This window comes from Dromiciops gliroides, chromosome 1, assembly GCF_019393635.1.
Source record: "Dromiciops gliroides isolate mDroGli1 chromosome 1, mDroGli1.pri, whole genome shotgun sequence".
Lineage (NCBI taxonomy): Eukaryota > Metazoa > Chordata > Mammalia > Microbiotheria > Microbiotheriidae > Dromiciops > Dromiciops gliroides.
This window is the reverse complement of record NC_057861.1, coordinates 144,198,571-144,342,749: the sequence shown is the minus strand read 5'-3', so window position 1 is coordinate 144,342,749 and position 144,179 is coordinate 144,198,571. Positions and strand designations below refer to the sequence as shown.

The following is a 144,179-nucleotide window of genomic DNA, read 5'->3' as shown; positions in this document are numbered from 1 at the left end:
AAGGCATTTCTCTCACCTCTCTGAAGTATCCTCTCTCTACCTGTATCTTTAAAGAAGTTCCCTAACTGTAAATCCCTTACAAAAATATTCAGCATCAAGTTGTCTCTGCCGTTAAGGAATCACATCTCCTTTCATAAGCAGCATGCAGCACCAGTTTCCCACCCTGATTGGGTGGGAGCCAGGTTACAATTAAAATCTAGATGGTCTTTTGTGTCAAAGGGACAGTCCAACCATTACAGGAAGGCACTGAGATAGTGAAGAAATAAGGGCAGTCCAATCCATCATGGAAGTAAATAACCTTTATTGGAGATTTTTGAGTTAATAGAGGGCATTTACACACAAGACCAGTCCTTGATGGCAGGAGGACTGAATAATGTATCTCCACACCACCCTTTGGCCAGGTCAGATATTATATAAAAACAGAACAAAGAAGGCATAGTGCCCAGGGTCATGTGTAAGTTTTACCATGAGGTAGTTAGAGCTTCTTTTGTTGTTTACCTTAAAGGTGGCTTACATTAACTATGGAGTCATAGGTCATGTTCTCACACCCTGGCTCCTACTGTATACAATCTGAATCTGTGTCAACTTGGCTTTTTGCATAATAGTGACTAAATTGAGAACAGAGGAAGGATACATGAAAAGGAAGCAGATTTAGAGCAGTGAGGTTTTATAAGTTCTATTTTAATTTGTCAGTACAAGTTGGCTAACAGTATTTTTTTTAATAATATTTTTTTGTTTGTTTTTGGTTTTGTTTTTTTTGGTTTTGTAGGGCAATGAGGGTTAAATGACTTGCCCAGGGTCACACAGCTAGTAAGTGTCAAGTGTCTGAGGCTGGATTTGAATTCAGGTCCTCCTGAATCCAAGGCCAGTGCTTTATCCACTGCACCACCTAGCTGCTCTCAATAATATTTTTAAGAGGGATATGGGAGGAGGGGACAGTCAGTGTAGGACCAAGCTCAGTTGCTGCTGCTGCTGCCACTATTATCTCTGCCACTGCTGCTGCTGCCATCATACCAACCTGTCGGTTTCTGCTGCTAGGCAAGACAAGCTGATTTGGGAGCAGACTGGATCCAGCTTTGTGCAACATTACTACCAGTTATTTGATAATGACAGAACCCTGTGATGAGTAAAACTGTATGTGGTGGGGCAGCTAGGTGGTGCAGTGGTTAAAGCACTGGCCCTGGATTCAGGAGGACCTGAGTTCAAATCTGGCCTCAGACACTTGACACTTACTAGCTGTGTGACCCTGGGCAAGTCACTTAACCCCCATTGTCCTGCCCCCAAAAAAACCAAAAAACTATATGTGGTCACCCTATTTCTGTCCCAAGTTTAGGGAAAATTAGCTGGGGTTTCTAATATATTTGTTATTTATAAATTAGAAGCTTTAGCACTAGTTTGGGGCATTAAGCATTTATTAAAGCATACCAGGTATCAATAAAAAGAGAATACCTGGCTCAGAAAGTTAAGAAAAGGCCTATTTAGCCTAGAGATCAGCCTGGCCTGTTTCTCCTCCAAATTCTCCACCACGAGCCTGTCTGAGACCTGAACTGAGAGTTGAAGCCTCCCTCTGCATCCAGAGGAGAGGTGGTCCCTACAAACCGTTCCAAGCTAATTGGCTAGCATTACCCAAATCCATTGGTTCACTGGACTTGAGGGTGGTCCATGAGCAGAATGTGCCTGAGGTCAGAGAACCCACCCCCTGACAGCCAGGCTCTCAGGTAGGGGTGGTTTTAATCAAGTCATACTCAGTATGGTGTGTAATTTAAAATTCTAAATGTGGGTTCTAATCTGTCCCCCCAGTTTTTGGGGGAAACTGACTAAAATCACTGATAAACGAGTTTAGAATTTTGTAAGGGTTTATTGAAAGACAGTAAGAGAAAGAGAAAGATTGAGAAGAGATTTCTTATAACCTGGCAATCCTAGCCTTCCTAATCTCCCACTTCTGAAGTTCCCTGCCACCATGCCGATGTCTCCTAGCCAAAGAGAAGCACAGTCCCGCCAGCCTCCGCTTCCTCCTTCATGTTCCCCTCCCAGAAATGGGAAGTTCCTTAAGTTGATTGGCTGGTAGACTTGATAGACAGTACCCACGAGCAAACATCACTTCCTGACGCCAAGGACCTTGACCACATGGCTTGCCCTCAGAAGCCTTCTCTTCATGGCGGAGCTTTTTGACAGTAAATCTCCAGCAGGTGGCGTCATTCCATTCGTTACAATGGCGTTAGGGCAGCCAAAGGCTGATGAAGATTCCATCATAAGATTTCGCCAGATTTTTTTCGGGGGGGGGGGGGGGGGGGGGCGGGGCAATGAGGGTTAAGTGACTTGCCCAGGGTCACACAGCTAGTAAGTGTCAAGTGCCTGAGGCCACATTTGAACTCAAGTCCTCCTGAATCCAGGGCCAGTGCTTTATCCACTGTGCCACCTAGCTGCCCCTTTTTTAAAAAAACCGTACTGACAAATTGCTCTAGTAATCCAAAGAAATGAAGGAGAAAGCAGCAACTGCATATGCGACCCAGATCTTGATTTGTTCAGATGTTCCAATTTCTCATTATAGAATAAAACCATGAAAAGTTTCTTAACAACAACACATACACACACACACACACAATTTGATATAGGTTATATATGTGCAATCAATTAAAACACATCATATTAGTCATATTGTGAAAGAAACAGACCCAAAAGAAAAAAAATTACAGAAAGTGAAAAATAGTATGCTTTGATCTGCATTTAGGCTCAGTTCTTTTTCTGGAGTGGGATAGCATTTTTCATCATAGGTGCTTCAGAATTGTCTTGGATCATTGTATTGCTAAGAATAGATAAGTCAACCACAGTTGATCATCATACAATATTGCTGTTACTATGTACAATGTTCTTGTGGTTCTGCTTACTTCACTATACATTAGTTCATATGTCTTTCCAAGTTTTTCTGAAATTTGCCTGCTTATCATTTCTTATATCACAGAATTTTCCATTATAATCATATACCACAACTTGTTCAGCCATTCCCCAAGTGATGGACATCCCCACAATTTCTAATTCTTTGCCAACACAAAAAAAGCTGCTATAAATATTTTTTGTATAAATAGATTCTTCGGGGACAGCTAGGTGGCGCAGTATATAGGCACTGGCCCTGGATTCAGGATGACCTGAGTTCAAATCCAGACTCAGACACTGGACATTTACTAGCTGTGTAACCCTGGGTAAGTCACTTAACCCCAACTGCCTCACAAAATAAATAAATAGATAGATAGATAGATAGATCCTTCCCCCTCCCTTTTTTTTTCTGTTTGGGATATAGACCTAGGAGTGGTATTGCTGGATCAAAGAGTATGCATAGTTCTATAGCCCTTTGGGCATCATTCCAAATTGCTCTCCAGAGAGGTTAAATCAGTTCACAACCCCACCAACTGTGCATTAGTGTCCCAATTTTCACACATCCTCTCCAACATTTATCATTTCCCTTTTCTGTGATCTTAGCCAATCTGATAGGTGTGAGATGGTACCTCAGAGTTGTTTTAATTTGCATTTCTCTAATCAATAATGGTTTAGAGCATTTTTTTCATATGATTATAGTTAACTTTGATTTCTTCATTTGACATCTGCTTGTTCATATCCTTTGACCACTTATCAAATGGGGAATGACTTATATTTTTATAAATCTGAATCAACTCTATAGATCTGAGAAATTAGGCCTTCATCTGGGAATATTTATTTAATGTTTATTTGAGAGTATAATGCAGTAGAGAGAAGTCAACAAGTCAAGTTAAGCATGTATTAATCACCTACTATGTGCTAGGCATTGTGCTAAATACTGAGGGTACAAAGAAAGACCAAAAAAAGTCCCATCCTGAAGAAACTCAGTCTACTTTTTGGAGCCTGATTCCTCCTAAGACAACATCTAATAAGCAAGTACCTCAGGATACTTAGAGAACAAACCCCAGAATAATCTTACTTTCAATTTCAAACCACAGATGGGTACAATTTTGGGTGTGCTAGGGGTTTTTTAAGAAAGCTCCACCATTCCTAGGAAGGAACAAATTGAGAAAAAGCTACTTCTTCAATGAAGGGAAGATAGAAGGATTTTCTCTCCCCTTTCTCATTGACAGGTTAACCTGCCTCACTCACTAGTAAATATTTGTGTGTGTATGTGTGTGTATACACAGAATATGTGTGCATATACAGAATACATGCATATATGTATGTATGTATACACACACAAATGTATATATATATGTGTATGTGTGTGTATATATATATATATATATATATATATTAGGTACAAAAGCTCTCTGATGAAAATAATTGCCTAAAAATGAGGATTGAACAAATAGAACCCAGTGACTTTATGAGAAACCAAGACACAATAAAGCAAATCCAAATGAATAAAAAAATAGAGGGCAATGTGAAATATCTTCTGGGAAAAACTGCTGACCTAGAAAATAGGTCCAGGAGAGATCATTTGAAAATTATTGGTCTACCTGAAAACCATGATCAAGGAAAGAGCTTAGACACCATCTTCCAAGATATTCTCAGGGGAAATTGCCCTGAAATTCTAGAAGAAGAAGCTAAAATAGAAATTGAAAGAATCCACCAATCACCTCCAGAAAGAGATCCCCAAAGGAAAACTCCTAGGAATATTATAGCCAAATTCCAGAGCTCTCAAGTCAAGGAGAAAATATTGCAAGCTGACAAAAAGAAAGAATTCAAGTACTGTGGAACCCCAGTCAAGATAGCACAAGATCTAGCAGCTTCTACATTAAAGGACCGGAGGGCATGGAATATGATATTCCAAAGGCAAAGGAAATGGGATTACAACCAAGAATCACCTACCCAGCAAAACTCAGCATAATCTTTCAGTGGAAAAAATGGGACTTTAATGAAAAAGAAGACTTTCAGATATTTGTGATGAAAAGACCTGAACTGAATGGCAAATTTGACTTTCAAATACAAGACCCTAGAGAACCATAAAAAAAAAAAAATTGGAGCTGGGGGACATACCTGGGGTCATACAGTGGGTGACTGTCTTGTGTCTGAGGCTGAGTTTTGGCTGGGATCCCCCTGGGTCCAGGGGTGATGATTTGTCCACTATGTCACTTAGCTAGATGATAACATCTTTAGGGTTAAATTGAGGGGTGAAGGGAATTCATTGGAGGAGGGAGGAGGGCAGAAGTGAAATGCTACATGAAAGTAACAGGAAAAGGCTTATGGAGTGGGAGAAGAGATAGGAGAGGAGCAGGGCAGTAAATGAATTTTACACTCATCAGAAAAGGCTCAAAGATCTTAAACTCATTAGAGCTGCCTCAAGGAGGGACTAACACACACACCCAACTGGGTGGAGTAATCTATTTAATCTGGGCAGTAAATGAGCCTAACACTCATCAGAATTGGCTCAAAGACCTTCAATCTCATTAGAATTGGCTCAAGGAGGGAATAATGTACACACTCAATTGGGTGTAGTAATCTCTCTAACCCTACAGGAAAACAGGAGGGGAAGGGGATAAAGAGAGAGAGGGTCAAAAGAAGGAAGGGCAGAGTGAGTGAGAGGACAGACAGAAGCAAATCCCTTTTGAAGAGTGATAGGATGAAAGAAGATGAATAATAGAATAAATATCATGGGGAAGGGAATAGGATGGAAGGGAAACAGTTAGCAATAGTAATCATGAAAAAAAGAAAAGGGGAAAAATTGTACAAAAAATATTTATGGGGGGCAGCTAGGTGGCACAGTGGATAGAGCACCTACCCTGGATTCAGGAGTACCTGAGTTCAAATCTGGCCTCAGACACTTAACACTTACTAGGTGTGTGACCCTGGGCAAGTCACTTAACCCCAACTGCCTCACTTAAAAAAAAAAATATATATATATATATATATATATATATATATATTTATAGCAACTCTTGGTGGAGGCTAAGAATTGAGAATCAAGGGAATGTCCATCAATTGAGGAATGATGGAAAAAGCTGTGCTATATGATTGTAATGGAATGGTCTTGTGCTATAGGAAATGACAAACAGGATGATCCCCGAAAAACCTGGAAAGACTAATGAACATCGATGTATAGTGAAGTGAGCAGAGCTGGGAGGACATTGTGCGTAGTGACAGCAGTAGTGTTCAATGAGCAATTGTGAATGACTTAACTACTCTCAGCAATGCAATGATCCAAGACAATCCCAAGGAACTAATGAGGAAGCTTACTATGTACCCTTATAGAAAGAACTAATAAAAAGAACACTTGTGGATTGTACAAATATAACCTGGTTGCGATCTTGTGGAGGGGGGAGGAAAGAGAGGGAGGGAGCGACAAAAATTTGGAACTCTAAATCTTATGAAAATGAATGTTGAAAACCACCCTTACATGTAACTGGAAAATAAAATAAATGTTTGTTGCTGAAAAAAAAAAAAGAATTACAAAGGACACAGTTCTTCAGTCCCCTATTGATAGATAGGATTTGTCTGGACATGGTATTGTAGTCCTTCCAAGTTAAAAATCTCAGAGGTCTCAGTCTCTTTTAGTCAAAGCAGTCCATTTATGCTCTGAATAAATGCAAAAGACACTATGCTGTGGTATGATGTTTGTGAGTCTAATATGGTAGGAATTTTGGACATTTTCAGACACTATTATTCTCTTGTTTAAAAGATATTTTTTCCAATTACATGTAAAAACAATTTAAAATAATCTTTTTTTTTTAAATGTGAGTTCCGGGGGCAGCTAGATGGCGCAGTGGATAGAGCACCAGCCCTAGGAGTCAGGAGTACCTGAGTTCAAATCCGGCTTCAGACACTTAACACTTACTAGCTGTGTGACCCTGGGCAAGTCACTTAACCCCAATTGCCTCACTAAAAAAAAAAAGTGAGTTCCAAATTCTCTTCCTCCTTCCCTTTCTCCTCTCTCTGTCCCTGAGATGGCAAGCAATTTGATATAGGTTATATGTGGGTACTCATGCAAAACATATTCCATATTAGTCATGTTGTGAAAGAAAACAGAGCAAAAAAAAAAGAGTATGCTTCAATCTGCATTCAGACTCCATCAGTTCTTTCTCTGAAGATGGATAGCATTTTTCATCATAAGTTCTTCAGAACTGTCTTGGATCTTTATATTGCCGAGAATGGCTAAGTCATTCACAGTTGATCATTGTACAATATTCTTTGCCATTATTCTCAGGTCAAATCACTTGGGTGATTGCCTCTTTGTCCTATGTGTTCATATAACACCCTTCTCCTCCAATGCTTCAGTAAGAAAAAGGCAGAGCTTCCTTCCTGGAGGATTTCTTCCTGGGTCTAGCCCTTGGTTTCCCACCAAAATGGCTGTCTTTCAATCCACTCAACTTCAACTCAAGGGTTATGTAGTAGAACATAAACTCCTTTTTCTCTTCCCAGAGGAATACCCCTAAGTGGCTACCTTGCTAAGTTGTTAAACTCACTTGATTTACTCCCTTTCTGGCTACAACTCATATCAGTACTTTTTTTTTTAGTTTATACATGTGCAATCATGTTAAACATATTTCCATATTCATCATGTTGTGAAAGAACAGAAGAAGGCACAAAAAGCCATGAAAAAAAACCCAAAACAAAAACAAAAAAAATTGAAAATAGCATACTTCAATCTTGCATTCAGATTCCAAAGTTCTTTTTCTGGATGTGGACAGCATTTTCTATCATGAGTGTTTTGGAATTGTCTTGGATCATCATTGATACTTTTTAAATTCTTAAATAGCTTCATGAGTTATTAGGGGTGATTGTGGTGGTGGTGGTGGTAGTTCTAGGGTGGATAACTAGCTTCAATATCTTTCATTCCTATTTCCCACACCCCATTCACCACTATACCATCTATTACCAATGTGGAAGATGTAACTAAAACATATCCAAACTCCAAATTTCAGTGAGGTATAGAAATTTTAAAATTGAAAAATGACCCAAAAAAAGCCATTGACATAGACTATTGCCATTTCTTTCTCTTTTTTTTGGTGGGGCAATGAGGGTTAAGCGACTTGCCTAGGGTCACACAGCTAGTAAATATCAAGTGTCTGGAGGCCTAATTTGAACTCAGGTCCTCCTGAATCCAGAGCTGGTGCTTTATCCACTGTGCCACCTAGCTGCCCCCATTGCCATTTCCTAAAGAAACTTAACCAGTGCCATGTAATTGCCACAAAGGATAGATCATAAAAGGCTAAAATCCACCATAGACAGCAAAGGCTTGATATCCTTGCCAAGGATACAACAACTTGCCTAATGACAAGAAATTGAAACAATACAACTTCTGAAATTTAAAATTATATGAAACATTATTCTTCTCTAATTCTATAGCTACCATAGGAACCATTCATAGTGGATCAAGAAAGTATTCCTTAATATATTTTATATGAATTCACAGGTATAATGAATATTCTATTTCTTACCTTCTCAATAGGTGGGGTAGGGGAAGATTTTGGAACTGAAAATATTTTTTTTAAATGAAAAAAAAGGAACATATCTCTGTTCTAGGTTTTAAGGAACTTAGCTGGGGTTTCTAATATATTGCTACTTATAAATTAGAGGCTACTGCACAAGTTTGGGGCACTAAGCATTTATTAAAGCATATTAAATATTAGTAAAGAGAGAGAGCACATTGCTCAGAATTAGAATCCCTATATACCTAGTTAGATAAAGAAGAGAGTGGGAGCAGAGGGTCAGCCTCCTCCAGTGTCCCAGGCCAAGAGAGCTTGTGAGAGAGTATAAGCTTCGAGGAGTCCAGAGGAGAGGCGGACCTTACACAGTGCTCAAAGCTAATTGGCTAGCATCATTCAACTCTATTGGTTTACTGGACTTGAGGGTGGTCCATATTAAAATGAGCAGTATTTACTGAGGTTAGAGTCCAGAGGACAGACCCTCTGAGGGGAAAGGCTTTCAGGTAGGTATGGTTCTAATCTCTATTATCTCTATTCAGAGTTCTAGCTCCAACTCTACTGACTCTGGGCTGGCCGTAAAAAAAGTCAGGCAAGGGTCCCTTGAGTTGGGGTGCCCTCTGGGTCCCCCAGAACTCCATTATTTTCTCACACCAACTTCCAGCTCAGCTGGCTTAGCTGGTTCAGCTGTCAAAAGCCCATGGTCGGGGGCAGCTAGGTGGTGCAGTGGATAGAGCACCGGCCTTGGATTCAGGAGGTCCTGAGTTCAAATCCAACCTCAGACATTTGACACTAACTAGCTGTGTGACCTTGGGCAAGTCACTTAACTCTCATTGCACACACACACACACACAGCCCATGGTCATTTCTATGCCACAAGGAGGCACTGGCCAAAGGCTATACTCCTATTTGTAAAAAACTGACCACATGTATTAATGGTTTGCTGAAAGATCAAGAGATTACTTGCAAAACTATCAAATCCAGTAGCTTAGATTAAATGGAAAGAAATGTTATGGTCCAATTTGGTTTTTAACTACTCATATTAAATTGCATGGCTGTACTTTCCATCTGCAATGTGCACCACCAATACTACAATCCCCTACACACACATCATGCCTCACATTTTTACTTTAATTTTAATAAAAATAGAAACTCTTTATTTCAGAAACTGCTCCTATTTTTTTAAGATTCCAAAGCACAAATCATCTGGCAAAGAATAGCCACTTGCTATTGAGTTGATAAAATTCCAGCAAAAAGATTGTAAATAGTAAATACATCCTATGAATGCTACACAAAATTTAGGATCAAGATGGTGAAGTGTTTGGAAAATCAAATGTCAGCATCTGTAAGGTCATTGTGGGTGGGAAGTAGAAATACTGGTGGTTAAAAGTTTGAATTCTGGGGGAAGCTAGGTGGCCCAGTGGATAAAGCACTGGCCCTGGATTCAGGAGGACCTGAGTTCAAAGCTGGCCTCAGACACTTAACACTTACTAGCTGTATGACCCTGATCAAGTCACTTAACCCCCATTGCCTCTCAAAAAAAAAAAAGTTTGAATTCTTTCATTTCTGGGAGATGCAAAATTCAGCAACCATTTATTAAGTGCCTACTACATGCCATACATTGTGCTAGGTGGGGAGGAAACAAATGCAAAAAGGAAATAATCCCTACACTCAGAAGCTTATATTGGCAACTATAGGGCACTCTGATGGGGTTAGTAAGAAGACTAATTTTTCATTGGTAAGAGAAAAGAATGACATAATATGGTCCTTTTATCTCCTACCATAAAAATCTGTTAAATTTAGGAATTCAGTCAGACAGCCAAACAACAATTCTAAAAACTAGGCAAAGAAATCACACTTATGATGGTGTGAAGGGTCAGTCACTAAGACATGAATAGTTATTTTTTTTTTTTTGCGGGGCAATGGGGGTTAAGTGACTTGCCCAGGGTCACACAGCTAGTAAGTGTCAAGTGTCCGAGGCCAGATTTGAACTCAGGTACTCCTGAATCCAAGGCTGGTGCTTTACCACTGCGCCATCTAGCTGCCCCCATGAATAGTTATTTTTTAAAGAATCCAGAAAAAAAAAAAATTTTATCATTGGAAAAGTTTTCCAAAGTGAGCTGGCCTTGTTTCATTCAATAAAAACATAGGGGCAGCTAGGTGGCGCAGTGTATAGAGTACCTGCCCTGGAGTCAGGAGGACCTGAGTTCAAATCCAGCCTCAGACACTTAACACTTACTAGCTGTGTGACCCTAGGCAAGTTACTTAACCCCAGTTGCCTCACCAAAAACAAAACAAAACAAAAAAACAAACATAATCACTAGGGGCAGCTAGGTGGCGCAGTGGATAGAGCACCGGCCCTGGAGTCAGGAGTACCTGGGTTCAAATCTGGCCTCAGACACTTAATACTAGCTGTGTGACCCTGGGCAAGTCACTTAACCCCAATTACCTCACTTAAAAAAAATGTACAAAACATAATCACTAAAAATGCTGAAGTTAGGGCCTTTCTGAAGAGTCACAGAAATCATCTAAAGTCCCCAAGCAAAAATCTTGGCAACTGCGAGATGATTAGTTCTTGAGATGATTAGATGTTTGCCACAAAGTATCAAAAATCTTGTCAAAGACTGTAAAGAATGGGTACAAAATATGAGTATTTTTTTTTTTAGGTGAGGCAATTGGAGTTAAGTGACTTGCCTAGGGTCACACAGCTAGTAAGTGTTTAGTGTCTGAGGCCAGATTTGAACTCAGGTCCTCCTGACTCCCGGGTCGGTGCTCTAACCACTGCACCACCTAGCTGCCCCCCTTGGGTACAAAATATGAAGCAGTAGTACTTGGTCCCGATTATATTTCACAATATTTCAGGTCCAGTGTCTTTCACTTGAAAATCTTTATGTCATTTTGTTTTTTAATGTAATTTTGTAGTGTCACAGGAGACTTGGCACTGCAAACTAGGCACTGTGGCATTTATATAGCTTGGATGTCACATGCTTCTTACCCTAAGGAAGCTCAAGCATTTTCACATTTATTATTTCATCATTTTCACAGTAGGCAGAAACTAATTATAACAATTGGGCAGTCACAATTGGGTAACCCACAGAGCAATGGGCATTTGTCCAGGCAGGGGGTCTAACCTGTATGTTTTTCTCATTACCAGTGAGGGAAAGAAATAGCCTGGATTAACCAACCAGTCTACAAGGCTTTAGGAAATTTTCTGGTCTGATTTTTTGGTTGTAGTTTACTATGTACTTCCATGTTTTATCATGCCCCCATATCTCCTGTGTTCCAGTGAAAGTGACCTTTTAGCTACCTAAGTAAAAATTACTCTCTTACCTCTAACGATTAGTACTCAAGATACCATATTTGTTTAGGACAACATGCCTCCTTCCTGCCATATGGAATCTTTCGTCTCCTTTAAAGCATACTTCAAGACCCATCTTTCTTGGGAAACCTTCCCAAATTAATCTGTTTCTCTCTCTACCTGCCAACAAAGTTTTTCTGACTGACTTTTTACTCTCAATACCTTTTATAATTTTAACATATACATTTGTTGTTTCTAAGGAGACTTATCTATACTATTATTCTCTCTCTAGCTATATAGGTCATCGCCATCTAACTAGACATTCTTTGTGGATAGTCTAGACAGTCTGTCTGAATATAACTCTGGTTTCCAGCCAAAGCTGCTTATTTTGCATGCTGTCACTTAGGTATGGCTCCCGATTTTCTCCAGAGAGAAAGCTGGCACAAGCTCTGCGTCTTCACAAGGGGCAGAGTTGGTCTGAGAGCATTAGAGAGGAGACACATTCTTTTTTCTTCAAGAGAGAGAGAACACCCATGGTTCCAGATTGTCTTCAGGACTAACTTCAGACAAGTAGAAAGAGAGACTTTGGAAGCTGCAGATATATAGCAGAAGCCTGCAGTCTTGACAAGTCCCTGATTTCCATCTTGCCTCCCTAGAAACCTCAGGGAATTTCCTCTTGGGTAAGATGGAGGCCTCTCTTTTAGTCAAGTGAGATTTTATCTCACTCCCATCTAAAGAGTTCATTCACTTGTGTACCCTCTTGTAGATTCTAATATATTCTACTTCTATTTCAATTTCCTATTTGCTTAGATAAATGTGTTTATTCACTATCCACTATTTGTGATGGTCTTTTGTGTAACTTGAATTTGGTGGAATAATCTTGGGTAAACATCCCCCACCTTTTAAAAGTTAGTGACAAAAAACAATTTAGTGGCCAGGAGAGCAGCTTTGTTCTGAACTTATGCATTCCTAGACCAGAAATATTTGGGGGACTGATAGATGATTCTAGTCCAGTACCCCTCTCAGAGATTTGAGGATAAAGTACCTAGCCTCCTGGCCCCTTCAGCTCCCTTCATGAAAGAAATTTCAGTCTCCTCTAAAGAAAAATGGGCAAGATTTCAAAGATATCTACCAATACCTCCCTTGAGCTACATTTAGTTAACACATGTAGAGAGATATCTTACATGGACAGCACATACACCTTACATTTAGATTATCTCTATATTAACACACTGATAAACTAAGAAGTTAAGTGAATTGACCAGGATCATGTAACTAGTAAGTTCTAGAGGCCAAATTTGAACCTAAGGCTATAGGAATGGTGATAACAACATTAGTGATAGTTCAGCTAGAGCTAGAATCCAACTCATCAACATGTGGCAAAACTTTTTTTGCCATATGTTAACCTGGAAATTAATGAAACAATCAATATAGGAGAAATAAGGTCTTTAATCAGGGTAGAGGAACTATAGCTCGTAGTATCGCAAAGCAAGATGCTAGGAATACCCAAAGATGGGAACCCAAGGACAGGGTTTATATGGGGTAACAGAACAAAGGGAACTAAAAGACTGCTCTTGAGTTGAGTAGAAGCTACTCTCAATAGAAACTGCCTAATGTAAATGGATCCTTACATAATAACATAAAGCCCAGGGAGTAAGGTGGGCAATCATTGGGAGGGGAGGTCTAAACCAGGCTCGTGATCTCTCTCTCTCTCTCTCTCTCTCTCTCTCTCTCTCTCTCTCTCTCTCTCTCTCCCTCCCTCCCTCTCTCCCTCTCTCCCTCTCTCCCTCTCTCCCTCTCTCCCTCTCTCCCTCTCTCGCTCTGCAGGCAATCAGGGTTAAGTGGCTTGCCCAGGGTCACACAACTAGTAAGTATCTGAGGATGAATTTGAACTCAGGTCTTCGTGACTCCAGGGCTGGTGCTCTATTGTGCCACCTAGATGCCCCAAACGAATTTCCCCATTTCCAATCTTTTCTCTTTCACATTATCCTCCTCAGGACAAGCTCCAGAAATGGAGAGAGAGAAAGATAGACTTGTACATACTTATATCACTTTTTGGCTCAAAATCCCTCAAAGGCTCCCTATTGCTTATTGAATAATATTAAATTTCTTTTGTCTGGAATTTGAACTTCCACATCCTAGCACAAATCTACTCTTTCCAGCCTTATGCTGTACTATTTCTAACCACATATAGTGTGCTAAAGCAAACAAGACTATTTCCCATCTTATTTATGCCTTCTGGATTTCCCTCAACATGCCCTTTGTTCATGCTATTCTTTACACCTAGAATGTCCTTTCTTCTCTACCATGGTCCATTTCTGACTTTTGAAATCCCACACATATTTCAAGACCCAAATGCTGTCTCTTCTATAACGTCTTTCCAAATCCCCTGCGTTATAATTGATCTGTTCTCTCTCAGACTGAAGATCTTGCTCCAAGCAAGTATGGAGAACAAGATAAATTGTGTAGGGACTCACAAAGAGTGCAGTTTGGCTTTATGCCATATCTAAGCAATTGTTAACTGTTTAAAGTACAGGGTAGTTACCTTCCTAGAAAGGCAGGTAAAGCAGCTTAAGGGATGACCTCTACATTCTCCCAGTTATGAGAGAAAATGAGTCATTCCTTTTTTAAAATGGAACAATGACTTCAATGTAAAAACAAAAGAGAATTTTTAAAAAGAATTTTTTTAAAAAAAAGGATTTTAAAAGGCAGAGAAATGCTGCCCCATGAGGGGAGGTTAGAAGGTGGAAGAATGTTATACAGAAAAGAAAATGAAAAAGAAAGATCACTGAATGCTTGCAGCTAATAGAGATGAAGCATCCTACCCCACCCCCACCTCCCCTGCCAAAGAAGGAGCCTGGAACTCTCTCAGGGGAAGCAGTTGCTTGTTCTTCAAATAATGATGCTGTGGCGCTATTGATGCCATCAGGTGAGAAATCAGCCTGTAGAAGTCAGAGGCAGGAGAGGTGAGTAGCAGAAACTGGCAACTCCCTGCTGAGGGAGGTACTTGGGAAGCCCTTTGTTGACAGGACAATAACAAAAGAGAGGTCTGCAGTCATGTTGTCTTCACCTGATGCAGCCCTTGGAGGTGACAGGGAATCTCATGGACTTGTCAAACCTGATGAGTACTACAACCTACCTCTTGTAATTCACATGAGCACATATGAGACAGAGAGAAGTACAGAAAGTATTCCTAAGAATGATGAAGTCTTGGGCAAGAAACTGAGGGACACAGGTGGTGATATGGGGGTTGGGGGGGGAGTTAATTGAACAAATTGACTGTGAGACATCCCAAAGAATTACAAGACTCAGTGACTCAGTTTCCCAAGTTTTATTGCAATACTGTGAGTGACCAGAGGGAAACCACCATGGAGGTGTCTTGAATAGGGGGATGAAAATTGTTATATTTCTAGTAAGAAAAAGTGGTTTATCTCCTCATTATCTTAGTCTCCTCTTTGTGGGAGGTTCATGGGGGGTCTTATCCTAATTTGGACTTCTTGGGGTCCTAAGAGAACCTCTAAGGTGGGTACCTTTTCCCCTGGAGGTGTAGGGTTTTTTTTTTAGAGGTGTGTTTTTGGGGTTTACATGTCATAAGGTGAATCTAAGGACACATTTGGTCTTTTCTGTGCATGTTCCTAAAGACATGCTTAAACTTATCAGACCCAGAGGGTCTCTCTGTTGATTGTATCTCTTTACTTAAGATCTGGTTTCTAAGTGTCTTGTCATCTAGGAATATTAATGGCTATTAATGGTTAATCACCCCTAATTATTGTTTCTGTTGATGGTGAGGCTTAATAGGGACAAACCCTCTTGGTTACTGTAAGAACAGAAACCTTGTTTCTCTGTTAACCCTTTTAGGTACTATTAATAGGTTATCTGTTAACCCTTTTAGCCTCCTCCATCAGTGGTCTTTTCATCAGGGGTCCTAATAAAAGATAAAGCCCTCCAAAAAGAAAGACCTATTTGGCAAGTGAATGAGAAGTTCAAAAGATGGCATCTGAGTATCCAGTTTGGACTCTAGAACACATCTCAAAACACAGGAATGAAGTATACCTAACAAGTGAATTTAATCAAGGAAGGAGAAGGGAGACAATTGTCTACATATATCTTCCAAACTAGATACCATAGAAAATAGCTACAAGGTAGAAAGAAGAAAAGGATGCCCTGCAATTGACAGGAGAGAAAATTTTTCTAATGCCTCAGTGTTGTTGTTTTTTAATTTTAGAAAAGCAAATTCTGAGAAAACAAAGTTGGGTAACAAATATGGCAAGATTAACTAGAGATATTAGAGCAAGGAGACAAAATTCAACACAAAGATATCATTGAGCCATGATAGGATGATGCCCATGATTGTAACACAACACTGAAGGGGCCCTATTGAAAAGAAGGCAGCACTAGACTTGAAATCAGGAAGACCTGAGTTCAAATTGAGCTTCAGATATTTACTAGCTGTGTGACCCTGAACAAATCACTTAACCTCTATCTGCCTCATTTGTAAAATGAGGCTAATAGCACCTAACTCAGAGAGTTGTTGTGAGGATGATATTTTAAAGCATTTTGTAAACCTTAAAGTACATATAAAAGCTTGTTGTTATTATTATTATTAAAGGAACAGAATAAATAAAAGAGGAGTGGCGGTATAAAATAGGTGAATAACATTGTATATTAAAAAGATATATTCATATTGGGTCTACAAGATAGGTATGCTAAAAATGGGGGTCAGTAGGGAATCATCTCTGGAGTGCAAATTAAAATGAATGTTCTTTGCTTGAAATCCAGATGGTAGTTCTATACTGAAGGCCACACCAATTAATAAACACACGATTCCAACATTAAAAAGAATTATAGAATGTTAGATTTGTAAGGAATCTTAGAAATCACCAAGAGGCAGTGTTACATAGTGGTTAGAAAGCCAAAATCAAAGTTAAAAAAAAAAAGTCACACATTAGACACACTAGCTGTATGACCTTGGCCAAGTCACTTGTTTCACAGTGATTTCAGCAACTCTGTAAGATTACAAACCCATGTCCTCCTGACTTTAGGTTCAGCATTCTTTGAAATTGAAAACTGATTTTTAAAATTCTATCTTGGCTAAGACTTAATCAAGCTGGATTTAATATTCCCCTACAAAATGATAATTCTCAAGGAATCTTGAAGGGAAGTAACCACTCCATCTTGGAGTTTGTGATAGATAGAAAAAAGGTTAGCGAGGCACAATACAACATTGACCCCAGATTTGGGAAGAACAGATTAAAATGGTTTCTGAGAAAGGATAGGTAGGATGTGATGGACTAAAATTCAAGAGAAGTCAATGGAGGAGATACAGGAAATTTTAAAGAATAAAAAATATTCAAAGAGAAATAATTTCATATATGATTAATGTAACCCAGAATTTAAGCCTGGTGCATTTGCATGAGATTCCCTTCACTCATCAAGAGAATGGTTACTGTATGTCTGTGTGAGGGAGGGAGTTGGCACAAGAGCTTATGAGCAAAGAGACCTTCTTGCTTCTGTCTTTGGGAGAGAACACAAATGATTCCAGGTTCTCTTCAGGGAGATATCCCTGGAGAGTGAGAAAAGACTTTGGGAAGCAACAAACATGTATAGGAATCAGTATCTCAAATGTCTTGGATTTCCAAATTGTTTCCCTAAGAGGCTTAGAAAATTTCCCTGTGGGTAAGATTAAGGATTCTCATCTGAGCTCAAATAGCTTACCCAATGGTAGAGCTCATTCACTCTGTTTATTTTCTGGTATATTATAATCTGTAAAACTCTGATTTCTGTTTGATGAATAAATTTATTTGCTATTCACTATTTATGATCTCTTTTTCTTAACTAGCATTTAGTGGAAAGCAGAGCCAAGAATTTTGATACAATCTGTACCTCTTTAAGGGATAGCAACCAAGGGAGCAAGGTAAACCTAAAAAATCATTTTCTCTATACTAATAATATTTAGAAGGACAAAGAGATATAATTCTAGTCTAGTGCCCCCTCTGTGAGGGACAGCAGAGTGGCCAGTCTCAGGGCCCCAGTATTCTGCTTCCCACCCCATCCCCACCCCCTACCCATCTCAGGCAGGAATCAAAGTCTCCCTTGAAGAGAGGGTATTCCAGAGGTTTCTATTCATTGCTCCCATTGAACCTCATTTAGACATGTCCATGTGGACATACATAAAACCTACATGAAAAACACATACTTTACACATCTACACATATATGTGCATTTATCTGCACAGGCACATGTACAGTATGTATATGCACAGAAATGTCTATGTATTATATATACACACATTCATATACATATATGTAACCCCAGTCCCAAAGCCCATTGGTATGGAACTCCCTCCTTATTGGTGGATATCAATACCCTGCAACTATGTGAAGGGTGGATGGCATTGGCAGAAAAGGAAGAGAGTTTCAGTTTTCTCAGTCTTCTCTGAGTCTTCTCAGAGTCCCTAAGTCTCTTTGGTTTTGCAGTTGCTTTGAGCTCTTCTGGCTTCTATCTTTTAGAAAAAAGGTGGAAGCTGCCAACCCCACTTTAGGTTGCTTAATAAAAAGACTCTGAGAAGAAGCTGACCTAAGAGGAGCTGTCAGTCTCCATCATGCTCCTATACTAGAGACCTCAGGGAACTTCCCTTTGGGTGAAATCCAGGATTCTCTCTCTTGGTTGAGCTGAGTTATCTCACTCCTAATGGGGAAACTCCTTCACTCTGCATTATCTGGTATATATTTTCATATGCATATTTTTTCTGATTTCTATTTTGCTACTGATTTGGATAAAAGCATTTCTTGGCTATATGTGCTTATTGTGGAACTAGTATTTGGTGGGAAAGGGCCAAACCTTAGATATAAAGCTTGGGATTCTGCTCCCCCTAATAATGAAATAGTAACCAGAAGCTAGCCTGAACCTAGACTAATAATATTTAATTTTTTTTCAATTTGGGAGGGGGGGCGGGGGGGGGGGCAATGAGGGTTAAGTGACTAGCCCAGGGAGTAAACAGATATCATTCTAGCCTAGTACCCCTTGATCTGAGGAGAGCAGAGTGGCCAGTCTTCCCTCCTCTTCTGCTTACCCTCCTGGAAGGAATTAAAGTCTCCCTTAGAAAAGGTTGCAAGGAGAAGAGGGTAGAAGGTATCTATTTTGCCTCCTTTGAGGCCCGCATCACTTTCATGCCACATGTAGGGGACAACCCTCACAACACATATACAATGGCAGTGAGGTAAACACATAGAAAACACAGGTGACCAAGGAGTACACTCTATCTCCTGGTCCTGGGAATCCTTTTCTGCCTTAATGGATTCTTCATGAAGTGCCTTTCAGGGAACTGCTGGGTGGGTCATCCACTAGAGAAGCAGATCACTATCCTGCTACGTGACTAGAATGTTCCTCTGTTAAGCCCAACTGCTTCTGTGGTGGGACACTGCTGCTGGGACTCTTTCTGCCCCTTCTGAGCTAAAGGGAAAGATGCTGGCTATCATCTGTCTGCTCCACTGGCTCCCCATCTGGGTGGACTGCCGCTGGGCTGGGCCACTCAGTTTGCCATCTCTTTAGAACTTTCAGTGCCCTCCAGGTCACTGTCTGAACCTACCCATCTCAAAGTTATTACTTGTTCCCCTTTTAATGCCTTTGCCTACTGCTACTTCCATAGATTCTCCTACCAATTCCAGTTGCCAGTGGGACCTCTGATAGGACCTCAGGTTCTCCCAATCTCCCAGGGAGCAATCCCATCTCAGAATACTCCTTCACTTGAGATCAGGAAAGAATAAACAGAAGCAATAGAGGTCTCACATGCCCATGAACAAGTGGCAGCAAGGAAAGGAAATACAATGACCTTTTCTCACTCACTTGACAGCTCCAGTCTTCCTCAGTCAGTCACCGAGGAAAAAGACTGGGAGATGGAGGGTCACACCTATATGCTCACTTAGTTCCATCGAAGGAACACCAGAGCCATCAGTTCTTTCTGTTCCACAGCCAATTAGGAAGGATTTCTTTAGCACACAGTACTGGGGGCAGCTAGGTGGCACAGTGGATAGAGCACTGGCCTTGGAGTCAGGAGTACTTGAGTTCAAATCCGGCCTCAGACACTTAACACTTACTAGCTGTGTGACCCTGGGCAAGTCACTTAACCCCAATTGCCTCACTAAAAAAAAAAAAAAAAAAAAAAAAAAGCACACAGTACCAACTCTAGAGTCATTGTGGCTGAAAGCCACAAACTGGGTCCCCAAAGTTTCCACATGGTGATATGGACTAAAATCAGGTAGGGAAATACCTGCATATGCTTCAAGGACCTGTCATGATTGGTCAGTCCCTTCCCCCACACCACATTACTAATATATTCTAGATATGGGGGGATCATATAATATTTTATTTGTTTGTTTGTTTTGGGGGGGGGTTGTGAGGTTTTTTTGCCAGGCAATGAGGGCTAAGTGACTTGCCCAGGGTCACACAGCTAGTGCCAAGTGTCTGAGGCCAGATTTGAACTCAGGTCCTCCTGGATCCAGGGCCGGTGCTTTGTCCACTGTGCCACCTAGCTGGCCCCAATCATATAATATTTTAAAAGAAAGAAATACTTATTCTACATGGATACATTCTAGTAATCTTTTTCTTTTATTGATTTATTCTTAATATAATCATACACTGACCTTGATTAGAACATTCTTCAATAGCTCACATTTACCTAGATGGGGCTTTATGGTGTATAAAACCACATATACATACATATACATATATGCATACGTACATACATCTTCATTTGATCCTCACAATAGTTAAGATAGTTTGTATAATTATATATGTATATATAATTACATATATAAAATTTCATTTGATCCTCACAACTAAGAGATAGTTTGTATAATTATATATAAATACAAATTTACTTTTCATCTCTGCTTATATATATATATGTGTACATATATAAAAATAACTTTAGTTCATCTTTATAAGAGATAATTTATATAATCATCCTGTTTTATAGATGAGGGTACTGAGTACTAGGCCAGAGTCAAAAAGCTATCAAGTACTTGAACCAAAAATCAAATTTGACTTCATGTCTAATGATCTAGCCATCATATTTCAGTTTCTTGCTAATCTTTATATTAAAAAGCACATTATATCTCCCTCCTCTCAGATGAAGAAAATACTAGTACCCTCCCTCTGACATTATCTCCAATTTTTCCTCTATGTATCTTGTTTATACATAGTTGTTTGCATTATTTTCTCCCCCATTAGACTGCGAACTCCTTAAGAATCCGGGACAGTTTTTGTCTTTCTTGTGTCTCCAAAACTTAACACAGTTTCTGGGCCACATTAGATGCTTAATAAATGCATGTTTGATGATTTGATGTGATTTATGTCACCTGTACTGCTAAAGAAAATCAAAGTTTTCCTTTCTAAATCTCCTAGTCAATCACAAAGGTTCTTCCTGCTCTGGTTTCTTTTTGGTTTTTTCCATGAATGTTTCTTTTATTTGTTTGTGGTTTTTTTAGGCAATTGGGGTTAAGTGACTTGCCCAGGGTCACACAGCTAATAAGTGTTAAGTGTCTGAGGCTGGATTTGAACTCAGGCCCTCCTGACTCCAGGGCCAGTGCTCTATCCACTGCACCACCTAGCTGCCCCTCCATGAATGTTTCTTTGCTGACAAAAAGTAATCTCCAAGACGAGGTTGCAGCCAACCTTCCCATATTACCTCCCCATATTTTCCTTTTTTATACAAAGAACAGAACAGCTTCCCACATATATATCCCATCTCTTTTCTGGATTTCTTTTATACTTAAATGTTTTATTAGAAACTTACTTTAAATAGCAACACAAACAATTATGCTTGTTTTGTAGTTATTTACATTTTAATTAATTAATTTCAATGGACCTCCCCCCTTTGATTTGTACCCAGTGCCAAATTTACTAATCGGCGATTTTTTAGAATGTTTTCCCCTAATTTCTCTTTAACAAGGGGTATGCACACACACACACACACAGTTCCTTCAGAAACAGTTTAAGGTTTCAAAACCCAAATTTATACCCAAACATTCTGAGCAGAGAATTAACTACAAATTAAATTAAACTTACTTCATTACAGCAAACAATTAAAGATGTTAGTTTCAATTTATACCCACACTAAATTGTTCACGTTCTGTATGTCTGATTTTAATTATGCTTTCCCTATGTGCTTAGTTCCAGTGGTAAATTCAGGTAAACTGTCTCCAGTTTTATTTAACACTATGACTTTTTCAACCATCCGGTTTAGAATTTAGGGATTCTTTGTGGAGAGGTGGAAATTAACGCCCTCTGCTGTTCAAATCCAGGCTTTGCTGAAAGTGAAAATCACAAATTGCTTTAAATTCCATAGACTTAGAGATGTCAATTTGTCACACATGTAGTTGTAGTGTTAGTTAGCTCAATCTTTAATAGGAAATTAATTTTCTGGTTAAATAAAAATATAATTTTAAAAGTTCAAAAACAAAACAAAATATAGAAGAAAATGAAAATAAGATTGTTCTAAACTTGACTTTAAAAATTGGACAAGGGGCAGCTAGGTGGCGCAGTAGATAGAGCACCGGCCCTGGAGTCAGGAGGATCTGAGTTCAAATCCAGCCTCAGACACTCAACAATTTACTCGCTGTGTGACTCTGGGCAAGTCACTTAACCCCAATTGCCTCACCAAAAAAAAAAAAATTGGACAGACCTTAAAAATAGAATCATTTACCTGAAATATATATTATAATATTATATATTTCAGGTAAATGATTCAATTTTTAAGGTCAAATTTGGAACAATCTTATTTATATTATATTATATATATATATATATATATATGTATATAGTTGATTTGTTGAGTATTGGGGGTTTTCATGTCCCAGAATTCTTTTCATTGGTTATATATTATTTTTAGTCAGAAGATAATCACACAAAATTGATGGTTGGGCTAGCTCTTTAAATTTTATGAACACCTTTCAAGTCAGCATTTATGAAATACCTACAGTGTGTACAAAGAACTAAGGAAATACAATAATAGGGGCAGCTAGGTGATGCAGTGGATAAAGCACCAGCCCTGGATTCAGGAGGGCCTGAGTTCAAATCCAGCCTCGGACACTTGACACTTACTAGCTGTGTGACCCTAGGCAAGTCACTGAACCCCCATTGCCCCACAAAAAAAAGTATTTAGTGAAATACAATAATAATATGCACATTTATGTTCAACAATTGAATTTAATAAACATTCATTAAGCACCTAATAAGTGCCAGGCTCTGTACGAGCTACAGGAGATACAAAATAAAGCCATCTCTGCCCTCAGGAAGCCTGCATTCTAGGAGAAAACAACACACACACACACACACACACACAGAAATATAGACAAAGTAATTTCCACAGGGAGAGGACTAATAACTCAGTAAAATGGAAAAGGCTTCTTTTATGAGGAGGCAGCTAAGCCTTGAAGTGAGTACAGGTTTCAAGAGGATGTATAATGCCATGTATGGAGAACACCAAGTTTTGTTTTTGTTTAGTCATTTCAGTTGTGTCTGAATCTTCATGACTCTTTTTGGGGGTTTTCTTGGCAAAGATACTGAGTGGGTTGCCTTCTTCAGCTGATCTTACAGGTGAGGAAACTGAGGCAAACAAGGTAAAGTGACTTGGCCAGGGTCACTCAGCTAGTAAGTGTCTGAGACCAGATTTGAACTCAGAAAGAGGGGTCTTCCTGACTCCAAGCCCAGTGCTCTATTCACTGCACATTATGAATAAGAATAGTAATAGAATAAGGGAGCAAAAGATTCAAGGGTAGCTGATGGTATATGGTTAATCTGGTCAATCATTTGCTAATAAGTGTGAAAAGAGAGAATAGAGGCTGTTGCTGATGGACTAGGAAACTGGAAGGGATGTGGGGACTAGAGGATATCGTGAGAATGAAGAGTAGATTCAAAGGAGAGAATAAGAAGGAGAAATTGAAGGACAAAAATTTGTGTTCAGAGAGAGAAGCATCAGAGTCATGAACGTGGAGCAGTTACCAGCGATGATCAGATCAAAGATATGACTGTCCCTATGTGTGGCTGAGGTGGAATTGAGATGGAGGTCAGGTGGTGGTTAAGAGTTGAATGGGCAGTGATTGAGAGGAATTCAGGATATATGTTGAAATCCCTAAATATGAGAGCAGGATTGGGGGGTGAAAGGATGACTGTGAGCCAACTACTGAACTCCTTGAGAAAAGGTCAAGAATCACTTGAAGGTACGAGATGATTGTGATGATGAGTCAGACTGGGCAATAAAGACAGACTGAGGGTGCCTAGGTGGTCCAGTGGATAGAGCACCCGCCCTGGAGTCAGGAGGACCTGAGTTCAAATCCGGCTTCAGACACTTAACACTTACTAGCTGTGTGACCCTGGGCAAGTCACTTAATCCCAATTGCCTCACTAAAAAGAAAATTTTTTTAATTAAAAAATTTAAAAAAAATAAAGACTGACTGAGTGAACCTCAGAAGAGGTTGACTAATGAAGTGCTGAAGAGATAGTCTGAGAGTATGCCTGTTTGTTTGTCCTTCTGGCCAAATGCTTCAGGAGACAGGAGAGAAAGAGCAGCCAGCATTGGAGAAAGTGGTCAAGGATACAGTGTCTTCAAGGCAGGGCAAGCCAAGTTTCTGCAAGTGCAAGATAGAATGGGTACACTATCCAGATATATAGAGATAGAGATAGAGACAGAGATAGAGACAGATTGAGATAGAGATAGAGGGGATGGCTAGGTGGCACAGTGGATAAAGCACTGGCCCTGGATTCAGGAGTACTTGAGTTCAAATCCAGCCTCAGACACTTGACACTTACTAGCTGTGTGACCCTGGGCAAGTCACTTAACCCCCATTGCCTTGCCAAAAAAAAAAAAGAAAAGTTGAGATAGAGATAGAGATAGAGATAGAGATAGAGATAGAGATATATTGGTGTGGCAGCTGGGGTTAAGTGACTTGCCCAGGGTCACACTGCTAGTAAGTGTTAAGTATCTGAGGCCGAATTTGAACTCAGGTCCTACTGACTCCAGGGCCGGTACTCTATCCACTATACTCCCTAGCTGCACCTTATCCAGAGATTTTTATATGGCTTAAAGTCGGCCAAGCACTTTGCTCACAGTGTCCCTGAGGTAGGTATTACAAATGTTATCTCCATTTTACAACTAAGGAAATCTGGATTAGAACAGCTAATAATGACTGGGGTTCAACAAACATTACTTAAGTACTTACACTCCTATGCATAATACTTTGTATATAATAGGCACTTAATACATTCTTAATTGAATTTTATTAGGGACTTTTGGTTCTTTTTTTTTTTTGGTGAGGCAATGGGGGTTAAGTGACTTGCCCAGGGTCACACAGCTAGTAAGTGTCAAGTGACTGAGGCTGGATTTGAACTCAGGTCCTCCTGAATCCAGGGCCGGTGCTCTATCCACTGTGCCACCTAGCTGCCCCTATTAGGAACTTTTGAAGGGATTAGGAAAGATGGTTGCTAACTTCAAGGAGTTTAGAATCTAATAGATACTAAAGCATTCACCTAAGAAGCAACTTCAGTCCTGGGCTGGATGTCAGAAAGCCGGGGCCTTAGTTCAGGCTCTGCCCTTTAAGTGTGCAAGCAACGCTAGGCAAAGCACTTGACTTTTTTGAAAATCAGTTTCCTCATCTATACATTGAAATGATATGTATTGATGTTACATACCTTCTCTCGTCTCAGACATATATTTATGACTAGATAATTTCTAAGCTTTACGGCAATTGTTAACAATCACCAACAAATATTATTAATAAGTGCCTACTGTGTGCAAGACACAGTCCAAGGTGCACCAAAGAAGCAAAACAAAATGGCCCTTGTCCTCAAGAAGCTTACATTCCACTAGGAAATACAACTTGCGCCCTGATACCTGATACAAAATAATCTGAGGAGGCAAAGAGCACTCGTTGGGAAGATTAGGGAAAGTTCCATGGAGATGACAACTAAACTGAGCTGGAAAGAAAGATGAGGATTGCACCATGCCAGAAAAGAGGGGGTCCATTCCAAGCATGCAGAAAGGCCTGTTCAGATTCACAGAAGCAGGAGATGAAATGTCAAGCTTGTAGTCATTCAGTCTGGTCAGTATAAAGAGTGGGAGATATGACTGGAAAACTAGGTTGGAATCAGATTATGAAGGACATTTTATCCTTGGAAGCATATGTTTCTGAGCAAGGAACATAGTCAAACCTGGGCCTCAGGCAGATGGTTTTTGCAGCTTTGTGAAGAAGTTGGATGGGCAGAGGAGCCTGGAAGTAAAGACACCAATTAGAAGATTATTGGGGGTGGCTAGGTGGCGCAGTGGATAGAGCACCGGCCCTGGATTCAGGAGTTCCTGAGTTCAAATCCGGCCTCAGACACTTAACACTTACTAGCTGTGTGACCCTGGGCAAGTCACTTAACCCCATTGTCCGTAAAAAAAAAAAAAAAAAGAAGATTATTACCTTAACCCAGATAAATGACAAGGAAGGCACAAGCTAAGGTAGTGGCACTTGGACAGAAAGAAGAGATTGGACGTGAGAGATGTTGCCAGGGTATAGTCAATGGGTCTTAGTGGCTGATGGGATGTGGGAGAGCAGGAAAGTGTCAAGGAAAACTCTGATGTTGTGAGCCTAGGCAACCAGAAAAATAGTGGTGCTTCCTCCTCTCATTGCAGGGATGGGGACAAGAAGCATAAGGTCACTTATACACCAGGACTAATGTGCCGCTTGATTTTGCTGAACTACTGTTTTTCTGTTTTATCTTTGCTCCAAGGAATGGCTCACTGGGTAGCGGAGAGAAGAGAAATATATTCAGAAATGAGGGTGCTGTAGAAACAAAAGAGAGCAGTAAAATAGGTTCTTCTGGCTTTTTAAGCATAATGGAGAAAGAGCACATTCTATAGATCTAAGCTGAACTCCCCCTGGCCACTTCTAAGGACATATTCACTCAGTGATGAAGGTTTTAGGGATGATGAAGTAATCACTTAGTCCTCATTCTACTCCCATTACAGAAGAAAAAAGATAATAATGGGGGCAGCTAGGTGGCGAAGTGGATAAAGCACCAGCCCCAGATTCAGGAGGACCTGAGTTCAAATCCAGCCTCAGACACTTACTAGCTGTGTGACCCTGGGCAAGTCACTGAACCCCCATTGCCCTGCCCCCCCCAAAAAAGAAAAAAGATAATAATAATAATAATAGCAAGCATTTATAAGGAGCTTTAAGGTTTGCAAAGTATTCACAATTATCTAATTTAATTTAATTATACCTCCCTCCCCCACAAACCCTGCAGCCCAGTAACACTGGCTTCTTAGTTATTCCTTGCACAAGATTCCCCATCTCTATGGTCACTGGCTGACCCCCATTCATGGTGGAATGATCTCCTTCCTCATCTCTACTTATTTGCTTCCCTGGCTTCCTTCAAGTATCAGCTAAAATCCTACCATCTACAGCCAGTTTTTCCTAGTCCTCCTTGATTCTGTTTTTTTGTTTTTGTTTTTGTTTGGGGTTTTTTTTTGGTGAGGCAATTGGGTTTAAGTGACTTGCCCAAGGTCACACAGCTAGTAAGTGTCAAGTGTCTGAGGCTGGATTTAAACTCAGGTCCTCTTGACTCCAGGGCTGAGCTATACCTACTGCGCCACCTAGCTGCCCCAGTCCTCCTTGATTCTTATGCCTTTCCTCTGTTGATTACCTGAGTATAGTTTGTTTATAATGCTATCTCCCCTATTAGACTGTGAGCTCCTTAAGAGTGGAAATTAGGGAGCAGCTAGGTGGCACAGTGGATAAAGCACAGGCCCTGGACTCAGGAGAATCTGAGTTCAAATGTGGCCTCAGACACTTGACACTTAATAGCTGTGTTACCCTGGACAAGTCACTTAACCCTCATTGCCCCACAAACAAACAAACACACAAAAAAAGAATGAACTTATTATGGGCAGCTAGGTGGCACAGTGGATAAAGCACCAGCCTTGGATTCAGGAGGACTTGAGTTCAAATGTGGCCTCAGACACTTGACACTTACTAGCTGTGTGATCCATGGCAAGTCACTTAACCCTCATTGCCCTGCCCCCCCCAAAAAAGAATAGAAATTATATTTTGTCTTTGAATCTTCATCACTTAGCATTGTGCCCTACACTTAGTAGATGATTAATAAATGTTTACTGACTGACTGATGAATTCTCACAACAACCCTATAAGTCAGATGCCATTGTTATCCCTGTTTTACAAATAAGGAAATTGAGAGGGCATTTAAGTGGGGATCCTAAACAGGCAAATGGAGTTGCATGACTTGATTTTGGGAAGGAAATTTGGCCTGAATATGTAGACTGGAGAGTAGTCTGCCTAGAGATAGTAAATGGACCCATGGAAGCTGAGTTCATCAAGAGAAAGGATGCAGAAAGAGAAGAAAAGAGAGCCCAGAACAGAGATTTGAGTGGCATTCATGTTCAGGGGTGATGATTTTGTTTCCTTCTTTAAAAAAGAAAAAAGAAGGGGCAGTTAGGTGGCGCAGTGGATAGAGCACTGGCCCTGGAGTCAGGAGAACCTGAGTTCAAATCCGGCCTCAGACACTTAATACTTACTAGCTGTCTGACCCTGAGCAAGTCACTTAACCCCAATTGCCTCAATAAAAAAAAAAGAAAAGAAAACTTTTGTGAGTCTCCTGCTTGCAAGTAAAGATTTTATTTGAATATATTGGAAGTACCATGCATATATTTTCCCCAAGTTTTTCTAGATGGAAACTATATGCAAAGAGAGTGAGAAAATTCCCCAAGGGCCTAGGTACTCTTCAAGATGTGAGACTGTCTTTGAAGCAAAGGGTGGTATGTATTCTTTCTCTACAGATTATCTAGCTGCATATTAGTAATTGGAACACAAATCCCATCCTCCCTCACCCACCCCACCCGCAAAGCCCACATAATTAAAATAATGAGGGATGTAATAATATGTCTAATTGTTCAAACTATACAAAGGGAAGTATGACATAGGGTCTATGCATAATCTGAAGCCTACTTAGACAAAGGCAATACAAAAAAAATATTTTTGAGTCTTTTAAGTAATGGAAAGGGGGAGTATAACTAGCAAACAGGCAAAAAGACATGTTATCCCAAAGAGAGTATGGATTTGAATTAGAGAAGCTGAACAATGGAAACAGTCTGCTACTTAGATCCCCTGTTGTATAAAGACTGGTACTTTTCAAAAATAACCAGAAAACATTGGCATTGACCCAATTGGCCTTTGTATGAGACCATCTGGGGAGGAAAGGAAGTGTCCACTGCACAATAGCTACCAGCATCATCCAGTTTTATTCATTGTTACAGTGCCTGTGATGAGAAGAGCTAAAGTTAGTGGAGGAGATTCTGAAATTATGTTGGTATCAACTCCAAAGCATCCTAGACTCAAAAGAAAGGAAAATACGTGGTGAAAAATCAAGATAAATAAGAGGGATTTTCAAAAGCATAAAGAAACAAATTGAGAATGATTCATGACAAAGGGTTTAGGTGTAGAGTCATCACTAGTCCTATTCAAAGACAAGATTATCTTTTTTTTTGCAAAAAGACAAGATTATCTTGTTGCCTCTCTGAATTCTAAGAATGCTAGCTTTATCATCCTGTTTGGGTTTAATGGCCTAGCCATTAAATGTATGACTTGGATATATAGCCATGAGATCAAAAACAGTTCTCTCCAAGACACATGTTCAGTCCAGAGAGGGAAACAATGCCTCACTGTTGCAAGACTGGTCTGATTCTTTCCCTCATCTGGCTCTAAAGAAACAGAAACACATGTTCAGGAGGATTCCACAGAGGTCATAGATTAAGCATTTTATTGAAGAAAGGTGGTTTTTAAATCTTATGATCCTCCCAAGGAAGGTAAAAGCAGAGCAAATATTCAACCTCACCTCCCCCTTAGGTAAGGATTATAAGCAGTGAACTATCTTGTCATAGGCATTTATTACTTCACCTAAGTCACATTAGTAATATACGCCTAGGGGCAGCTAGGTGGCGCAGTGGATAGAGCACTGGCCCTGGAGTCAGGAGGACCTGAGTTCAAATTTGGCCTCAGACACTTAACACTTACTAGCTGTGTGACCCTGGGCAAGTCACTTAATCCCAATTGCCTCACTAAAAACAAAAACAACAACAACAACAACAACAAAAGTAACATAGGCCTCTAGGAAGGCTGGAAATAAAAAGGAAGAACAGAGGAATTTCCAGAAATGAAAATTCTATTTTCATGCAAATACTCTTAGTAATAAACACATATAAAGAAAACCTGTCACAGCAATGCTATGTTGTTGTTTTTTTAAATATCATTGGAGCAGGGGAACTAGGTGGTGCAGTGGATAGAGCCCCAGCCCTGGATTCAGGAGGACCTGAGTTCAAATTTGGCCTCAGACACTTAACACTTACTAGCTGTGTGACCCTGGGCAAGTCACTTAACCCCAATTGCCTCACCAAAATTTTTTTAAAAAAATCATTGGAGCATTTTAAGAGACTTTTTTTTAAAATTAGGGGTTCTTTACTTTTTTTATTTTATTATTATTTTAAGGGGCAATAAGGGTTAAGTGACTTGCCCAGGGTCACACAGTTAGTAAGTGTCAAGTGTCTGAGGCCGGATTTGAACTTAGGTCCTCTTGAATCCAAGGCTGGTGCTTTATCCACTGTACCACCCATCTGCCCCCAAGAGAGTCTTAAATGTAAAAGCTCTTTATAGTAAAGAAGTGGCACAACATTATGAGAAAAATCCAATAAAAACTGTCTGATTTGGGGGAATAAATATATAAATCCTTCATAATCCAAAGTGAGGAAAACACATGAAAATTGAAGAAATATGGAGGCATGTAAAGGCAAGTAAATTGGGGAGCACAAAATCACTCTGCAGTTTTCCTTTTTATTGCCAGAAAAATGTATAGCAAGAAAAGAGAATTAATCATTTATCAATTTCTTTCTTTGAAGGTAAAATAGAAGCATTTTGCATAAAAGGAGAATAGTCAGTCAGTGTTGAGCTGCAAGAAGAGATAGATGATAGAGGGAGAGATAGAGAAATAGAAACAGCTGTGCAGAGGCAGAAAAGGGGAAAAAAAGAGATGGTAAAATAGAGACAAATAGACACAGAGATGGGGAAAGTGAGACAAAGGAAGAGATTATTTACTAAGTGCTGTGCTAAGCCCTGGGGATGCTATTAGAAGGAAGCTAGCCTACCTGTCCCTACTTGCTCCAGGGAGTTTACATTCTAATAAGGGAAGACAACTGGGGTGCTGAGTGGCACGTTGGATAGAGTGCCAGACCTGGAGGGAAAAAGACATTTTCCTGAGTTCAAGTCCAGCCTCGGACATTTACTGGCTGCATGACCTGGGAAAGTCACTTAACCCATTGTGCCTTGGTTTCCTCATCTGTATAATGAGCTGGGGAAAGAAATGACAAACTACTCCAGAATCTTTGCCAAGGAAATCCCAAATGAGCTCACAAAAAGTCATTCATGATTGAAACAGCTGAACAACGGGGGAAGACAACACATAAAGGCAAGATACGCAGGGGACAAGTTCATGGATGAAGAGGTGTAAACATGGAGAGTAAATTGAGCTTGGAATGAAGTAGGGGGAGAGTTCTCATAAAATATTAGAATACAATTTATACGTCTGTAGTCATTATTTGTATCACTAATAATTATTCAGTGATCATTGATCTGCATGGAGTTCTATAAGGTATTCTATCCAAAGAAATTTAGATGTTGAATAGTATATACATTTATGTGTGTATCTATGTGTATGCACATAGATACACATACTCATATATACATATAAAATATACAAATAACTTTTCCAAAAGACGTGTGTAAACACCACACATTTCATTTTAGAGATGGAGAAATGGAAAGAGTGAAAAAAATTTAGGTTAGTTATCCCCATTGGTCAGCCATAGAGGAGGATCCATTTAGAACATTATTCCAAATAAATAGTTGTATGTTCTTTTCACTCAAATACATAATTAAATCTTTTTTTAATTTTATTTTCCAAATTACATGTAAAAGCAAATTTTTGCATCAATTTTTTTTTAAAACTTTGTGTTCCAACTTCTCTTCCTCCCTCCCTTCTCACCTCCACCCCAAGAACTCAAGCAATTCAATATGAATTATACATGAGTAGTCATGGAAAACAACTCTACATTAGCTAGGTTGTGAGAGAAAACAGATAAAAACAAAACTTCAGATTAAGGAATTGTCAAAAAAATGTGTTTCGGTCTGTTTTCAGATACTATCAGTTCTTTCTCTGTAGATGGACTGCAATTTTCATAAGTTCTTCAGAGTTATATTGGATCACTGCCTTGCTGAAAATAACCACATGCTTCCCAGAAGATTATCTTACACTAATGCTGTTATTTTGTATACAGTACATTTCTCTCTGCTTCAGTTCATGTGGGTTTTTCCAGGTTTTTCTGACAGCATCCTGTTCATCATAACTTTTATATAGTACCTTAAATTTGACAAAGAATTTTCTTCACAATAGCCCAGCAGAGTAGGTACCATACTTTTTTTTTTTTTTTTTGGCGGGGCAATGGGGGTTAAGTGACTTGCCCAGGGTCACACAGCCAGTAAGTGTCAAGTGTCTGAGGCCAGATTTGAACTCAGGTATTCCTGAATCCAGGGCCGGCGCTTTATCCACTGCGCCACCTAGCTGCCCCCTGGTACCATACGTTTTGACATTGTAGTCAGTCAATCATAACTATTTCCCTCCATCCTATTCCCTTCTAATGATATTTACTCTATTTTCTATCTTATTTTGCCTTATTCCTCCTCAAAATGTTTTGCTACTGACTGCCCCCTCCCCCACTTTACCCTCCCTTCATTCACCCTTCCCTCCTTATCCCCTTCCCCTCCTACTTTCCTGTAGAGTTAAATAGATTACTCCTCCCAATTGGGTATGTGTGTTATTCCCTCCTTGAGCGCACTCTGAGGAGGTTAAGGTCTTTGAGCTAATTCTGTTTTCTAAATTTTTCTTCCTCCCTCCCTGTCAACTCTCCCTATGAAATCAAGCAATTCAATGTCATACATGTGCTGTTATGAAGAACATCTTCACCGTCCTTGAAAGTGTTTTGCTTTTTAAAGCTCCCTCCCCCAAACTTCCCTTCCCTCCTTCCCCTCTATTCCCCTCCCACCACCATCTCCTTCCCCTCCCACTTTTCCTCAGGGCAAAAATATATTACTATACCAATATATTACTATACCTGCTTGAGTATGTATGTTATTCTCTCTTTGGGCCAATTCTGACGATAGTAAGGTTCACTCACTCCCCCATTCCTTCCCCCTCTTCTCCTCCCCTCCCCTCCATAAGCTTTTTTCTTGTTTGCTTCATGTGAGCTACCTCTCCCCAGTCCACCTCTCCCTTTCCCCCTTCCCCAGTCTATTCCTCCTACCCCTCAACCCTATTTTAAAGATGTCACCATCGGTTAACTAGGTAGCACAGTGGACAAAGCACCAGGCCTCGGCCCAGGAGGCCCAGAGCCCAAATCTGGTCCCAAACATAAGACAACCCATCCTATTTGCAAAGAACAAGGATACATACAAAAAAAATGCTTTACAAATACCATCCCTTCATATTCAATTCAAACCTGTGTCCTCTGTGTATTCCTTACTAAAAAAGTTCTTATCAGTTGGAAGTATTATTTTCTCATGTATGACTATAAACAGTTTAACCTTTTAATTTCCCTCATGATTTCTTTTTCCTGTTTACTTTTTTATGATTCTCTAGGGTCTTGTATTTGAAAGTCAGATTTTCTATTCTGTTCAGGTCTTTTTATCACAAATGCCTGAAAGTCCTCTTTTTCATTGAAGTCCCATCTTTTCCTCTAAAAGATTATACACAGTTTTGCTGGGTACATGATTCTTGGCTGTAGTCCCAGTTCCTTTGTCCTCTGGAATATCATATTCCATGCCCTTTGGTCCTTTAATGTAGAAGCTTCTAGATCCTGCTTTATCCTTATTGGAGCTCCACAGTATTTGAATTCCTTTTTTCTAGCTGCTTGCAATATTTTCTCCTTGTCCTGGGAGTTCTGGAATTTGGCTATAATATTCCTGGAGGTTTTCTTTTTGGGATCTCTTTCAGGAGGTGATTGGTGGATTCTTTCAATTTCTATTTTAGCTTCTGCTTCTAGAATATCCGGGCAATTTTCCCTGACAATCTCTTGGAGGATGGTGTCTAAGCTCTTGTTTTGGTCATGGTTTTCAGGTAGTCCAATGATTTTCAAATTATCTCTCATGGATTTATTTTCTAGGTCAGCTGTTTTCCCAAGGAGATATTTCACATTGCCCTCTATTTTTTCATTCAATTGGATTTGCTTTACCATGTCTTGGTTTCTCATAAAGTCACTAGCTTCCATTTGTTCAATCCTAATTCTTAGGCAATTATTTTCATCAGACAGCTTTTTAATCTCCTTTTCCATTTGACTTTTCAAACTGTTTACTATTTTCTCATGACTCTCCTGCATTGCTCTCATTTCTCTTTCCATTATTTCCTCCCTCTCTCTACATCTTCCTTCTATCTCTCTTACTTTCTCTTCAAAGTCCCTTTTGAGAGCTTCCATGGCCTGAGACCAGTTCATATTTTTCTTGGAAGCTTTGGATGTAGGGACCCTGAGGTTGTTTTCCTCTTCTGAGGGTGCACCTTGATCTTCCTTGTCACTGAAGAAACTTTCTTTAATTCTGAACTTTCTTTGCTCATCTTGCCATCTTTTACTTGACTTTTAACTCCCTACTAGGGGGGGCATGCTTCTGGGATACACTACTCTCCTCAGCTTCAGAGGGTCCCAGGTGTTTTGGTTTGAGGGAGGGCAGGTTTTTCTCTCACCTGGCCTGTTCTCTGGTCCAAAGATAACCTCAAGACAACTTGTTAGTTAACCAACCAGCAGAGCACTGTGGTGGTTTTTAGCTTCGACAAGCTTGTGCCCCCCCTGACCTGGACCTCCTGCCGCTCAGGATTTCTTCCTGGTTCCCTGCTGGGGTAGGACAGCTGAATTCCTTCCTAGATCCTGCTGATACCCCTGCACTTTCCTCCCCAGCCAGCTGTTCAGCCCTCTCACTTGACCACAAGCTCAGTTCCAGAAGATGCTGGTGCTGCAGCTGATTCAGAGGCTCAGGGTTAAGTTCCTCTGGTGTGGCCTGCCTGGGGTCTCTGTCGGCACCATCGCGGGGTTGAACTTTACTTGTAGCCCAGCACGGCCCCCTTTAATCTATCTATGACTGGAAAATAATCTCAGCCAGTATTTTTATGGGTTTTTCTGCTCCAGGGGTTCTTTTATTACTGTTTTTGGGATAAATGTATCAGGAGCTCTGTGCATTTAATGTCTTTCCTCTACCATCTTGGCTCCACCCCCATAATTAAATCTTTAATGAAAATTATTCAATGAAGCAATGAAGTAAAATTCACCCTATGAATAATAATAACTTCCAGTAACACATTATATGTCAAAAACTTTGTTACTGAGGTTGAAATAATATAGGAGGGGCAGCTAGGTGGCGCAGTAGATAGAGCATCAGCCCTGGAGTCAGGAGGATCTAAATTCAAATCCAGCCTCAGACACTTGACACTTACTAGCTGTATGACCCTGAGCAAGTCACTTAACCCCAATTGACTCACTTAAAAAAAAAAAAAGAAAGAATATAGGAGGCATGCAGACACATCCTAAGATATCAGATAGGTAGGTATTGAGAGGAGACATAAAGTACAGATTAAGTCCTGATCTTTGCCCTCATGGACTTTATGCTCCATTTGGGAGATGTGACATAGAGAAAAATATCTACAATAGAAGATAATACAAAGAGTACTTGTTATAAGAAGTTTCATTTTGTTTTGTTTTAAGTTGTTTTCTAAGTTCTAAGTTTATGGTGGTTTTTTTTTTTAAGTTTAAGTAAGTTGTTCTTAATGTTTGAGAGTTTTTTTAAGTTCTAAGTTTTGTAATGATTGGAATGACGCCACCTGCTGGAGACTTACTGTAGAAAAGCTCTGCTATGAGGTGAACGTCTCTGAGGACAGGACCATGCGTCTTTTCTTTGGCGTCAGGAAGTGACATTTGCTTGTGGGAGGAAGAAGGGGGAGCCTGGCGCTCTGTCTGTGTCTTTCCTGAGGACTCCGGTGGAGAAGGGAGCTAGAAATGTGCTCTCCCTTTAATAAATAGATACATGTAGGTTTTTCTCTCTCTCTTTACGAAATTCTTATTCTCCTTAATAAATGCTTAAAAGTCTAACTCTTGCTAAATCTTATAATTTATTGGCAACCACTCATTAGATATTTTACACAGTATATGTAGAATTTTAGCTTTAACAGTTTTTAATTTTTTTTTTTTAATTTAAGATCTGAGAAGAGAAGGGTCGTTACTGATGGGGTAGGAGAGCAAGGAAGCTTAGGCAGATCAGCTGTACGACTCTGGACAAGTCACTTAACATCCACTTGCCTTAATCCACTGGAGAAGGAAATGGCAAACCACTCCAGTATCTTGCTAAGAAAACTCCATGGACAGCATGGGCCTGATATGATCTATGGTGTCATGAAAAGTCAGGCATAACTGAATGACTGAATAACAAGGTTAGCAAGGACTTCATGGAGAACATGATATTAAATGTGAATTTTAAAGGGTGAATGAAAAAGGAGAAGATATATCAGGTTTACAGAACAGGATAACCAAAAGCATAAAGGTGGGAAAATGCAGAGAGTATTTCATTATTGAATCATGTCAGACTCTTTGAGACCCCATTTGAGTTTTCTTGGCAAAGATACTAGAGTAATTTGCTATTTCCTTCTCCAACTCATTTTACAGATAAGGAAACTGAGGCAAAAAGGGTTAAGTGACTTCCCCAAAGTCACACAGCTAGACACTTCACTAGACACTAGTCACTTCAGACACTTGTCTGAAGCCAAGTTTGAACTCAGGTCCTCCTGAGTCCAGGCCCAGTGCTCTATCTACTGTGCCGCCTAACTGTTTCAGAGATGTCCCATAAGCACATGAAAATGTGGGTTTGAAGCCCAGGGGGAGGTCAGGAGAGATAAAGGTTTGCACTCATCTGCATAGTATATATAATAGGAAAGATAATAGTATTGAATGAGATTGCCAAGTCAATCTAGAGAAATAGAATAAGAGCTTAAAGAGTCCTCTAGAATATCCACCTTAGTATCTTGGAAGTAAGATGAGAAACAAGCAAATACAACAGAGGAGAAATTAGCAGGGGGAGAACAAGGACAATATAACATCTACAAATAAAGGAAGGACAAAATATAAAGGAAAGAGTGGTTGTGTGTTAAAGAGGAAAAGGATGAGTTTTGTAAATAAGATTTCAGATCTGATGATTGGTGATATTTGAGAGTGTAGTAGAGACGAAAGTCAGATTGCAAGTAGTTGAGAATAAAGTTGTTAGTGAGAAAGTAGAGGCAAGGAGTCTAAAGAACTGGATGGAAGAGATGGATAGGATTGAAGAGACCTAAGCATGTTTAAGGTAGATGAGCAGGAGCCTGTGGAGTAAAGATTAAAGAAACATATAATTCTCACTTTATATAAGTGGACCCTTCTGCAGACCTCTACACATACATAGACAAGAGAGGATGGGAGATATATGGGTAGCTGGGCACAAAGGGAAGGAGGCTGGACACACTGATGGGTGGGCAGAGTGGGGTAAAGGTCTTTTCTCATTAGCAGAAATCTCAAGCCAAGCCTCTAATCTCATTGAGTTGGTCTTTCTGCAAGACCATTCTTCTGCTTTCACTTGGAGGGTTGGGTTTGTTGTTGTTGTTGTTGTTGTTGTTTAGGATATGGTTTTTTAAGGCATTTTTGGAGGGTTTTGGTTTTTTTTTGGTGAGGGGGTGGGATGACACAGAACATCCAACAGAGGGGCAGGAGTAGAGAGAGAGAGAGCACACGGCACTCTCCATTAAATTAACATAGGTGGTTTTTTTGGAATCCAGATTTCTTTCAGAATTCTTTACTTTTTGCATAATGCAAATTTATGTAAAGTGAAACTGTCTGTGCATGAAAGAAAGGGGATAACTGATAAAGCAAGGTCCTGTAAAAAGCAGAAGTATCTGGGATAAAAGCCATAAGAAGAATGACCAAATTTATCATCACAAAGAGATAAATATTTCCCTGAGACAGGAGAGGACTTAGAATGTAGGTGACAATGCTGAGAAGTTCTGAGTACAGAAAAGGCCATTAAGGATCTCTTGTCAGAGAGCTGGACCTTGATCTCAGTAAAGAAGTCCACGTGCCAGCGTAGGCAGTTGCTTATGGAAAGAAGAACATGTCTGGAACAGTCAGAAGTGTGAAAAAGGAAGTTAGCAAGAGTAGAACAGAAGAACTCTAGAGTCTGGAGAGAGCCAAGCCAAGCCAAGGTGGTGCCCAATAAATCTGGATTTGGTGAAATCACATTAAAAATTTTATAGCCTAAAAATAAATAAATAAATAAATAAATTTATGACCTTTCTCCATGCATATTGTTAGAGATGGAGAATTCAGAGTGCTGGTGGGGTGAACTAGAGATTAGCAAGAAAGAAGTGTGGAAGGTCAGGGTGGAGAGGAAATCATGGGTGGTAATTAGTGTATCCTCAGAGTGACAAACCAAGAGGTCAAAGCTGGAGCCAGAATCAGGAAGTTAAACTAGAAATGGGTTCTCTACCTCAGGTACATGAACTTGGTTTTTAAAAATATTTTGATAAATAAGTTTCAATATAAATGGTTTCCTTTTATTTTATGCACTTAGATTTATCCAAGTGTCAAAGAGGCCCATGATACAAAAAAGATATCTCAAACTCAACATGTCCAAATTGAACTCATTAAGTTTGTTTTTTTTTAAATCGACCTTTTTTCTAAAATTCCCTATTTCTGTTGACAATAATACCATTCTTCCAGTCTCTCAGGTTTATAAACAGCATCATCTTTAATTCCTCACTCTACCTCACACTGATCGATATCAAATCAGTTGCCACATTTTATCATTTCTGTCTATTACACAGCATCATTCCCATCCAATCCCTTCTCTCTACACATACAGCCACTTCTGTGGTTCAGGGCCTCATCACCTTGCCCTTAGAATATTACAGTGGAACAGAGGTAGAGCCAAGATGGAGGAGGAAAGGCAGTAAACACTAAGACTTCCTGACACAATTACTCCCCCAAAACTCCAAACACAGCCAGAAAACAACTCCAGAGCAGCAGAACCCACAAAAAGACGATTGACATTATTTTCCATCCAAAGACAACTTGGAAGTTCAGCAGAAAGAGAAGCCAGACTGGGAGTAGAGTTCAGTCCCACAATCATGCCAACACAGATCCAGCCCCAGTTAGGCTGCGCTGGAGAAACTTACCCTGAGCTTCCAAATCAGCTGCAGTGCTGGTGTCTTCCGGCACTAAGCTCATGGTCTGGTAAGAGGACTGAATGGCTAGCCAGTGGGGAGTCAACAGGGGTGTATGCAAGAGCTAAGGGATGATTTAGAGCAGGGAACCAGGAAGAAACCTTGAGTGATGGTGGCCCAGGTGGGAGAGCGGTGAAGGCTCTTCCAAGCTAACAACCCCATCACCCAAAGTTTTGCTGCTTAGTTAGTTAGCAAGTTATCCTGAGGTTATCTATGGACCAGAGAAAAGGCCAGGGGAGTAAAGAATCTGCCCCTCATTAAATCATAACACCTGGGACCTCCTGAATCTTGAGACAGAACACCATACAGTGGTTTTCAAATTGATTTCCCTTCCTGCAGTTGCTCCCATTCTAATCCATCATCCATATCTCTACCAAAGTAATTTTTTTTATGTAGATCTGACAAAAAATTTCCCCTAATCAATAAGCCCCATCGGTTGCTTTTTGCCTCTGAGATAAAATATAAAATCCATTGCTTGGATTTTAAAGCTCTTCACAACCTGCCTCCCACCTATTTTCTAACTTCATTATAAAATATGCCCCTTTCTACAATCCAGCCAATTTTTTTCTCTCTATTTCTAGTATGTGATATCCTTTTTCTATCTCTATGCCTGTGCACTGGTTCATCCTGCATGCCTGGAATGCACTACCTCCTCACCTTTGCTTCACACAATTCCTCTATGATGCATCCTATAGATGCAACTCAACCCTTATACTCAAAGCCCTTCTTTAAGCCTCTAAGTATTAGTGCTTCCCTCCCTAATTATCTGTATTTAACTATATTATATTTATTTTTGTAGTTATTATATCCCCTGTGAGTTATCCACCCACCTATACTGCTGTAGCATGTTAGATTGCCAGGGAGGAGAATCCCAGTACTCCTCAGGATTTTAGGGATACCCCAAAAGGAGTTTTGTTTCTAATAATGTCATTAGCAAACCCCTATCCAGTGTGCCTCCCAGTATCAATCAACCTATAGAATTATATTAACTATTAGAAAAGGGTATTTTGAGAAAATGTTACAAGCACAAAAAATTACCCAACCCAGAGGCACATTCTCCCTGTATGTGTATGTATATGTATATGTGTGTGTGTATGTGTGTATACACACATACACACACACACACACATATATATACACACAAAAACAAGGTCCCTGGGAAAGTGGGCTTAAACTTAAAATAAAATGGGAGTGAAGCATGTTTGTAGAGAACCTGTATAGCCAAGGGGTACTCCCACCCCCTATTTCTTACCCTAGAATTACTTTTCTTCCTTTGTGGTTCCCTTTAGATGCACATCTCCACTGTCTTCAATGAATTGGTGCCTTTCTAGAATCTATAGTCATCATTTCTCTCTATCATAAAGGGTTATAGTCCATGAAACTGATGCTATCTTCATGGAAATGTTTTTCCCCCTTCATCTGCAGGTATTTCCTTCTGTTGTCAGCCATTTCCACTTGGGAAAACTCTGTTCCTGACTCTAATTGTCTTTGAAACTTCTCTGATGGACCTCCCAAACTCACCAGTTACTTGGGCACTCTCATTTCATTATACTTAGTTTACCTAAGATCAGGAAAGAATAAACTCAAGAGAAATAGATGTGCCATAAGGTGGGTGTGGGAAAATAGCCAGTTCCCCCATGCCCAGCGACCCAAAGCAGTTTTCCTCCCTCAAAAGCTTCCAGAGGACCCTGGGCAAGTCACTTAACCCCCATTGCCCCCCCCCAAAACAAACAAACAAACAAACAAAACAAAACAAAAAAGCTTCCAGAGAAGAGAGCAAAAGATCAGCTGGGTTCTAGCCCAGATTCTTCTGAGTCATTAGCAAATCTGGCTCCAAAGCCAATTAGGTTTTTCATCACTATAGGATACCAGCCCCATAGTTGTTTGTGTCTAGAAACTGGATACTCAATGTTTCACATGCTGGATTGGAAAAAGGCAAGGAACATATGACACAAAATAAAAGACAAGTCCAAAGACATTCAAAGAACTAGGCCTTCATTGGCCCAGTCCCCCATTATGCTTATATAGGAAGTAGTCTCTGATGATAATTTCCTTGAGAGTAGGGATTATTTTATCTTTTATATTCTAGCACATCTTCAGAGACTTCCTATGTGACCTTAGACAAGTCATTTAATGTCTCTTTACCTTAGTTTCCTCAACTACAAAATGAGGATAATGATAGCATCTGCTTCCCAGGGTTGTCATGAGAATTAAGTGAGATAATATTTGTAAAATGGTTTGCAAATCCTAAAATTCTTTATAAATGCTAGCTAGCTATTATTATTTTTATTATAAAGGAGTTTACATTCTACTGGAGGAGGGGGGAATTGGCAACATATACACAGATAAGTAAGGCCAAAATATATAGAAAATAAATATGAAGTAAAGTCTTGGGGGAGAGGGGAGGTGGCAATTGAGTGGAACCTTGAAGGGAAGTAGGGGTTGTAAGGAGTAGAGGTCACAAGTAAGAGCATTCAAGACCTATGTAAAGGCATGGAGATAGTAGATGGAATGGTATGAATGAGGAAAAGCAAGTAAGCCAGTTTGACTGGATAATAAAGTTTTTAGGGCAAGAAAGACAGAATAACCTTAAAAATCAGTTTAGAAAGTTAGCTTGAGAAGCAGGGAGGGGGGGTGCACCTAGGTGGCACAGTGGATAAAAGCACTGGCCCCCTGAGGCTAGGATCCTGGGGGGATTGGAAAGATGGTGGTGTCCTTGACAGAAATGGGGAAGTTAGGAGGAGTTATGGATTTAGAGGGAAAGACCTTAGCTCAGTTTTGGAAATGTTGTACTTGACACACTCAGTGGACAACCAGGAGGGCAAAGGAACTGGGACTACAGCCTAAAATCACCTACCCAGCAAAACTGATTATACTCTTTCAGGGGGGAAAATGGGACTTCAATGAAAAAGAGGACATTCAGGCATTTGTGATGAAAAGACCTGAATTGAATAGAAAATTTGACTTCCTAATACAAGACCCCAGAGAAGCATAAAAATGTAAACAGGAAAAAGAAATCATGAGAGATATTAAAAGGTTAAACTGTTTACATTCCTACATGGGAATATAATACTTCTAACTCATAAGAACTTTCTCAGTATTAAGGCAGCTGAAAGGAATAGACTTAGAGGGCACCGGTATAAATCGAATATGAAGGGATGATATCTTTAAAGCATCTATTTTTTGTTTATCCTTGTCTTTTGTGGGGCAGGCAGGGTGGGGTGGCTTATATCTGGGGCTGGATCTCGGCTTGGGGCCTTCTGGGTCCAGGGCTGGTGCTTTGTCCAGTGTGTCACCTGGCTGATGCATGATGACAGGTTTAAAATAAAGTTAAGGGGTAAGAGGAATGTACTGTAAGAAAGGGAAAGGGAGAGGTGGACTGGGGAAAAGTAGCTCACATAAAAGAAACAAGAAAAAGCTTATGGAGTGGAGGGGAAGATGGGGAAGGAGTGGAGGAGTGAGTGAACCTTATTCTTATCAGAATTGGCTCAAAGAGGGAATATGTGATGTGTAAAATTAAAAGTGTGGTTGCCTTATTCCTGCCCCAAGTGTAGAGAAAGATAGCCAGGGTTTACTTATAAATTAGAAGCTTTAGCACCAGTTTTTGGGCATTAAGCATTTTTTAGAAAAAAGAAAACACCTGGGTCAGAAAGTTAAGAAAAGGCCTATCTATCCTAGCTTTCCAGCCTCGCCTGGTTCTTCCTCAATTTCTCCACCACCAGCCTGTTCGAGAGACAAACTCCCAGTCACAGCTTCATCTGAGCCCTGAGGAGAGGCAGTCCATACACACTGCTTCTAGCTAATTGGCTAGCATCACCCAAATCCATTGGTTCACTAGACTTGAGGGTGGTCCAGTATTGAGGTCAGAGTTTACACACCCAGAGAACATACCCTCTTGAGAGTCGGGAAGGTGTGGTTTTAATTGAATTAATTTTAAGTGAGTTAATCAGCGAAGTCAGTCAATCTCAGTCAATCTCAGTCAATCCAATCAAGCTGGGGCCTTTGGCCATTCCAAAACCCATTATTTTCTCACAAATAACATACACACTCAAGTGAGTATAGTACTATATTATGCCATGAGGGAAAGTAGGAGGGGAAGGAGATGGGGGGGGGCAGAGAGGCAAAGGAAGGGTAAGCAGATTGGGAAAGGGGGCAATAAAAAGCAAAACACTTTCAAGGAGGGAGAGGGTAAAGGAAGATATAAAAAAGAGTAAATATCAAGGGGAGGGAATAAGATGGAGGGTAATACAGTTAGCAATAGTAACTGTGAAAGAAACGATAAGCAGGATGATATCAGAAGGACATATGAAAAATGCAAACCATCAACAGAGGAACAACTGATGGTATTTGAATACAGATTGAAATATAATTTTATTTGTTAGTTCCGCTAAAGTTATTCTATTTTCTTTCACAACTTGACTAATGTGAAGATGTTTTACATAACTGCACATGTATGACTTATATTGAATTGCTTGATTTCATAGGGAGGGTTGAGGAGGGAGGGAGGAAGAAAATTTAGGACACAGAGTTTTAAAAAATCAATGTGAGGGTGCAGCTAGGTGGCGCAGTGGATAAAGGACTGGCCCTGGATTCAGGATGACCTGAGTTCAAATCCGGCCTCAGACACTTGAGACTTAATAGCCGTGTGACCCTGGGCAAGTCACTTAACCCTCCTTGCCCACCCCCCCAAAAAGAAACAACAACAAAAAATCAATTTGAAAAGTAATGATGAGCAGGAGGAGTTCAGAGAAACCTGGAAGGAAACATGAACTGATACCGAATGAGAGGAGCAGAACCAGGAGAACATCGTACACAGTAACAGCAACATTGTGTGATGAACAATGATGATAGACTTGGCTATTTTTAGCAGTGCAATTATCCAAAACAATTTCAAAGAACTTTATGATAGAAAATGTTCTCAACGTTCAGAAAAAAGAACTGTGGATTATGAATACAGATTGATGTATACTGTTTCTACTTTTGGACTATTTTTTCCCCTTCTTTTTTGAGGTTTTTCCCTTGTGCTCTGATTCTTCTTTCACAATATGACTAATGCAGAAATATGTTTAATGTGATTGCACATATATAACCTATATCAGATTGTTTTATGTCTTGGGGAGAAGGGAGGGGAGGGAGGGTGGGAGAAAAATTTGGAACTAAAAATCCTATGAAATTAAATGTTGAAAACTATTCTTATATGTAACTGGAAAATAATAAAATACTTTTAATATTAAAAAAAAAGACGTCATCTCCATACTCTGAGCATTCTCACTGGATGTCCCCCATGGCTGAAATGTTCTCCCTCCTTCTCTCTAACTCCTGACTTCCTTCAAGTCTTTTCCCAGTCACTCTAAATGCTAGGACCTCCCCTTAGAGAGACTCCCCCATCTCCAATTTATCCTATTTCTATCATTTACATATAATTGTGTATTCTTTATGTTGGAAAGTAAAGTACACAAAATGATATGAAATTGAAAATGATAATCTGTAAGGAACTGGTAGGAGAATGCCTAGCTTTTCTTAATAACTTCAAGTCACATGGCCTAGGAAAAACTGCATTCCAAGGTACTGAAACACTGGCAGATGTGATTATTATACTTCCATTGGTGATCTTTGAAAAATCATTTAGGGGGGCAGCAAGGTGGCATAGTGAATAAAGCACCGGCCCTGGATTCTGGAGGACCTGAGTTCAAATCTGGCCTCAGACACTAGACACTTATTAGCTGTGTGACCCTAGGCAAGTCACTTAACCCTCATTGCCCTGCAAAAAAAGAAAAAGAAATATATATAACCGGGGCAGCTAGCTGGCGCAGTAGATAGAGCACCGGCCCTGGAGTCAGAAGTACCTGAGTTCAAATCCGGCCTCAGACACTTAATACTTACTAGCTGTGTGACCCTGGGCAAGTCACTTAACCCCAATTGCCTCACTACAAAAAAAAATATATATATATATATATATATATAAAACCCATATCGGATTGCCTGCTGTCGGGGAGGGGGGGGCAGGAAGGGAGAACAATTTGAAATTGGAAATCTTATATAAACAAATGCTGAAAACTGACTGGAAAATAATAATAATAATTAAAAAACTCCTCAATTGGAAAAAAATGAAAAAAAATCATTTAAAATCGAAGTGGTGCTACAGGCTTAGAGATGGGAAAATATTGTCCCAATTTTCAGAGAAGGAAAAAAAGTAGGTTTTTCAAACTATGAGAAAGAAAGCTTGACTTTGATTATTAGAAAATTCTAGAATGTATTAAAGGGAGACTTTATTAGTATTTAGAAAAAAAAAAAGCTGTAATCACTAAGAACCAGAATGGGTTCATCAATAAAGGGCCATGTTCTGACATCTATTTTGTTTTTGACAGGGTGCCTCAAGGAAATGTAGCCATTCTAACTGGATTTTTTTACTAAGGCATTTGAAGAACTCTTTCATGATATCCTTGTGAAAAAAAATGATATCCTTGCAGATGAGGGGAGATGTGAGCTACATCAGTGCTTCTTAAACTTTTCACTCTCAACCCCTTTTTGCCCAAGAAATTTTTATGTGACCTCAGGTGCATAGGTATATAAAATAGGTATACATAACCTTTTACTGTTGCCAAATTTTTGTGACCCCCACATTTAGACCCCATTTGGGGTCATGACCCACAATTTAAGACACTAAGGGCTATATGACAGTATAGTTATATAGATTCAAGACTAGCTGGACCTAAAAAATATGGGTCTTCTTTTCCAAAGGAAACACTTTTTTTTTGAGCTTGTAGTCACTGTAAAGAAATGGATCAGGGGCAGCTAGGTGGCACAGTGGATAGAGCACTGGCGCTGGAGTCAGGAGGACATGAATTCAAATCTGGCCTCAGACACTTAACACTTACTAGCTGTGTGACCCTGGGCAAGTCACTTAACCCCAATTGCCTCACCAAAAAAGAAAGAAAGAAAGAAAGAAAGAAAGAAAGAAAGAAAGAAAGAAAGAAAGAAAGAAAGAAAGAAAGAAATGGATCATCGTTAACCTCATTGGAGAGCTGTATAAGAGCATCCTGGAGATCTTTTTGTTCAACATTTTGATCAATGTCCTTGGATAGAGGGATAGGGTAGTTTTTTTTTTTCTTTTATCTACAAGATCTGTGATTTCATTACTGTAGGAATCTCCCAATAAAAACAAACAAAAAACTCTCTTGACCAATATGGATCAGTAAAAACGATAAAACTTCTAGTCTTAGAGAGAAGCAACCTGGGAGGTAAACTGAATTGCTGAAGATCACCTAGATTGCAAGTGTCAAGGGCAGGACTTTAGCCCTACTCTTTCTGAGGCCATCTCTTTCTATCCACAGTTTCATGCCTCCTCTCAAATTTGCAGATGATACAAAGCAAGTAAGGCTAGCTAGCATGGCAATTGACATTACCTCCCATAATCAAAGGCTATCCAAAAAGCTAAATTCCATTTTTTATCTGAGTCACCAGAAGCAAAATTAAAGGAATGTTATTAAGTCTTGAGTTTTTTAAATAACTGCCAAATCCACCACCCAAACAACTAAAGTACTTAGCTAATTCATTGTGTCTTCACGCTATATATCTTTCAAAATGTCGTGAAGTAGAATCAATCCTAGATTATAAATGCCTTCATAAAACTTATTTGCTTGATCAGTTCTTCTAACATCTTTTCTTAGAGCGTTCCTATAATCCATCAACCTTGGATTCATTTTCTCTTGCTTCTTACTGCATGACTTTCCATGTAATTTCATGGAGAAATATTAATCAATTTTAAATTTTTGCAAAATAAATTATTGTTTCCTTATCACAAAGGAGGAGTATAAATCCCAAAAGAATTTAACAGAGCTAGAACCCATTCCCTCTTGAAGCAGTGTGTTCTACTTATGGACAATTCTAATTGTTTAGAAGTTTTTGAGATGAAATCTGCCTTTTTGGGGTTTCTACCCACTCTTCCTAGTTTGGTCATTTAGGACCAAAAGAAGAAAGATAATCTCTCTATCATATGACAGTCCTCCATGTTCTTGAAGTCAGCTGTAATGAGAGATTGAATAATGAGGGCCAAGTCCTTAAATGGCATATAGATATGCCTTCTTGGGTTATGTAGAGCAAGTAAAATATTCTCTTCTTGCTGCCACTCTAACAGAACTTTAGGGAGCCAGTTTGGGACCATAAGTACTTGAGGGACTGGTTCTGTGGGACAATGAAAAGTTTTATAATTGCCTTCAGAGCTGGGAGAGGTAACAACAGTTTATCTGCCCACTAGGCTTTCCTGTTTCTATACCTTTGTTTCTTTTGTTTTTGATATTTGTTCTAGATTGGTTTTAAGTGAATAAATACATCAAGATAAGAGATAGAATGAACCAGTATACAGCCTTGAAAGATCACAAGGACCATTAAAGGTGCAACAACTGGAGTCAGTGCTCGACTGACAGTAGCTACAGCAATGGAGAGCTAGCCCTGAGGAGCACTTTGCTTGACTCAACCCAGTGATACACTGACACAATAGTTGAAATAAGTTGTGTGGTAAATAAGGAAGCAGTTCAAACATTCCCTTAAATAGTCCCAGTAATGTCAGAATTTCAGTAATGTCCTAGCATTCCTACTCTTAAGATATTTACTCTTGATTAGGTTGAGCTGAACCACACCCTAGATCTCCCCATCTTGCCTGGAGTGCCAAGAGTCACTGGGATCTCATGACCAGGCCTTGCTACCTCACCTATCTCCTCCTCTCATCCTAAAACCATGAAAACTTTTTGATGAGGCTCATTGTTTGTGAAATCCACTGGACATCCCCAGGGTGGCAGATTTGCCACCCTCTTACCCTGTTATCTCAAAAACATTTTATTCATCAATTTTTTTGAATAATTTTTTATTTATCTCAGGACTGGACAGATGATTCTTTGTCTAACTCAGTATCTGGTTCCTTGCCAAACTCATGCAGCTTGAACTCTGACTCTTACCTCATTAACACACTAACCACCAACCTTTTTGAAATTTCTGGGTTCCACCCTGATTTTGCTCCAGACACCAAGAATGGAGTTTGACCTTTTCAGCTCCCGGATCTTTCTATCTTGACTTATTGAGACCTCAATTTTGTGGAAAATTCTCAGCTGCAACCCACCCTATTCCCCAAATAAAATGAGCAATCATTTAACATCATGGATTCTTCTCAGTCACAAACCTACATACATGAGACTTGTCTTGAGTCTTACTCAGGGACAAAATGAGGGTTAGGGTTGGGGGTGATATTGGGAGAGTACTAAGGTAAAATATAGCCAAGAAGTATGAAAATGCTTCCACATATAATTGAAAGCAAATAGGGCTAATTATAAGTCAAAATGTGAACTTGGTAACACAACTTCAGTGTATCAAACCAGAACACTCACTTATACTTGTAGTCTGATAGAATGACAATTATGTTATTATTATGAATGACTTTCAGGCATGGTTAGCTAAGCTGAGAGTATCATGATTTGCTTCCTAGCTCCTGGGGGCAAAATAGGACAAGGGTCACACATTCCTTAGGGGTATGCTTCAGGAGGGAGATGGGGAGATCAAGGAAGTGGGGCAAAACTCACTAGTTTTACCTGCTCTATCCAGCCGTTTTCAGCCTTGCTCCAGGGAGGGTTTTTTAGGCTAGCAACCAGGAAGATAATTGTAGTTAGAATCTCTCACCATACTTCGAATAAGAGTTTAGACTGAGAATCAAGGTATTAGCAGAGGTATTAAGTTCAAAAGACAAACTTGCCCTACACCTGAGGAATTCTACTGACTGGTTAGCTAGGCTCTGGGATTTGAACTACTATAGATCTAGATAGCTCCTGAGGCTGTGTGCTAAAAGAGCTGAAAACCTCTTCCTTAAAAGAACAGAAAAGCCATTTGACTGTAGGAATTGATAACTACAAATTTACTGTGAACTGATTGATTCCCCACCAAGTCCTCCTACCCAGGCAAATGAATTGCCTGGAGCTGATTGTCTTTGTCACTTCCAGACTCTTGATGGATTTATGGACCTCCCCTACCTCTCCCCAAGCAACTTATCCCCTCCCAATGTTTACCCACCTTACTCCCAGGACTTTTTGATTATTATTTGAAAGAACTACATTAAGTAGTTTCTATTTAGAGTTAGTAGCATCTATACATCTATTGTTTCTTTTGTTAAAGGTTCCTTTACATTAAGTAGTTGTTTGGTGACTCTGGAGCAATCTTTTGGTTCCCTTCTGTTCTGTTGCCCCATAAGACACCTGTCCTCAGTTCCCATCTTTGGGTATTCCTAGATTCTGAGCTTTGCAATACCACAAGCTATAGTTCCTCTGCCCTGATTAAAAACCTTATTTCTCCTATATCGATTGTTTCCTTAATTTCCAGGTTAACAGAATGTAGCTCACTGGAGATGCCAGGAAAAGAGATACCACTAGATTGCAGCCCAGTGTGGATGCTAGCTTGTGAAACAACAGTATTACCAGAGGCCTTTGAGGGTTCTGCCATGAAGAGAAAAGTTTTAGAAGCATTGTGATTGTGAGAAATGGGTAGTTGTCTCCTCTCAATGCGGATATAACAGTCAGTCATACTCCCCCTGACCTGTTTGTAGGACAAAGGTCACAATCCCCTCGTCCCCCTCGGGTTAGCAAGGTCACATGGTTCAAAGAGCCCAAGTCTCAATAAGGTCCGCTCCAGAGTTGTGTCCATATAAGGAAGTATAAGGTCCACTTCTGAGTCATGCCTATACAAGGAAGAGAGGTGGGAATACTGCGTTCTGATTAGCTAGTTTTTGCGCGTAGATTGTAACCCCACAAGTGATGAAAAAGGGGAAGGTCCATTCATGTTAGGGACTAGGGTATAAAACAGGGCCTGTGAGCTCCCTTTCTGGGCACCCACTAGCTGCACACTAGGGTGTCTCGTCATGAGAAGAAAATAAAGCCTTTGTCACTTCGTTGTTGAGTTCCTGAGAATTATTGAGAAGAGGATGAATTTTTCCCTCACAGTGATCCTGATTCATTTATCTTGATATTTCATTTTTCTGATCTTCTGTAATTCTAGAATAATTATACTGGCCAAACATTTTTCTTGTATGCATTCCTCTACCAGTGTTAGTATGGTAATCTATAGAAGACTGTACTCCTATGTGTATAGGAAGGGGACTTTCTTTATTCTGCTACATACTGTTTAATTAAATGTGCTTTGTTTGAACTGATGTGTCATCTGGTTAGATTAGTAAAAGAGGCATGTCAGTGGAGGCTTGTGAACCCTGGTTTTGAGTGGAGTTTGACACATAATGGCACTTGAAGACGGGGTGACATTCAAATGCTGACTTGTGAGGCTGTCCCAGGTGCTACACTTAAGCTTATAACATTTAGAGCTAGAAGAGCCGTGGAGATCATATAGTCTAATTCTGAAATTGTCAAGATAAGAACCTAAGGCCCATAAAGATGAAATGACCTGTCAAAGGTCACACAAGTAGTAAGTGGTAGAATTAATATTTGAATCCAAGTTTTTAAACCTAGGATTTCTTCATCAAGAATTTTCATTTTAGGGGCAGCTAGGTGGCACAGTAGATAAAGCACTGGCCCTGGATTCAGGAGGACCGGAGTTCAAATTCGGCCTCAGACACTTGACACTTACTGGCTATGTGACCCTAGGCAAGTCACTTAACCCTCACTGCCCTGCCCCCTCCAAAAAAAAGAATTTGCAGTTTAAACTTTTTAATTATAACTGGGGAAAAAACCTGTCAGTCTTGTTTTTTTTTTATATTTTTCCAATTACATGTAAAGACAAATTTTAATATTCACTTTTAAAAAAAATTTTAATTCTAAATTTTCTTTCTCTCTCACTCCCCACCCCACCCCCCAAGATGGTAAGCAATTTGATATAGGTTATATATGTGCAATCATATAAAACATTTCCATTTTAGTCATCTTGTGAAAGAAGAAACAAATACCACTGCTAGGTTTATATCCCAAAGACATCCAAAAAGAGAGAAAAGGAGCTATTTGTACAAAAATATTTATAGCAGCTCTTTTTGTGATGGCTAGGAATTGAAAATCAAAGGCATGCCTAACAATTGGGGAATGGCTAGATAAGCTGTGGTTTATGATTGTAATAGAATATTATTGTGCTATCCAAGACAAGTGAAGAAGCATACTATGCACCAACAAAGAAAGAACTGATATTGATTGAACATAGACTGAAATATGCTATTTTTCACTTTCTTTCATTCAAGTCTTCTTATACAAAATGACTAATATAGAAATGTTTTGTATGATTGCACATGTATAACCTATATCTGATTGCTTACAACCTCAGGGAGAAGGGAAGGGAAGGAAGCAGGGAAGGATAGAATTTGGAACTCAAAACCTTAAATAAAAATGTTTATTTAATGACTATAGTAATCTACTGTTTGATAAACACAAAGACTACAGCTTCTGGGATAGGAACTTAGTATTTGACAAAAACATGATTTAGATGATGATACCATATTATATATGGTGATACCATAGGTAAATTAGGAGAGGAATAGTTTACCTCTCAGATCTATGGAGAGAAGAACAATTTATGACCAAACAAGAGATAGAGAATATTATGAAATGCAAAATGGATGATTTTGATTACATTAAATTAAAAAGATTTTATACAAACAGAAGAAATGCAGCCAAAATTAGAAGGGAAGCAGAAAGCTGGGAAACAATTTTTATAGTCAGTGTTTCTGATAAAGGCCTCATTTCTAAAATATATAGGGAACTAAATCAAATTTATAGGAATGCAAGTCATTCCCCAATTGAGAAATGGTCAAAGGATATGAACAAGCAGTTTTGAGATGAAGAAATCAAAGCTATTTGTTGCCATATGAAAAAAATGTTCTAAATCACTATTGATTAGAGAAATGCAAGTTAAAACGACTCTGAGGTACCACCTGACACCTATCAGATTGGCTAATATGACAGAAAAGGAAAATAATAAATGTTGGAGAAGCTGTGGAAAAATTGGAACCCTAATGCATTGTTGGTGGAGTTGTGAACTGATTCAACCATTCTGAAGAGCAATTTGGAACTATGCCCAAAGGGTTATGGGACTGTACATACCCTTTGACACAGTAATACCACTACTAGGTCTATATCCCAAAGAGATCTTAGAAAAGGGAAAAGGACCCACATGTACAAAAAATATTTATAGCAGATCTCTTCGTGGTGGGAAAGAATCGGGAAATGGAGGGAATGCCCATCAACTGGGTAATGGCTGAATAAGTTGTGGTATATGAATGTAATGGAATACTAGTGTGTTGTAAGAAATGATGAGCAGGAAGATTTCAGAAAAACCTAGAAAGACTTAAGTGGACTGATGCTGAAGTGAGCAGAACCAGGAGAACAGTGTACACAGTAACAGCAACATTGTGTGATGATCAATTGTAATAGACTTAGCTCTTCTCAGCAATACAATGATACAAGCCAATTCCGAAGAACTCATGATGGAAAATGTTCTCCACATTCAGAAAAAAGAACTGTGGATTCTGAATGCAGATTGAACCATACTGTTTCTACTTTTGTTTTTGTTTTTTTTCTTTTTTGAGGTTTTTCCCTTTTGTTCTGATTCTTCTTTCATAATATGACTAATGCAGAAATATGTTTAATGTGATTGTACATATATAACCTATATCAGATTGCTTTCTGTCTTGGGGGGAGGGGGGAGGGAGGAAGGGAGAAAAATTTGTAACCAAAAATCTTATGAAAACAAATGTTGAAAACTATCATTACTAGCAACTAATAAATAATAAAAGAGTTTTATGATTAAAAAAAGGTTATTTTAAAAAAAGAAAAAGACCATACAAAACACACACAATTCAGAGAGTGATCTGCATTCAGATACCATCAGTCCTTTTTCTGGATATGAATAGCATTTTTCCTCATAAGTCCTTCAGAATTTTCTTGAATCATTGTATTTCTAAGAATAACTAAGTATTTCACAGTTGATCATCATAAAATGTTGCTGTTATTGTATACAATGTTCTCCTCCTGCTGAATTCATTTTGAATCAGTTCAACCAAGTGTTTCCAGGTTTTTCTGTTATCTGCCTACTCATCATTTCTTACAGCACAATAGTATTCCATTACATTCATATACCACCATTTGTTTAGCCATTCCCCAGTTGATGGGCATCTCCTCAATTCCCAATTCTTTACCACCGCAAAAAGAGCTGCTAAAAATATTTTTGTACAAGTAGGTCTTTTCCCTCTTTTTTTTTTTTTAAATCTCTTTGGGATACAGGCCTAGCAATGGTATTGCTGAATCAAAGGGTATGCACAGTTTGATTGCCCTTTGGGCAGAGTTCCAAATTGCTCTTCAAAATGGTTGGACAACTTCGCAATTCTACCAACAGCACATTAGTGTCTCAATTTTCCCACATCCCCTCCAACGTTTATCATTTCCCTTTTCTGTCATATTAGCCAATCAACCTCTCAGTCTTGCTAAAGGAATTTCAGGCAGCATCAAAGAGGAGGCCTAACATTTTTTGAAGAGAGTGGAAACCCATAGATCATAGATTAAATAAAGTAGTCTGAAGAGAAGCTTGATTTAGTTCTTTCTGAATGACTATAGTCCGTCAACAAAAGTCCTCCTTTCATGTCCCTTGGTGGACTGGAGATGACCCTGGATCTTCAAATGCAAGGAGGCTGGAGAATGAGATTTTATAATCTCTATTAAAACAAGAGAAAGGGAGGCTTCAAGTGTGTGTCTTCCTGCCCATTCCTTTCTTATCTATGAGGCTGAATTTTCTTGAGTGGGTGTTGCTTAATATATTTGAGGTAGGGATGTGTGAATAAAAGTGAATATTAATTGAAGTTGAACTGAGAAAATGAGCTAAAACTCTGCTCCACTTTGCTACTTGCAGTTTTAACTTTCCCTATAAATTTGCAAGTGTGAATTATTCTTCAAGAAGCATAAAATAAGGTATTTTCTTGTTTAAGAGCAATTGCACATACAGTCAGTTCTGCTATAACGACTTATACTTTCTCAAAAAGTATATCACTAAGCAAAAATCAGGCAATAAAAACCCAAATCTTATGGGGAAAACTGGTTTAGGCACACAATAATAAAAAATTTCATCAGTGACACATTAAAAAAAAAGATAGGAACCTAATAAAAACAGCAGTGCAATTTTATAATGTTAAATGGTTAAGAAATACATGACACTTGCCCTGCACCCTGATTTCTATTTGCTGAGCTAGAGGATAATAACTTCAATGAGCTGAAGCATAGTTGAAGGTAGAGGAGCAGGAAGGATTGAATTAGCCCTCATCACCCCACAGTTCCTACTGCACCAAAAGATTTACAATAAATACAGTATTTTACTGTGAAAAATACCTGATGTTTGTTTATGGAAGTAGGCAGTGGAAGGGCTGCAGCTTGTGTTATTGTGAAGTAATGCAGTCTTCAGTGTTCTCTCAGTTTTTCAGGGAAAAAAATCATGCATAAATGAACTCAATATTCAAGTTATATTCAAAAGGTTCTCTAATTATCAAATTCACTTTTTTCACTTAACAAATTCACTTTTTTGATACAAGTGTAATCATGGAACTGATGATACTGGAGAAGATGTTTATATTTAAAAAAGGAAACCAGGAGAAAGAAGAGGTTTGGGATGATAAATAGCAAGTTTCAACTCATTGAAATTGAGGTGCAGGGGCAGCGAGGTGGTGCAGTGGATAGTGAAGTGGAGTCAGGAGGACCTGAGTTCAAATCCGGCCTCAGACACTTGACACTTACTAGCTGTGTGACCTTGGGCAAGTCACTTAACCCCAATTGCCTCACTAAAAACAAACAAACAAAAAAAAAGAAATTGAGGTGCAGCTAAGACATGCAATATAAAGAATATAGGGAAAATTTGAAAGGATCAATAGAAGTAACCAAAACCAGATTTATTAGAGCTAAAAACAAAATTGTAGACAACATAGGTGAAGAAGAGGAAAATATTCAGAAAATAACTCACTTAGCCTGAGAACTGGACACCATGCAAATATATCAAATCTCCATAAGCAATAGATCTGTATGAGGTCATAATATGTAAATTCAGGGTTACTGACATCTTGGAAGAGATGGGGGGAAAACAGCTAAATATCTTATTCCAGGAAAATTATTTGAGGGAATTTTCTAGAAGCACAAAATACGAAGTCACAATTTACAAATTTTTTTTTAATTCACAAGACCCTAATAAGTAAAAACTTCAACTGTTCTAAACATATTATTGGGTTTTTTTTGTTTTTTTTTTTTTTTGGAGGGCAATGGGGCTTAAGTGACTTGCCCAGGGTCACACAGCTAGTAAGTAAACATATTATTGTTAATCTCCAACACAACAATGACAAAGAATCAGAAAGATTTAAATCAGAAAAATGAAATATCAAGAGAAATTAATTAGGATCATGAAAGATTTCTTCAAGGAAATTGAGAACAATTGGAGAAATTAAAATATGATGTAGGTAAAATTAAGATGCATGGGCAGTAAACTCAGAATTACCTATCCAGAAACAACTAAGTGCGCTTCTTAAGGAAAGAGATGGATACTTGCAGACCACATGTGCTTTGTAAAATTTGTCAAAAGACATATGGCCAGACATCATGGCACATACCTGTAATCTCTGCTCCTGAGGAGGGTAAGGCTGGTGGGTCACTTGAACTCTAATATTCTGAGGTGATGTGGGCTAGGCCAATCAGGTGTCAGCACTAAGTTCAGTACCAATTTGTTGAGACCCAGCAGCAGAGGGTCACCAAGCTGCATAAGGAGGGGCAAAGCAGCTCATGATGGAGAGAAAGTCAAAGCTGATCTTTCTGTGCTGATTAGTAGTGGAAATTGAACTCGGAAGGGCCAGTGCCCTTCTACCTTGGTCAAGATAGGGAGATCCAGAGGAAGAAAGAAAGGAAGGAAAGAAGGAAGGAAGGAAGGAAGGAAGGAAGGAAGGAAGGAAGGAAGGAAGGAAGGAAGGAAGGAAGGAAGGAAGGAAGGAAGGAAGGAAGGAAGGAAGGAAGGAAGGAAGGAAGGAAGGAAGGAAGGAAGGAAGAACATAGGTACTTCAAAGAAGCCTTTGAAAAATAGAATGAAAAATAAAATTACAGGCTAATATCATTAACGACTATTAGAGTAAAACCAAAATGAAATAACGATAAAGGTAATAGAGCAATGAACAGATTGAAAAGATATATAAAAACCAAATATGACTTTTATCTACAATAAAACAATGGTTCAATATTGGGAAGAAAAACTATATAACAAATCCTATTAAAAGAAAAAGTATTCAGTCCATTGCTAAACATTTATTAAGTGGGGCAACTAGGTGTTGCAGTGGATGGAGCACCAGCCCTGGATTCAGGAGGACCTGAGTTCAAATCTGGCCTCAGACCCTTGACACTTAGTAGCTGTGTGACCCTGGGCAAGTCACTTAACCCCAATTGCCTCACCCAAATAAAAAAAAGAAAAGAGAAAAACATTTATTAAGTACCTACTATGTGCCAGGCACTGTACTAAGCACTGGTTATACAAAAAGAGGCAAAAGACAGTCCTTGCCCTCAAGAAGCTCATAATCTAATGGAGGACACAACAAGCAAATGAATATGCACAAACAAGTTATATACAGGAAAATAGAAAATAATTTTAAAAGAGAAAGCACTAGAACAGAGGGGTTGGGAAACTTCTGGTAGAAGATGAGGTTTTGCTTGGGACTAGAAGGAAGCCAGGAAAGCCAATAGGGAATGCCTAACAGGCATAAGGACAACCAGAGAAAATGCCTGGAGTGGAGAGATGGTGTCTTTTGTTTGAAAAATCGCAAGGGTGTGGATGTCACTAGATCAGAGTCCGCAGTGGGGAGTGAAGTGTAAGAGGATTGGAAAGGTGAGAGGAAAGACATAAAATTGTCAGGGACTTTGAATGCCAAATAGGATTTTGTATTTGATCTAGGAGGCGACAGAGAGCCACTGGACTTGATTGAGTTGGGGGAGGCAGGGTGACATGGTAGGACTTGAACTTTAGGAAAATCACTTTGGTGGCTGAATGCAAAATGAAGGGGAGTTGGGAGAGACTTGGGCAGATGCACCAAGAGGGCACTACAATAGTCTAAACTTGAGGTGGTGAAGGCTTGCACCAGAATGATGGCAGTATCAAAGGAAAGGAGTGGGGCATATTACAGAGATGTGGAAAGGTAAAATCAACAGACCTTTGCTACAGGTTGCACATGGTGGGGAGGGTGAGAGATAGTGAGGAATCAAAGATGGCACCTAGGTTTTGAGCCGTAGAGACTGGGAGGATTGTGTTGCCTTTGATAGCAACAGGATAGTTAGGAGAGGGTAGGGTCTAGGAGGAAAGATAATGAGTTCTGTTTTAGACATACTGCATTTATGAGTTTAAGTAAAGCTTATCTGATGTGGAATAGTGGAAAGTATACTAGTGTTATGGTCAAAGACCTGGGTTCAAGTTCTCTTAGGCATCTGTGAAGAAGCAGAATATTACAGTCTTAAACTTAGAAGTACACTAGAATTAAGAAAGGCCTTAAATGCTTAGTAGAATCAACTAGGCTTCTATCCCAAGCTACAACTGAGATTAATAGCTTAAGAATTCTCAGCTAGGTACTAGGTGGTACAACAATCTTTGGAATGTGAACAGATCATTCCTTATTTTCATAATGGCTTGTTTGGATCTCGGATATCTAACACCTTTATTTCATCCTAGAATCAATAGAATTATTTGTTCCTGGTATCATGATTTAATACCACAACTATATCTTTGATTTGTTTTCCCTTTCTATTAAATACTCTCTTCTTGATTTGTACATTTAAGGCAAGTATTGCTGTGTGAAATAATTGATTTAAGTTTTCTAGAAGCCACATAGTTGAGTGCATACCTCCCCTAACCCATTTCAGAGGGGTTTTCCAAAGGGGATTTTTGGTTGGTAGGGAGAATCAATGCCAGTCAACCACCCTCTGAGCAATTACTAAATATAATAAATATGTACTTCTCATAGATCTCATCCCCAAACAAAAGATAGTGATTCAGTGTATTTGCTTTGACACATACTAACTGTAACCCTGGCTTATTACTTAACCTTCAAGGACTTCAGTTTCTTGTTGTGATGAAATAATGAGATTTAGCAGATACTCAAAGACCCACCTGGAGATTAATCTAGACTGATTGAATCAAGTGAGAGTGATTAACTGCTGATTAGCCTACTTCAAGTTAACTGGATTGTAATCACACCTTGAGAACACCTTCAGAACCAATGGATTTGGATGACACCAACCAATCAGCTTGAAGCAGTGTGTAAGGACCGCCTCTGTTCCAGACCTATAAAAAGCTTCCACAATCAGTTTGCTAGAGAGAGTTCCTGATTAAAGCAGGCTTGTGGAGGAGGACTTGAGGAAGAACTCAACCAGGCTGGAACTCTATGTGAGATAGGCCTTTTCGCGTAACTTTCTGAAGTCCTTGTGAATACCTGTATGTTTTAATAAATGTTTAATGCCCAAAGACTGGTGATGAAGCTTCGAATTTAAAGCGATCACACAATATAGAATTTAAATATCACATTGTCTATATATAAACTTGGAGGTTGGACTAGAATAGCCTCTGAGGCCCCTTCTAGTTCTAACTTTAGAGTCTCATATGTATATATAATTATATATCCTTTGACTATAGTATATATAATTACATATCCTTCGACTATAGTATATATAATTATATATCCTTGGACTACAATGCCTTTGATAAAATAGTGTCCATTTTTATTTTGAAAAAATATGGAAGGATAGAAGAATCTTTCTTTAATTTTCCTTCTACAGGAAGCCTTTCCCAATCCCCATAAATTCTAGTGCCTTCCCTCTGTTGATTATCTCCAATTTGTACTGTATATACCTTGTTTGTATATGGTTGTTTGCACGTCATCTTCCCCATTAGACAGTGAGCTCCTTGAGAACAAGGAATGTCTTATGTCTTTCCTATTCCAGGGAACCTGGGTGTCATGCACAGGCACAGTGCCTAATAATATGCTTAATAAATGTTTATTGACTGGTTGATTTAATAAGGTAAGAAATACATATATTTGAAGCCTCAAGCTGATGTCAAATAAAGTCAAAGTATTAATACCATTCTCACTAAAAACAGTAGTAAAGCAGGGCCATACACTTTTCTCACTTAATATTAGACACTTTCTGAGAAATGTTAGTCATTGTACAAAGAAATTAAAGGAATAAGAAGGTGGAGAAACATAAGCCTGTAAAGGAGAGAGATAGGCTAAGAGTGGTCATAAAGACGAAATTCCTGGGGGCAGCTAGGTGGCAAAGTGGATAAAGTACCAGCCCTGGATTCAGGAGGACCTGAGTTCAAATATGATCTCAGACACTTGACACTAGCTGTGTGACCCTGGGCAAGTCACTTAACCCTCACTGCCCCGCCAAAAAAAAGAAGAAGAAGAAAAAGAAAGACTAACTTCCTTCTAAGGATCCCAAGAACCTAGCCTAACTATGATCCTATTTAGTTAATGTAGATCTTATTTCTTCAGAGAAGGAAATGGAAGGAATGATTTCAGAGATGTTATTTTCCATAGCCTAGGGTCACTTTCCCCAGGCCAATTAAGGAACTAAAAAGCCAAGAATTTAATGATTAGGAAGTCACCATTGACTTTCAGTTTCAGTGGATTAGTGGGTCCTGAAATTGCACTCATCATAACATGAAATAACATGAGATTATAACATCAAATGAAATATTTGTAAAATACTTTGAAAATCTTAAAGCACTATATACATATTAGTTATTACTATATAATTAGTTATTCTATTATTAGATAGTAATAAAGACAAATACCAGTATAGGTCTTTTCCCTTAGGAAAAACTCTTTAAAACATGAATTTCCATGGTGCTCTAAAGGTTGACTGTTGCCATAGAAGTGAGATTTTCCTTTGGGCAAAGGCGTATAATGACTGCTTGAATGCAATAGCAATCCAATGATAATACCTCATAGAATAAGATGTCATAATGAAATTCACATGGAAATTAGTGTCCCACCAGATTCCAAAATGTATCCCAAATCTGCCCAATACTGGGGGAAAAAAACCAACAGAGAAAAAGATCAATGAAATAGAATAAAGAAGTCCCCCAAAGAACCCAATGTTAATAAGTGATTGCTGCTTCATAAACCAATGTCTAAAAAACACTGGGGATAGGGATCATCAAATAAAAACTTTTGGAAAATATGGTTAGCAACATGATGGGGGAAAAGGGTTTAGGTCTATTCCTTAAACTACCACTACAAGGAGGTCTAACTAAATGAATGACCTAAATGTTTAAAGAATTATTTTTAAACTGGAAGAAACTGGAATAATATATTTATTTCAACAGGAGAAGAAAATATTGAATAAATAGAAGAAAGCACTGGAGATAAAGCATTGGGCTTGATTATACAAAGAAAAGGCAAAATTACAAAAATAAATGTCTAAAATAAAAATGAAAGAAATGTATTAGGAAAAATATTATACTGGAAAGGTAGGTTAGAGAAAAGTTATACATTTTAATGCCAAATAAGGATTTTAATCCAAAACAGAGGAGTTTCTATTTGATCCTAGAAGTAACAGGGAGCCAGCGGGGTTTATTAAGTAAGGAGGTGACAGTTATACTTCTGCTTTGGAAAAAATCACTTTAGTAGCTATGGAGAAGATACAAAGGTAGGTTAGGTCAATTAGGATTCAGTTGAAATAATCCAGACTGAGTGGTAAAGGTCTGTGAACCAGAGAAAGGGACAGTGCAAGAGATATTATATCGATAGTATCCACAAGGCTACAACTGTCTATGTTCTATAATATACAGTATATAGTATACTAGCATATATGCATTTGTATATGTAAATGTATATACATTTTTGTTCGATTTTCTTAAAATGGGTGCATCATTACTTGTGATATTCTATTAGTTTTTTGCTTGTCCAAAATGTAAATAGTTAAATTTTAGTGTTCTTGGTGACGGTTTATCCCATAATTAGTTCAATTATTAGCATTTGCTGTGAATTTTAAGTTTGTAAGTTAAAAACAATATACTAGCTTATGAAACATGCAGAGTATTTCTGTGATTATTCCTTTTGCCGTGCTTGATTCTTTCACCTACAAAATTCTGCTGTAGTGACAATCCTTCCACTGTCAATCAACTGTTCCTCTTTTTGAAACCATCAGCATCATTACCAGAGATGCCCCTGCTGCTAGAACTACTTTTGGAAATCCCTTCTGCTGCCAGAGCTACCAGGAGATCCCTTACAGCCCATCAGCTGTTTCTTTTGGCTCCATTTCAGTCTACAAGACCTTACTCCATTTAGAAGATGGCAGGCAACAAGAAACAGCTGACTAGTAGCAGAAGCTCCAGCCCCTAGGCCTTTAAATAGAGTAAGACACTGTAAGCAGGAGTAGATTCCCTGAAATGTGCCTCTAATCACAATAAACAAGTTTGCAAGCTCTATTTTCCAGGGATCTCTATGGTGCTTAGATGTGCTTAGAGGCCTACCAATCACAACACAATCTCAGAGATGTAATTTCTGGGTAGTTAATATTCAATTTGCTAATTATGGCTAGCAAATAACAAATTGTGGTCAGTGGCTTTCTCTCATAAACCAGAGATGAATTGTGGGGGCTGCTAACAGTTTCAATACCCTTGGAAGAGTGGGTGTTTCTGACAAGGAGAAATCAATTCTGATTGGTTAACAATTAATGAGATGATGAATATTATAATGGAGGTAAGCTTATTCTAATGAGGGGTTGGAGGCCATGACTTTTATTACCTCACTCTTGGACAAAGAAACTCATCTCTATCCAGACCACTTCTTTTTTTAGGCAATCTAGACAAAAGAATCTATTCTTCACCCCAGTCCTACCTGAGAGGAACACAATGGTCCTGAATTGCCTAGATAAGATGGTCTTTACCTTTAATCAGACCTTGGGTGGGGTTCCCCCCCCCAAATTGAACCCAATCTCATCATCAGCCCTGTCCTTTGGAGGCTGCCTTGACCAAAAGGTGCAGTTTTCTGAATGAGGAAATAAGAATGGGATAAAAACCTGGATCCCTCCATATTAGTAATTGGTTATTAATAATTGTTTCTCTCAGTACCAGTAACGGTGACTCCAAAAGCTACCACGAGAGAAACACATCTCTGTAATTATATGTAAATAGGAAAATGTAAAATTTTAAAAACATGTTAGCAATGTATTTACTGTGGTTTTTTTTTGGGGGGGGGGGTTGGGGGCAGATCTTGGGAGAACAGATGCTCTTTTTTTTTTTGTGGGGCAATGGGGGTTAAGTGACTTGCCCAGGGTCAGCTAGTAAGTGTCAAGTGTCTGAGGCTGGATTTGAACTCAGGTCTTCCTGAACCAGGGCTGGTACTTTATCCACTGAACCACCTAGCTACCCGGACACATCCAATCTCAATCTACATGATCCTTGTTTTGTTCATGTATTTCTATAAAACCAGCACAGAGGACGCAGTAAATACACTGGAGGGCTTCTGCTGCCTCTTTTAATATTGCGAACATGCCAGGGCAACACTTTGGCTTTCCATCTATTATCTATTACTCCTGCTACATGACAAAACCTCTCTTTCTAATGACATGTGCCCATGATGTTTGTGTTTGTTTTTTTAATGACATTTCTCATACATAAGTCATCTTGGTAATAGCCTGTTTCTACCTAGCTTGAGCTTTTCCATTACTCTCTGGGTCATTTGCAATTGTGATTCTTCTAACACAGTGTTCTAGAATTTGTAGCATCACTGGATGCTACATGGCCACATGAGTCATGGAGTCTTAGACCAGCTTAACACCTTACATGGGAAATACCTTGCATGTGGAAAATCTTTATGTCTGCCCTACCAAATCAAATTATTATTTTTGCAAAAATGATAGCAGAATATTATACTTGTTATATCTCACTAAATCTTGTGATTATACAGATATGTTCTGCTATTAAAATAAGTATTTCGGGGGCAACTAGATGGCACAGTGGATAGAGCACTGGCTCTGGATTCAGGAGTACCTGAATTCAAATCCAGCCTCAGACACTTGACACTTACTAGTTGTGTGACCCTGGGCAAGTCACTTAACCGCCCCCCTATAGCCCCACAAAAAAAAAATGATTTCCCTTTTCAATTTTAATTCAGGATGCCTTTAATGAATATGAGGATTGTCATAGAGATCTATTAGAGATAAAAAGGCAGGTACATGGGTTAGTAGTTGTTATATTCTTGATTATCTTTTTTAAAAATGTCAATACGGTCCCTCATCATCCTAGTTCTCCCCACTCTGGGTACTCTCCAATTGGTCAGTGTCCTACCCATAACCAGTTTGTTAGGGTCTGACTTCTGACTTCTGATTGACCCTATTTAATCTTAAGAGCTTCTTCCTAATAATATCTTTTTTTTTTTTTTAGTGAGGCAATTGGGGTTAAGAGACTTGCCCAGGGTCACACAGCTAGTAAGTGTTAAGTGTCTGAAGCTGGATTTGAACTCAGATACTACTGACTCCAGGGCCAATGCTCTATCCACTGTGCTACCTAGCTGCCCCTAAACAAAAACCTGTGGATTCTTTTTTTTAATTATTTTTATTTAAAAATTTTTTTTGGTGAGGCAATTGAGGTTAAGTGACTTGCCCAGGGTCACACAACTAGTAAGTGTTAAGCATCTGAGGCCGAATTTGAACTCAGGTCCTCCTGAATTCAGGGTCTATCCACTAGCTGCCCCAATAATATCTTTTTTTTTTAAATCTTTAAAATTTTTTTTGGTGAGGCAATTGGGGTCAAGTGACGTACCTACTGTCACATAGCTAGTAAGTGTCAAGTGTCTGAGGCTGGATTTGAACTTAGGTCCTCCTGACTCCAGGGCCAGTGCTCTCTCCACTATGCCACCTAGCTGCCCCCATAATATCTTTTTTTTTTCAATTTTAACCTTCAATTTTCAATTTTGAATTTTAAATTCCAAATTCTCTCTCTCCCTCCAGCCCCTCTCCCCCTATCAAGAAGGCAAGCAATGATACCAATTATACATATAAAGTCATGCAAAACAAGTTTCATATTATTTTCTTTTAAAAAGGCAAGTAAAAGAAAGTGAGAAAAAATATGCTTGTCTGTACTGAGAGTTCATCAGTTCTCTCTCTGGAGGTGAATAGCATTTTTCATCATGAATCCTTTTGAATTGTCATGGATCATTTTATTGATCAGAGTAGCTTTCTTTTACAGTTGATATCCTTTACAATATTGCTGTTACTGAATATAACATTCTCCTGGTTCTGCTCACTTCACTTTGCATCAGTTCTTTGAACTCTTTCCAGGTTTTTCTGAAGCCATGCCTCTTGTCATTTCTTATAGCACAATAGTATTCATCATAATCATATGCCACAATTTGTTCAGCCATTCCCCAACTGATGGTCATCCTCTCAGTTTCCAGTTCTTTACCACTGACATGAGCTTAGGATAAGTCGGAAGAAGTTTCTCCTGTGAGAAGCAAAACCAAAGGGGACCCAATAACAGGACAGACATATTGAGGAATTAAGGGACTATTAAAGTTTAGCTTGGCCAGCTAGATATCAGGTTGGACATACCTAAGAAGAAAGGGGAGATAAAATTCCATAGCAGAAAAGCCAATTAGGTGTGGCTATTACCTGAGCTGGGAGACAGATAATTCCAGAGGTCAGGACTATCATTCCAAAATAAAAATCCCCCTGATTCTCAGAAATCTCTCCCCATCCCACTCCCAAAAGGCACTTTCCATTGTCAGGTGGTCACCACATCTATCCTCTATAAAAGCTTTGGCCTTCCTTCTGTTCTGGAAGGAAGATGTTTTCTAAGCCATATCCTCCCTTTGAGGCTAAGTCTTCTACTTCCCTCTCAGTCACATAAAGGACCATTATAACTCTAATTGGACTGTGTGTGAGAGTGTAATTCTTTACAGAGGAATACCTAAGGATTCCCACCACCATTTTCCCATAACATATTTCTGGCACCCAATGTGGGGCATGGGATCTTCCTCTTCTCACCACAGCACCCTAAGGTAAGAACTCCTTTTCATTTATTCCCTTTGCCAGCACTTGCAGAGGGGTAGAGGTGGGTCAGCTTTTCCACTGGAGGAACAGCGGTATATCCCTTGAGAAAAGCTTAGCCTAAAGTGTGAACCACATTCAGACTCTTGGATTTGATATCTCTTTGGACAGGACAATAGCTGGGTAAAGGTTTAAACAGATTTACACCCATGGGGCAAAGAGGGAGTGTCCCAAAGGATTTCCCTTTAGGGTGAATCCTGAACAATTGGGCTAGCTTTGACCTTACAAACTTGAAAAAGAAATGTATGATCTTTTACTGTAACACTGACTGGCTGAAAAATCAGTTGGAATCCCAAGAAAATTGGCCAGTGCATGGGACTCTTAACTATAATACAATTTTGCAAATGGACCTGTTCTTCAGGCATGAAGGGAAATGGACAGAAATCCCATATAGACTGGCCTTCATGGCCTTAAGTCAGAACTCAAAGGGAAAGGAACTATGCAAGAGTAAGGAACTTGCCGACTTGTTATTGCTAGCTGTTGTACTCCTGTGACACAACTACAAAAAAGAGCTACTATAACTATTTTTGTACATATAAGTCCTTTTCCTTTGATCTCTTTGGCATACAGACCTAGTAGTGGTACTGCTAGGTTAAAGGGTATATATAGTTTTATAGCCCTTAGCCAATTGTTCCAAATTGCTCTCTAGAATAATTAGATCAATTCACAACTCCACTGACAGTGCATTAGTGTACCTATTTTTCCACACTCCCACCGGCATTTGTCATTTTCCTTTTCTGCCATTTTAGCTAATCTGATAGTTTGTGAGGTGGTACCTCAGAGAATGTTATAGTAGTATTAACTGTCTTTACCATGTTATCTGTGAGTAGTAGAAACTGCCCTCTGGGGACTCAACATTTTCCTCCTCCTCTTCTTCTTCCCTGGACACATGTAGTCCCTCTCTCCATAGTGTGAGATTAAAATTGGATATTAGATCATAAATCTACCCTACTTAACTTTTCCCTTAATTTATCTCCCAGACTAGTAAATGGAAGAAGCTTCTGGTTTTCTAGATAGACCTTTTATTGTATGGTAGTCACAAGGTGATGTTGATTAGAAGGATAGGAAAGTAGAAATACAATACAAATTGTCTTAAGTCTAGGCTTAGTCTATATTCCTTATAAAACTCACCAAAAGCGGAAGGCCACCTTTGGGGTGAGAGACCGAATCAAGCGCGTGCTGTTAACCGAGAGCCAGGCCGAGTCAAACTCCAGTCCGCGTCTGTCTGTGCAGCGCAGCCAGGAGACCAGCGGAGCAGGAAAAAAGGCCCCACTTCCGTTCTCTCCTTGCCTTTTAAGCTTGCACCCCGGAAGTCGAGTGCTCAGCAGGCAATCTGGCGTTCCTCGCAGGCGGACTGGTGTGCGTAGCTCATGCTGTTGGTCTCCTCCCCAAAAGGGTGGTCCTAAAAAAAACTGGCATCTCTCCATTATCTAACCGACTGTTAAAACTTTTTACTACAATAGGAATATAATTTTTGTTTGCTTATATTTTGTAAAATATTTTGGGTTTTAGGGGCTAGATTTTAAAAAATTAAATTAAATAATTTTTATTATCATACTTTTTTGTTTTCAAAAACTTGGACACTTTATTCTTTTTTTGTCCTGAGCAATTTTTATTTATGATTTCTTGAAATATAGCTCTAAAAAACTGGCTTTTAAAAAGGCCCATTGGGGAAGCTAGGTGGCACAGTGGATAAAGCACTGGCCCTGAATTCAGGAGGACCTGAGTTCAAATCTGGCCTCAGACACTTAACACTTACTAGCTGTGTGACCCTGGGCAAGTCACTTAACCATCATTGCCTCTCAAAGAAAAAACAAAACAAAACAAAAAAAGGCCCATTGGGATTCAAATTGTGAGAGTTGGAATAATGCCCCCTGCTGGGAGGAACATTTTGTGAGCTCTGGCCTGAGGACATAGCCATGTGGCCTTGGCCTTGGCTTCAGGAAGTGATGTTTGCTCGTGGGTACTGTCAATCAAAGCTACCAGCCAATTAGCTTGGAGGGGTGTGTGTGTGTGTGTGTGTGTGTGTGTGTGTGTGTGTGTGTCCCCATCCACACGGCCCTGTTTTTGGTTGGAGAAGAGGCTTCTGGGAGGAAGAAGGGGGAGTGGGCTCACCGGGGACCTCTTGTGGAGTGGAGCTGAGATACTGGCTCTCTTAGATAGATAGATGAAAGCATCTTGGCCTCTTTCTCTCTCCTCACCAAATTCTTATGCTCCTTAATAAATACTTTAAAGTCTAAACTCTTGCTAAAGCTTATAATTTATGGTGACAACTCATTAGATTTTTAGGCAGTTTAGCTAGAATTTTAGCCCCTTACAGACAGCAATATTACAAAATGGAGCTACTTGACTAGGCCTTTAAACCCAAATGACTGGCTTGCATTGAATGGCCAATAATAACTTCCAGCCTAAGCCTCTGTAGCTCATTGTTTAGGTTTTGATGCCATTGACTGGCCAACAATGTTGTTGCTCAATTGTTTTGTTTTGTTTTTTGGGGCAATGAGGGTTAAGTGACTTGCCCAGGGCCACACAGCTAGTAAGTGTCAAGTGTCTGAGGCCAGATATGAACTCCAGGACCTCCTGATTCCAGGGCTTTATCCACTGTGCCAGCTAGCTACCCCATGTGAATTGTTTTTTTAAGGAGACTATGATATTGGGGGTGGCAAGATATGCATCAGGATGACTGGAGATGGCCCCAGATATTTTTTTTATTTGTGTGTGTGAGGCAATTGGGGTTAAGTGACTTGCCTAGAGTCACACAGCTAGTAATTGTTAAGTGTCTGAGGCTGGATTTGAACTCAGGTCCTCCTGAGTCCAGGGCTGGTGCTCTATCCATTATGCCATCTAGCTGCCCCCCCCCCCCCATATTTTTTTTAAGGTAATTGGGGTTAAATGACTTGCCCAGTCACACAACTAGTCTCAGGTGAGATTTGAACTCAGGTCTTCCCAACTTCAAGGCCAGTGCTCTAGCCACTGTGACACATAGCTGCTCCCCAAGCCTCATTTGACCATTTTTTGCCTCTTGATGGCAGAAATAGAAATTGTTTCTGTTTATCCAATAACCCTGAGGGTCACCTCCACCCCACCCCACCCCTCAGTTTATTTTTCTCTTTTGACTAGGTAAAAGAGGCCTTTCTTTGTCTCTTTTCTTACCTAGCCTTAATCACTGATAGGTGTTGCCTCAGGGAAAATGAGACCAGGGGAAGACCTTAGTTTAAAATCTGGGCACCCAGATAGCTCCAGGCAGAGAGAGTGAGGTGGTGACTTTGCACAGCCCTGTTTCACTTAAATCCAATTCACTGCAAGTCATAACATCACCTCCCCTCCCCCCAACCTCAGCCTTGTCATGGTCCTCTTCAAGAACAAAGGACAAACAAAAAGGTTTTGGTGCTTAGAATGAGTATAAATAGCAATTGTTTTCTGTTCTGGCTAGAAACTCTTTGTGATAGTAAACTCTGCCATCTTTTATCTCAGATCTTATCTCTAAGCCCTGGGCTCTACCTTTATGGTGAGAATGCCAATATAGATGTGGCTCAGTTTGTGGGCTGTTGGACTAGCCTAGCCTATTAAGATAACAATGGTTAAATTAAAGTCTATAGACAGTCTGTAATTTTTGACCATCATAGCTTATGAAACAGAAACATATAATTTTTACAACTCAAAGGGAACTAAAAAGTCATCTATTTCAAGTCCCTTACTTTGCAGATGAGGAAATAGTCCAAAGAAGTTTAAATGACTTGCCTAAGGTTACATAGCTAATTAGTGGAAAAAGTCTTTCTGATGCTAGACCCATTTTTTTTACTACCTCGCTGTTCTATAAAGCATTTTTAATATAGGGGCTTTTATTAGGAATTATGAGTAAGCCCATAGAAAGCCTGTGAAAAGATATATAGGTAAAGAAACCTCTGGCTAGGCTTTTAAGTGTACTTTTTTTTTGGTGAGATAAAGTGGCGTCATTAAAGATGAGCTTGGCTTATAAAATGTAGGTCTCCAGTATAGCTGTACCTGGTTCATTAAAGGTCTGCCATTATCCATCTCTACTACTACAACAAATTGAAACTAAATTTAAAAATCATAATATGTGCCATTAAATATCACATTATTGAAAATGTAGTGTTACAACAAATTCAATGTAAAATTTCATCATGCATACAGAGGAGTCCTTAGAAGGGAAAAGATTTAATATATTAACTGGCTTCCAAAGCTATAAAAAAGAGCATTGTTTTCAACTCTTAGTAAGATATGTTAACATTTTTTCCCACTACAAAATTTATGGTGCATAACCTCAGCAAGATCTCCCAAATTCTTCTATAAAAATCTTATCAATGCCCTGTCTTATCCTCCATAGTGTATGGAGCAAACTGCCTCAGTTTACCCAAATAACTCGAGGAGACCACCAAGTCAAGCAGAGACAGATTTATTACATTCCTGCGGGAATGGGCAAACTCAATGCCTGAGCCGCGCTAGCTAATACATGCTTTGACCTTTTATAGGGGAAGTCCCCACGCACACTAGGGCGAGCTCACAATCTAACATCCAATCCTGTCTCACCCAGGGTGTGTGTTTAGCTCGTGATCAATGTATGGAGACATGCATACGTGTTCCAGGAACAAGGGGGAAAAGGGGAGGGGGAACAAGGTCAAACCAAAGGAAGAGGAAACAGGGTAGTGACAGTCATATGTTTCAGATCTCACAGTTCCCACTGACTCCCCTCTCCCGGTCCCTGTCTCTAAAGATATTCAACCTGAATAACAGGAAGAGTCACTCAGGTGCTTCAGCATTGTTCTGTAGTCGTGTTAATCCTAGAAGGATGACAGGGTTAAAATTTATCTTCGGTTATGTTGGGAAGAAAAGAATAATCCATTGTTGGGACCCCAGGGCCAAGGGGATTCTGCTCTGAGAAAAAGAGACATGCCATTTAACATCTGGTCTCAACTTAATTGCTGCATCCTGTGCCGAGCCCTGTCCTTTCTTCTTGAGTCCCGAGTATTGAGTTGGTGGGCAAACTCCCTGACCCACTCAACAGGGACTAGGGTTCTGACACATGATGGATTGCAGACAAAACTAATATGTAGCTGACAAGCGGGGAGACTGAGCAGAAGTAAAAACACTGTTAATTGGCAATAAAACTTAAAGGAGACAGTGAGAATTTGACAAGCAATAAATTTCTAAATGAACTATACTGGGGCAGGGCTGGGTACCTTTCAGACCCCATCCTCAGAGTTTAATCTGACTCAAATCCATAATCATCTCATACAATAGGAAAGGTTGCAAATCCATTTTCTGTTCAATCCTGAAATTATACCTCCCACTTCCAAGACCTAGTGTTCTTCAAGGTAATCCAACCTATGTACTTGATTCCATTTCCTCTTACCTCCTCCTCCAGGACCCCTTTTCAATGTCTTCTCTCTCTCTCTCTCTCTCTCTCTCTCTCTCTCTCTCTTTCTCTGTCTCTCTGTCTGTCTCTGTCTCTGTCTCTATTACTCCTCCATTGGTTCCTTATACCATATTTTTATAAATATGTTCAGGTCTTCTTAATTCTTAAAAAAGTCTTCCTTGATCTTTCTATCCCATCCAGCTACCATTTCATCTTTCTTCCTATTTAGAGCTAAGTTTCTTGAAAAAGTTCTCATGTAATGTTTCAATTTCCTTACCTCTGTCTCTCCTCAACCTCTTTCAGTATGGATTCTCCTTACCATCATCCTACTGAAACTACTCTTTCAAAGATCTGGTGATCAACAGATCCATTGCCCCTTTTCAGGCCTCATCTTCTAGGACCTCTCTGAAGCATTTGCCACTTTATCATTTTGTTACCACTAGATGGGTTCTTGAAAGCACTCCTCTTTCAAAGAATTACTCATCCAGACAATCCAATCAAAATTTTAGTAAAAGGATTTATTCTTTGGCACACAGAGGCATGGCTGGGAGAAGAAACCTCGACTTTGACTCCTGTGGAGGTACAGGTTTATGGCATGTTCCTTAATCAGACGGCACATGCAGGTATGGCTGTGTTAAGGGCTAAAATTCTAGCTAGTCTGTCTAAAATATCTAGTGAGTGGTCGCCAATCAATTATAAGCTTTAGCAAGAGTTAGACTTTTAAGCATTTATTAAGGAGAATAAGAATTTGGTAAAGAGAGAAAGGCCTAGATTCCTATCTATTAAAGGGAGGGCACATTTCTAGCTCTGCTCTCCACCAGAGTCCAAAGGAAAGAGAGTCAGAGCGAGCGCCAGTCTCTTCCTCCTCCCACTAGCCCGCGTCACTTCCTGACGCCAAAGAAAAGACTCCTGGTCTTGCCCTCAAAGACCTTCGCTTCATGGGCAGAACTCTTCTACAGTAAGTCTCCAGCAGGCGGCGTCATCCCAATCATTACAGCTGGGAGAAGAAGAGTAACTTCAACTCCCAGGAAGGTTTAATCAGACAGCTATAGAGATATGGCTGGGAGAAGAAGCCTGACTTCAACTCCCCAAACAAAGAAGATGACAATACAGGCAATAAGGGGGTGGGGGGAGAGGCCTAAGACTGAAAAGTTACAGCAGTTTGAAAATGATGATGTCAGCTATTTGGATATATGAATAATAAAAATTCTACATTTCTAACTTGAGAGTATTGTCACTACCTGGTCCTAATCACGTTATTTAATAAATAATGATTTCCTTCCTTCCTTCTTCCCTGTTGTTTGAAGTGGGCATCCGCCAAGATACTTCCTTTGATTCATTTTTCTTCTCTAGACCCTCTCCTCTAGAAGCAACCATGGTATGATAAAGTACTGGGCTTGAAGTCAGGAAGACCTGGGTTCGAATCCTACTTCTGATATCTCACAATCTACATCAGTGGATGTTATTTTTGACAAAGTCCATCTTTTCTTTATGCCAATTCTTTATGGACTGATTCAGAGAAAGTCCCCCAAACTTAGACAGAGACGTCTGAGCAACACAGGGCTTGGGGCAGGAAGAAATGTTAACAATGATCTAGTCACATAATCACAGGATTTGACACTTGGAAAGGTCCCGCTCAGTGGCTCTCTAGTCCAATCCATATACAAAAGAAATCTTGAGTATAACATAACCCAACAAATGGTCATTCTGCCTCTACTCAGAGGACCTCCAAGGAGGAAGAACGCACCACTTCTCAAGGTAACCCATTCCACTTTGTGAAAGCTCTAATTGTTCAAAAGGTTTTTCTGACAGCAAAGCATAAATTGTCCTTTTTGCAGCTACTACCTATTGCTCCTCCTTCAGCCTTCAGAGGTCAAGGAGAGCTTCCCCGTGACAACCTTCATACTCATTTTTGAGGTGAGGGGACAGGTCCAAAGTCACAGGAGTAGAGAGCAGCATCCTCATCAAATGTCATGATAAGGACATAGAGCTTGAGCCAGCAGGGATATCAGAGGTTATCTGGTCCAGCCCCTTTATTTTTCAGCTGAAGAAACTGAAGCCCAGGAAAGTTAGGTGACTGGCCCAAAGTCACACACGTAGGAAGCATCAGCTTTGAACTCAGGTCCTTTGACTACAGAGCTAGTATTATTTCCAGTGTATCATAATGCCTATCGCTTGAGATCCCAGACACTTAATGGAGTTCTCTGGAGGACATGAAATTCTGGCTGTGTCTTTTGTAAGAACCTCCCTCAGCAAGACTGAAAAAAGGGAACAGCAGCAGAGGAGTTTCTAATGTTGGTATTTATAGGCCCCAGTTGACAGGTGTGGCAGTTAATGAGAACATGCTCCCGCCGCCCTCTGGCTGGGCTCCCCCAGTCTCTACTAAGTATTAGCAGGCTCACATGCTTGGAATGACGTGGCAATTAACTGACAAACGTAGCTTGGTTTCATTATTGTGGGGCATCATTTCCTTTTTTTTTTTCAGCTTGCAATAGTTCATATACTTGACAAGGCATAGGTGTCAGGAGGTTAGTGCAGGAGATATTCTGGGGCTGGCAGAGCTTCAATGTGCCCCTCAAATAACACCCAGAGACACGGCCTGTTACTCCTCTGAAGCCTAGTGCAAAGTGTGTTCCAGAATCATAGACTCAAATAGCAGCAGCTCTGTTTCTAATGCCAAATACCAGCAGCCAAAGGAAAACATTGACTACTGCTCTCATCCACCAAGAAAATTCCACCAGTGCCAAGTCATCACTGATCTCTGACTGGAATCTCCTCCCTGTTCTCTGTCCTCCCCAGTGGGCTTGGGCTGCTGTACAGGGTGATATGAGAAAGTAGGAGGCAGGTCATTTCTAAAACCAGCTGGGTAGGTAGTTACAATGACTGAACACAAGGTAGCTTTGTAAAATTCATCAGAGGATCGCTACACAAAACATTGAAAACCAATGATCTGGACATTAATCCATCATTCCACATAACCAACCCTTGAGGTAACAAAGATTTAACATAAAAGTGATGAAGCAGATGGCAAACACAGAAACTTCTACATAGAATTGTGGCAAATGGGAGAGGTGCCACAGGAATAGGGACATAAAAATATTGTCCTGCTTTTCAAAAATTGGAAGAAGGTAGGGTCTTTTCACTTAGGATAAGCTTTGACTTCAATTCCTGGTTAAATTCTAGAAGTGGTTACTGTGTGTGAATACTTAGAAAGGAAGAGATAAACACCATGAAATAGGTTCTTTTTTTTTTTTTTTTTTTTTTTTTTTTTTTTTAGTGAGGCAATTGGGGTTAAGTGACTTGCCTAGGGTCACACAGCTAGTAAGTGTTAAGTGTCTGAGGCCGGATTTGAACTCAGGTACTCCTGACTCCAGGGCCGGTGCTCTGTCCACTGTGCCATCTAGCTGCCCCGAAATAGGTTCTTTAAAAACAAGACATTCCAGATTAACTCTGTTTCTTGGTAAATCAGAGGAATGCCTCATCATATAACTGGATTTCAGCAAGGCATTTAACAAACTCTCTCAAGATGTCCTTGTAGACAAGAGAGAGAGATGGGCTGGATAATAGTACAGTTAGGTGTGGTTAATAAAATTTTTAACTTTTCTATTCAAATATACCTTTTATTTTTATTTTTTTTTAAATTTTTATGTTTTTGGTGAGGCAATTGGGGTTAAGTGACTTGCCCAGGGTCACACAGCTAGTACGTGTTAAGTGTCTGAGGCTAAATTTGAACTCAGGTACTCCTGAATTCAGGGCCAGTGCTTTATCCACTGCGTCATCTAGCTGCCCCTTCTTTTATTTTTAAAAAAACAAAATCTTAAAAAATATAATTGAAAAATAATTTTATTGATATCTTTTTGTTTTTACATGACCTAACTTCCCCATCTATCCCTTCTCCTTTCCCTCTCTGAGAGATCCAACCCAGATAACAAAGAATACATATATATATATATATTGCGGGACAATGAGGATAAGTATCTTGCCCAGGGTCACACAGCTAGTGTCAAGTGTCTGAGGCTGGATTTGAACTCAGGTCCTCCTGAATCCAGAGCTGGTGCTTTTTCCACTGTGCCACCTAGCTGCCCCCAACAAAGAATATTTTTTAAAGAAAAAAAAAAGAGAAACAATTAGCAAAACCACCAACTCATGAAAAAAATATGAAAATATATGCAATGTTCCACACCCATGGACCTCCTACATCCAAAAAGGAGTGGGGGGAGGTGTTTAAAAATAGAACCATTCAATAAAGTAGATGAGCAATGACATTTATGAGTTTTTAAAGTTTGCAAACATTTAATACCTTATTCCAACCTCACACTAATCAGAGAAGGATCATTTTAAGCAGCAGCACAGTGTAGCAGAAACAAGGCTGAATTTGGAGACAGAAGACCTGAGTGCTTACCTGGTAAGCCTACCCCAGGCACAGAATCATTGGATAAAACCTTACTGGCTATCTAGTCCAACAATTTTCCCCATCCCATTTTAAACATAAGAAAAGTAAGGTGCAGAGCAGTTAATTTCCCTAAATCTTGCAGAAAGTAGAACTGAATTAGATTCAGTTCCTTTAAATACCAATCTTTATAGAGTACCACCAAAGTATTTCTCCTTAGACATATGACCATGGGCTTAATTCCTCATTTAACCGGTTTCTTCATCTATAAAATGGGTACAACAGTACTTACACTCCCTACCTCATGAGGCTATTGTGAGGAAAGTATTTTTCTAGCCTTAAATAGCTATGTAAATGTGAGTTGTTATTAAACCTGGAAGTTCATGAAACAGATGGAAATTCAAGTTAGGCCTTTAGTTTTAATATTGGGGAGTTTAGTTTAGGCTCTCCTCTCCTCTGTAATGAACCCCCTGCAATGTAGCTTCTGAATGAATCTTTCAACTGAAACTGTTTTCTCAAAATTTACTGAAGATCTCCTCATCTCTACCTCTAAGTAGACTTTTCTTAGTCATCATTCTTGGTTTTCATGACATTGCTCTCTCTTGGTGATCCTACCTCCTTAATCATTCCTTCTCAATTTCCTCTGATAATCATCCAAAGCATACCCCCTAACAGTGAGTGTATTCTTCTCTCAATAGAGATAAGCTAGTTGGTGTAATAAACAGTGCTGGCCCTGGGGTCAAGAAAGCCTGAGTAGCTGAGTGACCTTGGGCAAGTCATTTAACTTTTGTCTGCCTGCCTTAATTTCCTCAACTGTAAAATGGGGGTAATAATAGCACCTACCTCCTAGTGTTGTTGTGATGATCAAGAGAGTTAATATTTGTGAAGTCTTTAGCACAGTTCCTGGCATATATATATATGGCATTTTATGTGTGTCCCCTTCCCTTTGATATGTTCTCTCCTTTGCTAGGTAGGTATTAGGTAAAGTACTGGATTTAGAGTTAGGAAGACCTGAGTTCAAATTCTGGCTCAGACCCTTAACAGTTCTATGGTCGTGGACAACTCATTTAATGTTTCTGTGCCTTAGTTTTCTCATCTGTAAAATGGGGATAAAATTGGTGGTACAGTGGAAAAAGCACTGAGCCTGGAGTCAGGAAGACTCCTCTTCCCGAGTTCAAATCTGGCTTCAGACATTTACTAGTTGTGTGACCCTATGCAAGTCATTTAACCCTATTTGCCTCATCTGTAAAATGGGTTGGAAAAGGAAATGGCAAAGCACTCCAGTATCTTTGCCAAGAAAACTAGGGTCATGAAGAGTTGGCCACGAATGAACAACAACAAAAACAAAAAGCGCCTACCTCAGAGAGTTGTGGTAAGAATCAAATGAGATTATCTCCTTGCTTTGCAAACATTGAAGTACTATATAAATGCTACTTATCATTGTTGACTTCTATAGTCCCTATGTATTTAACTATCATCTTTACCCAGAGGACTCCTATATCTAACTTCTTCTTTTTTGGGGGGGGGGGGCAATGGGGGTTAAGTGACTTGCCCAGGGTCACACAGCTAGTAAGTGTTAAGTGTCTGAGGCCGGATTTGAACTCAGGTCCTCCTGAATCCAGGGTCGTTGCTTTATCCACTGTGCCACCTAGCTGCCCCCTTTTTTTTCTTTTTTTTTTAGGACTCCTATATTTAAATACCCAGCCCTAGTCTCTCTTTGGAGCTCTAATCTTAGATCATCAACTGCCTATTGGATGTTTTGAGCTATATGTCAGGTAGGTATCTCAAATTCAGCATCCAGAACAGAACTCATCTTTTCTCCAAATCTCATCCTTCTTTCCCAAAAATCTATTCTTCTAGAGCATCACCATACTTCCAGTGACCCATGTTTGCAACCTCAGGGTTATCCTACATTCCTCACTCCCCCCACATACAAAATTAGTTGCAAAATCTTAATATTTCTATTTCCACAATATCTCTCAGTCTCCTTTCCAATCATAACAGCTACCCCAGTTCAGGCCCTAATCACCTCTTAGCTAGGTGGTAAAGTAGATAGAATGCTGGGCCTGAATATAGGAAGATCTGAGTTCAAATCTATCCTCAGATACTAGCTGTATGACCCTGGGCAAGTCACTTTTTTTTTTTTTTTGCAGGGCAATGAGGGTTAAGTGACTTGCACAGGGTCACATAGCTAGTAAGTGTCAAGTGTCTGAGGCTGGATTGGAACTCAGGTCATCCTGAATCCAGGGCCAGTGCTCTATCACTGTGCCACCTAGCTACCCCCTGGGCAAGTCACTTTAACCTCTGTTTGCTTCAGTTTCCTTAACTGTAAAATACTAACAGTACCTACCTTCCTAGGGTTGTTGTGACTTTCAAGTTTGTAAAGTGCCTTGAGTAAAAGGACGTGGATTCAAATCTTTTTTTTTGTCACTTACTTTGTCACTTTGTCACGTGGCCATGGGCAAGTAATTTAACCTCTCTGGCTCTCAGTTTCCTTGACTGTAAAATGAGAAGATTGGGCCCAACTACTCCTCAGGTTACCTCTGGCTCTAGATGTAAGAGCTTATGGTTAGTGCATTTGGAACATCCATTTGCAGAGGAGATGGTAAGGGGAAAGACTAGCAGCAGAAATGCTAGCTCTGGTGCCAAATTCCTACATAACTTCCCATGTTCCCCAAGTACAAAGCTAAAGTGTATGGAATTAACAATGTTTTAGAATTAGAGAATTTAGAATTGGAGAAGCAATCTCCAATACCATCTAATTTTTTGCCTTGTAATTTGTCCTTAACTATAAGCCTAGCTAAAATGCTTTGGTTTTTATTACTTATCCTTCACTCTACTACGTTCCATTTACTAATCACAAACACCCAACAGAACATCTCTGTGAAATAGGTCAATATATGCCTAAACATTTGCTACTCAATGTTCATTAATACTGTCCCCATTTTTAAAGCCTCAAATGGCCTTGCACTTAATCCATTTAGCATTTGCTATGCAAGTTAAATAGTAGGTCTACCTTCAGAACCTGATATGGACAGTCCAAGACCCTGAACCCAAGAGTTCTGGAAATAGTGAAATTAAAATATTATTATTATTATTATTATTATCATTAGAATTGCAGGGCAATGACCATTAAGTGACTTGCCCAGGGTCACAGAGCTAGTACATGTGTAGTGTCTGAAGCCATATTTGAACTCAGGTCCTCCTGAATCCAGGGCTGGTGCTTTATCTACTGCACCACCTAGATGCCAAGGAAATTTTAAAATAATAACGTTAAAGAGGCATTAACATCTGCACCCTAAAGACCACAAGACTTTTGCATTTGACTTTCAGCGAAAGCCTCTCATATATGTCTCCTCCATTAGAATGGGCTGTCTTTTCTATTTGTATCCTCTAACTTTCATCCCCTCTCCAGCACACTGCTTTGTACAATTATTTATGTCCATTCATCATTCATTCGTTTGTTTGTTCATTCATGCTAGCTCTCATGTTGATGAGAATAGTGAAAATATTTTAGAGTAGCAAATAGGGACAGAACTGATAGGATAATTAATTTCTATCTTAAAACCACCCCTGTTACAGAAAACACACAAAAATCATTTGAAATTAATTTTGTAGAAGGAGTTTTTTGGAGGGGATCTGTGTCGGGAATTACAAATTGCCCCCTCACCCCCAATTCAGTGACCTTTTGGTATATTATCTTCCTTTAGATTGTAAGCTCTTTGAAGGAAGGCACTTTTTTTAAAATTTGCAGCAGTAAGCACAGAGCCTAGCATTTAGTAGGCACTTAATAAATATTTACTGTTGTCTTGCAATTCAAGTTTATACCTTTAAAAGTTGCCTGGATTATTAGAAAAAAAGTTGCAACCTAGGTCTTGTTGATTCTGTGATTCCCTCTCTATAATAATTGTGTATCATAGAATCACAGATCAAATTAAAGAATTCTTAAAGGCCTTCTCAGTCCAGTTTTCTCGTTATAAAGTGCAGGTTAAGTGACTTTTAGTTAAATGACTTTGAGGAAGACAATTTCTTTGACCTTGGAGAAATCATTTCATTTCTATCATCTTCAAGTTTTTGGTCTGTAAAATAATGGGGGAGAGGAAAGGATTAGTTTATCGCTAAGGTTCCCACTACTTCTAAATCTCTGAGGATGTTTGTAGTTGCATCGACAAGGCAATCAAAGGTCGGGATATCTGTAGCCTTTTTCTTGGTACTTAAATTGGTGCAAATCACAGGTTTTTCCACTTCTGAATACTAGGAATTGGGAAAAGAGCGGCAGAATAAGGACAGTCCGATTTCAGGATAGCCCGAAGTAGTCAAGGACAGCAGAGAAATAACTTTTTAAAAAATTCGATTTAAAAAGCATTGTTCCCCAATTTTCCAGTTTGTAAAACGCGGGGCTCCTGACCTGTGCCTGTGTCGGGGAGGGAGGGATCGGTGATAGCTTGGAGGCCGCAAGGGGAATAAAAGCCACTTTTTAAAGGGGAACCTCCCGGGGGTTCCCCAGAATCTTTGCCTCCCTTTCCCCGCAATCCCAACCCCGGTCTCCCGCTTCCCTCAGTCCTTTCCCCGCCTCTCTAGCAAGCACCTCCTCCCCGGAACCCAGCGGAAGCAGAAAGACCACCCCATGCCGCACTGCGAGCACTAACTTTGAGAAATTCCACCCTCCCCCCCCTCCCCCCCGAAAATCCCCTTTCACCCGCCCTTCCCCCACCCCCAACACAGACGGGTCAAAGCGAAAGGCAAGGCCATTCTCAGTGGCCAGAACCAGGATCTCGCGCGCTGACTCTAGGCCCCGCCCACACCCGCTCCCACGTGATTCTCACGGCCTCCTGCCTGGTCCAGCCTTCCCCTTTCCCCTCCCCTCCCCGCCGGTCCCGCCCCGCCCCTAGCCCTGCGCGGCGCACCCCGCTGCTCTTCCGAGCCGCCATTGTTCAGCCGCGGGAGGAGGCCTGGTCCCTGGCGCCGGCGCCGACACGCCGCTTAGCGGTGGCCCCTGGAGAGGCTGCCTCCTCTTCCCTCCGCTCCTCCTCCTCCTCCTCCCCCTCTCCCTCCTCCTCCTCTTGGCGGCTAGTGAGTGAGGCTGCCTGGGGGACCCGGGAGCAGCCCTGTCCCCCCGGCGGCTCGGGCCGCGATGAGGTCGGCCTGAGCCGAGCGCCCGCGCGCCGCCTCCTTTTCCCTTCCTTCCTTCCTCCCTGCCTGCGGCCCCTCGGCCACCCCGCACCTCCTCACTCCCCGACGGCTCCTCGCGCGGGGCCCCGGACCCCCGAGGGAAGATGGCCGCGGAAGCCGCGCGGAGCTGGCAGGACGCGCTGGCCCAGCAGGCCGAGGAGGGCTCGGCCCCGTTGCGGGAGCTACTGTCGGCCGGCCTCTACCTGCTGCGTACCGAGCTGGGCCTCGACCTGGGACTGGAGCCGCACAGCTACCCGGCCTGGGTGATCCTGCTGGGCACGGCCGCGCTCGGGCTGCTGCTCCTGCTCCTGCTCGGGCTGGGATGGGCCGCGGCGTGCGCCGGAGCCCGCCAGAGACGGAGGAGCCCGCCCCGCCGGCGGGAGGAGGCGCCGGCCCCGGCCCCGGTCCCGGAGGACGGAGCCCTGCTGAAGAGTCTCAAGAGCGAGGATTCGAGGAAGAAGAACCGGAAGAGAGTCGCCGAGAAGCCCAAGGTGAGAGCCCGAGTTGGGATCAGGGTGGGGGCGGGGGGACCCCGGTCCGGGCCGACCCTGAGCCGGGGGGGCCGGGAAAGCAGCCGCCACAGACTCTCCGGGCTTGAATTCAGAGCGGAGGTGCGCGGGTTTCCCGAATGGGGACATCATGGGCATGGAATTGCACATGAACTTGGGACGTAGGCAGAGCGGGCGCAAGAACGGGTGAGGTTCCGAAGGCCGGTGGCGAAGAGTGGACAAAGAGCCGACGGGGCATGCAGGTGTCCTCCCGAGACCGAGCCGGTCTTGTGGGTCCTTGTGACCCGCGAGCGTTTTCTGAGGCCTAGCTGACATGTGCAAGCACTGACACTGGAATGGGACGTCATGGAGGTGGTAGGAGGAAGTTGTGTGAAGACGAATTCAGGCTTTGGCGAGCTGAAAACCAGGAGAGGTGCAATTTCAATATGTATATTTAGAAGGGGTCCACTGAGGAGGAAGACACGTGGAAGACACGTTAAGCGTCTGACTTAGCAGCACTCACCGCACCAGCCTTCCATGTTGGAAGGGAAATGGATGCCCTCCCATGATGAATAGTCACTGGGGATAGAAAAGAAGTAGATACCTGTATTCAGTGGGAGACAGAACCGAGATTTAGGCCAGTGAAACAAAATGTTGACTCAAATGGGCCATCAAAGGTCCGGATGATAATCTGTAATGCCTTTTTCTATATACCTCCAACGCTGGGGAGTTTTGTTAAATGAACTAGAGTAAAAGTATGACAAAGCGAAACTCTGGGAGATCCAGTCATTCCCTGGGCCACCGGTAGAAATGAAGTTTTATAAAACCTTGTATTTTGCATTCATGTAGCAATAATAGTTCCATACTTTAAAATTTTCCATTGTTCTCTTTAGAAAAAAATTTTAAAATTACTTCCCTAGCTGTGTACTTATAACCCACTGGGTACAGATTACACACAAGGGTTAAGGCAAGGGATTTAAAAAAATGTAATTCAGAAAATATTAAGGCACTGTGATGTTTTCGGGCTGCCCATATGAACCTAGTAGTGGTATAAATAGACTTTTAAGTAGACAAGTAACTATAGTATGTAGAAAAATGTACAGTGTTATGGGAAAGAGTACTAAGTTGGCCTCATGATTATTTGTTGTTGAAATATAGAGAGAATTTTTTTCACCCAGTCTAATTTAAAAGTTGCTATGAACAAAACAAATTTTGACTTATTTTTTTTTAAATCAGTGAGATGTGGATTCAATACCACGGGTCCTTTCTTTCTAAGAGTTTATACGGGGAATAAAGGGATGGAAAAGAATTTGTTGTTCAGTCGTTTTCTCAGTCAGAATGACTCCATTTGGGGTTTTCTTAGCAAAGATCCTCCAGATTATTTCCAGATGAGGAAACTGAGGCAAACAGAGTTAAGTGACTTGCCCAGGGTCAACCAGGTGTCTAACCAGGTGTCTTGAGACCAAATTTAAAATTAAGACTTCAGGATTGGCACTCCATCCACTGCGCCACCTAGCTGTCACTTCAGTGCCATGCATTGACCTTTGTGGTTTGATGAATGAATATAATATTCATAGCATGAATCATAGACGTTGAGAGAGTGGAAGGGAACTTAGAGTATGTGTCCAATTCTTTCATTTTCGAAAGGAGAAAACAGGCTCAGAGAGTTTGTTAAATCATTTTCCCAAAGTCTTTTTCAAAATTGTTTCTAATGTCTCGTTTTTTATGGCTTAGCACAATTTTTCAGATTTCTACTTTATCTAAAAATCTGAAAATTCAGTATGTTCAGATTAGAATATTTGTTTTATTTTTATAGAGTGGTATAACTTATTAGTAATAATTCCCTAAAATGCCAAGTTGTATTCTAATTTGTAATAAAGGTCCCCAACTTGATGTCATCCGGTCATCATTTTTTTAAGTAGGGAAGAACCTACTTGAATTCATGGTCTAAAATATTCTACATTTGCATTTTATCGAATCAAGAAAGATACTGAATTTCAGATTGTGCAGTTTTCTTGGGAAAATGTCATGGTTCAAATAAGATGAATTCTTTTAAATTTATGAATAAATAAATGAACAACCACTTTTTAGTGCTTCCTATGTGCAAAAAGCACTGTGCTGAGTCCTGTACAGTCTGCTCTCAAGGAGCTCACTTTTTTGTTTGTTTGTTTTTTTGTTTTTGCAGGGCAATGAGGGTTAAGTGATTTGCCCAGGGTCACACAGCTAGTTAAGTGTCAAGTGTCTGAGGCTGGATTTGAATTTAGGTCCGCCGGAATCCAAGTCCAGTGCTTTATCCACTGTGCCACCTAGCTGCCCCCCATACCTCACTTTTTGATGGAGAAACAACATGTATAGAAGGTTGCAGCTGCAAGGCAGATGGAAAGGCCTCATGGTTTTTAGGCTGCATCTGTTAAGCAGGAGATAACATCTCTATTCTCCCCCCCCCCCCATCATGCAATACCCATTTCAGATGTTGAACCATTTAACAATGCCAAAGACTTTGGTGGCAAGGACTTTTTGGGTGGTCTTTAGTATCTCTGGCTGCAGAACCAGTTCACAGCAAGTAGCTTCTACACAGGGGTTGAGTGTTGAGTCCCTACAGACTGGAAATTGGTCTGGTGCTGTGGAGGAATCTTGGGTTCAGACTCCTCAGTTCTCTCCTTAGAAAGTCTGAGAGAATGGTGTTCAAGATGGTGGCTTGATTTGTCTGGCACTACCAACTATTTCTCCTTCAGTGTTTTTTGAGGCTTTAGCCAAGCTGATTTGCCTGCCCTGTGGATGGCAGTTGGTTGGAAGTTGATTGAGATACCTAGTGTCTTTTCTAGTGGTTTACCACTCTCTGGATGATGAATGTTGGGCCTGGGCTGAAAGCAGTAATTTACTAATAGAATTTTTACTCAATTTTGGACATTTCTATCTCATTTATCAAGTGCCTACTATATCAGACACTTTGTAAACTCTGAGGATACCAAGAAAGGCAGAAAGACAGGCCTTGCCCTCAAGGAACTCACAGTCTAACAGAAAACAGCGTACAGACAATTAAATGTTCACAAGATACATACAGGATCTTTTGGAAATTATATACTAAGAGAAGACTCTTAAATTAAGAGGGACTGGGAAAAGCTTCTTATGAAAGATTGAAAGGATTTTGGCAGGGACTTGAAGGAAGCCAGGACATGGGGTTGGAGAGCAAATTCCAGGGATGGGGGAACAGCCAATGAAAAGTACCTGCTATGTGATAGGCACTGTGCTAGAAAGAGTGAAACAATCCTGCCTTCAAGGAGCTTTTATCTTTAATGGGGAAGACGTGTATCCAAATACAAAATAAATACCAAGTGATTTTGGAGGGAGGCACTGGAGTTGGAAAGAGATCTGAAAAGACTTCATTTAAGACAATTGAACTGGGTTTTGAAGGAAACTAGGAATTTCAAGAGGCAGAGGTAGAGACGGAATGCATTCCAGGCAAATGTGGGGTACAGTGAAGGGGACAGAATGTTGCATGTGAAGGAACAAGTAGGTCGGTTTACCAGGAACAGAAAGTGCAGGAAGGAAAATAATGTATGATACGGATAGGCATTCGATTGAAGACAAATTGGGAAATCTTTTAAATAAGAAACAAGAGTTTGTATTTCATCTTAGAAGTAAATAGGAACCATTGGAGCTTATGTAGCAAGAGAAATCAGACTGAGAAAATTATTTTGGCAGCTGTGTAGATGATAGATTAGAGAGGGGTAAGGGGAAATAAGAAGACAACTTAGGAAAATATTGTCTGGGGGAGAGAGTATAAATGAGAGGAGTGGGTATGATGTGAGTAGAGAGAAGGGGGACAATGAGAGACTGTAAGTCTATATGTTCTGACATTTGTGTAACCATAGCAAGTTACTTAATCCTCCTTGAACCTATTTTCTCCCCTGTAGAATGGGTTATAACTCATACAGTCTACATTACAGGGTTCTGAGGAGGAATGTACTTTGTAAACCTCAAAAGTGCTATGTAAATATGAATATTTGGCATTTATCAACTAGTAGGGGACCATGTGGTTTAGTGGATAGAGTATTCCTCTGGGGGATAGGAAGACCAAAATTAATATTCTGCTTCAGAGACTAGTTCTGTGGAATTGGTCAAGTCATTTAACCTTTTGCAGCCTCAATTTTCCCATTTGTAAAATGGAGATAACCTTTCAGTTTGTGTTGTTGAGGATCAAATGGGATTATGGTAAGTAGTGGTGGTTGTCCTTAGTTCTCAAAGAGAACCAAAATGACAGCACTATGTTAGTCAAGTTACAGTGTGTCCCACTGTGGCTGATCAGACCAATATGAGCTCACAATGTTCTATCACAGGTCAGGCATAAGCCAGCCTTGTGAACAATTGGGGTGGATTCTATAAATTTGTGCATCTCAGGTTTCTTTTGAGCTACTCCAATTCTGCTTTGCTCATAGAGCATAGCACCTTCTCTGATGAGGGCACACCATGCTGGGCGGTCTTGTGCCAGTGTCTCCCATGTTATGCAGTTGATTCCAGAGTTCTTCAGAGAGACCTTGAGAGTGTCCTTGTATCTCTTTTTCTGACTACCATGTGAGCTCTTGCCTTGTGTTAGTTCTTTATAAAATAGTCTTTAGGCAAGTTAGTCATTCGAATAATGTAGCCAAGCCCATTGGAGTTGTGCTCTCTATAGTAGACTTTGAATGTTTGACAGTTTTGTTTGAGAAAGGACCTTTTTTTTTTTTAAGTGAGGCAATTGGGGTTAAGTGACTTGCCCAGAGTCACACAGCTAGTAAGTGTTAAGTGTCTGAGGCCGGATTTGAACTCAGGTACTCCTGACTCCAGGGCCGGTGCTCTATCCACTGCACCACCTAGCTGCCCCGACCTTATTTTTTTTTTTAAATAAAAGTATTTTAATTATTTTCCAGTTATATGTAGAGATAGTTTTCAACATTTGTTTATATAAGATTTCCAATTTCAAATTTTTCTCCCTCCCCCCTCCCTTAGACAGTTAGGTAATTTGGTATAGGTTATATATACACACAATAACATCAAACACATTTCTGCATTAGTCATGTTATATGAGAAGAATCAGAGTAAAAAGGAAAAACCTCAAAAAAGAAAAACAACAGCACCAAAACCAAAAATAATATGATCCAATCAACATCCATATTCCACAGTTCCTTTTTTTGTTTGTTTTTTTGGGGGATTTGGAGAGCTTTTTCCATCATGAGTCCTTTGGACTTTTCTTGTACCGTTGTATTGGTGAGAAGAATCTAGTCTATCACAGTTGATCAACACATAATGTTGATGATACTGTGTACAGTGTTCTTCTGGTTCTACTCATCTCACTCATCATCTTAGTACCTTTCTGATCACCCAGGGCATAGAATGTTCCTAAGGATTCTACAACTTGAAAATCAGTGCTCTAAAACATGGGAAGATTTGTACAAACTCATACAGAATGAAATAAGCAAAACCAGGGAAACGATATACACACCACCATGTTAAATGAATACCAAAGGGGAAGGAAACAAGCATTTATTAAATGCCTAATATATGCCAGGCAGTGTGCTAATTAGGTTTTTGGTTTGTTTGTGGTTTTTTTTTTTGGCGGGGCAGTGAGGGTTAAGTGCCCAGGGTCACACAGCTATAGTGTCAAGTGTCTGAGGCCGGATTTGAACTCAGGTCCTCCTGAATCCAGGGCCAGTGCTTTATCCACTGTGCCACCTAGCTGCCCTAATTAAGCTTTACAAATAACTCATTTGATCCTCAGAACAATCCAGGGAAGTAGATGCTATTATTATCTCCATTTTACAGTTGAGGAAACTGAGGCAGGAGTGATAAATAACTTGACTAGAGTCAATAGCTGGAAGTATCTGCAGCTAGATTTCAACTGAGGTCTTCTTGACTCTAGGTCCAGCCAGCCATCTAACCAAAGAGCCAGCTAGCAGCTTCTGTGTAAATTAAAAGATCACTAAGAGGAAACTGAACTTGAGTAATGGTCCTGGAGAACAGAAATTGAAGCTCCCTCCTTCCTTTCAGCAGAAAGGGAGATGAATTGGAAGATCACAATATGTATGCTGTATACAATCAAAGTTGAGGTCACTGTTGAGTGTTCTTTCTTAGCTTTTTCTTTTTTGTAGGATAGAGTTGGAAGTAAGGGGGAGAATATTTTTTAAATGGTTGATGAAAAAATAAGATAGGTCAAAATTAATTCTAAAAAAGTAATGCTAATGTAAATTATATATTTGAACAGAAATCAGCTGTTTGCATCATTTGGCCATAAGGAGATACTTTTATTTTTAGCTTATTTTTTATAAAGAAGATAACTGAGACGCAGAGAAGTTAAGTGACTGCTGCCCTTAGTTCTACTGCTAGTCATTATTTAAATGCAAATCTCTTCAAGGCCAGTGCTCTTTCCACACTAAAAAGCAACCATGTGATGAGTTGTGATCTCCTTGATTCCCAATTCCTATGCGTTCAGTTCAGCAAGTACTTATTCCTTGTTTGCTACATAAAAGAGACTATCAGCTCTTGCATTAAAAGGACCAAACAAGCTAGTTCACAACCCTCCAAAGGAATTTAGAGTTCCAGTGAACTTCTGGGTCTCAGTTTCCTAATCTGTAAAATGAAGGAATTTGACTCATCTAGGGCCTCTTTTTTTGTTCTAAGTTTTAGATATATAATCTAAGCCAGCTCTTTAGGTACTGTTGATCTATAAGCAGGATTTTGAGAAGAGATTCATTTTGAACTAAGGTAAAATTTCAAGTAACTTTTATGTTTTTCAAGTTCTTGGTAAATATAAATCTTAAATTCTAGTGTTTCATATAATATTTATCCACTGTGCTGTGAATTGTTTGAAATATTGGTTGAGATGAGAAATGTGTAGGTAAATTTTTGGATTATAAAGTTAGTGCTGTCAGTTGCTGCTTCAGAGATTATAGCATGCATATTTGTTTGGAGAGTAAAAATGCAAGGTATGTAACAGGAGTCTGTTAATTAAAGTTTTGTTCTATGAACATAACATTCAACAAGAACTTTATTAGTCTACTTTGCCTGACATTGTTCTGGACACTGGGGATACTCCTCTACTCATCACATTTTAAACGAGTGCCTTGTTCAGGATTAGGTTTCCCCCCTCCTATTTGTATTTCTTTTATGGTCTTTCATAGTGCTTTTCTCATACTTTTGGCATTTATCACATTTGTATCATAGATTTTTGTAAACCTGTCATCTACTAAATGGTAAGCTTCCCTTTGGGGGGGGGGGGGACAGGGCAGTGAGGGTTAAGTGACTTGCCCAGGGTCACACAGCTAGTAAGTGTCAAGTGTCTGAGCTTGGATTTGAACTAGGGTCATCCTGAATCCAGGGCCAGTGCTCCTAGCTGCCCCCATGGCAAGTTTCTTAAGAACAGGAGCTATAGGGAATGGTTTAGAAGCTGTAGAGAATGTTAAATCATTAATTCATTGTTTTAAAATTTTTTATTTTAAATACTCTTGAATATACATGGAAGAGTGGAAGGAATGAGTAAATGCATAAATGAACCTGCAGGGGCAGCTAGGTGGTGCAGTGGATAAAGTACAGGCCCTGGATTTAGGAGGACCAGAGTTCAAAGCCTGCCTCAGACACTTGACACTTGCTGTATGACCCTGGGCAAATCACTTAACCCTCATTTAACCTGTAAATCTTTATTAAGTAGACCTTCCATTTAATTTTTTTTCCTGACCTTCCTTTATCAGAATTAACATTTAGGGACCTGGGGGCTTTCATATCAGTTGCAATCCTCTGTATTAGCAAACAGTGTCATGAATTGGTTTCATCTGGTTGCCTTGTGTGTGTGTGTGTGTGTGTGTGTGTGTGGCAATTGGGGTTAAGTGATTTACCCAGGGTCACACAGCTAGTAAGTGTTAAGTGTCTGAGGCCGGATTTGAACTCAGGTACTCCTGACTCCAGGGCCAGTGCTCTATCCACTGTGCCACCTAGCTGCCCCTAATCTGGTTGCCATTTTAGGGATGATTTTTAAACTGAGCTAAATTGAGCCTCCCTAAATCCTAGATAATCTTGTCCAACCCTGTATTGTCAAGTTGAAGGACTGACTGTGAGAGAGGTTAAATGATTAAGAGCCTTCTTGTCTGAGCAATATCTGCTGAAACTTGCATTTCTTGCATAATATCCAGGAACTTAAAAGTTCTAAGAAACGTCAAATAATGATGGGGCACCTGTCCTATTTTATGAGAGAAATCAACAAGTAGATCCACAGAATCACAGAACAGGAAAGACCCAGTGTAGTGAGGGACTTGGAAGAGCTCTGCAGTTTATACTTTTTTTTTTTTTTCAGTGAGGCAATTGGGGTTAAGTGGTTTGCCCAGGGTCACACAGCTAGTTAAGTGTTAAGTGTCTGAGGCCGGATTTGAACTCAGGTACTCCTGACTCCAGGGCCGGTGCTCTATCCACTGTGCCACCTAGCTGCCCCTGCAGTTTATACTTAAACCAAAATCCTTTCTATAGAAATAGCAACTAAAAAGTGCTTTTAAGTTTTGCTTTATTTCATGTGATACTCAAAGAACCCTATAAAGTAGATGCTGGGTTTTGTTGTTTTTTTTTTTTTTTTGGTGGGGGTGAGGCAATTGGGGTTAAGTGACTTGCCCAGGGTCACACAGCTAGTAAGTGTTAAGTGTCTGAGGTCAGATTTGAACTCAGGTCCTCCTGACTCCAGGGCCAGTGCTCTATCCACTGCACCACCTAGCTGCCCCTAGTAGATGCTGTTTTTATCCCCATTTTGCAGATGGAGTCACTGAAGCTGAGAGATTCCATCATGTGCCAGTGTCACATACAGGATTAGAACCAGGGTCTTCAGGACTCCACACCTAACTGCCCATGTGAAGAATGGGGTGTAAAGAGGAAAGACTTGAGACAGGGAGCAGCAGGCTATTTCAGTAGTTCAGGGGAAGAGTTATGAAGGACTGAATGAACTAAGAGGTGTTGGGTGGGTGGGTTGGAGCTATTATGAGGATAGAAATTATAAGATTTGTCAGCTTACTGAATGTCTAAGATTGAGATTTTGAGAAGACTTTCTAAGGTTGTAAAACTGAGGGAATGGAAGGATGAGAGGCTTTTGCTGAGGAAATATTTAGTTTTCTTTTAGGTTAGTTTGAGATGCCTACAAGATATAGAGTTTAAAATGGCCAATACTCAATTGATGATGTGAGACTAGAACCCTGGAGAGACTAGGGCTAGATATAAAGATCTGGGAGTCATCTGAATGGAGATGAAAAACCCATGGGAGCTGGGGTGTCAGGTGAAAACAAAAACAAAAGTAGGAACAGTATGCTTCAATCTGTATTCAGAATCCACAGTTCTTTTTTTTCTGAATGTGGAGAGTACTCCATGAGTTCTTTGGAATTGTCTTGAATCATTTTACTGCTGAGAAGAGCTACATCTATCACATTTGACCATCACACAATGTTGCTATTACTATGTTCAGTTGTTCTCCTGGTTCTGCTCACTTCACTCAGAATCAGTCCACTTAAGTCTTTCCAGGTTTCTCTGAAATTTGCCTGCTCATCATTTCTTACAGCACAATAGTATTCCATTTCCTTCATATACCATAACATGTTCGGCCATTCCCCAGTCGATGGGCATTTCCTCCATTTCCAATTCTTTGCCACCACAAAGAGAGGTGCTATAAATATTTTTGTAAATGTGGGTCCTTTTTCTTTTTTTTTTTTAAATCTCTTTGGGATACAGACCCAGTAGTGGTGTTACTGAGTCAAAGGGTATACACAGTCCCATAGTCCTTTGGGCATAGTTCCAAATTGCTCTCCAGAATGGTGACCAATCAACTTTATAAAAATTTTGATAACTATTTCACTATAATTGATTTCCTTTTTAATCCAATTTATTTTCTACTTTATGCATTTAAAAACTTTACTTTAAGAAGGGTTCATAGGCTTCAAGAGATTGCCAAAAAGTTCTGTAACACAAAAGGAGGTTTAAGAAACCTGTGCACTAGATGATCTCCAAAGTTACTTCAGAGTCTAAATCCTCTGACCCTTTTTAGCCTTAAGTATGAATTTTTATTTCATTGTTTTTTATATCCTCATTTCTAAATATCTCTTCCCCCTTCCCTACCCAGTGAGTGATTCCCTAGAAACAAAAAAGATTTAAAAGGCAATTCAGCAAAACCAATTAACAGACAATGGCTGACAGTATGAAAATGTGTGTGTGTGTATGTATGTATATTGGGGGGGGGCAATGAAGGTTAAGTGACTTTCCCAGGGTCACACAGCTAGTGTCAAGCATCGGAGGTCGGATTTGAACTCAGGTCTTCCTGAATCCAGGGCAGGTGCTTTATCTACTTTGCCACCTAGCTGCCCCTGAATATATTTTTTGAAGTAAGTAAAGTTGAAGTAGGGGGTGGATTTAATTGATCAAATTGGTCATGAGGGGTCCCAAAGAATTACAAGACTCAGTGACTTAGTTTCCCAAGTTTTATTAGAATACTGTGAGGCCACAAGGAGAATCGCCCAAGGAGAGAGGTGTCTTGAATAGGGAGAGGAAAATAGTTATATTTATAGTGAGAAAAAGTAAGTTATCTCCTCATTATCTTAATCTCCTCCTTTTGGGAGGTTCATGGGAAGTCTTACCCTAATTTGGACTTCCTGGGGTCCTAAGACATCCTCCGAGATGGGTACCTTTTTCCTTGGAGGTGTGTTTTTGGGGTTTATGTGTCATAAGGTGAACCTAAGGACACATTTGGTCCTTTCTGCACATGTTCCTAAAGATATGCTTAAACTTGTTAGACCTAGAGGGTCTCTGTGTTTTTGATACCTCTTTACTTAAGATTTGGTTTCTAAGTGTCCTGCCATCTAGGAATAGTAATGACTCTTAACGGTTAATGGTCCCTAGTAACTGTCTCTGTTCATGGTGAGGGTTGATAGGGACAAACCCTCTTGGTTACTCTGAGAACACAAACCTTAGTTTCTCTGTTATCCCTTTTAGGTTACTATTTTTTTTTAATTAATAAAGTATTTTATTTTTTTCCCATTACATGTAAACATAGTTCTCAACTTTTGTTTATACAAGCTTTCCAATTTCAGATTTTTCTCCCTCCTTCCCCCCTCCCCTAGACAGCAGGTAATCTGATATAGGATATATATATATATATATACACACACATACACACACACACACATAATAACATTAAACATATTTCTGCATTAGTCATGTTATAAGAGAAAAATCAGAGCAATGATGAAAAACCTCAAAACAGAAAAAACAATAGCACCAAAAACAAAAGAAATAGTATGGTTCATTCAGCATCTATATTCCACAGTTCTTTTTTTTTTTTCCCCTGGATTTGGAGATCCTCTTCTATCATGAGTTCCCTGGAACTCTTCTGTACCATTGCATTGGTGAGAAGAATCTAGTCCATCACAGTAGATCAACACTCAATGTTGATGATACTGTGTACAATGTTGTTCTGGTTCTGCTCGTCTCACTCATCATCAGCCCACACAAGACCCTCCAGGTTTCTCTGAACTCTCATCGTTTCTTACAGCACAATAGTATTCCATTGTATTCATATACCACAACTTGTGCAGCCATTCCCCAATTGATGGGCAGCCCCTCAACTTCCAATTCCTTGCCACCACATAAAGAGCAGCTATAAATACTTTTTGTACATGTGGGTCCCTTTCCCCTTTCCATGATTTCTTTGGGAAAAAGACCCAAAAGTGGTATTGCTGGGTCAAAGATTATGGACAGCTTTATCCTTTTAGGTACTATTAATAAGGACACAAGGTCTTGCAGGTCTTAGCAAGCCTTCAAAGGTGGAACCTTATGTCTTGTTGTCTGAGGTCTAATTTAGCCTATAGTTTAGAAAGGCTCATTACAGTGTTGGCCACAGACAGACAGTGATTTTTACCTCAGCACCTTACAGGCTGTAAGGTGATGAAGTGCAGTGTCTGGCAGGTAACAACAATCTGAAAAGGCTCTCTGAAAGACTTGTACAAGGACTAGCCAAGTGAAATTCTGAGGCTCATATGGCCAAAAATTACTCCTATTCAGTATTCCCTATACCAAAAGTTGCTATAGTGAAATCAAGGAGGAAGGAAATACTGAACTGCCCTTGAGTGCTTTGGTTCTGCTATTGAGCAGCAGTTTCCCTTTTAGCCCTTGTCCTAGTTTCTTCCCCCACTCCCCATTTCAGGTGAAAAGTCTACCTAGGCACTACTTATCAAAACAAAATGTTACAAAGAAATAGCCAGGCATTGTAGAGGCTGCAATCTGGTAGAGGGAGGGGTATATTCACTGGCATCATTATAGAATCCCTGAAGGCCTTGAGTAATAAGTATTGTAACACATAAATTTATATATTTTTGTATTTAAGAAGTTCAAGTTTTGTTCTTATGACTTGTTACCTTTATTATAGATAAATCCTGTATTTAAAAATTAGGCAAGTTCATAATTGCCACTGAGGAAAGTATGAGTGATATAATAACTCCATGGATAATATAAATAAATTCTTTGATAGTGACTTGCTTGTTTGCATATACCTTCATCAGCTACCAGTTTGATTTGCATTTATGAATTTTTCAAAAGTCAGGGTGTTGGGGAGTTTTGAGGGAATGTGTGTAGAGAAAATTATCATTCTAGGGTATTAAATGAATCTGGAAAGATGTTTTTCTGAAGTTCTCAAGCTATTTTAAAAATGTATTTACCTGAACAGTCAGTTAAAAGGCTGCTTTGGGGGGAGGGAGGAGGCCAATTCTTAACTGCATAATTTTTGTTGGCAAATTGGATTTTAGAGCACCTATTCTCATTTCCCCACCCATCTTTCCTGATAGTTTTTACAACTGCTGGTGAAGTCTTGTCTTCTGTAGTTATTAAATATCTAGATTTTTATTGTGGGAATTAAAAAATTATGAACTAGAAAACCAACAAAAATGAATATTTCCATATATATATAGAAGACCAGAAAATAAAAATTATTTAAGAAAACAGCTATATATAGTTTGTTCCTCTTAATAACATTAAATTTACCACTTAAATTACCCTGCCTGTGGTGGGAACATGGTATGGTGTATATGGTGCTAACCTCAGTCAGGAAGGCCTGAATTGAAATTTTGACCCAGATAGTTTTTAGCCATGTGATATACTCATCACTTAACAATGCCTTCAAGAGGTTGGACTTGATAGTCTTAAGGTCTCTTCTAGCTCTAAATCTGTGATCGTACCTCTAAATTAACGATCCTATTTGTCCCCTTCTTGCCCTCATTTGTAGTTCTCTTGTCATTGGAGGCTCTTCTTTTTATTTCCATTCACCACTGTCAGTACTACCTAATTATCTCCTTCAAATAAGAGGCTACCTCATAACAAAATATAGTGTGAGAAAATAGTTAATAATGAATTTGTTGGGGGGGGGCCCCAGAGATCAGTTTCTCAGCCTCTTCCTTTCCCCCTCCCCCCCTTGCCAAGTCCAGTTCTGCTTAATCTGGGATCTACCCAAGGGAGCAAACGGAATGGAGATAGATTATTTTGTCTAGGTCTGGGAAGGATTGATGGGATTAAATCACACCTAGATAATGGATTTTGCCTTGAGCAATTTCTGTGAGGATTTTTTGCATTTTTTCCCCTGAGTTCATCTGTAGAGTTCATTTTAATGTAGAACATCTTCAAATCATGGTCAACCAGTGGAACTGAATGATGCTAACAAATTAGCTTTGAACAATGTATGGCCCACCTCTATCAAAAGAGGAACCCTTGGAAGACACCATTAGAGGTTTTTTTGGGTTTTAGAAGTCTTCTGGGTCTTCTAGGTTTTCTTGACACCACAGGCTGTCTCCCAGGGAGACAGCATGGGTCTTTTGGGGCTTTTCTCCTGATCCCACTAACTGGCATGCTGAAGTCAGACCATGAGAAGTTAGGAAGACACATGGTCAATCCTTTACTGGTATAATATTAATAAAATAATAATATACTTATCCAAAACTAGCACAGTAGTTATAGCAATAGTAATTTTTTTAATAGTAGTTTTTAAAAACAATAGTTAAGCAAAACAGATCTGTGTTCTAATGGTACATGTCTCATTCTGTATCTGTATCCCTCTCACCTTTCCATCAAAATCTGGGAGGAATACTTCATCAGTCTTCTGGAGTCATTATATTGTTCTTGCATTTATCAGAGATTTAAATCTTTTGAAATTGTTTTCCTTTATAATATCGAGGTTATTGTATAAAATAATGCTCCTTGTTCCAGTCCCTTCACACTGAATTGGTTCATTCAGATCTTCCCAAGTTTCTTTGAATCCATTGCTTGTCTTATTTCTTTTTTTTCTTTTTTGCACGACGTTGAGGGTTAAGTGACTTGCCCCAGGGTCACACAGCTAGTGTCAAGTGGCTGAGGCTGGATTTGAACTTGTCTCCTCCTGAATCAAGGCCAGTGCTTTATCCACTGTGCCACCTAGCTGCCCCCCTCTTGACTTATTTCTTGCAGTGCAATTAATATATTCATATACCATAATTTGTTAAACCTTTCCCCAATTGATGGGCACTTAATTTAGTTTTTTTTTCCTTTTTCTTTTTTTTCTTTTTTTTGGTGAGGCAATTGGGATTAAATGACTTGCCCAGGGTAACACAACTAGTAAGTGTCAAGTGTCTGAGGTCCTCCTGACTCCAGGGCTGATGCTCTGCCCCATGGCACTTAACTTTGTTTCCAGTTCTTTACTCCAACAAAAAGTGCTTTATAAATATTTTTGTATATCCTGGTCCTTCCCCCTGTCTTTGTTCTATATCAGAGGTTCTTGACCTGAATTTCATGAGCTTACTTTTTTTTTCTTTAAGTGAGGCAATTGGGGTTAAGTGACTTGCCCAGGGTCACACAGCTACTAAGTGTTAAGTGTCTGAAGCTGGATTTGAACTCAGGTCCTCCTGACTCTAGGGCTGGTGCTCTATCCACTGCGCCACCTAGCTGCCCCTCATGAGCTTACTTTTTAAAAGTCATTTAATAATTATTTCAATATCATTAGTTTCCTTTGTAATCTTTTGGATTTTTTAATTTAAAAAATATTACTCAGAAGGAATTCATAGGCCTCACCAGACTGCCAAGAGCATTCAGTGACACAATAATGATCTACATGTATCTTATCATAATTATAATTTTAGGAAGCAGTCCTTTGGTAGTATAGTATAACACTGAATCTATAAATTAATTTTGGTAGTGTTATCCTATTTATATTAGCATGGCCCACTTATTTCTGTAAAGATTATAATAGTATATTCATATATTTCTTTTTGTTCTTAGTAATTAGATTCCCAGATAGTTTATATATTCTGCAGTAATTTTGAATGAAATGTCTTTCTGTTGGGTACAGAAAGGCTTTTGATTTTTTTGGCATCATTTTATATTCTTTATTGAAGTGAATTATTTCTATTTTGAATCGAATCTCAAATGTTTTCTAAGGAAACCACCATCTGCAAAATGTGATGATTTTTCTTTTCCTATGTTTATTGTCTTTTTTCTTTTCTTTCTGCTATGACTAGTATTTCTATATCATAAGGTAACATTGAACAGACAGTCTTGTTTACCCCCTGATCTTATTAGAAAGGCCTGTGGTGTTTCTCTGTTTATAGATAATGCTTATTCTTGGTTTTCTGTAGATATTGTTTATATTTAAGGAAGGATCCATTTGCATTGAGGGGGGCAGGGCTTTGGAGGTTAAGTGACTTGCCCAGGGTCACACAGCTAGTAAGTGGCAAGTGTCTGAGGGGGGGATTTGAACTCAGGTCCTCCTGAATCCAGGGCAGGTGCTTTATCCACTGCTCCACCTAGCTGCCCCTGTGTTTTGTTTTGTTTTGTTTTTTTAAACATGAAATGGGGTTTTATTTTGTCAAGCTTTATGCATTGTTACAATCATGGTTTTTCCCTTTGCTTTTCTTATACATGTGATTTATTTTACCTCATTGCACCAACCCTAATTTTCTGGTAACAATGCTACATAATGTGTAAAATTTTTAATATAGCCTCTGTTAAAGAACCCACAACCTTGTTGCTAATATTTTATTAAACATTTTTGCATTGATATTCATTATCACACCAACTTCCACCTACAGAAAGCCTCACTAAAGCAATGGAAGCAGCATGGGGGAGAAATTGGAGGTCTAATGTGCTAGGCAAGTCAGGTTACCACCACCACCATGTTAGCCACCATCTGACCTTTATGTGGACAGTCTGGGACAGTTTGTCCAATAGCCAGGAGAATAGTACTGTTCCTCAAACCACCAGATCTGCTTCCAGCACAGCCCCCACAGCCATCTTTGAGAGGAGAGGTCATCGTGAAGGAGTCCATCTTCATCACCAGTAACAACTGCTCACCAGCTACCACTAACAGGCAACATCCCTGAGACCATCAGTCCTGCTTCTCTCCCAGTCCTCACAGCCATCTCTACCAACTCCCATCCACAGAGCAGGCATGTCAGACTGACCAAAGCATCAAGGCACCTTGAAGGGGAGAGAAAGAAAGCAGCATGTGCAAGACGAATCACACTACCACCATCTCCCTTCAGATCATGATACTGAACCCAGGAGCCTTGGGTATAGCAATGCTTTCAGCCCATGCCTTCAGCTATTACATCATCTGGGAAGCAGCCCCTATTAGTTGCAGCCTGGCAACTGCTTCTGTAGGCTCTATAGCCACAGCTACTGAAGATCCAGAATAGAAAGTTTTTGCCACCAAAATCCTTGGTATTATGAAATGATTCCGAATCAGAAACTGAAATTATATTAAAGAAAAGGCATTGCCATCTGCTTTGCTTCTGCACCCCAGTGACTGTGGAACCTTTCCATCTATTTTGTAGCCAAAACTTTGCATGTGTGTTCCTTCATGAGAATTTTTTTAGCTCCTTGAGAGTGGGAACTGTTTGATTTTTGTCTCTGTATTCCAACCCCTTAGCATAGTGTGACACATAGTACCTAGTAGGTACTTAGTATAGCAGTAGTGCAGCTAGGTGGTACAGTGGATAGAGCACTGGGCCTGGAGTCAGGAAGACTCTGTTTACCTCAGATACTACCTTTGTGACACTGGGCAAGTAGATTCACTCTGTTTGCCTCACTTTCCTCATTTGTAAAGTGAACTGAAGAAGGAAATGGCAAACCACTCTACTTTGCCATCTACTATCTCTGCCAAGAAAACCCCCAAAAGAGGTCACAAAGAGCTGGATACCAGTGAAACAACTGAACAAGTGGTGGTGGTGGTGGTAGTTGGAGTAGTAGTAAACAAGCATTTATATAGTGTTTTAGGACTTTTTTTAAGGTTTTACTAATGTGCTTTTTTACATTATAGACTTTTACAAATTACAGTCTTCCAGAGATTTTTTGAAACAATGCAAAATAAAACAATTAAGAAAAACTAATAGTGACCTTATCTAGTAGTGCATGAAATATTCCACATCTGTAATACCTCTCCAAATTTTTATTCTTCCTAATCAGTTGTCCCTCTCTGTCTTTGTTTCTGATTTTAACAGAAATCTATTTTTTCTTCCTACCCCATGAGAAAAAGTGAGAAGAAATGTCAAGCAAAACCAATTCACTGTTTACCTACACACACACTCTCTCTCTCTCTCCCCCCCCCCCCCCCCCAATAAATCTGTTACCTCTTTGGAGGTACATAATGCTCATCATCATTGATCTTTTGAAATCTTGGATGGTCATTATATTGATGATAGTACATACAACTTTTCAACAACTTTCTTTGTGTTTACATTGTTATTGTATAAATTGTTCTCGTGGTTCTGCTCATTTCATTTTATAAAAGGCCTCAAAATTGTTTTTATGGTATTGATGTTAAATATAAGTTCAATTTCTTCATTTCTTACAGTAGAATAATATTTTATCACATTCATATAATACAACTTGTTCAGCAAGTCCACAATTCATGGGCTTCCTTATAGTTTTCAGTTTAGGACCTTTTCCTATTTTTTAAAAATCAATTTGGGGTAAAGACCTTGCAGTGGTATATAGCTGGATATACTGTGCTTGCATGAAAACTTTTTCAGTATAATTTCAAATTCTTTTCCAAAATGATTGAACCCTTTCATAGGTCCACCAACTGTAAATATTCCTATTTTCCCACAACCCCTCCAATATTTATCATTTTTCTTTTTTTGTCATCCTTTGCCAATCTGAAGGGTGTGTGAGGTAGAGTATCAGAATTGCCTTAATTTACTTTTCTTTATTTAATGGTGATTTGGAACATTTATTCATATGACTGTAGATAAACCTGAGTTTCTTTCCTTAGACCATTTATCAACTGGAGAATGACTTTTTTTTTCCATAAGTTTCCATAAGTTCTCTTTTTTTTTTTAGGGCAGTGAGGGTTAAGTGACTTGCCCAGGGTCACACAGCTAGTGTCAAGTGTCTTGAGGCCAGATTTGAACTCAGATACTCCTGATTCCAGGGCCAGTACTCTATCCACTGTGCCACCTAGCTGCCCCTCAGATTGGTTCTTAGAAATAAGACATGAGAGAAATTTTTTGCCGGGGGGGGGGGAGGGAGCACCCCCATTTACTCTTTCCTTTGACAGGCAATGGGGGTTAAGTGACCTGCCCAGGGTCACACAGCTAGTAAGTGTCAAGTGTCTGAGGCCGGGTTCGGGTTTGAACTCAGGTACTCCTGAATCCAGGGCTGGTGCCTTAACCACTGCGCCATCTAGCTGCCCCTACTGTTTCCTTTTTATTAACTTTATTGGATTTGTTTGTGCAAATTTTTTAAATCATATGTAGTTGAAATTATCCATTTTGTCTTCAGAGATCTTTTCTTTTTTTCCACTTAGTCATGAACTTTTTTTCTTGTTCACTGGTCTCAAATTTGTTCATGATATCACTCTTAATATCTAGGTCACATGTCCATTCAAGGAACAATTCCAATACTAGACAAGCTTTTTGCAAAAATAGCAAAAGAAGAGATCTTGCCAAATTCCTTCTTTGATACATATCTTTTTTTTTTTTTGGTGAGGCAGTTGGGGTTAAGTGACTTACCCAGGGTCACACAGCTAGTAAATGTCAAGTGTCTGAGGAGGGATTTGAACTCAGGTCCTCCTGACTCCAGAGCCAGTGATCTATCTACTGTGCCACCTAGCTGCCACGACACATATCTTTTTTTTCTTGATACCCCTAAAATGAATTAATTTTAATAATAAACATTTTTATTTAAAGTTTCAATTTCCAGATTTTATCCCACACTCTCTGAGGTGTGGTGAGCAATTGGATAGAGGTTTTACACATTCAGTTATGTAAAACCACCGTATTAGTCAATTTGTACAAGAAAACTTCCATAAAAGAAAAAAAGTAAAAGAAAGCAAAAATTGGCATGCTTCAGTCTATGTTCAATCAATATCAGCTCTTTATAGGTGGATAGTATGCTTCATCATTAGTCTTTTGGGATTGTCCTGGATCATTGAATTGCTGAGAATAGTTAAAAGTCTTTTAAAAGATTTATCTAAAAGATTGATCAAATACTAGAGCACTAGACATAATTGCTTCTAAAGGCTGTGTAGCTAATATTTTCCACGGACAGATCTCTCTTTTTGACCAGGACCTAATTGTTTTGAGAAGTAATTTGTAATATAGTTTGAGATCTAGCACTGCTAGGCCTCCTTTGTTTCTACTTTTCATTATTCCCTTTGAGATTCTTAGTCATTTTTGCTTTCATATGAATTCTTCTAGTTCTATAACATAATTGGTTGGTAGTTTAAATGGTATGGCATTAAGTAACCAAATTTAGTATTATCATTTTTATATTGCTTCCTCCTACCCATAAGGACTTAACATTTTTCTAATTACTTAGGTCTATATTTCTGTAAAGAGTGGTTTGTAGTTTATATTTATATAGTTTTGTATATCTTGGCATGTAGTCTTTCAAGTATTTTATACATTTTGTAGTTATTTTAAATGGAATTTCTCTTTCTGTCTTTGTCCTGAGTTTAAGGCTAACCATTTATGTGGATTGCAGCTACTGGGATATTTGACAAAATCTAATGGGAAAAATGGGCAGCAATTTGGAAGAAACTAGATTCAGACTCACACCTCACACTTTGTACCAATATAAGCTTTTTAAGATTTGCAAAGTGCTTAGCATTTCATTTACTCCTCACACAACTTGGTGAGGTATACTTTGATTGTCCGAATTTTACAAACGAGGAAACTGATGCTAAGAGAGATTAAGAGATTTGCCCAGTGTTACACACCAGTAGTGTCTGAGGCAGGATTTCAATTCTGGTCTTCCTGACTCCAAGTCCTGCAGTTACTATCTATAACCATGCACTAATCACTTAGCTTCTCTAGGTCTATTTTATCATCTCTAAACTATGGATTATCTCTGAGGTCCTTTTCAGTTCTAAATCCATGATCCTATGAGTTTTTTAAGCCTATAATTTATTTTTGAAATTGGAAACTTGTTCATAAATAAGTTTGATACATAAAACTTTTTAACATTTTTTTAAATAATATGTACTACTTGCTGTATTTGTTACCTTAATGTGATTTATCCCAGTCATTTTATAACATTCTAAACATTTTCTCCTTATTTGCAGCCAAATGGACGGACTGTGCTTGAAGTGCCAGAGGAGGAAGTGGTCACAGCTCCTCGAAGAGAAGCAGCAAAACAACAGCACCAACAGTTGCCCCAGCAGCAACAGCCCCAGCAGCAGCAGCCTCAGCAGCAGCAGCAGCAGCAGCAGCAGCAGCAGCAGCTAGATGCAGAAAAGAAAAACGAGAAGGTTAGTTGAAGTTATAGAATCCCCCCACACACCCCCCAGTTAATAACTTATGCTTTATAAGTGAACACCAGAATCTGTCTAGGGGGGCATCCTATTGTCCAAGACAAAATGTGAGTACCCCAGGCCACAAAGTAACTGCATCTTAAGAGTTTATATAACCTGCAGTTTTGTCATTTTAAAAATTAGGGGTCTGGACTAGATAATCTCTAAGGTTCTTTAGAGCTTTAATTTTATGATCTATGACTCATTGAATCAGGATTCTATTGTAATTAAGGCACAATCATCTATTTATTCAACAAAGTTTACTGTTAGTAAACAACCTATTTCCCTTGTGATATTCCAAAATTAACTCTCAGATTTCTAGCTGGAATAATTTGGTAAATAGTCAATTTATAATCTCCAGAAATGGCAATAAATGTGTCAAAAGCAGTTGCCACAGCTTAAATTTTTAATCACTGTTTTTTGGATTTCTCTACAGTATAAGGCACCAGCCAAAGCCATTAATATAGTCCTGATAATCTGATATATCCTGCTAAACCTTTTTTTTTTTTTATAAAGGGGCCGTATTCTGTTCCACCTTGTCACCTGTATTCCAGGCACACATCTGACATGAATATTGGTTAATGACAGTTGCAACTACTTATGATTCTTTTAGTCACTCTGCATCTTGATTTCTACTTTATAGCCTAGGGTATTCTGGTTCAAATGGAACAAAACTCCATTTTAGCTCAGCATCTTTTCCTCTACGTTTTTAACAGTGTGGCACTGGTATCATTGCTTTGGAGTTAGTAATTGTAAAAGTCTTGTATCTTTAAAATATAGTTGTGTTTTTGTACTTGGTATTTGGATTTGAGTCAATTACTAAAGGAGGACAAGTATATTAGGGTTAACATCTGAATACTTTATTTTCATAGTTATTAAAGAACTGGAAGGTATCTTAGATCTAATCCAGCCCCTTCATTTTCATTGTAGGAGTTTTGAGAAGCATAATTTTTATACCCATGCAGTTGTTACTGGAGTAATTTGACATAAATCTTATATTATACACTTCATAGAATTGTCTAGAATCTGTATGTGATATGAGTGTTAGCTTTAGGGGCCATTAAATGGGATATGTGGAACAGCTTTTTTTCCCCCCATTATATAAAGGGGGGAAAACACCCAAAGCTTTGTCTATACTAAACTATCTGGTAGAGTGCCAGTAGCTCTGTTTACTTGACTGATAAATATTTCTAACTTCTTAATCTGCTAAAAATATTTACTGAGCACCTATTATGTGTGAGAGACTCTGCTGGACATGAAAAGGTATAAGACACGACTCTACCCCTACGTCAGCTTTTCTCACTATGCAATACTTGCACTCTTCACAAATATTGGCGATTGACTTGGCAAAATTGTACTGCTAAAAAATATTGCCTCGGTGCAAATATAGAAATTGTTTCAGAAACTCATTGAATTTGGAATCAGGAAGATCTGAGTTCAAATAACAGCCTCAGACACTTAACTAGCTATGTGACTGTGGGCAAGATATTTTTAAAAATACATTTTTATTTTTTATTTCTTACATCAACATAGTTATCCTAAGCATCCCCCCTTTACCTCTCTCCAAAAGCCATCCCATATGACAAAGTTTTTTTTTTAAAGCAAAGAAGAATCACATCTGATCAGTACATTAAAAACATCTGAAAATGTGCACTGTGTAATACCCTTGAACTCTCACAGTAGAGATATGTTGGAGGTATCTTCTTATATCTCTTCATTCAAGCCTTGCCTTATCTTTCTGATTTTGTTACATTTACTTTTGATTTTTGGTGTGTTCTTTCCATTTACATTGTTGTAGTTATGGTGCTTGTTTTCTTCGTTCTGCTTACTTTGCATCAGTTCAAATAGATCTTTTGTGATTCTGTATTCATCACACAAAACATTTCTAACAGTAGTAATATTCCTTTACATTCCTATACCACAATTTGTTTATCCATTCCTCAATTTATAGGCATCTACTTTGTTTCCTGTTTTTAAACTATCACCAAAAAGCACCACTATTTATTTTGTAGTATGTGGGAACTTTCTTCTTAGCACTGGCTTCCTTGGAGTATAAGCCCAGTATCAGAGTCTCAGGTTCAAAGGACATGGACATTTTAGTCACTTTATTTGCATAATTTCAAACTGGTCATACCATTTCACATCTCCACTTATAACATAGGTTTTCTGAACAGCCCTGCTCATATACCGTTGATGTCCACTTATGATCCACCTCAATGGTGACTGACTCCAAGAAGCTGTAGCAAGCACCCTGGTAAAAACCATCTCAGCAGATGAACTAAATCAGGTTGAAGGTAATGGAGACCAAAACCCTGTCATTTAGTTAGGGGATATCTACTCCAAGCATATAAAGACTTCCCCCGACAGAATGGCCATGTTTCAGTGTCTGTGAAGGCGGCTGTGCTGTGGAGTGCTTGGGGCTTGTTCAGGTATCAAAAATGCCCAGGTCATCCACTTCATACCAGGCCCTCACCAGTCTTGTTGACTTTTTATCCTGCCACTGGATTTTGCTGATCCCGGAAGAGAGTGAGGCTGACTACTTTGTGTGAGACTGCCGCTTAAATCCAATTCATTAGCAAGTCAGAACCCATCACGTTGTGATGTCATTGCGCCTCCTCTAAAATGAAGAACAAACAACATCTTTAACATTGTTGACATTTTTGGTGTCATTTTTGCCAGTTTGCAGGGTGTGAGGTGAAACCTCAGGGTAGTTTTGTTTTTTGGACAAGTCATTTAATCTTAAACAGCTTCAGTGTCCTCATCTGTAAAATATGGTTAATAGTAGCAACTATTAGTGTTGCTGTGAGGATAAAATGATATAGTTTTTAAAAATTTATAAAATGCTTTACAAATCATAACATGTTGATGCTATTATAATCTTGCCATAGGAATTTGGTCAAAGACAGGCAACAGATCTGTGGGGCAGATTTATTCCAATTTAGCTGGAATATAGAAGTTTGGAGGAAATAAAAGATAAACCTAGAAAAGTCAGTCAAGAGTGGAAGAATGCCAGTCTAAGCATGGGAGTGACATGATAAATGCTGCATTTTAGCCGGGAAAAATTAGTAAGTACAGGATGATTTGAAGGAAGAGATGTTGGTTCTTGGACAAGATGTAAAGAGGTTATTTTGACTTCAGTGATTATTCTTTGGATTCTGCTTATTTTATTTTAAAATTTGTTTTAAACTTAAGTAGAAAATGGAGGATAAGAACATTTCTATGTACACTGCAAAACAGGATTCAATATAAAACCATAAATTTACATTTCAAACTGTTTATTTTTTTTTAACTGTAATAAATATTACATGTTGTTTTCAAAGCTACCCAGCTTTTCTGTGCTTCCTTCTGGGTTTTTATTTGTTCTGTGCTATCCACTTTAAAATTTTTTTTCCTTCTCCCTCCCCTGCCTTAGAGAAAGATACAATGAAACGCACACATACATAAACACATACACACTCACATATATACATACATACATGTAAAGCCATAATGTACATACTTTATTTTTTTTTTTGGTGAGGCATTTGGGATTAAGTGACTTCCCCAGGCTCACACAGCTAGTAAGTGTCAAGTGTCTGAAGTCAGATTTGAACTTAGGGCCTCCTGAATCCAGAGCTGGTGCTCTATCCATTGTACCATCTAGCTGCCCCATGTACATACTTTTACATGAGTTCTCTCTCTGGAAGTGGATGGCATCTTCTTTCATAGGTCCAAGTCTTTCCATGTTTTTCTAAAATCAACCAGGTCATCCTTTCTTAGGTTCCATTGCAATCATAAACCACAACTTATATAGCCATTCCCCAATTAAAGGGCATCTATCATTTTAACCAATCTGGTAGGTATAAGATGATATTATTATGTATTATTTTACGTTTTTCTCATCAATAATGACTTAAGATCATTTTTTCATATGACAGTTTTGATTTCTTCATCAAGAGACTGCCTTGGGGGCAGCTAGGTGGCACAATGGATAGAGCACTGGCCACGGATTCAGGAGAACCTGAGTTCAAATTCGGCTTCAGACACTCGACACTTACTAGCTGTGTGACCCTGGGCAAGTCACAACCCTCATTGCCCCACAAAAAATATATCATCTCCTCTGCAAAAGAGTTTATTACTTCCCATTCTGATTCCTTCAATTTCTTTTTCTCTTAATGTTATTATTAGCATTTCTAAAAACACTATTGAATAATACTGGTGACATATATTTTATAGTTTCTGTTTATCTCTTTTATTTAAATCTATTTTAGCTTTAACTTTGTCTGGGATCATGTTTGCTACTCCTGCTTTTTTATATCTGCTGAAAGCATAATAAATTCTACTCTGGCCTTTTATTTTAACACTGTTTATCTTGTTTTTTCTTGTCTCTTATAAATGGCATTCTGATTTTTAATCCATTCTGCTATCTCTTTTTATTTTATGGATAAGTTCATCACATTCACATTCAAAGTTTTAATTACTAGTTGTGTGTTTCCCTTCATCCTATTTTTTTCTCAGTATTTAGCCTTCTGGCCCTAGTTACCCTATCCCTCCTAACATGTCTAATTTACTTCTAACCACTACCTTGCCTTCCTATTCCGTAATGAACCTACCCCTCTAGAGTCCCTCCCTTATACTCTGCCCTCACTCTCTTAATTCTACCCTTGTCCTAGACCCTCACCCTCTTATTTCTTTGTAAAGTTAGAATACTTTTATACCCTTCTGAGTATTTATATTGTTCTCTCTCTCTTTTTGTTTTGTTTTGTTTTTTTTAGTGAGGCAATTGGGGTTAAGTGATTTGCCCAGGGTCACACAGCTAGTAAGTGTTAAGTGTCTGAGGACAGATTTGAACTCAGGTACTCCTGACTCCAGGGCCGGTACTCTATCCACTGCGCCACCAAGCTGCCCCTATATTGTTCTCCCTTTAGTCCAGTTCTGATGAGAGTAAGGTTCCAGCGCTACCTGGCTTCCACCCACACTTGCTTCTTGTACACTACTTCCTTTCACCTCTGATTTATATGAGATAATTGATTTTTTTTTTTTTTTGCCTCTCCCTACTCAGTTTTATTTTTTAGAATCAACCTGTTTTACTCAGCCCAAGAAAGGCTCAACCCAAGCCTTTCTTATGATGATGGTATTAAGAATACTAATAATATCACATATGAGTAGACAGTTTTACCTTAAGTCCCTTATAATTAATATTTAATGTTTATTTTATGTTTCTCCTGATTATTACATGTTGAACTTTCCATTGAGTTATTTTTGTCACAGATGACTGAAAGTCTCAGTTGATTGAATGTCCACTTTTTTTCCATTCAAGATTATACTAAATTTTGCTAGGTAGGTTATTTTTGGTCACAAATCCAGCTCTTTTGCACTTTGAAGCATTATGTTCCAAGACCTATGGTCTTTTAACATAGAAGCTACTGAGTCTTGTGTGATCTTGATTGTAGCTCTATGGTATTTAAAATTTTTTTCTTGTTGCCCATATTTTTTCCTTAACCTGGGAGCTTTGAAACTTGGCTATGATGTTCCTCTAGGTTTTCATCCTGGGAACTTTTTCAGGTGGTGATGGGTGGATTTTTTTCTTTTTCTATCTTATCCTCTCATTCTAAAACTTTAGGGCAATTTTCCTTAATAATTTCCTGTAATATTGTATCAAGACTATTTTTGATTATAACTTTTGATTAATCCAACAATTCTTAAATTGTCTCTCCTCAAGCTGTTCACCAGATCAGTTATCTAATATGTTTCACATGTTCTATTTAAAAAAACTTTTTTTTATTATTTCTTGGTGTCTTATAACATTAGCTTGCCCTTGCCCAATTCTAGTTTTCAAGGAGTTATTTTCTTAAGTTTTGGGATCCCTTTTTTTCAGTTAGCTGACGTCTCATGATTTTCTTGGATTACTTTTAATTTTTTTTGCAGTTCCTCCAAGAATTCTTTTGGGCTTGTCACCATTTGACATTCTTTTTGAGTTAGGAGTGGCTTTTAAAACTTCACTTTCTTTCTCTGAATATGAACCCAGATTTTCTCTATCCCCATAGTAACTGTCTATGGTCCATAGTAACTGTCTATGGTCAGGTTCTTTCTCCTTTGCTTACTCATTTTTGTATTTGTTTTATTTTTAGCAACTTATTATAATTGACTCTGGCCCTGGGATGTGGGGAATGGTGCCCCCCTAGGCCTCAGGTCCTTCTTACTGTTATCATCTGAGCTTTGTCTAGGGGCCCAACTTCAGACACTCATCTCTACCCTCAAGTCATAACTTGGATCTGTATCTGCTGTTCTGCAACCTGAGGGAGCTATAGTTATCAGTGCTGTGCTGCAGCAGTCAGACTAGGCTCCAGGGTTCTTACCATTCTGTCCTGAAATGCCACAGAACAGAAACACATGACCCAAACCAAATTAAAATGTAATTGGGAAACATTTAACAAAATAAATAATAATAAAATAAAAACATTATATTTTAAAACTAAATATGCAAATTGCAGGGTCATTTATGTACAGATTAGTGTCTTCAGCTTCTATTTGAGTTTTTTACACCATTACCATAAAAGACTTGGAAGATCCAGTGATCTGAACATCAAAGAACCAGGAGGATCTCACCTCTAGTGGGGAGCAAAGGTAAGACCAAGTAGGGCCAACCACCCTCTGACAGAAATCCTAGTTCAGGAACTAAAGCTGGAGGGAGTAGTAAATCAAGGAAAACACCAACCAGTATAAAAAATTATTGTACATATAGAGATTCCCCATAAAAGAGTAGTAGCTTCAGAATGATTGTAATTAGAGGCTCAGAAGAAAAAAATGGATTTTCCACAAATACTACATAATGACCTACAAGGAAAAAAGCAAGAGATTTTTTTTTAAATGAAGTTAAAAATTCTGAATAAAAATAATCAGAAGAATGAATAGCTTAAAAGAGAAGTGGTAAATCCCCTGAAAACTAGAATAGTCCTAACAAATAAATGGTTCTCTGAGACAATAAGAAATAGAACAAAAATCAAAAGATTAAAAAAAGAAAGTGTAACATACTTGATGTCAGAAACCGCTAAGAAAATAGATCAGGTAGAGATTTTAAGAACCATGGACTACTTGAAAAATCTGAACATTAAATTTTTTGGGGGGTGGGGGGGCGAGGTAATTGGGGTTAAGGGACTTGCCCAGGGTCACACAGCTAGTACGTGTTAAGTGTCTGAGGTCGCATTTGAACTCAGGTCCTCCTGAATCCAGGGCCGGTGCTTTATCTACTGCACCACCTAGCTACTCACCCAGAATGGTTGTTTTTTTTCTCCATAAAAGTATTTTATTATTTTCCAGTTACATGTAGAGATCGTTTGCAACATTTGTTTTTATAAGATTTCTAGTTTCAATTTTTTCTCCCTCCCCCCCTTTCCCAAGACAGCTAGCAATCCAATATAGGTTATATATGTACAGTCACATTAAACATTTCTGCATTAGTCATGCTGTGAAAGAAGAATCAGAACAAAAAGGAGAAACCTCAAAAAAGAAAAAAAATGGAGATAGTATGGTTTAATTTGCATCTAGATTGCATAGTCCTTTTTTTTTTCTGCATTTGGAGAACATTTTCCTTTGGAACTATCTTGGACTATCATTGTATTGCTGAGAAGAGTCAAGTCCATCACAGTTGATCAACATACAGTATTGTTGATACTGTGTACAATTTTCTCCTGGCTCATCATCAGTTCATGCAAGTCCTTCCAGGTTTCTCTGAAATCCGCCTGCTCATCGTTTCTTACAGCACAATAGTATTCCATTGCATTCATATACCACAACTTGATCAGCCATTCCCCAATCGATGGGCATCCACTCAATTTCCAATTCCTTGCCACCACAAAAAGAGCAACTATAAATATCAGAATGGTTTTTGATGTAAAAAATGCCACCCATTAATTATTGACAGATGGTTAGTCAGTTTCTTTTTTTTAATCATAAATATATTTTATTATTTTCCAGTTACATGCAAAGATAACATTTGTTTTCATAAGATTTTCAGTTCCAAACTTTTCTCCCTCCCTCCTCATTTTCCCCTCCCCAAGACAGAAATCCAATATAGGCTATATATGTACAATCACATTAAACATTTCTGCATTAGTCATATTGTGAAAGAAGAATCAGAACTGAAAGGAAAAAAGGAGAAATAGCATGGTTCAATCTGCATTCAGAACCCACAGTTCCTTTTTCTGGATGTGGAGAACATTCTCCATCATGAATCCTTTGGAATTGTCTTGGATCATTGCACTGCTGAGAAGAGCTAAGTTGATCACGGGTGATCATCACACAGTGTTGCTGTTACTGTGTATGATGTTCTCCTGGTTCTGCTTACTTCGTTCAGCATCAGTCTGAAATGACATTTATTGTCATGCAAAACAGTGCCCTTTTTTGTGGTCAGTTTGAAATAACATTCAGGTTATATATTAATAGCCTTTTAGATATATTATATTTCAAGAGATTGAATTTTAAAATTCTGCTTAAAAACCCGATCCTGACTACTGGTGGTTAATATATATGCTATTTTCTTTGTCTGTTGAGGCATTCATAGAAATTCTCAAATGACCAGATGTCAACAATAAGCAGTATTTAGGCAGTTATTTGACAGGGAGGCAAACTATGAAAAGGGAGAACTCTTTGAACTTGGTTGGAAAGTGGGTGGCGTGGGAAGGACAGTACTAAAGGACAGGAGTCACAGTGGTCATTCTTAATACTAAACAGCATACTTTCAGCCACCCTTTAACTTATATTCTCATTCCGAATATTATGACCTGCCTCTGAGGCCATAAATACTGAAGATTTCAGCCTACCCGCATTTTAGGGACCAATTTTTGTTTGTTTGGGGGGTGAGGGAGACAATACTAGTAAAATGTATGGATTCTCCTTCAAACCTTCACTGACATAAACTATAACTTCTCCTGGCAGTAAGTTGCTTTTCATTCCTTTTTTAGTTTGTAGTGTTTTTCTTGCAAACAGCTCAAGAAACTTTACCAGTTATAAAAGATTACCAATCCCTTATTCTCTTAACCCACCAGCCCCCACATTTTGCTTAAAATGTTTTTAATAATTTGGTAGTTGCATAGTCTTGAGGTGGCTGGTGTTTTATGCATGAATTAGGCAGTGTCAGAGTTAGAAAAGAGATCTACTATAAAGTCTTCCCTTCTACATTGAGAGACCCCTTAGTTGATAAGCTTAAAGCATGCTTACCAAGTCTGATATAGTCTTTCAGTTGGTGTCAAAGGTAAGAGCTGCCAAGCCCTTCTGTGGTTTGAACTGTCATTTAGAATGAATAGGATCAGGGGCAGGTAGGTGGCGAAGTGGATAGAGCACCATCCCTGGAGTCAAGAGGACCTGAGTTCAAATTCGGCCTCAACCACTTGACACTGTGTGACCCAGGGCAAGTCATTTAACTCCAGTTGCCTCACCAAAAACAAACAAAAGAATGAATAGGAACTTTTGTTAAGGCAGAGAGCTTCTATGTACACTGTCAGCTTTGTACCTTCTGCTACTCTAATCAATGATGTCACTTATTGTTGCGATACAGACTTTTGTTAGCTTTAGTTCATGAATGAGAGAAGAGGAAATATTAAATATATCATTACAACCAATTCCTGATAGCTGAATATTTTCTGTTCTGAGGGAAATGAAGACAACTTGCTTCTGGACTTATAGGTAGAATCTTGGATATATTTAAGTATAGGTGTATAATTTTAAGTGGACCAGCCAGGTGGTTCAGTGGATAGAGCACTGGCCCTGAAGTTGGGAGGATCTGAGTTCAAATCTCACCTCAGACACTTAATAGCTGTGTGATCCTGGGCAAGTCACTTAACCCCAATTGTGTTAAACATCTAGGGCCATCTCTAGTCATCCTAATGTATATCCTGACACTGGTCTCAGGTGGTTCTGGAGAAGAGAAGTGAGGTTGAGGATCTTGCACAGCCCTCCCCCACTTAAATCCAATTGAGTGAAGTCATATTATTACCCTGATGTCATGGTCCCCTTTGAGAATGAAGGATAGGGGCAGTTAGGTGGCGCAGTGGATAAAGCACTGGCCCTGGATTCAGGATGACCTGAGTTCAAATCCAGCCTCAGACATTTGACACTCACTGGCTGTGTGACCCTGGGCAAGTCACTTAACCCTCATTGCCCCGCCCCCCCAGAGAGAGAGAGAATGAAGGATAAACAACAGCAACAATAATTTTAAGTAAATACCAAACTTGATTCTCTGGCAAATTTGGGAAACTGAGTTTGTATCCTGTAAAGGAATTGCCAGCCATGTATGACATCCATTTTACTTACTGTGCTCACTGCTCATTGCATATTCACAATTCTAGGCTTATGCAGTCAGTCTCACATTGTCTATATTTACTGCAAAGTTTAACATTTATTCATTTGTACATATTTGCATGACACTTGACAAGGTGTTTTCCTCATAAGCAGTGTTAAAAAGCAGGTAGCAAAGCACCATTTCCATTTTGCAAATAACAGAACTGGCAAGATAGAGGTAGAGTTAACTTTCGAACAGTTAAAATGTGGCTGATCCATGGTGAGACCAGATCTTGGTTGGACCCAGCTCTCTTGATTCCAGAAAATACAAGGGTGATCCACTCTGGTTTATCAGATGATTTCTATCACATTGGAAGTTTATTACTGGGCTGCTAGGGAAACAGAGAGGACTTCTGATATTGAAGTAAATAAACAGGAACACCTTTATTTTTTATTACATGTCATTGCTTTTTACATTGATCCAGATGTCTGAAAAGCCATTTCTTTGTAACTTCAGCCAGTGAATTCTGCTAAACATTGAAAGAAGTACTTGAACACGATGGCTACTTAAACATTCTGGTCCAAGGAGTCACTAAGAATTTTTAAATGTCTTTGCTTAACTGTGCTGTTATTGTGAGGGCGAATAATGCATTTAGACTAACCACTGACAAAATAGTTCAAAAAGTTAAAGGTTAGTTTTGTTTTTTTCTTTTGTTTTGTTTTATGTGTAGCAAGTTTTTGAGTTAAGAGGGGGACCTAGCTCAGTACAGAGTTTAAGTTGTGGTTTATCCCCTGCACAGTCCAGGTAGATACTCTTGCATTTTCCATTTGTTTGAGAATCTGGTTTTGGCTTAAGTATAATCATGTAAGCGGGTGGTGAATGTCAGTTTGTTAATGGGTTGTAAGATATTAATAGCAGGTGTGGTAGTAGAATGTTTCTATCAATAAGTAACTTGGAACATAGAGATACTTATGGTAAATGTTTCTTACTTATACAAATGTTATTGTAGTTTGCCATTCTTGTGTTAATTTTGAAGTTGGTTTTCAGTTGTGTCCAACTCTGACCTTATTTGGGCTTTTCTTGGCAAAGATAGTGGAGTGGTTTGCCATTTCCTTCTCCAGTTCATTTTACACATGAGGAAACTGAGGAAAACAGGGTCACACAGCTGGTAGGTGTGTCTGAGGGCAGATTTGAACTCAGGTCCTCTTGACTACAGAGCAACACTATACTTGTACTACCTAACTGCCATTCTTATGAGAAGACAAATACTTGGTTAATTAAAGATTATATCGCATTTTGGTTTTTTAAAGTAAGCTACCTCCAGTCTCTGCTTGATATGCTTCCTTTGCTTTAATCACTTTCCTTCATCCCAGAATTTTACCTTTTTCTTTATTTTTAACTACCTCCTTATCCTTGATGTTTTAACATAGGATGTAAAGAAAATCTTTTAGAGGTTCTCATCATGGTTATTAGGAAGCTAGTATTCTAATATCATAGTTTTTTCAGAAATAAATGCTGTTATGAGAAATTTTGTAGTTCCTTGGAAGTTAGATAATTTGTAATGCAGTTATATATAGGTAGGATATCATTTTGATAAATGATATTTCCATTTCTCAACTCAGATCTTGATTATGGGAGTCCTTGATAGATACTGGATGTGTGATTTCATTGAGAAATTCCCTCTACCTTCTTTGTAATTCATAGTTTTAGAAAGTTGCTTAAACACTGAGGAGACTTGGTCATAATCACACAGCTAATATATCAGAACCAAAATGAGAATCTTGGTCTTGTAGGCTCCTAGATCAGCTTTCCTTCCACTATGCCTTTCTCCCTCATTTTGATATAGTAAATGTTTTTTAATTTGTTTTGTTTTGCAAAGTGCTTAGTCTTTCTTTAATAATTAGTGTGTTGCCACTTTTGTTTCTGATGGCATTTCTGAGAAATCAAATTCAAATGGTAGGGTCCAAGACTGAGTTCCTATAATTGTAGTGCCAATTTCTCAGAATTGGGTAGCATCAGGTGAGAAGGTGCAGGGAGGGACAGGACAAGATAGTTGAAAGCTAATCAGTAAGTTTAGGGTACAAATATTAAAGATTGATTTGTACATTAGGGGAAGAGCTCTTAGAGTCCAACAGAATGAAAATAGGAGGTGGAATAGAGACTTGGAGGATCCTAAGTTGGAGAAAGGGGAACAAAAAGGTATTAAGCACCTACTATATGTCAGGTACTGTGCTAAATATCTTATTTCATCCTCACCAAAAACCTTGGGAGATAGGTGCTAGTATTTATTATCCCCATTTTATATAGTTGAGGAAATTGAGGCAGAGAGAGGCTCAATGACTTAACCAGAGGCACATAGCTTTTATAAATGTTTGAGGGTGGATTTGAACTTGAGTCTTCTTGACTCCAGGTCCAGCACTCTTCATTGTAGTATGATCTAGCTGCAAAGAGAGGTAGGTATCTCTTTGTAGCATACTTTGGACTTCCACAGGCTGGAAAATAAGGAGGCCTTTTCCTGAAGATTACTGTCTTGCAGGGACACACTACAGACAAAACTGTCAAAGCATTCAAAAAGGTATTATGATTATTTGGTGGCTGTACTGTCATCTTATGATAGGGAAATTCATAACCCAAAGAACTTTGCAGTGGTAGAAGATTTCCCATCAGTCAAATCTCAGCTACCACCCTAATAAATATTTGCAGATTAACAGCAGCTCAAGACTTTGCATCTACCTCAGGTGTAAGCAGTCTATCACTTAGAGATCTGGTCTCAGTCAGGAATGGTAAGAAATTAGACCAGTTCTTCAGGTATCACATTTTATTAGCAATATTTTAAAGTTTAAATATACTTGTAAGAGAATAAAAAATATTTTAACATTTGCCTATACAAATAACCATTGTTTGGAAACCAGCAAACTATCCCCCTGCTCCAGCAATTTGTATAATTTGCTGATACATGATATATTACAGACATTTACCTTTTGTGAACCAAAAAAGAGATAAGGAATCATCATCTTCTTGTTGATGTTGCAGTACAACATAACTATTTTTATGTAGTCAGGTTTAAGTCTCTGTCTCTATATGTGTCATATCTATCATTACATATTGTCTAACTTCTTTAAAGCCATAAAACCCCAGTGAAATAGTCTTATATGCTTAGAGATCATATATCTCTACCCAATTTCAGTGTCCTAGGAATAAGTTAACACTTTATTTTCCTTTCAGTTAAAGAAAAATAAGAAGAAATCAAAGTCAGAGGTTAAAGCAGTGCAGAACAGTTCACGCCATGATGGAAAGGAAGTTGATGAAGGTACCTGAGCAGGGAAGGGAATGCAGTCATAAATTATTTTGAGTTGTATTTGTTAATGATGTATCGTCTAACTCCTTTTCATAACTTTATATCTTATTATACACATCTGTGACTTTACTGATACATACCTTTGTAATTGGCATTTGTGAAATATTGAAATCCTGCCAGTGATTTTTTTAGTGAAAAAACCTGTCATGCTTCTTGTGAAAAGGGAGCATTCTCTAAATTTCTGAGGTTTAACTGACTACGCTAAACAACTAGGTTTATCTACTTAGTTTTTGTTTTTAAAAATCAGTGTTTTTCCCTAAACATTTTCTACCTCTTTATTATCATCTAAAAAACATACTCCAGTATGTTTTTACATGACACTGTTAGGCTCTGTCCCCAACAAGGTAAAGACACAAGATACTTTCATCCTTCAGTTTTATGAACCATTGGTGATAAGTGTGACAGGGTGTCTGGAGGAGAGCATGAGGATAGTTGGTGTCACCCTTGTAGTTCATTACCAGAGAAAATGTTAGCTCAGACTCTTATTTCATGTAACCAGCATTGTTCTGATTTTTATTCTACGACCTAAATTTGTCATGATGCCCTGTTCCATTTGTTTTGTTTCTGTTTTTTTTTTTCAACGCCACCCTTTTGGTTTGTCCTTACTAAATACCTTTTTTTTTCTCCCTGGGGCTATGTCAGGAGCCTGGGAAACTAAAGTCAGTAACAGAGAAAAACGGCAGCAGCGTAAGCGCGACAAGGTGCAGCCTGATACTGGTCCCTTGGATCCGGCTGTTTCGGGGATAGAAAGTGCCTATACAGTAACCACTGAGCAGCTTATTACACCTTCGTTTCCCGTTGGTTCCAGGAAGAATAAAGGTACTTAGTGGAGCATAAGAGGGACACATCAAAGATGAACTCGTATTCTGAGCTACAACATAGCATCATGAGTTCAGAACCCGTCAATCGAGGCATTTGCATAATGAACCATGATTTAGCCAATCCTAGCAACATTGCTTGTTATATACAATACCTTTAAAAATAAGGCCCAGCAAAGCAAAAACTGCATAGCCTTAACTCAAAACTCATAGCCTAAGAGGAGAAAAAGAAACAGCCTGCTTCCCTCATCTGTATTTCCTTTGCCCCTAAAATAAAGTATACTTTCTGTCATCCTCATTTGTCATCATGATGTAGACATTTAGTACATTGAAGCATTTTTGTCAGTAGCTTGCATGTTGAGTGTCTTCCTTGAACATTCTGAAGCAAGCATTTCTGGAGAAGTGTAGATCCTGAGGTCCTTGAATCTGTTCTTCCTTAAAAGAAAGTTTACAACATTAGCTATTAGGGCATTTGAGTATTTTGCAGATGTTAAAGTGATAGAGCTAAAAGGAACCTTTAGAGGTCATTTGTACTAGTTTTATGCCACTAATGCTCAAACTATACAGTTATCCAGAAGCTCTACATATCACCATCATTTTCATCCAGGACAGGCTCAGAGTGATCATGTTGAGTTTGCTTTAGTCTTTGAGTTGTCTTTTCCTTAGCCTCATCATTGTCTTCACTTGCTTCCTTCTCTTTCCATTTGCTGCCTATATGCTTAGTGAAATTTATCAGCATAATGCAGCAGTGACTCATTTTTGTTCAATTTCCCCAGTTTCACTCCTTAGTAATTTTTAGTTTATATTCCCTTTTCACTGTCATATGCATGCCACCTTTGCCAGCCTCTTTAGTACAATCCTGTAAATGCTGTTTTGGGAAGAGAATACATTGTGACTGTTACATACTTAGATATCAAAGAACAAATGTCTAGGGACTCCAAATTGTCTCCTCCTTGCCAATGTTCCTGGTCCTAAATGTCGTATAGCACTTCCAGAGTCACAGTGTTGCTTCTGCTGGGATTGTTGAAAAGGTATCTGGCATAGCTCAAAATATAACTACATTTTAAACTTAGAGATCTTAGACCTTAGAGATTATCTAATCCATTTTACAGATGAGAAAACTAAGTGCCACCTAAAGTCACATAACTAATTAGGGCAGTGCCAGGTCTTTACTTCTGCCATCATATTAATCAACAAGGATTAGCTCTAGTGTCATGAGTGGTAAAAAAAAAAAAAGGAGAGGAGTCAAAAAGAAAGAAATCAGGAGTAAATTACTAATTTTAGAAAATTTTGCTTATAAAATGACAAAGTTGAATCCACTTCCAATGAACCCGTTCTTTACTTCCCATTTCACAAATCTTTAGTTACGTTATTATAGAATTTACTTTCAAAGCATATTCTAAGTTTAGGCATTTAAGCACTTTTCAAACCTTTGATTCTTTATTAATTAATGGTGTAATAACTAAGAAAGCTCAGTTCCCTAAACAGTAGACTTGAAATATCTTTGGTGTACACCTGACTTTCCATTCTGATATCAAAACTAAACAAACCTCAATATAACTGTTCAGTAGAATTGAAATCATGTTGTTTCTAAGTGCATTTGACTTATGTAGTTCCCTTCTTAATGTTATGTGACATTTATTTCTGTTTCAACCAGGTGATTCTCTTCTCAGTGTTCAAGGTAGCAACTTTAAGTCTGGAAAAGGAGATCTCAGCCTTCAGGGTAAGGAGTTAGGCAATCAAGCATATTTATTGAGTCCCTTTTGGGTTAATACTTGCACATAGGGATTAAAAGGTTTCTCTCTTTCCCTCCTCCACCCCACAGAATTTATTAAAAAGCAAATAATACCAGTCCTCTTTAACTTTATAAGCAGGTATATACTTTCAGGTTTGCCCAACTGACATGGATGCTTTAAGGTTTGCAGTATCCTTTGCATACACTCTCACTTCAGCCTTGTGAAATAGCCACTACAGCTGTTATCCATATTTTACAGAGGAGAAAACAAAGGTCCAACAAATTAAAGGGACTTGCCAGTGGTCATAGAGCTAAATATCAGCTGCAGGATTTTGAACCTAGCCTCCTTGACCCCTGAATCTGATACTCTATATGCCATACTACTCTATCTCTAAAAAGATTAAATTTGTTGCAATCTATAAAACTTATGAGACAGCATTTTCAGGTGTCATCTTCATATCTAACTACCATTGTCACCTAACTGACATTCATATGCATGAATACATTAGCAAAGAAGGGCAATACTCCTGTAGAACAGTAGCTTCAAGGGCAGGATTTGTGTGTATATCCTTAGCACCTAACAATCAACATCAACAACAAAACAGTAATAACTTTAAAGTTTGTACTTTTTCTCTTATCTTATTTGGTATGCACAACAACTCTGAGGTAAATAGGGTTATCTACATTTTACAGATGAGCAAACTAAGCCTGAAACTGGTTAAATGACTTGCCCAGGGTCACACAACTAGCATGTATGTAAGGCAGCAACTTAGGTCTTTTGACCTAAGGTCAAAAGGTCCAGCACTCTGTCCACTATGCAACTTTGCTGCTGATATGGTTGTCAATTAATAAATGCTTATTCGTTAATTGATTGTAAGGGCCCTCATGTTCTTATCCAGAATTATCAAATCTATCAGTGTATAGGGTATGTAATGCTTCCTTTAATGTCATAATGCTACTGAAGGATTAGGCTATATTAGTTTGAAAAAGTATTCCCAATTCTATACCAGAATGCATAGACTCTCAAAGCCAAAGGGACCTCAGATTCTATCTAGTTCAACTTGTACTTAAGCATCCTCTTTAGGTAGCTTATTCTTCTTTTGGACAGAACTCATTGTTAGGAAATTTTGTCTTAAATGTGTTTCTCTGTAACTTTCACCCATTGCTCTATTTCTTCAGGATTGAACGAAAACCCTACTGTAAATGGAGGCAGCTGGAATGAAAAGTCAATAAAAATCCCTTCACAGATCAGTGCAGGTGAGGAGAAATGGACATCTGTGTCATCTGCTTCAGCTGGAAAGAGGAAGATTGAGCCATCTATTTGGGGTCAGGATACTGGAGATACTAGTGCAAATGGAAAAGACTGGGGTGTGTCCCTGGTGGGAAGGACCTGGGGTGAACGTTCATTATTCCCTGGCATTGGTAAGAGCTACTAAATCATGTTAATTCAATTTACTAACTTTGTATAACTGGAAAATTTGGGGTTTTCCAGCCTTTAAAAAAAAATCTTCAGAAGGGCAGCTAGGTGGTGCAGTGGTTAAAGCACTGGCCTTGGATTCAGGAGTACCTGAGTTCAAATCCCGCATCAGAACATTGACATTTACTAGCTGTGTGACCCTGGGCAAGTCACTTAACCCCAATTGCCTCACCAAAAAAACAAACAAAAAAAAAAACTTCAGGTGGTAAAATAGTACTGTGTAATAGCAAAAAAGAAATTGTGTGTGAAGATTTCAAGAAATTCCTATAGCTTAATTAACAGCATAAAATAGAAATTCAGTACATTTAATACAGAAAAAAATTAGAGATAGTTTTATGGAAGTATCAGCATTTAGTAGCCTAAACAAAACAACATTTACAACACATTTTGCCATTCTTAATTTTTTAAAGATAAAGTAGTAAGGATTTTTTTTGTCTGAGTTCTACCAAAAATTTCCTTGGTTTGACAGCTTTACGGGGAAAAAAAAAACCACAAACATTTTGAGATCCACTTAGAAGTTTGTTTACCTTTTAGAAAGCATAAAATGTGCTTTTAAAATGTAAAACAAAAACAAAGAGTGCTAAAATATTCATTAAATCCAGTATTTAGAGGATTCATTATTTCAGCAGTCTAGGTGGTGTACCCTCTAGAACACAGATTATTACTCCTGTCTTGTTATGGAACTCCCTAGACTTATTTAGGTTAGTCTGTGCAATAGTTAGGGCTCTGCTTTTTGAGATTTTTTTAACATGACACAGGGTATGGCTTTGAGATTGAGGATGAAAGGGGAGGGACAAGGACAGGGAAATAATCTTGTAGAAGAAGGGCCCTAGAGGAAGAGATCTTATTCCTTTACCAATATGGCAGAGAGGTGGGGAGTACAGAATAATTGAAATGATGTTCTATTCTCAGAACTTATTATGGAATGGGTTTTAATTTCCAACTAGTGTTAGGGAACACGAGTGTTCTTAAAATCTCACATGAGTGTTCTTAACATCCCACATTTCTATTTTCTTCATTACTCAGAGTAATCCCAACTGTTTGCTCTGCAGAGTGGCATGGGGATATCAGTAAACAATCAGTCAACGTATATTAAGTACCTACTATGTGCCAGGTGCTATGCTAAGATGAGGAAGGAGTGAATGCTCAGAACATAGTGAATTTTAGTTGTAAATATTCCTTAAAAATCATTAGGTTTAAAATAGGATTTTTCTCAATGTTGAAATACATGTTTTTATGGTTTGAAAATATCTCTTTAAAATATTGTAATTTCAAATCTATACATATTAATATTGTCACTGCAAATCGAAAAGTTCTAAGTGACCTTTGTTTTGACAGCTTCTTGGTCTGGTAACGTGGACAGGAGGGTAAATAATGCCACTGAGCAGAATTCTGCTCCCTTTCCATCTCTGGCAATCAACACTGCAGTTTCTGGTATGTAAAAATCAATTAAACTATATATGAAACAAAATCAAAACTACCTTTTTGAAAATACAAATCATTTTAAATTGCTTTTTAAATTTCTTGGAATTTTTGGAAGCAAAAGTTTCCAAGTACTCTCATCAACATGAAATTACTCTCTGCAAGATGATACTAACATGTTTCAGAACAGGAAGACATGACCCCTTTCCACTCCCATACAAGAGAGATACTTCCTGTCTGTAGTTAGGAACCAAGGCAGATGCTTCCATCTTACATGGCCCAAAAGTGTTAGTGGCTGCTTTTCGCTTTACCCATACCGCACTTCCACCAAGAATTAAACTTTGGAAGAATTAAACTTTTGGAAGAAATCATGTCAATTAAGTTTCAAGTCCCATAAGCCCCCAAGAAACAAAAGAAAGGGGAAAAATTATTGTGAAAAAACTTCATTATAAAATTGTTTTTTAATTTTTTTGCGTTCATTTTTTCACTTAAGGGTCTACCACTGAGGTTTCTCAGTCTTCTGCTTCTGATTTTCAGTGGGATGTAAGCCGTAATCAACCCCATATCGATGATGAATGGTCTGGGTTAAGTATGTCCTTTTAAAAATTACAACAAAGCTTTTTCTCAGCAGCTTTCTTTTAAATAACCTTACTATTTTGTGTCTTTGCCTTCTAATTTTACACCTTCTTTGTCAAATGCCCTACTTGAAAATTGATTAATAAAATGCCATACTTAAACTAACTCCATACTGGAAATAATATTTAAATACAAATTGCTGTTTCTATTCTTAAGTTACCCTGGGAATTCAAGGGCAAAATGATTGCCTTATGTTTCTACTGTTAAATCTCTAGCACACAGTAGATCAAGGACAGAAAACGTGGAGTGGCTTTGAATTTCTAGACTCTGGAGTCAGAAAGTTTTTGCACCCAATGAAAGAAATCATTAACAGGAACTCAATTCTATATAGCACTTTGTTTTACAAAGTATCATCCTTGTAAACAACCCCATAGCTATATTTTTTTTGAAGGTGAGAAATGAACCTTATAGATGCTTAAGTAATTTGAACAAACTCATATAATGACAAAGCCAGATCTGAAACTGGCTCTTTAAAAAATTACTGTCCAGGGGCAGCAGCTAGGTGGTGCAGTGAATAGAGCACCAGCCCTGGATTCAGGAGGACCTGAGTTCAATTCTGGCCTCAGACACTTAACAATTACTGACTGTGTGACCCTGGGCAAGTCACTTAACCCCAATTGCCTCACAAAAACAAACACAAAACACAAAAGAATGCAGTATCAAAAAAAATTACTGTCCAATAATTCTCAATATTTTAGAGAACTAGGCCACATTAAAAGGCAAGAGTATCAGAAAAGACAAAGGAAAAGTGAGGAACATTGCTGCTTTCCCCCTCATTAGCAGTTATCCCCTACCTCCTTTATAAATCCTATGGTCCCTTCCAGGCATGTAGCAGATACTTGAGAATTATGGTTTATTTGGGAGTGTGGCCACATTAATAGAACTGACTCCAGTTATTGCCCACCCAGTGCAGGGAGGCAGGGCATCTCCTTAAGTTCAGAGTCTGCCACACTCCAAATCTTGATGGTTTTGTGTCCTTTCCCTCTCACGCTCAGAACAACCATCACTGCCTCCATCTGCTGCTTCCCCTTTTCCTTTTTGGCCTTTTACCACATACTGCACTCACAAGTATGATTTTTCTAGGGTTAATTCGCAGGGTTAAAGAATATACAATTATAAAGGTAAGAGTATTAGGTGACAACAATCTTAATTATTCTATTTCACAAGGTCCATGAGTTTCATGTGAATTCTCTCTACATTAGGCGCAGATATCTAGGCCTTAATAACAAATATATTATTTGCTGTAGCCAAAACTTATATCACTTGATGGCTACCTTCCTGATAATGAGCTGAGCTGGATAACAGGCTATGCAGTATACCAGGCCTTTTTTCACAGCCTTTGCATGTTTATAAAACCTGTCAGTGTTAAGCTACATCATCTCAACTACTACAAAAATAAAAGTACGAAGGGCTACATCTCACCTGTCATTTTCCAGATCCACAAAGTCCTACAAGGGGCTCCTTCTTAAATTCGATCATTGATATTTCCATCATTTCAAAACCTTCCAGATATTCATTGTTTTTACTTATTCTAAGGCCATGCCATTTTGAACTCTTTTTTTTTTCTTGATAAAAGTATTTTTTTTCCAGTTACATGTAAAGATAGTTCTCAACATTTGTTTATACAAGCTTTCCAATTTCAGATTTTTCTCCCTCCCCTAGACAGCAGGTAATCTGATATAGGTTTTATTTATATATGTGTGTGTGTGTGTGTGTGTGTATATAAATAAAATAACAGTAAACATTTCTGCATTAGTCATGTTATAAGAGAAGAATCAGAGGATTGAGGAAAAACCTCAAAATAGAAAAACAACAGCACCAAAAACAAAAGAAATAGAATGGTTCAATCAGCATCTATACTCCACAGTTTTTTTGGTTTTTTGTTTTCCTGGATTTGGAGATCCCCTTCCATCATGAGTCCCCTGGAACTCTCCTGTACCATTGCATTGGTGAGAAGAATCTAGTCCATCACATAAACTCCTTTTTCAACTGAGAAGAGCCCCATAAGTTGTTAATTTTTCTTTTCTCTATTTAATTTTGGGTACTTGGTTTTAAATCACTTTTAAATCATCCCAGACCCCAGAGATGAATTGCTCTCCTACTCCCTAAAGTTGCCAGAATGCAATCTTATCAGTAAATAGCTCTCATAACCCCTGAATATATGGATAATTTTTAAAAGTGAAAAGTTCCTCTTTTTCCATTATGATCTTGGGCCACATGCCTAGTTCCAAAAGCCAAAAAGTTTGCCTTAAGCAAAAGATCAAACTAAGCAGAACTCCTTTCCTAGAAGCTCTAGGCTTTCCATCTTATCATTCCCTGCCTATGCTACCACAGAGATAGAGAGCTTTGTGAGAATCATACTGTAATCCCCTAGTGTTGTGTTTCCTACTAACCATGCATCCAACAGACTTGGGACTATGGCCCTAGTAGAGAAGTAGTTAAAAAGGCAAGTAGATAATTGAGTGTTAAATTCCATATGTCTCATGATCCATTTTTCAGTGTAATTTTGTAGAGTAAAATTGTGCAATTATGTTTCATAGTCACATTAACCAACAGTGTTTTAGATACTTTTTCTGCAGTAATTTAATCATGTTGAATCTCCTTTTTAAAATATACATAAGAAGAAGCCGAGGACAAGAAACTTTAAAGAATGTTACTTTAATTTTTATTGCATAAAATTTTAATATTACACCCATGTTATAATCTCAAAAACAGCCAGTTGTAGGAAAGTATACTTGGTTATTTTGTATTTCAAATGCATAAAATTGTGTTGAATAAGGCTTGTGTGTGTGTATGTATGTATGCATGCAATAGAATGTCTTTCAAAGGCATAGTAATATATTTGACTTATAGATGAGGAGGGAGGATTGGAATAAAGAATTCTGAGATGCCTTTCATCTCTAGATCTATTAAACTTTTAGATGAATAAGATATATAATAGAAACTCAGAAGTTTGTAATTCCTAAGTGTCCATTGGAAATGTGTTGTGTACATTCATTTGTATATTTCACTTGAAGGCACCTCCTATTCACAGGTCTAGAGACAGCTACTCCAAGTTCAAGGTCATTCTGGGCCTTTGTCCACAAAAACCCTAGCTAGTAAACCCTTACTGATGTTTATTTTTACTAGCCACCCAGAAGCAGCAATTAGTTCAAAGCAAGGTCATTTAATGAAGTGGCATAATAAGAAAAATATCAACAAAACATTTCTTCCTTAAACTTGGAATTTTCCTATAAATGTACATGCTTGTAGGTACTTGTAGGCAATGTATATGGAAAGGAACTGTAACGATTGGAATGACGCCACCTGCTGGAGACTTACTGTAGAAGAGTTCCACCCATGAAGCGAGGGTCTTTGAGGGCAAGACCAGGAGTCTTTTCTTTGGCGTCAGGAAGTGACGCGGGCTAGTGGGAGGAGGAAGGAAGAGACTTGGCTTGGTCTCACGCTCTTTTCCTCTGGACTCTGGTGGAGAGTGGAGCTAGAAATGCGCTCTCCCTTTAATAGATAGGCTTTTCTCTCTCTTTACCAAATTCTTGTTCTCCTTAATAAATGCTTAAAAGTCTAACTCTTGCTAAAGCTTATAATTTATTGGCGACCACTCATTAGATATTTTAGACAGTTTAGCTAGAATTTTAGCCCTTAACAGAACATATGTCAAACTCATGTGGCACACACCCATAAGGATGTAAGTGATCAAACAATAAGATCAAAAGAGCAAATCATACTTAAGCTGTAAGGGTGTTTAATTGATTCTGCTAGGATTGTCATCATGCTTTGGTTCTGTCTCTGCCAGATTCTGCACCAATAAACCCATAGTCTACAACTGAACACTGATCTGCTATTTGGTCTCATTTATTTAAGTCTTTGCCTAGCTTTTCTTCCTGAATGTGTTGTGTTAGTTCATAAGCCAAAAGACAAAAAGAAAAGCAGCTACCCTAGTCATAGACCATTAAACAACACTAGCAGAGTCAAGGGAACCTTTTGACTTTTTGGATTGAGCTGTCTTGTTATTTGCCTAGTTTCTGACGAGAGGACAGCAGTGGATAGAACACTGGGCTTGGAATTGGGAAGATTCATCTTCCTGAGTTCAGATCTGGCCTCAGATACTTAGTATCTATATGACCATGGGCAGAAATCTTAGCCCTGTTTTCCTTGGTTTCCTCATCTATAAAATGAGCTGGAGAAGGAAATATCTTTGCCAAGAAAACCCCAAATGTGGTCATACAGGACTAACTGAAAAACTCCAATAAGAGATTCTTAGGCTCTAAGCTTTTTAAAACAGAACAAAGACATGCCTAGCTAAGTAGCTGGTACTCTTAGTCTCAAGTCTCATTCTCTTTGGACTAAGTCACTTTGCCTGGTCAGTGTTTGGGGAATGGGATGGGACAAAGGCTCGATCCTGTAGGCAACCTAGGATGAGCATTAATTTTATTATTTATTTATTTATATTTATTATTAATTAATTATTTTACCATTTACCATATTTGGGCTACTCACTGAAAATTATCGGTCCTGGACTTCAGGGGTTTTCATTTTTTCAATTCCTAGCCTCTGAGGTTCTTCCTTTTGGATTTGTTGGGGAGTAGCGAGGGACATAGATAAAACTAAAAAGCAAGGTTATTATTATTACCTGTGTTTCTTGTAGCTATGGACAGCAAAGCATTTGATAAGGTCTCCCAGATAAGCCATTTCCCTCTCCTTCTCAAACTCTCATTTCCCCCATTAACTTACTCCTAGTCATCATGTGTTCTTGTTAAAATTATAGAAATCTGGTATTTTAGTATTATATAAGGAAACTAGAAATATTCTTTCCCGTTGACTTATTTTTTGTGTGTGGGGGGGGCAATGAGGCTTAAGTGACTTGCCCAAGGTCATACAGCTAGTGTCAAGTGTCTGAGGCCATATTTGAACTCAGGTCCTCCTGAATCCAGGGCCAGTGCTTTATCCACTGCGCCACCTAGCTGCCCCCTGACCTCTGGGTTTTCAATACAAGTTGTTGTTAAAGATGTTCAACAGGACAGGACCAAGGACAGGTATCTATGATAGATGCCCCCTCCTGTTGACATTTGAAAAGAAGTAACCCCATAATTATATAGACTTATTTAGCTGGAGAGATAATGCTCATCTGATTTCTTTTATTAATTTTTCATTAACTCTTCAGTTTGTTCAAGTGACATAAGTCATTTATTTTTCAACTATGATATTAGAAAAGAGCACTGAATTTAGTTAGATTTACTAGCTATAGCGGCTTGTACAAAGTCACAAATTCTTTAAGCCTTTATTTCTTCATCTGTAAAATAAGTATTATAATGGTATTATCTGACCCATAAAATAAAGATAGTTTGTTATTTCAAAAGAGTTGAGTGAGACCAAAAATGATATGTTACTAATGGAAATCAAGTTATACCTGAAGTTTGGGAGGTCAGTCTGCCATCTTGAAACTAAGTGGTCATTGTTCAAAATGTTCTCAAATCAGTATCTATAATTTTAAAGACATTTTAATAAAATATGATGGATAGAACACAGAATAGGGAATATTCTGAATGAGTTTGTCAGAACCATTAGTTTATGAGCAAGTAATTGTCTGCCTCAGGTCTCTCTCAGTTCCAAGCTATCTTCTACATAGACACTAAAGTGATTTTCTAAAGTGTCCTAACTCAACAAAAATCTTTATTTGGCATTTAAAACCCTTTATATCCTGGTCCCTTCCTATATTTCTAGTTCTGGGTTTTTTTGTTCTTTGTTTTTTATATTTTATTCCCCTCCATACACATTTTGATGCAACTATTGACCTAACTGCTTTACTTACACATAGTACTCATTTCCTATGTCTGTGCCTTTGAACCAGCCCACTCCTTAGCCTGGAATACTCTGCTTCTCAAAATTCCTGGTTTCAAACTTTAGCTTGAAAGTTAGCTTCTTTAAAAAGTCTCTACTAATACCCCTAGCTGCCGTAGTCTTTCCATGAGATTCTCTTCCATCTACTCTATATGACTGTGGCACTTACTATTCTTGCTGTTTCCCATATTACAGTGTTAAATTCCTTGAGGGCAGGAATTGTTTTTGCCTTTTTTTGTGTCTTCAACATTTAGCAAATAGTGAGCACTTCATAATTGCTTGTCTTTTGGAATGTTGTTTGAAGAGTTACTTATTTGGATTGGGTAAATAGGAGATTTCATTTCTTAAATTTAGCTAGGAATGGCACCATGACTGTAGAATTTTAATACCTTTGAGTGAAGGAAAATAGAGGAATAGTGAGATTCATTCTAGACGAGGCAAAGGAGCTTCTGGAGGTGGCACACAAATGATTGTGGAATGATCACAATAGGGCTTCTTCAATACCATAAGGATCTCTGATTTTGTTAGGATTCGTTAACTGGGCCTCTCATTACAGATTGTATCCCTTGGTAATCTTCAAGAGTCATTTTGTCCACAAAATTAGTCACCTGTCCTATGGTCAGTCACTTGAACAGATACGTTAAAAAGAACCTTTAATGAAGAAAGATGGGGTGGGTGGGGTATTAGAAAAAAAATAGGACAGAAAAGAAGTTATATTTACTTGATAGAGGAAACTGTTTTAAGTGAAGTTTTTAGAAGGAAGATGAAGTAGTTAGAATAACAGTGCTATTAGGGAGTCTATGGACCACTGACTAATATAAAGGAATTCATCAGAAAGGGGTTGGTTAGTAAGAAAAGAAATCACCAAATTCTAGAGCTTAGGTTGGTTGCTATTATGATAATAAGAAAGGGCAAATTCAGAAAATAAAAGGAAAACAGGAGCACTGAATTACTAAATCTCTAGAAAACCAGTTTAATGGTATGTGAGAGGAAAAAATAAGGTTTTGCTAGCATGCTGTTTTGAAAGGTACCATGGTGTAGAATTGGCCTTGGAATGAGGAAAACCTGAATTTCTAAGTTACATTTCTAACACATGCAGGCTTTGTGACCCTGGCTACTTAGGCTGTCCCAAGAAACTTTCTAAGAATGTTACAAAACAGTTGCTCATCTGCTTTAGTAACTGGAAGTTTCTCACTGAGAGCTCCCACGTTGCAGTGATATGACAGGTTCAACTAATTCCTTCTGTCCTTTTACAAAAGTATATGGGATGTATATACATGTGGGAGGTAACTGCTAAATAATAAAAAGTTACTGCTAAATAATCATTGTAACTGATGGGACTGAAGCCTTGTAAAAGCTGGAGTATTTTGTTATAACAGGAAGATTAGATATTTATATGGTGCTTTCAATTTATAGATGGACTTTCATCTGCTGATCCCAGCTCCGATTGGAATGCTCCAGCTGAAGAGTGGGGGAATTGGGTAGATGAAGAGAAGGCTTCATTTCTGAAATCCCAAGAGTTAGTACATGATGAGAAAGTAAGTAAACAAATTCTTTATTTGTTTTTGTTTCTTTAAATTAAACTTCATATTTACCAAGAAAAGGGGCTTGCTATTATGGGTTTTGTTTTGGTTTGGGGTTTTTGGGGGTTTTTTTAGTGAGGCAGTTGGGGCTAAGTGACTTGCCCAGGGTCACACAGCTAGTAAGTGTCAAGTGTCTGAGGCTGAATTTGAACTCAGGTCCTCCTGAATCCAGGGCTGGTGCTCTATCCACTGTGCCACCTAGCTGCCCCCCCCTTTTTTTTTTATTATTTTAACAAATTTGACTCAGTTCTTTATGTGTTTGAGAACTGAGGCCTATCAAACAACTTGCTTCAATTTTTTTTCACAATTACTATTGCTAACTCCATCCTATTGCCTCTCCATGACATTTATTATATTTTCTATCTTTTACCCTATCCTTCCTCAAAAGTGTTTTGCATCTGACTACGCCCTCCCCCAATTTACCTTCCTTTCCCTTTTCCCATCCTTTTCCCCTCCTACTTTCCTGCAAGGTAAGATAAGTTACTATACCCAATTGAGTGTGTATGTTATTCCCTCTTTGAGCCAATTCTGATGAGAGTAAGGCCTCACTCCCCTGCACCTCCCCCACCCCCCACTCCATAATGCCTTTTCTTGCTTCTTTTAAGTGAGATGCTTTACCCCATTTCACCTCTCCTTTTCCCTTTCTCCCAGCGTACTCCTCTCACCCCTTAATCTTATTTTTTTAAAAGATAGCATCCCTTCATATTTAACTCATACCTGTGCCCTCTGTCTAAGTATACTCCAATTCAGCTGTCCTAATAATGAGAAAGTTCTTATGAGTTACAAGTGTCATTTTCCCATGTAGGAATGTAAACATTTTAACTTTTTAACATCCCTCTTAGTTTCTTTTTTTCATCTGGCAATAGATAGCTTTGATTTCTTCAACTGAAAACTGCCTGTTAATAATCCTTTGACCATTTCTCTTTTTTTTTTTTTTTTTTTTGGTGGGGCAATGGGGGTTAAGTGATTTGCCCAAGGTCACACAGCTAGTAATTGTTAAGTGTCTGAGGCCGGATTTGAACTCAGGTACTCCTGAAGCCAGGGCCGGTGCTTTATCCACTGCGCCACCTAGCCGCCCCGACCATTTCTCAATTGGGGAATGACTTGCATTCTTATAAATTTGATTTAGTTCCCTATATATTTTACAAATGAGGCCTTTATCAGAAACACTAGCTATAAAATTGTTTACCAGCTTTCTGCTTCCCTTCTGATTTTGGCTGCATTGCTTCTGTTTGTACAAAACCTTATTAATTTAATGTAATCAAAATAATTTCATATTTTATAATCTCTATCTCTTATTTGGTCATAAATTGCTCTCTCCATAGATCTGAGAGTAAACTGTTCCTTCCTCTCCTAATTTACCTATGGTATCACCCTTTATGGCTAAATCCTGTACCCATTTTGACCTTATTTTAGTATACAGTGTAAGATGTTGGTCTATGCCTAGTTTCTGCCATACTATCTTTCAGTTTTCCCAGCTGTTTCTTCTTTTTAAAAATTTTTCCCTTTTGTTCAGATTCTGCTTTTCCAACAAGACTAATGCATAAATATGTTTAATGTGATTGTACAAATATAACCTATATCAGATTGCTTTCTGTCTTAGGGAAGGGAGGGAGGAAGAAAAATTTGGAATTAAAAATCTTAAAACAAATCCTGCCTCAGACACTTGACACTAGCTGTGTGACCCTGGGCAAGTCACTTAACCCTCATTGCCCCACCAAAAAAAAACCCAAAACAAAAACCACATGTAAAAAAAAAAAGCCAACAGCTTGCAAAGCCAAACAGGTCAAATGGAAAAGAAGGTACAGAAGCTCTCTGAAGAAAATAAATGCTTAACAGTTAGGATTGAGCAAATGGAAGCTGACTTTGAGAAATCAAAACACAATTAAGCAAAACCATAAGAATTAAAAAATAGAAGGCAATGTGAAATATCTCCTTGGAAAAACATCTGACCTAGAAAATAGATCCAGGAAAGACTACCTGAAAGCCACGATCCAAAAAAGAGCTTAGACATCATCTTCCAAGAAATTGTCAGGGAAAATTTCTCTGATATTCTAGAAGCAGAAGCTAAAATAGAAATTTAAAGAATCAACTGATCACCTCCCGAAAATGTTTTCCTGTTTATCTTTTTATGCTTCTCTAGGATCTTGTATTTTAAAGTCAAAGTTTCTATTCAGCTCAGGTTTTTTCATCATGATTGTATGAAAGTCCTCTCTTTCATTGAATTCTCATTTTTTCCACTGAACGATTATACACAGTTTTGCTGGGTAGGTGATTCTTGGTTGTAATCCCAATTCTTTTGCCCTCCAGAATATCATATTCCATGCCCTCCAGTTCTTTAATGTAGAAGTTGCTAGATCTTGTGTTATCCTGAATGTGGCTCCACCATACTTGAATTGTTTCTTTCTGGCTGCTTGCAATATTTTCTCCTTGACCTGGAAGTTCTGGAATTTGGCCATAATATTCCTGGAGGTTTTCATGTGGGATCTCTTTCAGGAGGATGTGTAATGTTTAAGATGCAGTCCACAGCAAAAGTCCGTGTTTTTGTTCCCTTTTTCTCATTCAGAAATCTAGCCTTTCTCAGTTTCTAAAAGTCCTTAATCTAACCCCTTTATTATTTTGGTTAAATTTTTCTAGGCCTGAAAGGATTACACTGTAATCTCTAAGTTTACACTTTTACTGTCTATTTCTTCCTACAAATCAATTTACTTTTCCTTTAAGTATTTAGATGCTATGCCATTTGGTACTTAAAGGTTTCTATATTACTTCACTGTCTGAAGTGCCTTTAAGCACTTTAAGTAATTACTTTAAGTAATCTTTCAAACTCTTTTTACTATTACCTTATTTGAGATAATGATCACTGCCCCATCTTTATTGAAATCATCTGAAACATAATAGATTTTCCAAGTATGCTTCTTGTAAACAGTGCATTATTGGATTCTGCTTCATTCATATTCACACTAATGATTGTTAATCCTCCACTTCCCTCACTTCTGTCCTATACTTTCCCTTCTCTTTGCCCTCTATTTTCCTCTTTACAAAGAAGAGAATAGTTGAGAGGCTGTGTGCTTAACAAAATGATTTGTATTTTAAGCAGTGTCCTTCATTCCACTGCACCTTTCTCCTTGTCTAGGTCCTAACCACAGTCCTATCCCTTCTTGCCTGTTATTCCATCCTTCAAAATTGGATGTGTTTTGCTCTTTCTTTTAACCCCCATACCCTTTTCCCTGTTCCCACCAGATACCTGTTGGAGGTTAATGTATTTTTATGACACATTCTTTGTCATATGTGTGCATGTGTGTCCAATTCACTTTTGTCCGGTTCACAGTTCACAGGGAGTTCATGTGTAGACTGATTTCCCCTTACCAGTTCCTTCTTGTTTATGTAATCTTCTCTCACCATTTTGTGAGATTATATTCCACTCGAAGCCTGCCTCTTCCCTAATGTATTCTTTTTGCTGCCCTTTTCCTTTCTATTAAGATCATAAACGTATATCCCAGCTCTGGAAATTAAGGTTCTAAGGAGATACTTGTTTTCCTTTATACTGTTTGAATGTAAATATTTCATCATCATAAAGTCTCTTCCAGCACTTCACATATTTTATATATATAAAGCTGCCCCATAGCTTTACTTTTTAAATTTTGATTGTCGGTGGTACACTGGATAAAGCACCAGCCCTGGATTCAGGAGAACCTGAATTCAAATCCTACCTTGACACTTACTAGCTGTGTGACTCTGGGCAAGTCAGTTAACCCTCATTTCCCAGCCATAACAAAAAAACCCACAAATTTTGATTGTCAGACAGGCTCTGTCCATTCTAGAAAGAAAGTAATCTCTTATCTCATTAAATGTTGGATCATATGGCAATTTTTATTCCTAGTTCTAGAGGTCATATTTCCTTCTGTTGATGTTTTCCCTGTTGATTTTATCTGCGTATATTCAAAGATTTTGAGTTTTGGGGCCTTGGGTAATTTAAGTCTTTTTTTCCCCTTGATTTTTCTCCTATTCACTTTCTTACTCTTGACCCCTCTAAAAATGGTGGTTTCCTTGGGGGCTGGATTTCTGAGTTTTTCAGCTTCCTTATAGACTTCTGAAATTCTCAGTTCACCACCCTCAATAGTGACTCTTGGGTGGTTAGAAGTGGCCCCAGCCACAGAGGCAGGGTTCTTCTACTCAGTCCTCTCTGCTTCCCTGCTCCTCCCCACAAAACAGCCGAGATAACCTGTCCTGCGCTCTTTGGGAGAGTTCAGAAAGCTGCCCCATTGGTGCTTAGGAGGATTGTGCGTCCCAACACTGGTCAGGATTGCTGTGCTGTGCAGGTGCTTCAAGGTTGTTCATTAGTCAGAACTATAGTGCTAGTGCTTTGGTGTTGTGACTTTCAGCAGGCTTTTGCTTCTAAAAGGTTTATTGCTTGCCAGGCTATCTGTCACTGTCTGATGAAACTTCTGCCTGGAGCTGGGATCTCCACAGCACTGGAAAGAGGGAAGGGGAATTAGGGATGTAGTGTTGCATTTGCCCCTTCCCCTGCCCCTGCCCCTTTCTTGGGTCTCTACTAGTACAGCCTTCTTGCCAGTAGTGTAAGAGGTGAAGGGAGGAGGTACTGAGTGAGTTCAGGGTCAGTGTGCCTCAGGTCATGGTTTGTTATAGGGTTTTTTTTTTGCTTTTAACCTTTTGAATTCTGGGTGCCCTAGACCAAGGAGATAGCTGAAGTATCTTTATCTTTGGCACATAATTTCTGTTTTGGAAGAGCTTAAGAGGTTGTGGGGATCAGAGATGTCTAGTCCTCTTGCTACCAACATTACCCAGAAGTCCCATTACTAGTTGTTGTTGTTGTTGTTGTTGTTGTTGTTGTTGTTGTTGTTCTTCTTCTTCTTCTTCTTGTTCTTCTTGTTCTTCTTGTTCTTCTTCTTCTTTCCTTCCTTCCTTTCTTTCTTTGTGGGAAATGGGGATTAAGTGACTTGCCCAGGGTCACACTGCTAGTAAGTGTCAAGTGTCTGAGGCTAGATTTGAACTCAGGTACTCCTGAATCCGGGGCCAGTGCTTTATCCACTGCACCACCTAGCTGCCCCCCATTACTAGTTCTTATAAAAAGATTATTGTGAGGAAATTATTCCTATTTGGGTTTTTTTAATACTTAAATATTATGGTTTAATCTCATTGGTTCTCTTTTATATATATATATATATATATTTTTTTTTTTTTTTTAACATTAGTTTTCAGATGATGATAAAGAAAAGGACGACATGCCTCTTCAGAGTTCTGCATCTGGTAAATCTAAAAAGAAGAAAAAGAAAAAGAAGAAGCAAGGTGAAGAAAGTAATTCTCCTGCACAGGTAACAAGGGTCTGATATTTCCAATTTAGTCTCTGACTCCCAATATGAAATGATAGCTCAAAGATGATTAGAATAGAGAGGCAGGGCAGAAGCCATAGAGGATTGGCCATCAATTGAAGAAGAACTGGATAACCTTGGGCAAGTCACTAAGAAAAGATAACATTGCAGAAGTGTTGAAAAGTGTGGATAGCATCTGGGCATTTGCTTTTTTTGTTTGAATGAAGTTTTATTTGTTGACATCTGATCTGGTAGAGATCATAAGATCAAGTTGCTGAATAAAGGGTAGAAAAAGTAATGGCTTTAAATTGCCATGTCATATTCTCAGGTCTTGGGTTCTCTGAAGAACTGGCCTTTGCATCTTCTGCTCTTCCCCTGTAGGGAATGAGAGACCTAAGTTCCATTAAGAGAGGTTTGACTCAGTTTATATTAGTAATAAAAATATTCAATATATTCATTGCTTTCTGATCCAGCTTATTTTCTGTTTTAGATAAATTCCCAAAGCAAAAATAACACTATCATCACTCTTTGTCCCAAAGGCCACTTCTTGAAATTTAAATCCCCTTCTTCCTAAAAGGGAAGGAAACCAGAGGAAGACAATGCATGTAAAATTAAAGGTTTTTATTAAGCAGGGAAAAGAAATTAAACATGCTGCATGGGTACTCTAGCCTATGCCAAATAGGACACCAAGTATTAGATTGTGTGAGTTTATACTTTTTTTTTTTTTGGTGAGGCAATCGTCTGAGGCTACATTTGAACTCAGGTACTCCTGACTCCAGGGCCGGTGCTCTATCCACTGCACCACCTAGCTGCCCTGAATTTATACATTTTAAACAAAGGCAGTTGAGGAATTTTGGAGGGAATGGTGGGTTTAGTCAGTGGATTCCATTCTCAAAGGGAGAAGTGGTGAGGAATTCCAGGGGTCAAGGAGGTGGCTTTGGTGAGAAGCAGTTCATAGTTCAGGGAGTTGATTAGGAGATGTCTTGACGAAGAGGTCTCTCTAAAAACAGGATAATTCTGAGAATCCCATAACCAGCGTTTGGGGAGAGCTGGAAACAATAAGACCACAAATGGGATATGTTCATAGTCTTATAACCTGTAGTCAGATAAGGTAGGAATGTCTCTTGAAGGTCCAAAAACCACCATCACCAAATAGTTCAGGATCTGCATCAGTGCTGGTATGAGCTTAATTGGTTTCCGAGTTACTAATTTTTCCAGCTAGGTTGACTTTGGCCACTGCAAAGGATTGTTGATGTTTTAGTCAATGCTGCCGACAGTCCTCCTAAATTGTTCTGATTACCTGGATAAGTGGGGGACTCAAAACAAATGAAAGTATCAATTTTCACACTAATAAAAGATAGCTCAGATCTATATAGTATTATGAAGTTGATTTTTTTATTTTATATACAGAGAAACAGACTGGCATATCATATTGTCCTCTGAGTTTTGTCTTTGAGTTTTTATCTACACTTATATATTTGCAACTGTGTACAATTTATTGTCAGCCTATCAGAGTTTACTGACTATCAGTTTGCAAATATTGTATTTGTCCTTATTCAATAAGCAAATAAATGGAGAGACAAAGAAAAAAAATGTATGCATGCACCAGAGAAACAGCATAGGGTAGTGGAGGTAGCCTTCAAGTCAGAAAGACCTGGGGTGTTGATGATGTTGGGTGGGGCTTGTAAGGTCCTTCTTAGTGCCCCATAGCACTCTAAAGCTAAGTTGCCTATTTGCATTGGTCAAGGCAGCTCCCCCATCATATTGCTTACATCAGTGAAATAATGTCATGAAACACCTCCTGCCTTCCTCTTACTCATCCTCTATCTTAGGCATTATCTATATACTGGAGCAATTTAGCATGGTTCAATTACAGCAGAAATTTTATGTGACTTCAAAGTAGACATAAAATATGAATTTTACCAGTAATAATAAAGCAAAAGATAGTATAATTGATTAGAGACTTGGACTGAATGAAATATCAAATATGGAATTTCCACTTAATTTTTGGAAAGCACTATTTTTAGGTCAGACCTCTTAACAACCTTAATTGTCTAAAATAGCTAAAACCCAGTAGAGTAAGGGAAGAATGACTGTCCATAAGCTTATAGATTTACTCTTCCCTGCAGCAGCAGTTATCAATTAACCTGTGAACTATAAACCCTAGACAGCCAGGTTGGGCAGTATAGTACACTGGGCCTGGGATTAGGAAGACCTGAATTCATAGTCACCCTCAGATGCTTCCTAGGTTTGTGACTGGGGGCAAGTTATTTACCTCTGCTTCAGTTTCCTTAAATCTTGAGTGGGGATAATAATAGTAACCTGGATCCCATGAAAGTTGTGAGGACAAAATGTGTACAATGCCTTGAAAACCTATATAGAAATCCACTCATATATCATCATTATTATTAGTCTTTTTAATTTCATAATACTATCAACATTTTTTTTAACTCATTTGGACGCTTTTCCTCTACAGGATACAGAAGAATTAGAGAAAGAGTTTAGAGAAGATTACCCAATGGAGACCTCTAAAGTCCATCCAAAACAGAAAAAAGCTCTTTCTTTGAAGACCCTGAGCACTAGTGATCCACCTGAAGTACTCATCAAAAGTAGCCAGGTAATTTTGTTATTTATGGACCAAAGCCTTGCAGACTAAACAATTGAAATGAGACATAAGCTATGGTGGCTTAGAAGGAGTTCCACTTGTAACCTCTAAAGATGCAGACTTTCGGCTAGCATGGCCTGTGTTCAAAGATTATATCAATTTCTATCCAGCTGGCCGTTCTTCTTTTAGAAATGTAATTGTATTTTTAAATTATGCTTTAGAGACTTACATATTTTATGGATGGTACTGATAATGCAGTAGTGGTTTTGTGGGAAGGCAGGAGGAAGAGAGAGGCATTTCATTAGAGAAAAAAGATGGGCCAGTCAGACTGAGACAATACATGTGGCCTTTTACATACATCCAGTGGGTCCTTTGTAAAACCTCTGGTTTCTGATATATCAGGGCCCAATAAATGTTTAAAGAGAATTTTTATTTAAATTTCATTAGACAAAGCTTTAACAGTGACTGAAAATTTCATTCTAGTTGCATAACTGAAGGACAGTGCTTCTCTAAGAGTAAAGACATCTAAAGACTGATTTAAAACTAATAAAAACAGTAAATTCTTGGCGGGGGGGTGGGTCCTTCTGAATTCAACACATTTTTTGAATTAGAAAGAAGTAATCCCAACATTTGTAGCTTTAGCAACATCATTAAATAAGGTTATTTTAGCATTTGTAAACTGAGATATACCGTTTTTATTTAACAACCTGCTGTCAAAGACAATACTGTTATTTTTTGTAAAATTTACATTCATGTAGTTCATCCTTGATTACTCAGTATCACTTCAGTTAAATTCCTTTTTTTTTTTTTTTTTGCGGGGCAATGGGGGTTAAGTGACTTGCCCAGGGTCACACAGCTAGTAAGTGTCAAGTGTCTGAGCCGGATTTGAACTCAGGTACTCCTGAATCCAGGGCCGGTGCTTTATCCACTGCACCACCTAGCTGCCCCCTAAATTCCCTATTTTTTATAGTGTATTACATTGTTTTTATACATATCTCAAGTAGATTGACTCCCAGATATTTTTTTGCATTTTGTAGTTATTTTGAATGGATTTCCCTTTTTATTTTTTCTTTCTTGACTTCATTGTTTATATATGGAAATGCTACATATTTCATGGGCCTATTTTCTGTCTTGCTACTTGATTGAAGCTATTAATTGCCTCAGTTTCTATGTTGATTTCTTCTTTTATCTGCAAACATGCCGTAAAGAAATTGGATTAGGTTTTTTCTCCTCGTTGCCTATTTATATATATCCTTTCTTTTCTTTCTCTAAGAATCATGTCAGATGATAGCAGGGATTGCCAAGCCCCCATGTGTGAAGGGAGGAGTCCATAGCCTCTTTTCTTTGCATGCTGAGCACAAAGCCATACTATATACACAGTCCAGGGTCAGGATTTTCTCTAATTGAATTTTGCTTGTTGTAAACTTGCTAAAGAGCAACTCTGTCTACCTTTGTATGTGGTTTTTCTCAGTCAGTAAATTACAAGAACTGCTCATTGCTCCTTGAGAGTTATTCCATGTTCATCACTGCTTCTTAGGAGGGGTTAGCATAAAGCTAAAGATAACAATACTCGGTGGTGTTCTCTGTCACTGGCCAGACTTAACCCCTCCTCCCTCTCCACCCAGGAGATATGTTAAGAGGTAAAAAACTGGAAAAGGGGATAGGAGTCAAAGCAGCACTTACTGTGGTTTCAAAAAACAAAGTTGTCCATTGATTGGGAATTGACTCTCATTCCACCATAAGAAATGACAAATGGGAAGACTTCTATGAACATCCACAGAAAACCAGGAGACATTATACACAATAACACTAAACAACAAAGACTCAATTAAAACCAAGTTGAACCCTTAACTACTAATAACCAGTCTTGTTACTGGAGAACAAGACATTGAAACACATATTCCTCCTTTCACTTGAGAGGTGGGAGATGTAGATACAGTGTGCAATGCCATGGGGACTTTGTGACCCAAACACAATCAGTTGGTTTTGATTAGCTACTTTTCTGTGTTATAATGAGGGGGTGGAGGAAGAATATAAATCTGGAAGTAACTATGATGTCAAAACCAGGTGTATTAATGGAGCTGCAGTTTAATTGCCAGCTTGTACCCACACAACATTGTGCTGGTGAGAGGGGACAACCAACTCTGATATAAATTAACCAAAAATTTTTAAATAATGAAAACAAAGGAACATGTATCTGTTCTTGGTTAAACCCATTATACTTCTGTTATAAATTTCTTCCTTAAATTTGAATTTCAGCCTGTTTGCTCTTTGAATGAGAACTAATTTTTGTTTGTCACTAAAAGGATAAGTTTGTTTTGTGCTTCTATTGATGAAGTAATCACCACATCTTTGTTAAGATCAATTGCCAGTGGGGTGGCTGGGTGGCGCAGTGGTTCAGGAGTACCTGAGTTCAGGTTTAGCCTCAGACACTTGACACTTACCAGCTGTGTGGCCCTGGGCAAGTCACTTAACCCCATTGCCCCACAAAAAAAAAAATCAGTTGCCAATATGAATTGTTAAGAAAGTTCTGAACAAAATGGAGTATTAAATATTGTATCACACAAGAAGTCTTTTTTATACTTTGTATTTCAAAATAGCCTGTTAAGACTCTTCCACTTGCTGTTTCTACCGAGCCATCTGTAATTTTATCACAAAATGAATCTGACAAGATCCCTTCCCAAGTGCCCCAGACGCTACAAGAGACAGCTGTTTCCAAGCCTAATCTTAAGCAGAATAGTGTGCCTCCTTCCCAGAGTGAGTAACCTTTATGAATGGTTGTACGGGGGAACAGGGATGAGCAGTTGGGGGGTCAGAAGTGACAGCTCCTTTGTACTGCCAGGTTTTTTGTAACATTTTTCAAGTGTTTACTGTGGAATTAGGTAGAAAGGGTTAGATGATCAGTCAGATTCAAAAGACATCAACACTAGCTTTCCTCGTTGCTCTCTGACTTTTGGTAGACAAGAGTCAGCCTGGTTTATGGGATTCTTACTGGGAACCCTGGTACTATTTGACTCAGTAGATCGCATTTCATTTTAATATCCCTCCCAGCTCTAAAATTATTTCCCTAATAAGTTTATTGGTACACATGGGGGAGGAACCCAGTATATTAGAATTTTCTTGAGCAGATGCCCAGTAGTCCCAAAAGATTGATAATTGGGGGTAGGTCTTGGTTAGAACAGAGGTCAGAGGAAGACTATTAAAGTAACCTTTATGGAGAGGAACACTTTACTTACTCTTGAATGGATAGATGTGCATAATATGTTACAAGAAGAAGTACAGATTTTCTTTGTACAGCAAATATTGAATTCCTCAAAATGGTTTCAAGATTAGAATTTGCATTGCTTATTTCTATATTGCATGGCAATTACTGTACTTTTTCTTATAAAATGTTTCTTTTAAGAGGGCAACTAGAAAAATCTTTTTAATAGCAAAAACAGAGGGAAAATGAAATATTGAAAACTTAGCACCTAATAAATTAAACATAGATTTAGTACAATTGTCACAAGAGAATTCTTAAAAGAGGATTTTATTGCATTATATATTGTTGTAACTTATGAAGTGTGGAGCCTTATCTCAGTTTTTTCCTTTATGTTTTGCCACTCTTTTAGCCAAGTCTGAAGCTAGCTGGGAATCTCCCAAACAAGTAAAAAAGAAGAAAAAAGCTAGACGAGAAACGTGAATGTTTTATCCTGAATTGGACATGTGTTGTGCAGACACTGTCTTGAAGATTATGCTGTTTATGCAATAATTTGTGAACATGTACAGAATTTTATATAAATTTCAACTGATTTTTAAAGACAAAACTGCTGTGAATGCAACCATCATTAAAATGGAATCAAAGGAAAGTTAATTTGCAAAATTAAGAGCTCAGCAGAACATGCTACATTGCTGGAAGACACTTAGGAGTCTCTTTTTCAATTTTATGAACTATCTTAATTTAAGAATATAGATCTCCTGGTTTTACAACAGTGCCCTGTTTACAACAGATTGTGTTCTGTCTCATCTGCAGCTGAGGATTTAGAGGCCTGTTTAGAGAGAGGATTGGATATAAAATAGTGGATGTTTTTTGCATCTTTGATTCACAGATTGTCTACCATTTGAATTTGCTTCACGTGTAAATCAAAGTGCTTTGATTAATTGCATAATCTTCCATATTTTGCATATTTTTTGGTAGCAATGTGTATTAAAGGAGTCACAAGTGCAAATACAAAATCATTTATTGTCATTTGTTTAGCTGAGCCATTACGGTTTAGTTGACAGTTAAAGAAAAAATGGTTTCAATTAAAAGATCAGAAATACAATTGACACTTGAGTATGGGTTCATGAAGTTATTTTTGATAGTCTTAAATTACTTGAATTCTTCAAAGTGCAGTATATTTTTAATTATATTACAAAAACTCAACTATGTGTATATGGTCTTCTTTCTGTTGTTTCCTTTTAAAAGTTCATGCTCATGTTTAATTGCTCATTTTTAATGATGTGAACTCTTAGTCAAACTCTAATTCACCTTTTCCTTTTCCCAAGAAATTATTTTTACCAGCTTCAGCTTTGTTCTCTTTGTTGCTAAAATGTCTTTTGACTTTAAAATTGAAATCATTCACACGCTAGTTATATAAGACATCAAAGTTTGATGGAGAATGGAAGACTAAAATCAGACAGCTTTAATTGACATTGTCAAGAACTCCAGTTATCAGGAATACATTTTTTTACTGCCTTAACCTGTAGTGTGTAGAATATGCATCTAAATTTCTTGAGGGGGGATTAGTGTTTTTATAAGAATTTTCATGTAAGTATTGCAGTTGTAGTTAAATAAGGAACATTTCCCACTTGAAACTGTATTGATTTAAATGATGTGTGAAATGTTCCATTTTCAGGCACTGTGTAATTATATTGTAATGAACTGGCAGGTATCTTTGTATCTATAAATAGTGCATGCTCAGCCATGTACACTGTAAATAGCCTTTACCAAATGTGTTTGACAAGGACCATAATTAACATCCCTTAGTGAATTGTGATCAAGAAAAAAAAAAAAGCCATGAATTATTTGATGGGATTGGCTTAGTTGTTTTTATGTGCTCAGAGAAATTGTTTGTAACAGCTGTAACCAATGGTACTGATCCAACCATCCAATGTTGTCTTATTTTACTTGACTGCAGTTTGTTAGTTATTGAATGCTAGAAAGGGCGGAGAAACAAAATGACTTTAGTTTTGCTGAAGATTGGCCTTCATCAATGAACCGCTTTCCTAATAATGATTGCTAACTTTTATACAGGTGTTAACATCTGTTTCAGGAACATGGCAGTATGTTTACATGTTCAGAGTTTTGTTTAATTCAGTGAAATTTCTAAGTTGATTTGTTTAAATAAATTGAGCAAATGATAGCTTTGTTTTGTTTTATTTTGCTTTATGGGAGTAAATAATAGCTAATGTGATGCTGGATTTTTTAAACATTATTTTCTTTGGTTAACTTTAAATTTAATATTTCCTCAAAGACTTAAGGACCCTGGTTTATCTGCCAGAACTTCTTATAGCTCTTCCCCAGGGGGAAGAAGGGGAAAGAAAGAGCCTGAGTAATTAAGAAATGTGCCAAAAGGTCTTTGTTTAAAAGAATATCTTGGGTGTCAGTTATTGAAATGTAAACTTATCATTTCTGGTAATAAATGTCATTCTTCTAGGCACTCATCATCTAATGGATTTTATTTTATAGTCTCTTTAGTTCTATGTTTGTATGTAGATACTGCAGAGCAATATTTAAGTCCATACTGTTTATTTTCTTAATTAAAAATATGTTCATACAACTTAAATGTTTGATAAATCTACATTTTTTTTACCCAGTACTTCCATTTGATTTCATTATGGTTGATGGTTTTGAAGTTTTTGTGTAAATTCAGTGTATACATAGAACTACTTTTCAAAGAGACTTAAAGAATGCTGTGTCATGTAAGATGTTTTGCTTGTTATCAATAAAACCTCCTCCTTTTTTCCCTTTCCTTTTTTTTTTATAAAACCATTTCTCAAAGGAAAAATTATCCCCACCCAGAAAAATTGTCCTTGACATTATGATTGTTAAACATGGTTTGGCTGACATTTGTTGCATCTTCTTCCAGAGATTTGTTTGCTTTTGTTGATGAGGATGGAAGTTCTACCTATGTGCTTTCTCTTCTGGCCATTTTTCCATGCACTATAAAATTTCACTTCAGTATTAATATTAAAAGTATTTTAAGTACAACATCATACAGACAGTGTAATAGTTCTTAGTTTTAGTTTCTTTTCTTTTTTTTGCAAGGCAGTGAGAGTTAAGTGACTTGCCCAGGGTCACACAGCTATAGTAAGTGTCAAGTATTTGAGGCCAGATTTGAACTCAGATTCTTCCAGGGCCACTGTTTTATTCCACTGTGCCACCTAGCAGTCCCCTACAGTGTAGTTGTTCTTGAAAAGTAAATGATTTGATGAAAGTAATGGTATTTGGGAAGATTTATCTGCCAGTAGAATACTCTATCAAATCATGCTGGAATTATCTACACAGGCTTACAGGTCAGGCTTTTAAGATGGGCCAGTCAAAGAATAAGAATAGTTGTGAGGCCATAAATGTAAACAGAACCAGAGTGCAGAAACTTGTGATCACACTTCAGGCCTAATGCATGTAACCTGTTTAAGTCATTCTGTGAGCTGCTGGCACTATTGTATAAGGGCTCACCACTTAAAGGGTAGAATATAGAACTTTACTAAAATGTGCTTCTATAAGATAGATTAATTACAGTTCCTTTGGGAAACCTCACCATATCACCACACCAGCATACCTAGATGCTACCAACCATAGAGCACACACTATAAGTTGACCTAAGGTTAATTAAGAAAATCTTCAAAATAGGAGTTCCCTTACAGAATGGGTACACTGGCAGCTGACAGGTGCCAGAAATCCCCCATCTCCTGCTCACACCAGCTACTGCTGACCAGCAGAGATCTCCTCAGCCCCCATTCCTGCATGTTGGCTGCTGTTCAGAGTAGCAGGTGATGGGCAGCAGAAATGCCCCAGCTCCCAGTGGTCATAGACAGGCGCTGGGGAATTTCTGCCACCTGTCAGCTCTGCTTTCAGCGGCAGAAACTAGGAGAGCTAAGGGAAGCCTTGATGTCTGTCAGCTTTTGCTGAGAGCAGCAATGGGATGTGGACTTCATCCTCTGTGGTAAGTATAGATTGGAACCTCAGTTTTATGCAGAAGGATTTAAATTAACCTATGCACCAGATTAATACTCCCTACATGAGTATTAATCTCGAGTAAGTGCTCTTTCTGTTAATTCTTTTTTTTTGTTTTTTTTTAACTGAGGCAGTTGGGGTTAAGTGACTTGCCTAGGGTGACACAGCTAGTAAGTGTTAAGTGTCCGAGGCCGGATTTGAACTCAGGTACTCCTGACTCCAGGGCCGGTGCTCTATCCACTGCGCCATCTAGCTACCCCAGTGCTAAGAGTTTTTTAAAATAGTATTTACTCTTACAGACTTTCCTCTTATTTTCCAGTTCCTATTATATCTTTTTATGTTATTGTGGTCTGAACTTTCCCATTGTTTAGAGCAAGGTAATTGGGTCTCAAAACATTGAATGTCAGCTTTAGAAAACACTATTCCCCCAAACTGACTTAGGTACCCGGGATGTGCAATATTCAACTATGTCTTTTTTTTTCCCCCCCAGGGCAATGAGAGTTAAGTGACTTGCCCAGGGTCACACAGCTAGTAAGTGTCAAGTGTC

The 144,179-nt window shown here is 38.8% G+C and overlaps 1 protein-coding gene across 5 annotated transcripts; it reads left to right on the top strand.

Annotated features, from left to right (window-relative positions):
* Positions 1-79,844: 79,844 nt before the first annotated feature.
* MTDH (metadherin) lies at positions 79,845-142,420 on the top strand. 5 transcript variants are annotated; one of them, XM_043964803.1, is made up of 13 exons: positions 79,845-80,577; positions 101,147-101,332; positions 114,858-114,942; positions 115,633-115,809; positions 117,466-117,531; positions 118,723-118,800; positions 120,359-120,454; positions 120,936-121,031; positions 128,333-128,454; positions 133,713-133,832; positions 136,306-136,446; positions 139,035-139,191; positions 140,046-142,420. In XM_043964803.1, exons 1-13 carry the CDS (start codon positions 80,191-80,193, stop codon positions 140,114-140,116), a joined length of 1,782 nt encoding a protein of 593 aa, XP_043820738.1. In that variant the 5' UTR covers positions 79,845-80,190; the 3' UTR covers positions 140,117-142,420. The 5 variants fall into 5 exon arrangements, with proteins under 5 accessions (XP_043820738.1, XP_043820725.1, XP_043820745.1 ...); XM_043964790.1 differs by having other exon boundaries at positions 118,723-118,965; XM_043964810.1 differs by lacking the exon at positions 115,633-115,809 and having other exon boundaries at positions 118,723-118,965.
* Positions 142,421-144,179: the final 1,759 nt, after the last annotated feature.

Coding starts and splice junctions, on each gene's coding strand:
- MTDH (XM_043964790.1), top strand. CDS start 80,191: ATGGCCGCGGAAGCCGCGCGGAGCTGGCAGGACGCGCTGGCCCAGCAG. Junction 117,532..118,722: donor AGGAGATCTCAGCCTTCAGG/GTAAGGAGTTAG, acceptor CTATTTCTTCAG/GATTGAACGAAAACCCTACT. Junction 120,455..120,935: donor AATCAACACTGCAGTTTCTG/GTATGTAAAAAT, acceptor TTTTCACTTAAG/GGTCTACCACTGAGGTTTCT.